General features: G+C 37.7%; 1 protein-coding gene across 2 annotated transcripts; it reads right to left on the reverse strand.

Annotated features, from left to right (window-relative positions):
* Positions 1–68,161: 68,161 nt before the first annotated feature.
* On the reverse strand, positions 68,162–121,477 carry LOC149267530 (O-fucosyltransferase 7-like). Of its 2 annotated transcripts, none has more exons than XM_089433329.1 (12): positions 121,017–121,477; positions 117,718–117,813; positions 117,410–117,509; positions 117,253–117,320; positions 116,738–116,826; positions 116,428–116,608; positions 116,158–116,286; positions 115,940–116,073; positions 115,550–115,763; positions 69,131–69,312; positions 68,925–69,020; positions 68,162–68,803 (listed from the first exon to the last, which is right to left on the reverse strand). In XM_089433329.1, the coding sequence occupies exons 1-12, from the start codon at positions 121,233–121,235 to the stop codon at positions 68,593–68,595; spliced, it is 1,719 nt and encodes a 572-aa protein (XP_089289455.1). In that variant the 5' UTR covers positions 121,236–121,477; the 3' UTR covers positions 68,162–68,592. The 2 variants fall into 2 exon arrangements, with proteins under 2 accessions (XP_089289455.1, XP_089289456.1); XM_089433330.1 differs by having other exon boundaries at positions 117,410–117,473; positions 121,017–121,476.
* Positions 121,478–142,149: the final 20,672 nt, after the last annotated feature.

Here is a 142,149-nt window from a genome sequence, read left to right on the forward strand (position 1 = left end):
GCATATAAGATCGGTTGGCTACATGAAGAGCCGCACCACCGGCCATCCTACCAAAAGTAAACAGAATAGTCCTGAGGGACCTGTCAGTAACATCACGGATGATGATCTTGCCGTCTTTACTCGGCTGGGATCCTTCTCTGCAGTACCGGCGAACATAATCTCTTACCGAGTCACCTCCTCGGGCCGAACCTAATAAAGAGATGGGGGCACCCTGCCTCGACAAACCGGTCAAGAAATAGATGTCTACTACAGTCAAGGGGATAGATTTGCCCCTGATCTGGAAAACCTGGTTGGTAGGATCCCAAGCATCGAGCAAATACTGCAGTAAGTTGATCTGTTGTCTCCTGCTAGAAATGCGGAAAAACTTCAGCAAGCCACAGTTCCGCAATGCGTTTATTGTAACTGGATCATGTAGGGCAAGCATGTCCTCTTCTTCATGCTCATGTTCTCGCCATGTAATGGTCATCTTGCTCCAAAAATCTCTGAAAAACAAACAAGAGAAGAGTTAGATCCTGATTTTGGCAAGAAACAGGCAAAATTTCCATCAAAAATTGTGCACAGAATTCCTTCTCTGCGCCCATCGCACCTGCAGCAGTACTTTGGGTGCGTTGCATGTCAAATGGCCTTCACAATGCCCAACACTCAACGCACCTTTTGATACATAGAGGGTGCGCTGGAGGCAGAACGATTTTTTCAAACCCCAGGGGCTCAGAAAAACTAGGAATCAAGCTCAGAATGCAAAATGGAAACCATGAAATGAAAGAGCTCAGGTTTAGCTCCTACCTAGTCCAGACGGCGCCGAGAATCGTCCACAGAATCTCCCGAAATCAGCTGATGAAAATCAAGAGGGAAAAGCACCTCCAAAGCTCCAACAAACCAAAGTTCAAATGAAATGGTAAAATGAGAGGTAAAAACACTTTTTCATTACTTTTTACGTAGTTCAAAGTAAAATATTAGTTTTCTAACTCATTTTCAAGCATATATTGTTCATTTCTGACTAGTTTGATGAAGCAGTTGAAAGTACAGTACAATCTTTGAAAGAACTAAGCTATGTATGGTAAAATCAAAAAAGGGACCATTCAATCGAGCAGTTTTAGCACATAGTTCAAGCTCGTTAAAAAATAAACATAAGCCATGAGCAAATGTTTCCACCCGCGTTTAAGCTCATTAAAAAATGAACTATTCCCCGGTAAATAACCATCGTGAATGTAGTACTTCAGCCATTAAAGCCTTGGTCGTGTTTGCACCGTCACCTCCACTTTTTCATTGGCCGATCATTCACCTCCATTTGATTGTTTACCCATTTTGAGGAACAGCTGCGAAGAGTGATTTCACTAGCCATCCTTGTGACACTGCCGTGATTGGAAAATTCCAAACCTTACCTGGAATCAGCTGCTACCCGTTTTATCACTCGTTCCTCAAAAGACGAGTCTCCTTTAAGCTCTTTTCAACTGACTTGTAAAATATGAAAAGATTGCCAAGCCATTGGCCTCTCCAGCTCGTTAAAGGGACAGGAAGTGCTATCCCTCCTCTAGATTTTAATCTTTTTGGACCTGAGGGATTATTACACAAAAAGATGGAGCACTTGTTTTATTCGGCTCGTTAAAAGTATCGAAAATTCATCCCTTCTGTATTGTTTTATATTTTTTCGGACTTAAGGGATTAGATGACGAAAAAGGAATTTTGGAGTTTCCTTTACGTTCCTTTTCAGACTCTCTAAAATTGAAAAGGACCGAGTTATCTTTGTCGTTAAACTCGCTAAAAAGATTAATAGCGACAAACTTGTCTATAGACGAGAACGAGTTTCACTATCGCTAGGCTCGTTAAAACATAGCAACGGGTTTGCCCGAAGGGAAAATTATAGAACAAGAATATGTTATCCTCCTCAAGCTTGAAAAAAATAAAGAGGTACTGGTCAGCAATGACTGGGGAAAATTGGGAAGAAAACTCAAAGAAACCTTATTGGTAGCAAGTCGCTCTTGAACATGACACTTCCACTCTGTGTCCGAGTCGGGTTGGGTTGTTTCATTCACCGGTCACATTGCCATGGTCACGCCATACCATCCACATTTGGCATTAATGCTACCAATCCATCACAACAGTGTCGCCAATATGTTCAAGAGAAGTCATCCAGAGAAGTCACCTGTGTCTCACCCACTACCATACATTATACTCCATTCTTTCATGACCGCCACCCTGAACCTTATATCACCAGATCGTTTTCACCTCCATTAAAATCATTTGCTCCATTCCGTGTCATTGATGTGGGATTCATTAAGGCCCTCCTGTGATGGATCACTTCTTGTCGACATCAGCTCATTATCCAAGAAGTTGATCTAGGAACACCCCATTCAGTACTTTGAAGCTTGCATGCCTCAATGGCAAGTTTCTCACTTCCGGCGATAGGTTTACATCAATGGCCTTCGACCGAAAGATTTTGCGTGGTGTTTGACGCCAAGTCCTTTATTCACACCATGTGAATTGTACTGTAGTACCTTGAGGATCATTATCATTATCGGTGATTCCTCTCGCGCTTGCTAATAGTTTACGTCATTGACTGGTAATCAAGCGATGTCTTTCCATGTTCGACTTCGAAACATTTCTCACATGGATCGACTTGTACTTCGAGTGAAGATCGGACGAGATTGAAGACCCCGGATCTAGTTTCATCCATCCGGGCTGCGATATATATTCAGGAAAATAAAGACATTAAATGTACATCATTGCTGCACAGATAATCATCCACTCAAAAGGATGATGGCTCTACCAGAATCATCAGTCTACACTCAGACGATTGTCTGTCCTATGTACATGAAAATGAATTTATAAAGCTGAGCATGGGAATACCCGCCTCAGCTAGATCATGAAAATAGTATGAAGATAATGTATTGTATTGTATCTTATTACAGGTCTCCTCCCAGCATTGAAAGAACTTCGGATCCTCATAATAAAGCATTTCACCCGACACCAAAAGGTTAACGGCCTCATACTTTAGGGGGCAACTGTTATAGACATTTTTGTGCCCTACAACTCCAAGCATGAAATGTCCATAAACCAAGGGCTCCTAAGTCCCTAAAAGTGTTGTTCTAACCCCTAAAGGAACAAGGTCAACAGATTACAGCTTCTCCCAGAAGTTCTCCACCAGAAACTGCTCAGAATAGGTCAAAACAGGATCATTTCAGCTGCTCCACTGGCTAGGTGCGTTGCATTGCACCTAAATACACTGTGAGGGTGCGTTGCATTTCAAAAGTCCCTTCTGTGGGGTGCGATGGGTGAGAAATGACAAATGGCAGTGTCATTCCGCGAGGTGGAGAGACAATGGAAGCTTCCAGAATCTTCTCCTGTGACACTTGCCTCACTGAATTCGACCAAGGATGAGTAAGAGGCCTTCAGTCTCCAAGTGGAAGCAAGAACTGACAAAGAGAAGACATTAATCAAATCACAAGCTGACTCATCCTCCTTACAGATATCTATATATGGATCCCTCATCCCAGAGATCCAGAGGCTGGAATTTCGCATATTGTAAGGAATTGCTGTTGGTTTTTTGAGACAAACATCAGATTGTTGGGTGATCTATGCTTTGTTTGAGGTGAAGAGGGGCTTCTTTGCTGGGAGGTTGATGCTAGGTCAGGAACCACTGGTTGTAACTCCTCCTGGATCTTTTCTTGTTTATCAATAAAAGCTATTTGAGTTTTCCTCCATGCTTTTGTACCATTGATGCTTGTTACATTTGTATGGTTAACTTAAATCTGATCCTAAGTTGTTTATGAATATAGATCTGTGTCTTTGTATAGTTTTCTTCTTCTGTGATCTTACAGGTACTTTGTGAAGCTGGGCAAGTAAGGGAGCAGGTAGCTGGAGACTATCAAAGAAGAGAGGGATTGGATCAAAGGATTAGCGCAAGATACAGGTTGGTTCTTTCTATTCCTCTCTATCTATAGTTCATAAAGGAAATACAAAAGTAGTTTTTCTCTGTTTGTTTCTAAGGCAGCTGTCACACCTTAGTGGGATAGAGTAGTTCTAAATAGACACTTTTCCCTGTAACATTGGCCCAGACTCTGCCTCAATAGACAGCATCGCACAATCTTGAGAGGGAATTCTATGCCTTCCTCTCCAGAAATGTGCATTTCTGCCCAGTAGTTGTTCCCTAGGCTTTCTTTACACAATCTTGAGGGACAGTGACCCTTGGCCAAGAAAATTACGGAATGCAGTCACTGAGCCTGCAGCCATTGCCAGCTAAGATTACACATTGTGTAATTCTAATAGTCAGCAGCCAGATTGGACTGTGCATTGCACAGTTCCAGTAGTCAGTCAGTTTCCTAGTAGCCTAGATTGTGCCTCGTGCAGTCTTGGCAGTTAGTCTCCCGACCTCCTAGCTGAAATTGCGCAATCTTCATGATCAGTCACACAAGTATGTTGCAAGCCAGTCTTCAAGTTCAGTCTGGTGTTCGACTGACAGATTGCTTTCCATGAGTGTTACCATGTCTCCAGGTATTGCAAGTGGTCATCTGCCTCTCAGCAGTGTAGGTACAATGGTTTCCAAGAGGGTAGAGTCGAAGACATCATTCAAAGAACGCTTGGAGATGCAGTCAATCAAATGTCTATGAGCTTACCTACTCATGAAGATATCAAGTTGTTCATAGACAAGAACATCAAGATATCACAGCAAGCAGCATCATGAATAGTAGCTAAAGGCAGTAAACCGAACGCAACGAATACAACGAATGCAGCGAACGTAGCGAATGCAATGAATGCAAGAGGAAGGTTGTTGAAAACACAGAGGCATAAAAAATTTGCAAGATCAAGAAGATCCACTGATAATGAAAGCAACTTGGGAGACTCAGGTTATGAGGTGACGATGTGACATGAATATCATGCGAAGATAGAGAATGGAACAAAGAAGGAGTTGCATGTGTTGAAGAAAAAACTCAAGAAGAACATGAAGTTGCACAGACAAACAAATGAGTTGTAGGAGGAACATGAAAAACAATGGGCGCAACATGCACTCACAGATGAAATTGCGCTTGTACAATTTAAAGATCCATCTCAACAGCTGACACAGAGCATACATGGTGAGCTGTCTTGTTGATCACATGCAAGAGATTCAACAACATGCATGTCATTGTGCGCATGCATGCAATCCAACCCATTCAACACACCCACCAAGGCAAAGACAAGAAGCAAGTCATACTGGAGCTCAACATGTACTTCGGCAAGTTGATGTGATGACCACCGGCACACACTTGAAGATCAACACGGACACTATGCATCAGTGTGTTGTCATTTCAACTATCTTGAAGAAAGCTTGAATAGTATTGTAATGCACCTTGGCTTCTCCACTGCATGGAACTAGTTCATCTCTTTGGAGGAGCAGGAGGATATGGCTGTCATGTTCCACTGTTGGGGCTAGTAGGTTAACATGGATGTATTGTATGATTGGGACTTACACTTCTTTATATAATAATAGCTAACACATTTCCATGCATATGTTGTTATTGTAGTTGGACTGCTCTGGTTTCATAGCAATATATGTTTTTTAACTTACATATTTGTGTATGAACTGCTTTGTATGTGATTATATGAATCTTGTTGCAGATGTGATGTTGGTTTAACGATCACTTTGTATTGTCGACAAATCTGCTTTCCAGCTTGTGATGCATCTTCGCTCGTGTGTTCCCTTCTTAGTTGAGTATTGATACAGGTTGCTAAGGGGCACACTCATCTCACCCCCTATGTGTTATAACCTCTCATTCACCTTCCTTGACTCATTGCAGTGGTCACACCCTTGCTACTAACAGAGTTATCTTACTTGCCTCTGTGCGACATCACAGTCAAGGCATTACCTTACGACCCACTGCTGGGACTCCTACACCAAACGATCTGAGGTCTAATTGGGACTTCTTACCGGGGAGATCCCCTTGACATGTTGGTGGGTCCAGCACCGTCAAAATTTTTGGCACTAGAAGGAGGGCTAGATGACAAGTTGTGTCCTCTCATCTAGTTTTGAACCTTTGCATACCTTTCATGGATTCTTGCACTCTTCTCCCCCCACGGTGTTTTTTGAATCGTGAAGATGTCTCCATCATGGGGGAGTTTTTCGATCTCTTGTCCACTTTCACATATGATGGTGAAGGCGAAGTGGCCTGGCCTGAGTACTTACATGCCTTTCTTTCCATGCTTCATGAGGAAGATGGGTGTTCTGACGAACAGGCCAATTTGCTGCTTGCACACACACTTCGTGAATCTCCACGTAGATGGTTGCTCAACCTATCGGCTAACAATGTGCACTCACTTGAGCACTTTTGTGATCTTATTGAAGACACTTTCTATTATTTTGATCCAAACCATCTTGACCGAAAACTGTTATAGCAACGGAAGGCTCCACATGAATCGGTTATTGATTTTTGGCAACGTTTCCATGACTTGCAATTTCAAGCTTTGAGGAGCCAGATGAAATTTGATGATCTTTGGGACCAGTTTGAGTATTGCCTTAATAAATTTGCCCATCCCAAGAAGAAGCTTGAGATCAAGGCTCGCTCAACATTGTTCATTGATAAATCTGCACAATCTCATGTGGATGCAGCCACTGTCTTGACTGACTGTCTACCTACCCGTCATTCAATAGCTCCACTACTGCCAAGTGATGCTGAGGATCATGCTCACACACCTGTTCATCTTTCACATCTTCCCAACATCACTTCACTTAATTTTCGCGCAGATTTGGTTGTGAGTCCTTCAAGTTCTCATATGCATTCTATTCTATGATCTCCATCTTCGCACTCAGGTGTTCCTCTAGATGATATTGTCTTGTGTTCGTCCATTCTGGAATCTTCACTTGTTTTGAACGAGGAACGACCCATCGACGGAGTTGGTGTTGCACAACCAACATGCACTTTCATTCATGAAGAGTATGAATGGAATCTTGAGCATCAACATTCGGTGAAGGATGACTCCCTTCTGTCTGATCCCCCTCTATTCTTTCCTAATATCTTTGGTGAACCTGCCATCCATGATTTTGCATGTGTGTCTTCATCCATGGATGCACCCATTTTTGATCGCTCACAGGACTCACCGGATGTTGGTCCATCATTCGAAAATAGAGAGGATAAGTAATTCATTGAAAATCCACTTGATATTTCATCTGTCTTTTCCAGAAACACAGAGGATGAGTTTGTTTGGTTTTCATCTACCCCTCTTTTTTATTCATCTAATCATGAGGATGCCAATTAAATCATTGATTTTCTGATCATGGCAGTCGTGATCCATTTACTCCCATATTTGATAACAATCATGAATATATCACGTTTGATCTTTCAAATCCATCGGTTTATGATGATCTACTTGATGATGAAGTTGAAACACCCAAGACTGTCGAGGCACCTCATCTCGAGTTGATGGTTATGTTAGGTCCTCGCTCTCTTGGGGTTAGTCTCACTTCTAATCATGAAACTGTTCAATCACCCAAGGCTCCTCATCACTCATCTGTATGCATTGAAGATCCATCTCACACACAAATCACATCTCCGCCACTCAAACTGCACGATCCCATTGCTCATGCATTGGAGGAATCTTACATTGCAAGCACACATGTACGACACAAGTTATCTTTGTTTCCTTCTTTTACTTGCATGTCTCAGTCAAGAGTGTTCTTATGCTTCAAATTTTCACGTAGTGTCACACAGCACCATGATAAGTCCATAGAATGCTCACCATGCGCGTGCTCTCACTTATGTCCTATGGGCAATGTCAAACACAAAGTGTGGTTGTCTTCATTGTTATATCTTTCTTGCTTGCTGGTTCGCACAACTGGGTCACTCGTGGACCAAGCCTTCACCAACATGGATCTACTAATGCACTGGTGGCCTCATTGGAAATATCACTTCACGTGATCAGACCCATGCAACGTTAGTGTAGGAGTAGGAGTAGTGTTTGCGTTTATTCATTTTGCTTGCATGCTTATTTTCTTATGCACTTTGTTTGCTTGTTTGTCGGCTTGTTTGTTTGCTTACTTTATTTGCTTTCACTTTTCTTCTGCTCTTACTTTGCTTTTTTGTTTGTTAGTTTGCTTGTTTCTTATAGTTCACTTGTTTCATTCGTAGGTTAGTTTTGCATGAAACCATGTACTACTCTTGGAACGAGATGGGGGAAGTACAAGAGGGCTTGTATAGCTATCGCTACTTGGTTATCTATCATCTTGCCTCTGTATGAAGAGATTGTTACTTTTAGACCATGATACATCGAAGGAAAATACATACTATTCGAACTGAACCTTGGTGAAAGAACAACGCTTGCATGCTAACTAGTGTCACCTTCTCTAGTCGGTTGTTTTTCAGTTAACCCTTGTTAGCTCAATCAAGTAGAGTAAGGTGTGGGGGAAAACCTTAATAGGGACGTCAGAGATACAGTAAACTACTTCTCTGTTAGAGCAACCTCTTCTGCTCTCAATAATTTAATATCCCTCTTCTGCCTCTAACATGAATAAGTGCTATTCACAGTTGAAAAAATGAAAAATGAAGAAAATGAAAAATAAAAATAAAAATTCAAAGTGAAAAATGAAAAATGAAAAAGGCAAAAGAAGAGAAAGGCTTCCTACATAGGGAGGTGATGCAAGTAACTCCGCTGGGGTACTGACTAGGCTCGCTGGCAGCGAAGCCATGCTTGTGTTCCTATGTGACTCCACCAGGGTACTGTCCAGGCCTGTTGGCAGTGGAGCAACACCAAAGATGAAACTAAGACTCTAAAGATTGTACTACTTGTGCACCAATATACCCCTCAACCCCAATCGAAACAATTATGTTGCCTTGGCTTGGAATGTGTGTCAATCGACCAAGAGCTTGGCAGATGCTACATCTTACAAGCAAGATAGTATGAAACTAATATGAGATGAGAATTGAACAATACTTCCGAAGGTGTTAGACTTACTTTTCATGACCAAGGTCCATTCAGAGAGCTAGAGTTCTACCAGTGTGTCGCCAAGTGTTGTAGCGTCTACAACCACCCTCCAAAATTTTTCCTTAGCTTTGTTTTAGAGCCTCCCTACCAACTTTTCACAGAAGCTTGTCTTGCTTCATCAAGTTCACAAATTTTAGTGTTTTGCTTGCACAAAGGCAGTCTGTCGATCACAGCTCGATGAATTCCCCTCATAGGTTGATCACCCGGACTTGGTCCAGCTACGGGTTGAGAAGCTCCCCCAAGAAATTGTGTAATTATAGAGGGAAACCAACCTTCCCTCTATAAATTGTGCAATCTAACTGACAGCCTGTTGGGCTCTAGAATTACGCAATTTTTCCAGCCAACACTCCCAACAGAAATTGCGCAAATTTCCCCAACAGGGCTGCTCAGCCTAGAATTTGCACAAATCTGGGCAACAGTCAGCTGTTTTGCCTAGAAATTGTGCAAATCTCCTAGGTAGTCAGCCCAGCTCCCAGCCAGGTCCCATTTATGGCATTTATCTGCCAGTTGGGGGAATTCCTTCACCCACAACCTAGTCCTTCTTATATCGATCTTTTTCCTCACGATAGTTATCATGTTGGTGGTGGTCCTGCACCTAATGCACCCTATGTTTCCATTGGTGTTCCATATCCTGTACTCGCTACATCTCCTTGGGGCCTCCCAACTCAACCGTCAACACCTATTGGGGGCAACCTCTATCCTGGGGATAACCAGTTTACTGGTGTCTTTCCTCAGGTTGGGGGCACGCCTTATGGCCGGTCACTTCATACAACCCCTCCTCCACCTCAATGAAATTAATATCCTTCGCAACCTACATACCCACTTAGAAAACATGATGGGCGAGCCTCTTGGTCCCTCAAGTCATCCTTCTCTTCCATGGTCAGATTCAATTGCGCCTACTCCATTGCCATTTTTGGCTACTCTTGATATCTCATAAGTTTACAAATTGACGAATGACCCCATCAACCACAACTTGGTATGTCCTCTGACCCCACAGAAAATGTATGCCGACATTCTAAAGTTTGAGAAAAAACAAGGAGATGGGCCAGCGGCACACATCACTACATACCACCTTTTGTGTGTTTAAAATTGAATGATTGATGATAGTATTCAACTTAGAATTTTCCTGCGCACCTTTTCTGACAATTCTGCGAAGTGGTACATTGAATTAGGGCGAACCTCTGTTAACAATTTCAACACTCTCGCCATGGAATTATTAAAGCATTTCTAGTTACCAATCCATTATGAAACTAGAATGGAACTTTTGATGACCATGTGCTAGAACACCTCCACCCACATCTTTGATCATATTCATGAATGGAGATGACGGAGAAGGTTAGTAAACGCTACCATTCCAGACTACCTCTTAGCTGATTGGTTATGAAAATCTCTTCTACCTGCCATCGTGAAGGACGTTTCCATGTCCGGAGCTATTACAAAATATTAGGTCATTCGAGGTGCCCAACATCTAGGTCTTATTTATTCACATTTTGTAACACTTTATGGATTAATCCCTAATTCTCTTCAAACTTTGAATACTCCCAAATGAGAAGAAAAATACCAAATGTAAACCTTTCCAAGAAAGCGTAAACAAACTATCTACTAATTCAAAGAACTTGATAAATGTAATGAACAAGAAATCATACTTTGTTTTTGGGTTGTGATGGTGGGGTCCTCTAATCATTCTCCCATGAGGGAGATGAGATAGGGATCATAGTCGTATAATTTTTGATGATTTTTACTCTATTGAAGCATGAATAAAGTCTACTGAACTATAGCATTAATCAACATTCTATGCTAAAAGAAAAACAAATACATGAGAGGGACTTAGGTAGCTAGGATTGGGCCCTAACCCAAGAGCTTCAGCCTCTGAATTAACTCAACGTTGGATCAAAACAAATCTTCTCAATATCATTCCATAAATTTCAAATACATCATCAAAATAACAGGCATAAGTGTTTTAGCTCAATGGCCTCTTATCTACAATAAAACTTTGAATCCTAATGAGTTCCTTAGCATGTTTATTTATACAAAGGGAAGCTACCAACGGACCCCTATAAAATAGGGATATTTGTCTCCCTAACTCAATAATAGGTGGATCTAGATCTTCCTTGACTTTCAATGGCTCAACTGCAAATTAACTCTTCCTGCTTGGCTTCCAATGACATAGAGTTTATGAGAGATAGAGTGGTGATCTTTGATTCATTGGAGAAGTTAAGGAGGTGGAAAACCTCCTAGGATCTCTCTTTCTGTCTACTCTAAGTTCCTGCATTCAAATTACCTCAAAATTGCTCAAATTCCTGCATTCAAATTACCTCAAAATTGCTCAAATTCCTGCATTTAACACACATTAGGCCACATGACATAGCAATGCATCTTTTACTCCTCATACTAAGCATAATATAACAAAATTTGTAGATAAATGTGAGAAAAATATAATTTAGTAAGATGGAGGATGGCATTGTGACCCATATAATATACCTATTTATGAGCCTCATCAGCAGTTGATTTAAAAACTTGATCCAAGAACTATGGGAATCCTATCCCATATACTTTGGGTACCCCATCATCTTCTACTTCACCTCCACCTAACAATTTTCATATCGAAAGGCATGTTGTCAACCCCATGATTCATCCCCCCAAAGGAAAACTTTGTCGTACTACGCACAAACCGTATTCCCACGCTACCCAAAATTATATTATTGTAAAAGATATCATGAAATCGACTTGTGCTATGTATTCCCTCGAAGTATTACAGAGTGGTCATGTGCAACAGAAATTTATGCTTTCGACTATAGGCAAAGTCGACCCTAAATAGTCCAACCTAGTCATTTTCAACATGGATAAAAGTACGCCATTCCTTTCCCACCAACTTTCATTCCAAGTGCAGGTTCATGAAAAAGCAAAATTCGTTCACCACAACACCATTGATGAAGGAGCATCTACCTGTGATCTACTTCATGTTGGCTCGTGTTGGGTTCACCCACTCTTTCCCCACCATTGAATTCCTTGAATTTTATGGCCATAGTTTACCCCTAAAGGATACCTTGCTAGTTATCCCATCACTCTTGGAGGGAAAATTGTTTTTTTTGATATTGAAGTTGTCGATCGCTTGCTTAATTACAATCTTATTTTGGGAAGTAGTTGGACTTACAAAATGTGATCCATTGTCTCGTAGATTTTCCAGCTTTTGTCTTTTCCTCGGCATGGAAAAATTGTGAATTTGGATCAATTATCCTTATGAAACCATGAGTTTCAACCATTACCTGCCAACAATGTTCCTATAGTGGGTGGTTCTCCTTACACCTTTGTCAATAATGGCACAAGCATGTTGAAGAGTTCCTCACTTTTACAGTGCTTCTGTCTTCCCTGTTTTCAACTAAGTGTAGGAGGGTTGTTTTCTGTGATAGCTCTTATGTGGAATTTAATGGGAATAGAGGGTTGGAATCTCTAGTTGATGACAATTATGTGTATTTCTCTACTCTATAGCCATAAAAAATTCTTTTAATTCACAAGATGACAGATATTACTTGTAGAATTCAGGGTTCACCAGCATGCAAATCATGGATAGAAGAATGAGAGGGGCCACTTACTTTTCACCACATAGCCTGGTAAAATGATAATTGGAGACCAAATTGACCCTTGGCAGCGTTCTTTCACCCTTGGAGGATTCTTGTAGCAATTTTTTGGGTTTCCTATAGCTTCCTGTAGTTGCCTCTTGTAGAAATGACAGAGTAGGGTTCAACTCTCCTCGATGGATTCCCAGGCTTGTCCTTAATTTAACTGATTTTGAAATGAGTGAAGATGTGAGAGAATTTGAGCCTTAGTACGTTATATGTTATTTTTGGCTAGGGCTCAGAGCATTGTGATGACTTGGCAGAAGTACGAGTTTTCCTCATTTGGACCATTGTCCCACTTGGAGTAATCATTCTCTCGTCCCTCATAATCAACACTAATGTTATCGTTCACTAATCGAGGGTGGCCAAGTTAACTTGCCACTTCCAACTTAAAAAATACCTTACCTCGACATTCATACATTTTTCATTATTTTATACATAGGGAGGAGCTTATAGGTTACCATACCTATTCCTACCTTGTGTTTGATCGATGGATGCTCGAGTGTTGGACCTTTGTGTTGTTACCCAGGGAGTTGTCTTGATATATTTCCTACTCATGTGTATTTGATTGTTGTTGTTTTTTATGTGCTTAGGTCCTTTGTTGATATCCCAGGTGTTGTTGTTTCTACTGGAAAGTCATGCTTGGAGTGGGCAGGTGCCCCATGAGATGGTATCATCCCCTCAACTTGATGGGAAGAAAAAGAAACTAGGCTTATGGCTTTCTGTAATGGTTGCACAGGTTGCTACAAGAAATCTTGTAGCAACCCTTTTTTTCTCTTCCAAGGTCTTTTAACTTTAGGGGAGTGATGAGAAAGAGTGTATGGGGGCTTGGAGGATGATGATAGGGTACTGATTGAGTAGTGTAGGGTTGTGGAAATGGAGGGAATGTACTCTGTGTTTTTTTTTATTTTTAGGATGAGACAGAGTTTAGGGTTAGTTTTGAAAGATAGTGAATTTTTTGTGAACAGGGGTGTATGAAGGATGGGTTAGTGGTGGATCAAGGTGGGAGGACCTCATTTAACTTTGGATAGGTCATGCATGATGATTTTCTCAATCAGATCCCCTTCCTGTATATTTTTTAGACCTTCCTATAGTGCTGCAAGATCTTCCTGTAGTAGTTACAAAGTTCTTGTAGCAATCCATAGAGGGCTTGAAATTGGGATTGTGAGCCACTATAATGGTGGAGAGTGGTGAGGAAATGGTTTTCATGGGGGTATGGAGTGGATAGATGGATAATTGGATGGAAACTTGAGAATGTTGGCCCTATAGCTTTGAAATTCTCCACTGTCCTCAAAACCTGCAAAATGACAGAAATTATTAACAGACAGGTTGTTGATCCCTGTCATCACATTCTCCTTTGTTTTTTCTTCTTCTTCTTCTTATTTTTCTTTTTCAAGGGGCACACAGGCTTCCTCAGGGGAGTTTTCCAACCTGTATACCTGCCCTAAGTGCCTCAAGGGAGGTTTTCACTCAAGTATATTTTCTTTTTTATTTTTATTTTCTTTTCACTCCTGGGCTGCCTCAAGGAGGTTTTCAACCTAAGAGTTAGCCTCAGATGCCTCATGAAGGTTTTCATCCAGGCATCTTATTATTTTTTCTTTTTCTTTTTTCAATCAAAAATAGTATCTAAGAATGTTGTGACTTGGAATTTATGACACTTCCAATAAAATTCACCTCTATGTTGATTGTGTTAATGAATTCTTCCTTGGATATAGGCTTTTTGTAAACTTTCAATTTGTAACCATTGACAAGCAAGGGGATCCCTTCCTCATCAATGGTCCTGATTAGAACAGCTCCATTGTCATGGAATTTATCTATTAGGTATGGGCCTAACCATCTTGTCATCAACTTTCCTTTGAAGTCCTTGAACCTAGATTCATATGGCAAGGCCCAATCCCCTTCTTGAAAAACTTTGTCCTTGATATTCCTATCATGCTAGACCTTCCTCTTTAATTGGATAAATTTGGTGTGTAGGAGGGCCTGCACTCTAAATTCATCCAAGCCATTTAACTAGAGTATCCTCTCATGCTAAGCCATGGTGACATCTAAATCCAAATGTGCTACCATTCTAAAAGTATTATACTCAAACTCAATAGAGAGCATAGCCTTCTTTCCATGGACCAAATCATAAGGGGTAAAACTAGTATTTGTATTCTAAGTTGTAGTATAGGCCCAAGTCTACGATTGAAAGATAGGTAGTTTGAACAAGATGGTAGTTTCATTACATGTTCAGGGGGAGAAGAATAGTTGAAGTATTACGGATTCAAGAAAGCAAGCGCTGACAAGAAATCTCTATGTGAAAGTGGATCAAGACAATCTATCGATTATCGAGATACCTCAGCAGGATAAAGGAATATGCATATATCAAACCAAGTACATCAAATAAATGCTCAAGAAATTCCATATGGAAGATTGCAAGCCAGTCCTTACCCCCATGATAACAGGTTGCAAGTTAAGCTTAGAAGACTCATCAAAGGATGTGGACCAAAGTTTGTATAGATCCATGCTTGGTAGTGTCAAATGGAAAGAGTCGATAGTGCGGACACAACCAACCTCCCTAGAAGCCTAAGACTTTCTAGTGACAAACAAGACAAATAAGAGCAATCCTTCTCTAAATATGCATTTACCATATAAGAAACCAAGTGTTTAGATCCTACCTGTAGTCCAACGCTGTTGTAGTAGTCCAGCCTCGTCGATCCGGATGAGCTCCTCCTTCTCTTCGAAACCTGCATTCACTAACAATCAAATGATTAAATAGCACCTGAATATCTCATAAAACAAAGCATATTTAACATACAGACCAAGGAGTATATGAAACAACTCATAAATAACAAATTGTTGAGAAGAATGGACTTATTTGTATTAATAGGAAACAAAAGAAACCATTACAACCTGAGCCTTGGTGTTGTGCAAGTTCCTCCCAGGGTCCAGCAAGAGTTTTCCTTTACTTTGATCAGCTCACCCACTTCCAAATGAAACAAGAAAGGATGACAATCTCTCCTCACAAGCTTCTACAAGGAAGTCCTAATCTCAGCAGCATCTACCCTTAGGAATTTTCAACTTTCAACCTCTCCTCCCTCTGGCCCAATGCATGTATTTATAGTGCTGTAGAGGAAGTTAATCAGGTCCACCATCAATGGGATAAGACCCTCTTTGGGTGGGTTAGCTCCCCTCTTGATGGGATAAGTTCCTCTTCCATAGGGATACATGAACCATCTGGAGGCGCTCCATACACGTCAAACAAGCTTCTAGAATGCTCTAGAAATGACCACAAGTAACTTTTTTTGGAGTGAAACTTGCGCTTATTGACCTTTACAGGAGTACGCACCCATTGCTTTACAGACAGAGCGTACAAGTACGCAGGTATTGTGAACTTGGGTTGCGTACACGCAGGTAAGGCTGAGAGAAACTGCGTACCAGAGATAACTTGACTTTAAATGACTTTTCTCTCTTTCTTTGAGTTTGACATGGAAAGCAGAGGCATGAGACTTGCCAAGGAGGATAGTATGACAGGTGATGGAGCCATACAAACTGCAAATAGTCATGGTGACATTTTTTAGTGTAACAGGTAGTCTCCTATATGTGACAGCCTCCTGGCCAGATGTGATGTAGGCAGTTGGACAATTAGCACGATTCCAAGCAGAACCAAAAGTATCTCATATCATTGTCGTCGAAAGAATTCTTCGATATCTTAAGGGCACAGCAGAATACGGTCTCTGGTATCCCAAAGGAAATGATCTGGTCATCCAAACTTATACAGATGAAAAATGGGCAGGAAGTGTTGATGATCGTAAGAGTACCAGTGGAGTAGTGTTCTACCTAGGTGGTTGCCTTGTCTCATGGTTAAGGAAAAATAAGTCTTCAATCTCATTATCCACGGCGGAAGCAGAATACATCACGGCAATAGCTTGTTGTACTCAAGTTCTCTAGATGAAGCTAACCTTGCAAGATCTTCAAGATAATTTTGATGAGCCTATTCCCATCTTCTGCAATAACATGGCCATTAGTATCTCCAAAAATCCTATGATGCATTACAAAACAAAGAACATTCTGATCAAATATCATTTCGTTATAGAGAAGGTTGCTAAAAAGAATATCAAGCTTTAATATGTTGGCACAAAGGAACAAATTGTTGGCATATTTACCAAACCATTACCTCATGAAGCATTTGAGTATCTTCACCAAAATCTTGGGATGATCCCAAGTTCTCATTAGAATCTTTCTTTTATCTAACTAAGTAGAAAGGGGAGTGCAGATGTGTACAAGTCCGCAAGATGACAGTTTGTCAGGGGGAGTTATCCTTTGCCATTAATGAAAAAGGGGGAGAGAATGCAATAGGAAGAGGTTTCATGATCGTAGGGGGAGTACTTGTGTTGCCATCAATGCCAAAGTGGGATTTTTTTTTTCAGTGGTTGTGGCTCATTGATGTCAACCCAAGTAGCACGAAGGGCTACCCTGATATTTCATGGGAATTTTGACTTGACAAATTACTCTATTCTGAGTCAAGGATATTCTAGATGGATTCTAATCATCTAGATTTTTCCGTTGATTTATGGCACACCACATAATTCTTCATGGTTTGAGATATATTCATGTTTGAAGTTAGTAACCCCAGTTAGCGGGCTAAAACCCTATGGGGTTGTGGCATGGCACTTATAATTGGTTGTGGTCATTGAATATTTAATAATAATAATAATTATCCTAAAATCTCTCAAACATTCACTTGTTGAGGACCCTCTCAACTCAAGACATTCATATAAATAGTGACTCTCATATCCTCCTCTAGTAGGGATTTTGTGGCTTCAAACAAGTCATCGTGGAATTTTCTCTATAACGTTTTTTATGCGAAGCTTCAAAAGCTGAACTTAGAAACCATTTGATAATAAATCTTGATGAACATCATGACCAAATTTCAGATTTTGTTTCGCTATATTTTAGGAGATATGATCTGAGGAAGTTAGGATTTTTGCAGGCTCTTGAATTCCATGTCAAACAGGTGACGTTGGAAAAATAGTCATAACTTTCTCTATGAGCATTGGATTCAAATTTCATAAATGGTGATAGAAATAGGACGGACTATAGTTTTTTGGGTATCTGTTTCAAGGCCACAGGTCACAACAGTGAAACGTGGCACTTCGTACAAGTTCCCTCTACTGAACTAGTCTATAATCAAGTCATCGTGGGAGATTGGGCCTAACTCTTTCTTTAACAATATAATATTGATCAAAACTTTGGGGTTGGAAATAGGACTCAGAGGGCTACCACAAGACAAAAAAGACCCTAGAGATCTGAAATTACATCAATACAATAGATTCAATATCGATCCTAGAAGGAAAGAAAAAGCATGCATTCAAGGATCACTACAGTAAGGACCACACTTCAACAGTCAAGGGTAAGTCTCCTACAACAAGGTATGTATTCTTAGTGTTTACATTTGAATTTTGAGTATCATCTATGACATATGTTTTTGCAAGACAACATAAGTATATATAGGGTCTAGGAGCGATGGAGGCGTTTCTGGCATTTAGGGTTTCAGAGAAAGTTTTCTACGCCGTTGCGGCCCCAAAAGGCCTGACTGACCATGGATCGGCTAGTCGCATGGCCGATGGATACCTTGGAATCGGTGTCTCTCTTCGGTCCTGGGCCGGATCTGCTGGGGACAAGTTTTGTTATGTTTCGAATCAGAATAACCTGCAACTGATGTGCCCTCCCTCTTTCAGGATGCAGGAGATTTATCTCAGAGCGGCACTAGGAATCATTTGCTCGGAGCTTTTCACGCCAAAACAACAGATTTTTACCCTGTATTTTAATGATACGCAGTCCTCAGTGAATGCTATACATGGGTATGGCAAATCTGAAAACGATCATGGAGAAAAGAGGCGTCTGGCAGTTCCCATGCCTCTGTTCGAAGCGCTATGGTCTCGATTTGCGGACTTAGGGCGGTTTTTGACTGGAAAAGTCGCAGATCAAGTAGGGGATGGGAGTAAGGAAATGGTCATGCGATGTATGGAGTTTCTCTTGCTCTTTGCAGCGCCGATCGGGGCCCATATTCTCCCGACGATGCGTCTTAACAGAGGGATCAAAGAGCAGATCATGCAAAAAAGCTACAGGCAAAATAGGAGCCCCAATCCGGCAAATAGGAGTATTGAGATTCATCCGTTTTCGGTAGAGCAGATCAGGGCTCCGCATGGTTGGATCGGGATGGATCTACCAGATCCGGACAGAGATAGGCAGAAACAAAATGATATTTCGTCAGATCCAGATTACAAATCCGAAAATCGGGATTTGAGCAAGGCAGATATAGCAGATTTGAAACAAATCTTCATCAGATCTACAGAAGGTAGACACATTTGTGTGCAGATCTGGGAACAGATGAGTATTTGGGAGCTAAAAAAAGAGATACAGGACAGATTGGGAATTCCAGTGGCACTCCAAATCCTAATATTTTCTGGGGTATGCATGCAGGAACAACACACTCTCCAGTATTACAAGGTTGCAAAGGATTCATCAATAATCCTCAACCACCGCTTGCGAGGTGGATCTAAGGGATCTACATCAAAACCTACAGGATCCTACCGCGACGCAGCAAAAGGGAAAGAACCTCAAAAGGGGAAAGAACATTCAGCTGTTAATACACCTCCAGGGCAGTATATCGTGGATGAAGTACCAGAGAGCCCCTCCATTCCGCTGGATATCCCAGAGGTACAGGGCATTTTCTCAGATCTACAAAAAAAAGCAGTTATTTGTAGATTTAACGGCTTCTGGCCTAAAACGGATGCTTTGTACCAATGGATCCACACGGTCTGGACAACAAACTGCCATATCCATCTATGCTCAAAGGGTTTCTTCATAGTAATCTTTCGCGTTGAAGAAGAAAGGGAAAAAACACTCACTGAAGGACCATGGTTCTAGGGCAGTGCGGGATTATTTGTTACCCCTTGGTTCCCGGAGTTTGATCCAAATACCATGGTGGTATCAAGGATGCCGGTATGGGTAAGGTTGCATAACCTTCCGATACATTTTTGGCACTTCAAGACCTTATCAGTTATAGGAAACACCCTTGGGAAAATGTTAAAGATTGATACTGAGAGACATTTAAAAGGAATCTTTACCTTTGCTAGAATATGTGTTGAGGTAGATCTCAGCCAAGGGTTACTGGAAAGCATCATTCTGCATTTCAACAATACTCAGTGGAAACAACCTTTGGACTATGAGAATACAGCTTTCAGATGCAGGGGATGTCAACAAACAGGCCATCTGTTCAATGCATGCAAAAGCCTTAACAAGAGCAAGCCACAACAAAGGAAGCACAAAGGATGGCAGAACATAGATTATGTCATAAAGAAGAGAACCGCGGGAAAGAAAGCTCTCTCAATATCAGAAGAGGAAGAAACAGAAGCAGAGGAGGATGATACCACCATAGAGGAAGTTGAAATAGAGAACCAGAAGGAAAATATAGCAGTCAACAAGGATTCACAGCCACCCTCAAATCAGGCAGAGACCCAGCAAAATCAGGCAGAGATGACAATCGTGGATCAAAGCATGGGAGGCATCAAATGGCAACATCACTCAGACACTTCAGATTCAGATAAAGAAACAGGGCATCTGAATGTAACAACACAGTTAGTCATTGCTTCAGCTGAGGCCACTGTGGGAGAGTGGCGCAAGGTTGAAAAGAAAAAGGGGTGAAAAACCTGAAGCGTGAGTTTTACTCACAGCCGAAAGTCAGGCCTTTTCCCCCTTTTTTTTTTCCTTCTCTTTTCTCTTCTTATCTCTTTGTGCACGTTAGTTTCCTAACGCTACGGGCCATATGGCATCTCTCTGAATGCTCTATTGCATATGCTGGTGTAACTTTTCATTAATTCTTTAATAAAAGGTTACCGTTTTTTCCTTTGGAAAAAAAAGTATATATAGGGTCTCAATTATATCTCTATGTCTCTATATGTCACTGTTAGTTTTGATACCACATTTCGGATGTCCTATTCTTGATACTACACATTTGATGCTACATATTATTGATGCTACACCAAGTCTGCTAAATCTATATGATGTTGTAAGTTCATGTTACTTGTCTTGTCATAGTTGATAGAATGGTCTATGTTGTTGTACTTAGAACTTGTTCCATCACAAGTCTAGGGTTTGTCATCAGTTTTTATTGTATGTATCTTTAGGTTAGTTTTGGATATAGTCTTGCATAGAGTCTAGGCCTATATCAAGAGTGGAAGTATTTGTCTGCTGCTGCAACAACTCAACAACAAAAGTGACAAGCACACTTCAGGTATGCATTGTAATTTTAATTTTTGTTTATTCATTATTATGCACTTACATGTGTTTTGCAGGAAGAGGTAAGTTAATGGGTATTTTGTTTTGTTTTGGGGTTGGTTTCGCCAGGAAAATTTTGCATGTAGGTAGAAGAAGATTCAAGTAAAACATAAAGCAAGAATTCAAGAGTAGAAGTTTCAAATCAAAGGAAGCATTGTAGTGGGACATCCTTTAAGACATGGCAGCCATCCAGATATCGTGAAGTATTGTTAAGGCCAAGAGTCATCATTGTAAAGTTGTAAAAGAGTCATTTATAAAAGAGTCATCATTGTAAAGTTGTAAAAGATTCATTTTTAAAAGATTCATTTGTAAAAGAGTCATCATTGTAAATATTGTATAAGAATCATTTGTGAAAGAGTCATTCTGCCTAGAGTCAAAGAGGCAGTGTTGGGAGGTATAGGAGTCACTGTTGGGATGATTTCATGGTTGGGTTTCAAGTCATAGAGTGATTGGGTATTTGGTCAAGTACACGAAAATCATTATACATCTTATTGTATCGTGGATTGTTGTCCCTGGTTTGGGAATCCACAGTCTTGTCTTATTTCAGTCATTATAGGGTGGCAGGGAGGTGCTAGGTAGGTGTATCAAATTGCCTATAGGTTGGGGCCTATGAACACTTCAGGGTGGTAGGGTGGTGGTAGCACGAGTTGTGGCTCACTAGGGTGTTGGTGCATCTATTCAGTTGGTTACTAAAGAAACCAGGGCGCTAGGGCGTCCTTCAAGTGGGAGTTTGAGAAGAATGTTTTTCTAGAATTCTAGGAAGTTGTTGCTTTCATTTCAGTTGGGAATGAAGATTAAAGAATTTATTAGAAAAAAATTCAGTGGTTTCTAACCCGGAGGGGGTTTTCCACCTAAAATTCTTGTGCCTATTGTGTTACTTTATTTACTATTATTATTTCATAAACTAATAATTGAAGATTAACTAATGCTATGAAAATATTTAAAAGTGCTAATTGCTAAGGAATACTAATTCACTCCCCCTCACAGTATTTCCAACAGGTAGTTGGTTATGTCAGCAAACCATGTAGAGAGAAATGAGATAGAAAATAAGTGCTCTCCTGGAAGCTGATCATGAACCATCTCTTCATCACGTACAGGCAAAGCAATTCTAGACAAAAAATCTGCAACTATATTTTATTTTCCTAGTTTATCAATGATAGTTAAATCAAATGTTGTAATAGAAGCAACCATATAATAATTATAGAATTCACATCAGGTTTTCTCATTAAGTATTTGATATCTGCATGGTCAGTATGCACAAAAGTTTGGTATCTAGTGATGTAGTGTCTGAACATGTTCAAAGAGTGTATAACAGCTAGGAGTTCTTTCTCAATCATAGTGTAATTCAGTTCATCCTTAGAGAGATTTTTTCTCATGAAGTAAATGGAATAAGGAAACTTGTCATCTATCTAGCTTAAATTTTCTCCTACATCTTTTTTGGATACATCAACATGTATGTGGAAAGGAAGAGTCCAATTTGGGCCTCTAAGTATGGGTGCAGTGGTTAATTTTTCTTTCAATATCTCCACAGAGTCATGGACTAGCTCAGCAAATTTTCTCAAAACTTCCCTTTGAAAAGTGGAAAGGGAATTACATAATCCAAAAGGAAGGACCCTATAAGCAAAGGTACCCCAAGGACAAGTGAATTTAACTTTGTCTTGGTCCTCTGGGCTGATCTGGAACTATTTGTAACCACTGAATCCATCCAGGAAAGAGAAGAACATATTCCCTCCAAGAGCATCTAAAACTTGATCAATGGAAGGTAAAGGGAAATGGTCTTTCTTATTGGCTTTGTTTAGCTCTTTATAGTCCACACAGATCCTCCACTTTCCATTCTTATTTGGGACCAAAACTAGAGGGGACACCCACTGACTATCTGAGATGGGGTAGATGAACCATGCCTCCAACAACTTTTGAAACTCTTCATTTACTATGTCTTTGAGGGATGGGTTCATTCTCCTTTGAGTTTGGCGCACATGTTTTCATCCTTCCTTGATGTGGATGTGATGAGAACACATAGAAGGATGCACCCCATTCATTTCTTTATAGCTCCAAGCAAAGGCATCTAAGTGCTCTCTCAGCATTTTTCACAACTTCTCTTCTTAGTTTGTTGAGAGAGAGGGGTTAATATTCAAGGTTTTCGATGGACCAAAATCTATCATTTTGACATGTCCAGGACTTGGTCCCACTAGGCATAACTCAGTCCAAGGATTACCCTCATATTCCTTTACAAACTCATCAAGAGGCATTGTGTTGGGGGACTGGTTCTGGAGGAATTGATCAATGTGGTCATCTTCATCAAGTTTCCCCCCTCCTATAACATCATCTAGGGTATAGATTGCATGGGATGTTGTATGATACCCTTCATATTCCTCCTCCTCTTCCAACCATAGGGGTAAGTCATGCTCAAGGGATGGCTGAGCCAGAGGGTACAATACTTATTGCTTGGACAAATGCCGAATATTAATGGTCATGTTCCCATCTCTGCAACTTATGTAAGCATCAGCAATGGCTAGCCATGGTCTTTCAAGGATGAGAGGATAACCATTGAATTTTATCTTGCGCTGGAGAACTAGGAATTCAGCAGGATACTCCCAGGTGTCAATAGAGACCATTACATCCTCAACAACTCCCTCAGGAGCCACTACGGACCTATCTGTAAGTTGCAGCATTATGGTGGTATTTCTCAAGGATCCTTGGAGGTTTAGCTTGAGCATCAATTTATTCATCACATTGATGGCAGCCCCAAGATCAATCAAGGTGTGATGGAAAATGATTCCATCGATGTGCACATCTACCATAGGACTCCCATGATCTAGATACTTTGGGAAAATCACTCTCCCCAATATTAGATTAGACAATTTACCAATAACATTGATGTTAGGGGTGTCTTTCTTTCTCCTCCCAGGATGTTTGAAGAATTTATATTTTATAAGCTTATTGTATATGGGCACATCCTTTATAGCTTGGAGAAGTGGGATTTTAACACAGGTTTTTAAATTCTCCCAGAAGTTCAATCTCCCTCGGGCTGTGCTGGTTAGGATGGATCAATATTTCAGGAAAAGGAGGTGGGTTTATTTGAGGGATAATCTCTTCCTTTTCCTCTTCAAACTCCTTAGGTGGATATGGAAGTTGGTTACCTGGGAGCACTCTTCTAGACCTGAGGTTTATTTATTGAATTTCCACATCATAGGCAGGGTAAGATGTATCTCCAATATAGACCTGTTGTGCATGCTTGTTGTTCGGGTTTGGATTTGGTTGAGAAGGAACCTAAGGTCGCTTGGGTGGAGCAGGATGAATGAACTTTGGTTGAGATGGAGGTGGAGTTAGTAAAGCAGAAGGTTGGTTGAGTTAAGACCTCCAACCTTATGATTTGTTATTACACTGAGGATGTGTAGAAGCATATGGTTGAAATGTTTGATTGATAGGTTGGGGAGGATACTGAGGTCCATAAGTCCAAGGAGAATGTCTGGTTGATGAGTGGAAGAGTACCAAGGTGGCAGGGGTGTATTCTGGTTGGGATGGTAAAAGGAGTAGGATGCACCTTACATGCACTTTTGGTATGTTCGTGGTCCTTGAGGCCTTCTTTGATTGATGAAACAGAGTTGTTCAACCCCACCTTCCTTCCCTTGGTATACAGCTTTCAATCTAGGCAAAGAAGGACAATTATCTGTGGCATGTTTCTCCTCACAGACTGAGCAGACCTATATAGGATTTAATGGACATTCATTTATGGGGTGCCTTCTAATGCATTTAGGGTAAAATATAGCTAAGGCTCTCTCTGCTTCCTCTTGTCTCCTCTTGATTTGCATGGTGTCCATTTTCAAAGAAAAGGTATGCAGCATCTCGATTTTAAAGTCCTCCAACATGTTTCCAATTTCATTCTTGATGGATATTGTGGAGGAAGAGGAATTGGCCAAAGGTTTACTAGACCTACCCTTCTTCCTAGCATCCCTAGAATGTTTTTTGAATACTACCTTAATGCTTTCATAGGGTAGATGATAAATGTCTCCCCCATATAGCATGTTTAGGGTTTCCAGTATGTCCTCCCCGATTCCTCTAAGAAGGACTAACTTGAGTGATTCAGGATCAAGGGTGCATATGGCCCTCCTATAACTGAGTTGGAATATTTCCTCATAGTCTTCCAAGGATTCATCAGGTCCAAGAGTCATTCTAAATATTTCCTCTTTGGTGTCTTTGGACCTACAATAGTCCCTATACTTGTTGTTAAAGGATTGTTGCATTTGAGCCCAGGTAGTGATGTTATCCCCAGGTAGACCCATGAACCAGCGCAAGGTTGCATCCTTAAGGGTGGATGGGAACAACTTCAACTTATGGTCATCAGTGGTATAATCATAAGTCCTACAGATAACAGAAAACTCAAACAAAAAAGTATCATGGTCCTTGAGGTTAAGCCATGGAAGTGAGGAAGGGCAGAAGGGCTTATATTCTTCATCCTAGCATCTCCATTAGTTTCTTTGATGGGAAAAACATCCTCATATCTATTTTCAGCCGTGGTGTGTGTATGTGGAATGGATTCTTCTTCTTCTTCCCCAATATAAAGATCTTAGGTTGTTCACCTAAGGGATATTTTAACTCCCCTGCATTCAAAGAGGAAAGTTGAAAGTCACCGAACAAGAGTGAAGGTTGACTCTTTGATGGAGTGGGGGTATTTGGAAATAATTTTCCTAAAGGAAAGGAGAACTAACATCTACCTACCGAATCCAAAATAGAAAGGAAAGAAAAATTAACATCTACCTAGACATCTCCCCAGAAAAGGCACCAAAAAGATGGTGAGCCCTGGTATTGCACCACGAGTGCTGCAACTTCTAGAGGCTCTTCAACTTTACTTATCAACTCGGGGATTCATACAAAGTTCAAGGTGGCAATGTTATACACATAGTAGATTCATTCTACTCATTCCACCCTCAACTAGGTCACTTGATCATTATGGTTCTAAAACCATTCCTCTACTGAACTGAAAGGAGAGTAACTACTGAAAGCATAATGTGAAGGCTAGTCCTAGTGCAGAGAAAGTAAATGATTTTCAATTCAAACTTGTAAATGATGTCAACTTTTAAATTCTATGAAAGAACACAAGATGCATGCTAAGTTGTAGAAAGGAAACTACTCTAATTTTCCATCAATCATCTAGCTATCAGGGTTGCTTGAAAATAGAAGACTATCCTACCAATTCATAACTCAATAATCCATGCATTGTTTAACTAATTCACACTTGCAGATTAAGTAAAGTTCTAATTGCCAAATTCGGAATGAAAGAACTAATGTTATTTGATCTTGCAGGAAAGGAAAAGGAATGAAGGGAATGTCCTAGGTGGTACTTCTGGTCATGGAGTCCAAGCTGAGGGGTCAACCTACTCCTAAACTAAGCTATGCTATCATTGCAGGTCAAAACATGGTCAAAAAATGTTGTTATAGGTGTGCTACAGGATTCTTATACTGCTACAAGAAGTCCTGAAATGCTACAGGATGTTGGCTAAGAGGGTTTGGAGGGTAAGAATGATGGTTTGAATTGATGGACAGCTGGATGAAGGTTGTGGGAAATGTAGGGAAGGTGATCAACACCCCTCGCCAAGCCCAGCACTTCAAGAAGTTTAGATTTTGGCTAAGATGGCTACTCACAGTGACCGAAAAATAGATATCAATAACATGGGTTGGAATGCATCAAAATAGGATGGAGAAGTCTTAGATGGATTTGGTGAAAGATTACATTTCCTACATACCCAACATCCCTACAACAACACATGCACTTGTTCCTCTTTTCATTTGCAAAATATTACAAGTAAAGGTGGAAAAGATGAATTGCAAGGATAATTTTAGGGGCGAATGTTCGCCCTTTGGCGAAATTAAGGGGTTTTAAATTTTTAGTGGGCGAATATTTTATATCATAGTACATTTTTACAAATCACCTCAAATAGCCCACCTTATTTTAAGGAAGAGGGTAAAAAAGGTAAATTTAGCCCTTGAAATTAGGACTTACAACCTTCCATTCGCCCATTTTCAAGAATAGGTTTTATTTAAGTGAATCCATTCGCCCATTTTCAAGAACAGGTTTTATTTAAGTGAATCCTATGGGCCAAATACCATATTTATAAAAGAGGTATGGTAAATTAATAAAAATATAAATAAGTGAAAGGTATGGTAAATAAATAAAACATTTTTTATATTTACTCCATAAGTCACCTTATATACATGTAAGGGTGTAATCAAATAAAAATATAAGTAAAGTGGAGGTATGGTAAATAAATAAAACGTTTTTTATATTTACTCCATAAGTCACCTTATATACATGTAAGGGTGTAAACAAACAAAAATATAAGTAAAGTGGAGGTATGGTAAATAAATAAAACGTCTTTTTATACTTACTCAAAAGGTATGGTAAATAAATAAAAATATAAATAAACTAGACGTATCGTAAATAAATAAAACCTCTTTTTATATTTAGTCCATAACCCTCGTTCTATTTATGAAGGCTCAAGAAAGAGGTTTTATTTAAGTGAATCCTATGGGCCAAATACCATATTTGTAAAAGAGGTATGGTAAATTAATAAAAATATAAATAAACGAGAGGTATGGTAAACAAATAAAACATTTTTTTATATTTACTCCATAAGTCACCTTATATTTATGAACAATCAAAAAATGAGGTTTTATTTAAGTGAATCCTATGGGCCAAATACCATATTTGTAAAAGAGGTATGGTAAATTAATAAAAATATAAATAAATGAGAGGTATGGTAAACAAATAAAACATTTTTTTTATATTTACTCCATAAGTCACCTTATATTTACGAACACTCAAAAAATGGGTTATATTTAGGTGAAACCTATGGCCAAAAATACTATGGGACAAATACCATGGACTAGATTGTTATTAATACCATGCAAAAAACCATTATTAACCCTAATATTAGAATTAATAAAAACAAAAATGGCACATGGTATTGACCCATGGTATTCACCTGGAATGTAGCCTATTTAAATGGGGGAATTAAACCAGCATGTAGCCTATGCTAAGATTCACTAGGACTTTACAAAGTTTTATTATTTAGTGAAAGACTCGCCAAGATCTTACAAGATTTTATAATTGAGTAAAATATTCGCCATGCCTGGTGAGAGATTCGCCAAAAAATTATATATACATATTATATTATTGATAAAATCGCCTTCCATTTTTCCTATATACCATGGAGATTCGCCCATTTATTATATTTATAAATTTAGGGGGGTTCTTAAAATTTTCCCTGATGAATTGAATTTGGAAAACTATCTAACTCATGATAAGAAATTTATCTATGTAATGAACTACCTTATAAGCTACAAAAATCACATGAGAAGAAAAATACCAAATGTAAACATTTCCAAGAAATCATAAACAAACTATCTACTAATGCCAAGAACTTGATCTATGCAATGAACAAGAAATCACACTTTGTTTTTGGGTTGTGATGGTGGGGTCCTCTAATCATACTCCCATGAGGGAGATGAGATAGGGATCACATTCACAGACTTTTTGATGATTTTTACTCTACTGAACTGCAGTAACTAATCAACCTTCTAAGCTAAAAGTAGCATATAAAACTCTACTGAACTGCAGCACTAATCAAAATTCTATGCTTAAAGAAATAAAAATGCATGAGAGGGACTTAGGCTGCTAGGGTTTGGCCCTGACCCAAGAGCTTCAGCCCTCTGAATCAATTCAATGCTGGATCAAAACAAATCTTCTCATTATGATTCCAGAAAAGTCAAATACATCATCAAAATAATAGTCATAAGTGCTTCAGCTCAATGGCCTCTTAGCTACAATAAAACTTTGAATCCTAATGAATTCCTTAGCAATTTATTTAGACAGAGGGGAGCTACCAACATCTCCCTAGAAAATAGGGATATTTGTCTCCCTAACTCAAGGATAGGTGGATCTAGATCTTCCTTGACTTGCATTGGCTCAGTTACCAATGAACTTGGCCTGCTTGGTTTCCAATGACACCGAGTTGATGAGAGATAGAGTGGGGATCTTCGACTGATTGGAGGAGTTAAGGAGGTGGAAAACCTCCTAGAATCTCTCTTGTTGTCTACTCCGAGTTCCTACTCTCAAATTAACTCAAAAGTGCTCTGATTCCTGCATTTAACATACATTAGGGGACATGACACAACAAAAAATATTTTACTCCTCACACTAACCATAATATAACAAAATTGTAGATAAATGTGAGAAAAAATAATTTAATAAGCTAGAGGATGCCATTGTGACCAATATAATATACCTATTGATGATCCTCATCAATAGTTGGTTTACAAACTCAAGCCAAGAAATATGGGAATCCTATCTGAGATACTTTGGATACCCCATCATCTTCTACTTCGACTCCACCTAACGATTTGCATATCAAAATGCTTCTTTTTAACCCCATGATTCATCCCCACAAAGGAATACTTCGTTGTACTATGCAAAAAACATATTCCCACGCTATCCAAAATTATAGTATTATAGTATTGTAAAAGTTATTAGTAAAGGTGGACACTTTGAAGAATACTGCAGATGCATTGACAAAATCTGTGAGCTCTGAGAAGTTCTCTTGGTGTAGAGAAACAATGGGCATTGCAGGGCTAGATAAATGACTAAGCTCTCTTGTGGCCCCCTGTGGAAAGAAAACAACAAGTGGTAGAATGTTGGGTTGTGTTATATTCTTTCCACGACTAGCACACGTAGTTAACCTGGGGGTTAGAGAGGCGGCGAAGCCCCCCTTCATTGCACCTATTGCGTAGCAGGGGGGTCACAGGGGGTTTGAGGGGTGCAAGTAACCCCCCTCTATGGGGTCCAGGGTAGCGCCCCAAAAAATTTTGTTTTTAGACCCTATCTTAGGTTGGGCGGACCTACCTATGGTTTTGTGCATGTTTTTCGCACATGATTTTGGACATGATGGTTTTCGTTCCATGGTTTTAGATGCGATGGTTTTTCGGTCCATGGTATTGGATGCTTTGGCATGTATAAATATGTATTGTAACATTGAAAGGAACATAATGAAAAATCAATCTGGTAGTCCCGGTTTTGGGATCCAGGGGAAAATCTTTGTGTATATGTGTTTTATGTGTTATGCTCTTGCATTGTTTATTTTATGTGTTTTTAGAATTTGTATGCAGGTAATTTCTGTACGAGGTTAAAACCTACATTTGGTATCAGAGCAGTTTTTGATTCAAGGGGACGCCTTTGTTGCTGAGGGGTTTCGCTCGGGCCTGTGGTAGACCCTGTTCAATGGGATATCTGCGAGATCGATTCTGGTGGTGAAAGAAGATGGCGAGCAGTGGAAAGATAGAGATCGAGAAATTTAATGGTTAGAGTTTTGAGTTGTGGAAACTCAAGATGGTGGATCTGTTGGTGGATAAAGAACAGTGGATCGTGGTAGATTCGGGTACTAAACCAATGGGAGTGTCCGATGAAGAATGGAAGAAGTTGGATCGAAAGGCAAAGAGCACAATACGATTGTATGTCTCAGATTCAGTATTGTTGAATGTATCAGGGGAAGCTACAGCGAAGGCTCTGTGGGACAAATTATGGACTTTGTACCAATCTAAGTCTCTGGTGAATAAATTGTTCTTGCGGAAAAAGTTGTATAACCTAAGGATGAAAGATGGAGACTCAGTGACAGAGCATCTAAATGCATTTAATATAGTGGTAAGTCAGTTATTATCTGTTGATATTAAAATTTCAAATGAAGATAAGTGCATCAGTTTTTTTTGTTCTCTATCAGATTCGTGGGATAGTTTGGTTATTGCAATAGGTAGCAATACAACTGCCTTGCAGTTTGATGAAATAGTCTCATCCTTGCTAACAAAGGAGATGAGATGGAAAAATATGGAGAGCCAGAATGGTGATGCCTTGTCTGTACGAGGACGGTCCTAGAACAAAAACAAAAATAAGTCATCGAGTGGGAGATCTAAATCTAGAGGGAGATCTAAATCTCCAGGAAAACCTGTAAAGGTGGTGTGCTGGAAATGCGGAATGGAAGGGCACTACAAAAGGGATTGTGAATATAAATCTCTTGATAAAAGAAAGGGATCTGATGATGCTCCTTCTGCAGAGTTGAAAACCACCTCAGATGAAGGTGGGGATGTGTACTTTGCTTCTTCAAGTACACATGTAGATCATGAGGCATGGTTGATTGACTCAGGTGCATCCTTTCACTTCACTCCCCATAGAAAGTGGTTTTGTGAGTATGAGAAATACGATGGTGGTGATGTCTTCTTAGGGGATGATAGGAAGGCTAGAATCATTGGTCGTGGAAAATTAAAGTTGAAGTTGCAAGGTGGAAGGGTTAGAACACTTCCGGGTGTTCTGCATATTCCTACATTGGCCAAAAATTTGATTTCTGTAAGCAAGTTGGATGACGCAGGTGTAAAAACAGTGTTCGATAAGGATACTTGCAAGATGGTTCGGGGGACACTGGTATTGATGCAGGGAGTTTGAATTGGCACTCTGTACAAGCTGCGAGGTAGCACTGTTGTTGATGGGTGAAACAGTTCTGTGGTTCCTGAAAGTGGAGCAGAAAATCTAGTGGTCTCTAGAGAGAAGACCATGTTGTGGCATAAAGGCTTGGACATATTGGAGAGAAGGGCCTTCGAATACTTCATGATAAAGGTATGGTAGAAGATATGAGTAATAACTCTCTGGATTTTGATTTCTGTGAAAACTATGTATATGGGAAGCAGAATCAGGTGAGTTTCCCCTCTGGTGGTAAGAGGGCAAAACAGATATTATAACTTGTGCACAGTGATGTGTTTGGACCTGTGAAGGTTCCGTCACTAGGTAAGTCTGTGTACTATGTATCATTTATATATGACTTCTCAAGGAATACATGGATATATTTCCTTAAGAAGAAATCTGAAGTCTTTGACAGGTTTAAAGAATTTAAGGCTCTAATCGAAAACTAGATAGAGAAGAAGATAAAGGTGTTGAGGACAGATAATGATGGAGAGTTTTGCAGTAAGGAATTTGAAGAATTTTGTAAGAAGTGTGGTATATCATGACAGAAGATTGTTCCATACACACCTGAGAAAAATGGAGTTGCAGAAAGAATGAACAAGACATTGATGGAAAGGGCAAGAAGCATGCTCAGTGGTGTTAGGTTAGGACAAGAATTCTGGGCAAAGGCAGTGGAGATAGCATGTTACCTCGTCAACAGATCACCTTCATCAGCATTGGAGGATAAGACTCCACAAGAGGTATGGACTGGTAAGAAACCCTCTCTTTCACATCTGAGGGTATTTGGATGTGATGCATATTTACATGTTCCAAAGGAGTAACAAACCAAGTTGGATAGTAAATCTGAAAAGTGCATCTTTATTGGGTATAAGGATGGTTTAAAGGGTTATACGCTTTGGAACCCAGTAACAAGGAAGGTTGTGTAAAGCCGAGATGTGGTGTTCAGAGAGGTAAAAGATGTTATTAAACATGAATTCTAACCAAAGGAACCTGAGAAGATGGAGTTTGAGCTTAAGGAGGAAGAATCATACTCTACAACAGAGGAGGAATCAGAAGATGAAAAGTCACAAACTCCGGGTGTGAGAAGATCAGTTCGAGAAAGAAGGAAACCAAAAAGGTATAGTCCATCTGCTTTCTGTTCAAATTTTGCTTTATCTATTACTGATTATGATCCCAGAACTATGAAGGAAGCAGTAGATTTAGAGGAAGGCAAACTCTAGAAAGAGGCCATGGTTGATGAAATGGCATCTTTGCACAAAAAGGAGGCTTGGGATCTGGTGGAGTTGCTGGCTGGAAGGAAACCCATTGGTAGCAAATGGGTGTTCAAGAAGAAGACAAATGCAGAAATAAAGGTGGAGAAATACAAAGCTCGGTTGGTAGAAAAAGGTTATTCCCGGGTGCCGGGAATTGATTTTGGTGATATTTTTTCTCCTATTGCCGAGGTAACTTCTATTATATTACTTTTATTTGTTGCTGCTACTTTTGATTTTGAGGTAGAACAGATGGATGTGAAGACAGCATTTCTTCACGAGGATCTGGAAGAGGAAATCTACATGAAGCAACCTAAAGGCTTTGCGGTGAAGGGTAAGAAAGAACTTGTATGCAAGTTAAAGAAGTCTTTGTATCGGTTAAAACAGTCACCAAGGATGTGGTATCAGAAATTTGATACATTTATACGGGGACTTGGCTTTACCAGAAGCAAAGGAGATCACTGTGTGTATTTTAAATTAATTGTTGACCGCATTATTTATCTGGTCTTGTATGTGGATGATATGTTGTTGGTTGGAAATGACAAAGAAATTATCCGGGATTTGAAGACCCAATTGTCCTCCAAATTCGACATGAAATATTTTGATGCTACAAACTATATTTTGGGCATGGAAATTAAAAGAGATCGGGAAAAGAGGAAGCTCTGGTTAAACCAGAGGAAGTATGCCAAGACAATACTGTAGATGTTTAATGTGCAGGATAGTAAACCGGTGAAGGTTCCTATTCCTATAGGTGTGAAGTTATCTACTGAACAATGTCCCAAGACACAAGAAGAGGAAGGGGACATGTCTCGTGTTCCATATGCAAGTGCAGTCGATAGCCTGATGTATGCAATGGTCTATACTAGACCAGACATTGCACATGTAGTGGGAGTATTGAGTAGGTTTATGTCAAAACCAGGGAAGGAGCACTGGACAGCAGTGAAGCGGGTTTTCAAGTATTTGTGTGGCACTAGTGATTATGGTTCGTGCTACCAAGGAAGACTAGGATTGGATAGAGTGTTGGATATTCGTGGCTTTGTTGATGCAAGCTGGGCTGGAGATCTGGATCAGAGAAGATCTACAAATGGGTATGTGTTTAACCTATTTGGAGGTGTAGTCAGTTGGATGAGTAAGAAACAATCTGTACTATCAACTACAGAGGCATAATATATGACAACCACTCATGCAAGCAAGGAAGTAGTTTGGTTGCATAGATTGTGTTCAAGTATGGGGTTAGTACAGGGAGCTATAAGGATAGACTGTGACAGCCAAAGTGCAATTTTCTTGGCAAAGAACCCTGCATATCATTCAAAGACAAAGCACATTGATGTTCAGTATCACTTTGTGATGGATATGATAGAAGAGAAAAAGGTGTTGCTCGGAAAGGTGGACAATTTGAAGAATGTTGCAGATGCATTGACAAAATCTATGAGCTCTAAGAAGTTCTCTTGGTGTAGAGAAACAATGGGCATTGCAGGGCTGGATAAATGACTAAGCTCTCTTGTGGCCCCTTGTGGAAAGAAAACAACAAGTGGGAGAATGTTGGGTTGTGTTATATTCTTTCCACGACTAGCCTGTGTAGTTAACCAGGGGGTTAGAGGGGGGGTGGAGACCCCCTTCGTTGCGCCTATTGTGTAGTAGGAGGGTCACAAGGGGTTTGAGGGGTGCAGGTAACCCCCCTCTATGGGGTGTTGCCCCGAAAAATTTTGTTTTTGGACCCTATATTAGGTTGGGTGGACCTACCTATGGTTTTGTGCATGTTTTTCGCACATGATATTGGACGCGATGGTTTTTCGGTCCATGGTATTGGATGCTTCAGCATGTATAAATATGTATTGTAACATTGAAAGGAACATAATGAAAAATCAAGCTGGTAGTCCCAATTTTTGGATCCAGGGAAAAATCTTTGTGTATATGTGTTTTATGTGTTATGCTCTTGCATTGTTTATTTTCTGTGTTTTAGAATTTGTATGCATGTAATTTTTGTACAGGGTTAAAACCTACACTAAAGATTTGCATATCAAAAGGCTTCTTTTTAACCCCATGATTCGTCCCCACAAAGGAACACTTTGTCATACTATGCACAAACCGTATTCCCGTGCTACCCAAAGTTATAGTATTGTAAAAGTTACGGTGCAATCGCCTTGTACTATGTATTACCTCGAAGTATTAGAGAGTGGTCACGTGCAACAGAAAGCTATGCTTTTGGCTATAGGTAGAGTCGACCCTAAATATTCCAACCTAGTCATTTTTGACATGGATAAAAGTAAACCACACCTTTCCCACCAACTTGCATCCAAGTGCAGGTTCATGCAAAAGTCAAAGTCGTTCACCACAACACCATTGATGAGGGAGCATGTACCTGTGTGATGGCTACTTCACGTTGGATGGTGTTGGGTTCACCCACTCTTTCCCCGCCATCGAATTCCGTGAAAGAATTTGATGGCCACACTTTTACCCCTAAAGGATACCTTGCTAATTATCCCATCACTCTTAGAGGGAAAGTTATTTTTGTTGATATTTAAGTTATTGATCTTTTACTTAATTACAATCTTCTTTTGGGAAGTAGTTGGACTTACGAAATGTGGGCCATTGTCTCATTGATTTTACAGCTTATGTCTTTTCCTCATCAGGGGAAAATTGTGAATTTAGATCAATTATCCTTCTGCAACCTTGAGTTTCAACCATTACTTGCGAGCAATGTTCCTATAATGGGTGGTTCTCCTGACACCTTTGTCAGTAGGCATGTTGAATGGTTCCTCACTTTTATGGTGCTTCCCTCTTCCGCCACATGAATTTCCTCTACCCATTTCAATGGTCTCTACTATTTTTTATGTCCCTACATATCCTTAGATCCTTGCAATCATTCCACCATTTAATCTTATGGAGAACAAATGCCAATGTCACCTGCAGAGTTAGCTTATCAAGTTATACAATTGGAATCTAAGAATTTGTCTTCCTTGGTTCATTCCAATGGTACCACCTACTCCCCCATCGCAACTCCCTCTATTGATTTCCTTGATACTATATTTCCTTAAGACAAGGCTATCATGGAAATCATGTCTCTGGGGAGCGACCTTGCGACAATTTTCATCATCATGCCTCAGTCTTTGTTTGAAATACTGAACAGAAAGCAAAAGATACATAATAATAATACATAGGCTATGTCCATCAAAATTGTACTTCTTATATTAATTATTTGAAACAGCGTATAATTCCCCAACTTATGAACTTAGTTGTAGGTGTTTGCACACTCAGTTGCAGACTTCAGGTATCCTCTCACTCAGCTGTGGAGCCTTTCCTTCAAGACCCAAACACAGATTACAGAGATATTTTCTTATGCTCGCATCATTACTATATTTTTTCATTACTTTGACTTACATCTTTTCTCCTATATATACTAATTACATCAACAGGTATATCAAAATATCGTGGTCAAAATACCATGGTCCTCCTAAAAAAAATCAACTATTTCCCAAATCTGTTACAAAAAGAAGGGACTCGACCCACCCCAAAGCCCCTAAAACATCATGTGGTACATAGCTCCATGCTACCACAAACTCCGCTCCCTAAAATGCGGAGATTTGACCAAAGCTTGGGCCAAGTTGGGTTGCGCCCAATAGGCCCCCAACACTCACATGTGACTCGTCCCAAGTCACTCAGCCACTTTTCCTCTAACCTTTGATGCGATGTTGTTGTAGGTGATGTTGTACTGTTGTGGTATCCATGTTTCCTTCTTCTCTTCTTTGTGTACTTCTTCCAGTAGTGCCTCTATCACTGGTCCTGCATTCTTCTGCAACACTGCTCCTTCATTTTGTCGAAGCTCCTGGAGCTTCCCATATACTTCCTGTGGTAACTAGAGAGCCTCATCCTACCGTGGTTGAGTTCTCTTTGACAAAATTTTCTCTTCCCTTTTGAGTTCTTCTATCTATTTCTGAAGTGCCTTGGCTTCACTAATTCTGGCGAGCTTCTGGGAGACTGGCAAGGTCTTCACAGTTGCCCGAATATCCTCTAGCTGCTTCTACTTCTACTATATGGTGTCTTCTATCTTTTTTATGTTCGGATCTTCCTACAGTAAAGTCCAAATCTGCACGGTCTTGTCCAATAATTTTCCACATTCTGCCACTGTCTCGGAGACGCCTCTCAGCGGAAATCTTTATGTTAGGTCCCTATACTACCAATGTAACCCCTTATTGTTGTTAGTGCAACCCCCTTATTATATTTTTGTGTCCATGTAGTCCCCATATTGTTATTATTGTGCCCCATAGAAGCCCACTATTGTTATTGTGGTGCCCTTACATTATTATTGTTATGTCAGCTCTGATTACATTATGACCCCTTAGACTCCTATATATAGAAAATAGGTCTTGACATTTGTATCATCCGAGAATTGTTCATTTGTGTAATGTAAAGGAGGTTTCCCCCTCGAAGAGGCTGATTTGTAAGGCGTTGATTTATCTTTTCTATCTTTTTGTGAGCCGGTTTCATAACATTTGGCATGAGAGCTTTGGATTCTAGAGTTTCGCGGCTCCAAACAGGTCATCGTGGCATTTTCACAATAAAAATTTTTCTGTGATGTTTCAGAAGCTAAAATAAAAAACCCATTTGAGCTAAAATCATTCTAAACCTCGTGTCTAAATTTCAGATCTTGTCTCACTATATATTCGGAGATATGATCTGAGGCAATTAGGGTTTTTGCAAGCTCCAAAATTCCATCTCAAACAGGTCACCGTGGCATTTTCCCTATAATTTGTTTTCTATGAATTTTCAGACTTTGAAATCAAAACCCATCTGATCTGAAATAATGGTGAAGCTTAGCCCGAATTTTAGATCTTGTTTCGCTATATTTTCGGAGATACATTCCAAGACATTTAGGGTTTCTGCAGGCTCCCAAATTACATCCCAAACAGGTGACATAGGGAAAACTGTCATAACTTTCTCTCTGAGCATCAGATTAAAATTTTGTAAGAAGCTATAGAAAGAGGACGGACTGTATTTTTCTGTGTATGATTTTCAAGTCAGAAGGTCGAAAAATTAACAGGTGGTAATTCGTACAAGTTCTCTCTACTGAAAAAGTATATAAGCAGGATATCTTGGGAGATTGGGTATAACTCTTTCTTGGAGAATCCAATTTCTATCAGACTAGTGGAATTGGAAAGAGGACACATAGGGCTCCTACATATCGTAATTTCAGACCTTGGAGATCTCAAATTACATATTTACATTCGTTTCAAGATCGAGCTTCTAAAATCAAGAAAACGCGATATGAGGAAGTTTGATGGCAAGGATCTGCTAAATTGGAAACTACAGATGGAACAATATTTTGATCTACATGATGTACAACTATTACAAAAGGTACATATTGCATATTTATATTTAGAATCGAATCAATTTTTATGGTATAAAGGGCTTTGTTCTCGTAAACCACTTTTCACTTGGTCAATTTTCACGGAGGAAATGATAGCACATTATGAGGATACAAAGAGAAACACCTTCTTTATCCAATTGATAAATCTCAAACAAAAGGGTTCAATGGTAGATAACATTGAGGACTTCCAAAAATTGAATATAAGGGTAAATGATATTCCAAAGAATAAAAGGATTGATGTCTTCATAGGGACTTTAAAGGATAACATTCAACATGAGGTTTGTCTTTGGGAACTTGATTCATTGGAGAAGGCATTTAGGTTGGCAAGAAAAATTGAAAGCGGAATTATGCAAACAAGGAATCCTACCACTCAAAACTATAAATATGGAAGTGTTTTTTCTCCTAGCCTTCCACAACCTACAAGGTTTACACCACAACAATTGGAAGAAAAAATAGAAAAACGGCTTTGTTACATTTGTGATAGAAAATACACTAAAGGTCATAAGTGTGTTGAGAAGAAATTATTTTACATAGACTGTGAAGAGGAGGAAGAAAAGGATCAATAAACATCAAAAGAAGAGGATATACACCAGGAACCAACCCCGGAAAAAGAAGAAATGAATCTGATCATATCTTGCAAAGAATTGGCAAGAATTACAACTCCTCAAACTCTCAAGATAGAAGGACATATCAAGAAGAAAATGGTTCAAGAAGTGAAAGATCACATTGAGCATCAAGAAATGAATCCAACCATATATTGTAATGCATTGGTAGGAATTACCACTCCTCAAACTATCAAGATAGAAGGACATATCAAGAAGAAAAAGGTAATAGTGTTGATTGATTCGGGAAGTACCCATACTTTTATTCATTATAAGATAGCGAAGGAATTGAATTGCTTCCTATATCCACTGGCACGAGAGTGTCAAGTGATGGTTGCAAATGGAAGAACCATAAATTTCTTTGGAAAGTGTCATAATATCAAGTTATTCATGGAAGAATATGTTTTGAATAGTCCAATGATTTCCATTCCAATGGGTGGTGTTGATGTTGTACTAGGAGTCCAATGGCTACAATCTTTAGGTATGATAACTTTTAATTTTCAAGAACTCTTCTTGAATTTTTTTGAGAAGGAAAGGAAGTTGAATTAAGGGGTATCACAGGGAAACCGAGAAAGATAATCAGCTCTAACGACATGACAAAGCTTCTAAAGGAAGAATAATGTGGCGTAATTGCACAATTATGTTCTCTAGAAGTTCCCACGTCGAAATCATCTATTTCTCCAGATCTCCAAAAAGTCTTGGACAATCATTCCAAGGTATTTGAGACTCCCAAAGGCCTCCCACCTATTTTTTATCATGATCATGCTAATCATTTTCCAGGAAGTGTTCCTCCAAACATCGGACCTTACAGATATCCCTTTGCACAAAAGAGTGAAATTGAACGTATGGTTAGAGAAATGCTAGAGGCTAGTATAATTCAACCTAGTCAAAGTTCTTTCTTTGCTCCAGTAGTATTGGTTCACAAGAAGGATGGATCATGGCACATGTGTCTGGATTATAGAGAGCTCAACAAGCTCACTATTAAAGATAAATTTCCCATTCCTCTCATTGATGAATTATTGGATGAATTGCATGGATAAATTTACTTCAGCAAGTTGGACCTTCATGTTGGATATCATCAAATCATAATGAAGACTGAAAACATTCTGAAAACAACATTTAGAACTCATGAGGGTCATTATGAATTTTTGGTCATGCCTTTTGGCCTTACCAATGCACCTTCTACATTCCAAGGTTTGATGAATTCCATTTTCAAACCCTTCCTTAGAAAATTTGTGGTAGTAATTTTTTGATGATATACTAATCTACAGCAAGCCTTGGAAGGATCATGTTGATAGAGTTCTCAGACTATTGGACGAGAAACAATTATATGCAAAAACCTCCAAATGTTACTTTGGAGTACAAGAGGTGGAACACTTGGGTCATATTGTATCTCATGAAGGTGTTAAGGTAGACCCTCAACAACAAAAAGTTCTCCAACTCTTAAAGGATAACCTCACTTTGGCACAGAATCGAATGAAATAGCAGGCAGATCAACATCGCAGCGAAAGAAGTTTTGATATAGGCGACTAGGTATTTTTATGAATACAACCATACAAACAAATGTCCCTCAAGCAAGCTAAGAAGGATAATAAATTATCACCAAAGTATTATGGTCCTTACAAGGTGTTGCAAAAGATTGGTACTATGGCATACAAATTGGAGCTTCCTGCATCTTCCTGAGTGCCCCCAGTTTTCCATGTTTCATGCTTAAAGAAGTTTATAGGGGACAAGATCCCAGTTCAAACAATATTGTTGGAACTTTACGAGGAAGGAAAAATAATATTGGAACTTGCAATAGTCATGGAAACAAGAACCCGATGGCTACTAAATCGATCAATTTCAAAGTATCTCATCAAGTGGAAGAACTTACTCGCTAAAGATTCCACATGGGAGGACGAGAAGTTTATACAGAAGCATCCAGAACTACTCAAGCGTTGAGGAAAACACTTTTTGAAGGAAAGGGGCATGTTAGGTCCCTATACTACTAGTGTAACCCCTTATTGTTATTAGTGAAACCCCATTATTATATTGTTGTGCCCATGTAGTCCCCATATTGTTATTAATGTGCCCCATAGAAGCCCACTATTGTTATTTTTGTGCCCTTACATTATTATTTTTATGTCGGCTTTGATTACATTATGACCCCTTAGAATCATATATATAGAAAGGAGGTCTTATCATTTGTATCATCCAAGAATTGTTCATTTGTGTAATGTAAAGGAGGTTGCTCCCTCGAAGAGGCTGATTTCTAAGGCATTGATTTATCTTTTCTATCTTTTTGTGAGTTGGTTTCATAACACTTTAGGTTGATCCCCCTTACTTCACGTACTTCTGGTGGAGTGGATTCTTGCAGCTTCATTTGCAGCTCACTGATCTTTGCTTCATATTCGAACTACACATCTGAAATCTTCTTCTTTGATTCCTTGACTGCAAGGTCGAGCTTCATGATCTTATCTTCTATCGATTCCTCCTCGCAGACATCCATGTATGGAACTTCCTTGCAAGTAGCTTCAACCACTTTTTTCAATATCTACTATTGTAGCTCTGCTTGAGCCTTATCCTTGATGGCATGGTCGAGTTGTTTCTTCAGTGTAGTGTGCTCTTGTTCTACATGAATATTTAATTGTGAGGTGCATTTTTCATGCTCATTTATCTCATTTTTATGCCTTGGTGCAAGTCATGTAATACCGGAATGGGTAGCGCTGCCATGTTCATATTGACATGATCCTAACCTTTTTCTTATTGCTTGACTTCGATGGAATCGAAATGAAGAGCTTCGACAGGTATCTGCATTATCATCATCCCAAATTTCATCTCTATTAGTCTTTGAGGATGGATTCCTTGGCCTATCTACGCTGGTTGTCTAGATGTTTGCGCCAATATTTTCAATTCTTCAATACTCTGCTCAAGACCTATCAGGAGTGCATTGTAGCAATCCTCTATTTTGCTCCATGACTCTGTTGTGACTTCTTGAAATTTCTCCCCAATTTCATCTACGTCCCCATCAGTAAGGACCAGTGGAATTGCGCCCTTGGATTTATCTGCTTTCTGCTTTTTTCTACTCCTCGATGAAGTTCTGCTTGGCATCTTCCTCTTTTCTTTTTCTATCTTTGTATGTTATCTAGTCTACTCTTCGTCATGCTCTTGCTCCTATTCTTCCTCCTATTCATCCTTGTTTTTATCTTTTCCACTTGGTTCCCTATGCTGCGAAGTTTCTTCCTCTTTTTCGCTATCTCCTGCATCTTTATCCATCGTAGTCATCCATTATGAGGCCCATTGTTGTATTAATGTTAGAAGATCATCTTCAGTGACTAAGTATGGTAGAGGATATCATGTCTTCATTGTATCCTTTTTGAGCATGTATGTAGATCCTATGAAAGTTTTCTTTGAACTTCGCAACAGACATATATTGTTGGTACAAGCTTGGTGACAGTCTAGGGTGTTGATTTACCACCATGTGTAAATCCATGTGATACAAGACAAAGAATATTTTGTTCTCCTGTGCTCGCAATGTCTCCTTGGTATACCATAGCGATGCATACCGCATGGCTTCACACATGTCCGCTTCTACCGTAGGAAACTGTGTATCCTCTAGCTCCTTCCATGCCAACAAGGTTGTGATCAAAATCAGTCATGCGTAATGAAAGGTCTTATGTTCCTCCTAAGCTTCCTGGCAATATTCTAGGAATTTTCTACATATATATCTGGCCCAGTTGTACTGGACCCTGTTGTTGCACTGTACAGCTAAGGAAACAATTGTTGTGGGGACTTCATTGCCTCAGTATTTTCACATAATATTCACAACTAAGATATGCGCGGTGAAGCGTACTTCTTGGTCACTGATGGAATTTATGTCGTAGCCTCACGTTTTCTTAACCAAGTCGAACTTGTCCTTCATGCTCTGTGTTATCGCTCTGTCCTGATCCTTACCCACAAACTCTTCGGTAGGGTCCCTTCCTTGGTATGGAAACCTGGTAATCTGCGATATTAGCATCTCGTCAATGGGGATCCTCTTTCCCAACTAGAGGCATCTGTTGTGCACCAACACGAGCAATTTCCTTATGCAGGTTGTGTTAGGTGTAATTTTTTCGAAGTGTGTCACATTTAGCATGTTCAGTAATCTTGATCGCTCCAACCCTTGCGCCCACTGATGTGGTTCCAATCTTGTTACTCCGCTCTCTGGGTAATGGACCTACTTTAGGTACCTGCTTCGTGTGAACTATGGGTATTTGTTACGGTCGTTAAATTCATTATCCTTGAACTTCAACTATGGGATTGTTCTGAGAAATTATCCTTCAAATGGTATTGTCTTTGGTAGTAATGGTGTAAATGTGCCACATTTCGCATCCTTGGAGTCTTTGACTCGTTTGGCATTGGGTTTCCTGAGTGGTAAATATGGTGGCAGCGGGGATAGAATTGTTGTTCTCTCTGTCTCCATGTTCTGTTGTTCTGCTTCTTCTTCGTTTTCTCTTGCAGGTTGGGCTTCTGGCTATAGGTCAATAGGCTTCTTATGCTTCTTATCTTGCTTCTTCTTTGTTCTCTCCTCTAGATTTTGTTTCTTCTTTGGTGATCTTCACTGCGAGAGGGGCGATGCTACGGGTGTACCATATGGTGTTGTAGCTTCCATAATTCCCTCTATACCTCTCTCTTTGAATATGCAGATGGGCTCTTTAGTTTTCATGCAGTAGGGTGACTTCTGCAATTTCTCAATACTGTTAGCCCCCTAATTTGCTCTCTTTTTTCCATTTTCCCCTTCCTAAATCATAACCATTTACCGCTATTTTACCTCTTTTATACACCTTCATCTTGCACCAGTCCAAGCATAGTAACATATTTCATATAAACTTTATTTTTTATACTTTTAATTTAACTTATCATTAATTAATCATTTATTACATGATTTCTTACTTTTAATCACTCTTTGTAACTTATCGATATCTCCAATGTTTATTTGGTAGTTAGAGCACTTACTGTGACTACTGATCCTAGTGCAAGATCGGATCTTGCACCATTGCCAGCACAGCAAATCCTTGCAGCAGATCCAAACCTCCTTAATCACCGCCTCATTTTGAGCAGCTTCAACCACGACAGCAAGATTGATCCAAAGGCAGCTGATATCGAATCGCCTCGTTTTGAGCAGCTTCAACCACGATAGCAAGATCGATCCAAAGGCAGCCGAGATCAAATCTGTGAATGATGAAAGCAAATTGGCTACGGCCAATTTTACTAACTGTTTAATTTTGAAGGCCGAAAAGCTAAACTCTGTGTTTGGTTATGTAATTGGTTGAATGATCTATTTTGGCCTTTGGCCAAAGATCTATATAATGTAAAATGTAAATAGAACTAAGGAGGAAGTTTTTGATAGAACAGAGACACTGCCAGAGAGGCGGTAACAGGGTGCTGTATTTTGTTATCGCCCGAATCTGGGTTGGACGATGTATTAACGTATGTAATTGCCTCAGTGAATTAATAAAAGGGAGCTCCACCTCATGTTTCACAAATTATGTTTCTGTATTTGAGCTGATGAATTGATTAAGGTACTGAGTAGTGTTTTTATTTAAAGGGGAAACGCGCTGGTTGGCTAGGGCCCAGCCAACCTAGCACGTTTACCCCATTTCCCGTTTTCCTGTAATTTGTGTTTACATTGTCAAGTGTGATTTAATTTTAAGCACATGCATTCCTGTCTGAGTGAAAGCAGATCCGTTGTGTGAAGTAGATAAATTCCCTTTCCTGCACTTGATTTCAGATTGGTTTTCCTCCGCCTGGTCCAAGCAGGAGAAATAACCCTGCACCAATGCACGTTGGTGTGATATCTCCTTTTCTGCAATTATGTTTGATTGGTTTTCCCTACCTGGTCCAAGCAGGAGAAATGAACCTACACCAGTGCACATTGGTGTGATGCAGCAAGCCTTCTTAGTCTACTTCCTGCAATCTTCTTTCTTTCATTAAATGCTTATGACAGGATAAATGTATATTGATTGTTTCTTTATTCCTGCACTCTGTCAAGATCAAAAACATTCACTTTTTATGTGTGCAATTTGATTTAACAGTATAATAGCACTTGCAATAATTAAGCACTCATTTTAAGAATTAAATGCTAAGTGCAAGAAGCTCTAATACGATGCAAGAACTAGTTTCTTGCCACGGGATCTGAGTGATTTGAACCTGGAAAAGTTCAAGCCCTTGCAGGAAGTAAAAATCCTTTAGTAAAGACACCATTTATACCTTCTACATAAATCTTTGTTCCTGCACTAGTGCCAGCAGACTGCGATAGTACAGGACAGATTAGTGCAAGAAGGAAATCTCTAAAGGAGCAGGTTTAAGGGCCCATGTGATGAGACTGCTAAGTGTCTCTACCAAAAAAACACACATTCAGTAGTTAAACAATAATTAGCTAGAGTGGCTGCCCTTTATCTTTAATTCCCTCTTGCAAATGCATTCTTCCTTGTTCCAGTCTTCGATTATTTTGATGGTTCAAGTTGCCTTTTTCTCTTTTTAATTTGATTCTACAATATTTCCTTTAAAGAAAGTAGGGATTTATATTAGAAAGATTCATACCATCTCTGGCATTGTATGTGCTTCATCTCTAAGTTTACGGATCCCCCGGGTTAACAAATTAAGTGTTGAGGTGTTTGCTTAAGTGTAATTCTTGCACCCAAAATTTTGGCGCCATTGTCAGGGAGGCGATTTGATTTGGTAAGAATTTTTGAATTATACAATAGAGGTAATTTTTCCTTTATTTTTGCAGTATTGTCTGGAAAATCTTCTTTGAAGGAATTTTACTGGTGTCAATTGATTTGTGCATCATTTTTTATTAGAAGTTGTTTGTTATTTTTCTTTCTTTTTTGAAGTGAATGCCTAGAAAAGGTAAGGGTTCGAAGCCCACTAAGGGTCGAAAGAATTCTGAAAACAATTCTCATATTGGGTCTCCTTATGTGAGCAGGAAGCCCAATCCAATTCAAACCCATCACGCAAGAACAGTCCACCTGGATTCTAGTGACAACAGCTCAGGTGTGGTTCAGCCTGTTGAGAGCGGCTCAAGCAAAAGGGAAACAATGGCGGACCATGAAGATCATGTGGAAGGGACTAGTGAAAACCAGGTAAGTGGAGAACAATCCGCTTTTGCGTTTCCACTTGTGGACCCTGATACTGTGGCGCAAATGAAGAATATTCCACCATCAGCTCTCCCTCATTTCCATGGTAAAGTTCATGAATATCCTGACTCTTTTCTATTCGATTTTGATATTTTGTGCAGAAGTTATGATTATTCAAATGACGCTCAGAAGTTAAGATTATTTCTTGTTACTCTCAAGGACTCAACTCTACGTTGGTTTATGGGGTTAGGAGGAAACACTATAACCTCTTGGGATCAAATGAAGAGAGTGTTTTTGTCTAAATATCAAGAATATTGCAAAACTCGGGACATGCAGGATGAGATTTTTACAATCATACAGGATGATGATGAAACTCTTGAAGATTACCTAGAAAGATTTCTGTATATTTTACAAAGGTCGAAACTTAAGCTTGATCCCAGTACTATTAGAACCTTGTTCTTAAGAGGACTTACTGATAATGCTAGAAATAATTTAAATCTGTTAGGACAAGGTGATATTTCTCAGCAAACTTTTGAACAAATTTGTGAATTATGCAGGAAATTTTCAAGAAATCAGTATAGATCCGGTAGAGGAACTCGAAATAGAAATAGAAAAACTGAATCTATTGATGCTATGATTATTGGACTAGAAAATAAAATGGAAAACATGAAAATTGATATAATGAATACTATTACCAAACAGTTGGACTCTTTAAAATTTCAGCAAAAACTCATGAAGGAACAAGAGTCATTATGTATTTTCTGTCCTAAATGTAGAGACAAGCATCCTCCTAAAGAGTGTCCTCTTAATTTGAAAGAAACTAATAAGTGTGCTATTTGTGCAGAAGACCATGTCACAGAAAAATGTCCCTCTATACCAGGACTTAAAGCTGTATTTATAGGGGGACAGCTTGAAGCTGAATACTTGTATGCTATGGGAGCAAGAAGGAATTGGCCTCAGGTAGGTGCAGGTATGGCTCCTGAATTTTCTCCACACTATTTTGGTTATAATTCACATGCATATTCTTATCCTAACACTAATCAGCAGTGGCAGTATGGGAATCAATATCAGCATGGGATGTAGAATTTTCTCTACAAATCAGCTAGCTCACTGATATCATGTAGAAATTTCACTTGCAGATCAAACTGATATATGCAATGTACTAAAGCATAATACTTGATCTAGTTCTACAAAACATTAAGCGGAAGCATAATCGAACTCATGAGCAACATCAAGCATGAACACATATAACTGATAAGAAGGAATCAATCACACATAACACAGAATATATCACTGGGGAAAGCACCGGCATAAAACCCCAACTCTGTATTATCAATCAAATGGCGATCCTCAACAACATACAAAAAGAATCAGCTCAATAGCTATCTACTCTCTCTGTAATCAGAAGATGAAGATCATAGACTACCTAGGCCTCAATATATAGGCCACAAGTCCTCCAATCTCCTATATTATGTATTTCTCTTAGAAATAGATCCTTCTCCATGCAACGAATACTTACTAGAAATATCCAAGCATCTGATAGTACATTGTCCCTCATCTGATCTCAACTAGGTCTTTGTCTGAACTAACATGCATCAGTTATCCATGAGGGAATGCTCAGTTATCTGAAATAATAGTTGTCACATGCATGCAAGCATTAACAAACTATATTTCATTATTTTAACAACTTGTTAAAATAATCTAACTAGACTTGACTAAGTTAAACTAAGTCAACTGATTCTCTCATTATAGAACTGAACCTTATCTCCTTTAATCAAGGGATAAATTCCTAAATCAAGGGAGAAAATAATTGCATGATCTCACAAAGACTTCAAGTTTAATTTTCCATAATTAATTAACTCATGGAGATTAATTAATTAATATTTTAAACTGCTGTTAAGACCAAATTCGTTTTTACTTCCTATAGTTAGACCAGGGACTGCTAAAAATAGGAAGGGACCCAGAAATGCTATTTTTAGAAGATTCTATTTTTAGCAGTTTCACCTCTCACCCAAGGTGGCCAAAATGCTCATTGGCCAAACTGTTATTTTTAGAAGTGTTATTTTTAGTTCTATTTTTATCACATTCTAAATTTAGCATTTCTTGTTGCGCACTTTTCAACATGGGCAACCTTCTCAACCATGGCAACAAGGTTGGAGAGGGCCAACTCATTCTCCATATTCCTACCAGCCACCCATGTAGTCATATCCATCTACGCATACACCTTATTCAATGCCTCAACTTCCGAGTTAGTCTACTCCACCGTTGCCTTTACCTCCACCTTTTCGACCTCCTCAGTTGCCTGCTCAACCTATGCCCAATCCTAACAATAATAAAGCAGTGCAAATGATCTATGTAACAAACCCACCTTTACCATTCGAGTACCAGTCTATTCCAGTTGGGGTTCATGATATTCAATTAAGATCGGGAAGGACTGTAACATCAGAAAATCAGAAGCAACCTACAGTGATTGTTGAAGAGAAAGGAGAAGAGGAAACTCTTAACCATTCTCCAAAAGTTGTCACTAAGCAGCCCTTACCCTCTGAATCCTTGCCATCTTCTTCCAACCAACCTCCCTTCCTAGAGAGGCTAGTAATGGAAAGAAGTGAGCCTATTTCTGAGACTAGCTTGGCATCAGAGCTTCGGAATCTTTTCATTAAGATACCTTTGCTTCAAGCCATCAAAGAGATCCCCATTTGTACCAATATTATTAAGGAACTTTGTCCCAAGAAACCCGGGAGGAAGAGATTGGAACCCCAAACCATTCAATTTGTTGGTAGGGCAGTAGAGTTGATGACGGGATGTGTGTCTATGGAAAAATATACTGATCCCAGAAACCATGTTGCTCAGTTCATATTGGTAATGTCCTTGTCTCTAATGTTCTTATAGACCTGGGAGCATCCATTAATGTCATGACTAAGCAAACCATGGATCAACTTTGGTTATCTCATCTTCGCCCTACTCCCACTGTGATTGAATTAGCAGATAGATATAAAATCAAGCCAGAAGGAGTATTGGATGATGTGATCATCTCATTAGATTCTTGGGAATATCCTGTTTATTTCATTGTGCTTCAGCCAAAGAACCCAGTAGGAGGACGTCCCTTGACTTTGGGTTGACCATGGCTTGCTATAGTCGATGCATATATTGGATGTCACTCTGGTGGTATGTATATTTCGTATGGAGATTCTAGGAAGAAAGTTACCTTATACCCCCCTGCCAGATCCATTAAGGACCTTCGAGATAACTTATGGTTGGATCAAACCAGTGATGAGGAGACTCTTCCCATTTCCCTTATCCATCATTATACTAGGCCTTCACAAGAAGATGAGATTCAAGATTTCCTGAATAATCTAGACACTATGCCTAATTTTGAGCCATTAAGCTATATTTTCAGCTTAGATTTTCAAGATAATCATGATTCTCATTCTTCTATACCGTTTCATTTGACCACTCCCTTGAGTACTCCTAAGCCTGATACTACTCTAGTTGAGATTAGCCCCTGTAAATCCTTGCATATTAGTTCAGATTTGGACTCATCTTAGCAGGAGCAGCTTGTGAATTTGTTCCAAAACCATCTTAGTGCCTTTGCTTGGGGTTATGAAGATATGAAGGGTATTCCTCCTGAAACTTGTACACATCATATCTATATTCAGGAAGGAACCCGACCTATCTGACAACCCCAAAGGCGAATGAATCCAGCTCTAAGAGATATTGTGAAGGAAGAAGTACAGAAACTCTTGGATGCCAATTTTATCTATCCTATTTCCGATAGTCAGTGGGTCTCTCCATTAGTGCTAGTACCTAAGAAAGATGGAAGATGGTGTATTTGTATTGATTATCGAGAATTAAACAAAGCCACTCTCAAATATTATTTCCCTCTCCCTTTCATTGACCAGGTGCTTGATACCCTTGCAGGAAAGAAATATTTTTCCTTTTTGGATGGCTTTAGTGGCTATAACCAGATACAGATTGCACCCAAAGATCAGGATAAAACTACTTTTACATGTCCATGGGGTACATTTGCTTATAAAGTGCTTCCCTTTGGTTTATGTAATGCCCCGGCTACCTTTCAAAGGGCAGTCCTGGCCATTTTTGCTGATCTAGAATTTGTAGAAATTTATATGGATGACTTTTCTGTGTTTGGTGATTCTTTTCAGGAAGCTCTAAAAAATCTGGAGAAAGTACTTCTTCGTTGTCAGGAAGCCCATCTTGCCTTGAGTGACAAGAAATGTAGATTAATGTGCAAAGCGGGAGTGGTACTTGGCCATTTGATTTATGGTAAAGGTATCCAAGTTGATCCAGCAAAGATTGAAATCATTTTGCATCTTCCTGCACCCAAATCTCAAAGGGAAGTAAGAGGTTTTTTAGGACATGTTGGTTACTATAGAAGATTCATTGAAAAATTTTCTAAGATAGCTGCCCCTCTTTTCCGACTTCTAGCTAAGGATAGTGAATTTTCTTAGACCATAGCTTGCCAACATTGTTTTGAAACATTGAAGGAAAAATTAGTGCATGCACCAATTTTGAGAGGTCCTAATTGTTCCCTGCCTTTTCACATTTCCTTTGATGCTTCAGATTTGGCTATTGGTGCAGCGTTAGGACAAGAGGAAAATAAGCAATCCTATGCTATTTATTATAAGAATTTTTCATCTACTGAATTAAATTATACAGTTACAGAGAAAGAGTTTTTAGCTATAATTTTTGCAATTAATAAGTTCAAGCACTATATTACAAGATATGAAGTATTTGTACATACTGATCATTCCGCGATTAAATATTTGATGAACAAACCATTGACTAGCGGTAGAGTGACTAGGTGGTTACTATTGTTGCAAGAATTTAATATTACTATTGTTGATAGACCAAGAAAATCTAATGTTGTAGCAGATTTTCTTTCTAGATTAGATAATCCTGGTGAAGCAACTCCTGTTAATGATGATTTTCCGGATGAACATCTTTTTGCTATGTCAACAGATTCTCCGTGGTTTGCTGACATTGCTAATTACTTGGTTACTGGGAAAACACCACCCCACTTGTTCGCTCGTGAAAAGCGGAATATTATTCAGAAAAGTGTTGCATACTCTTGGATTCAAGGAGATCTCTTTTACACTGGTCCAGATCTGATTATCCGTAGGTGTGTAAGAGAGGAGGAAGTGTTTGACATATTGAAATCCGCTCATGATGAACCTTGTGGAGGCCACTTCGCTGATAAGCAGACTACATATAAAGTATTGTGTGCTGGTTACTTTTGGTTTAAGGATGTCAAACAGTATGCCAGGCGATGTGATAGTTGTCAACGAATGGGCCAGCCTAATCAAACCAATGAAATGCCTTTATGCCCCCAAGTTATGATCGAGCCGTTTGAAAAATGGGCTATTGATTTTATAGGGCCAATAAATCCAACGTCATTAAGTAAAAAGCATATCTTGGTTTGTTTAGATTTTGTTACAAAATGGGTAGAAGCTAAAGTTGTTTCCTTTGCTACAAAAATAAAAAATAAAAAATAAAATAAAAATAAAAATAAAAAAATAAAATAAAATAATAAAATAATAATAATAAAAAAATAAAAAATAATAATAATAATAATAATAATAATAATAATAATAAATAAATAAATAAAAATAAATAAATAAAATAAAATAAATAAATAAAAAAGTAAAATAAAAATAAAATAAAATAAAATAAATAAATAAAAATTAAAAAAAAAAAAAAAAAAATTAAAAAATAAAATAAAATAAATAAAAAATTAAAATAAAATAAAAATAAAAATAAATAAATAAATAAATAATAAAAATAATAATAAAAAAATAATAATAAAAATAAAAATAAAAATAATAAATAATAAAATAAAAATAAAAATAAAAATAAAATAATAATAATAATAATAAAATAATAAATAATAAATAAAAAATAAAGTAAAAATAAAAATAATAAATAATAAATAATAAATAAAAAATAAAAATAAAAATAAAAAAATTGTTGATTTTCTTTTTACTGAAATCTTTACTAGATTTGGTGTGCCTAGAGAAATTGTTTCTGACAATGGTCCGTAGTTTATTTCTAATCTGGTACAGGGTGTGATGGAGCAATACAAGATCTGGCACAGGAAATCCACGCCGTATCACCCGCAAGCAAATGGCCAGGTGGAATCCACAAACAAAGTGATCGAGTCCATTCTTACAAAGACAGTAAATATGCATCGGAAAGACTGGGCTGAAAGATTACCAGAAGCTTTGTGGGCATACAGAACCACTTGGAGAAATAGCACGGGACATACACCATATGAGCTGGTATATGGCAAACAGGTTCTGTTACCAATTGAATTCCAGATCAAAACTTTCAGAACTGCAATTCAGTTAGGACTAGATCTCTCTGAGGCACAACAACAGTGTCTTCTCCAATTAAATGAGTTAGATGAATTTTGTAGGGATGTTGTTCAGCAGAACATACTAATTCAACAGCAACGCAAAAGGTGGCATGACAAGTCTATTCAGAAAAATCAATTCCAACCAGGTGATTGGGTGCTCCTTTATGATTCTAGATTTAAATTTTTTAAAGGGAAATTCCATACACGTTGGATGGGACCTTATGAAGTGATTCGAGTATTCGAGAATGGAGCAGTAGAAGTTAAAACTATTGATGGACAAAATTCAGTATTCTTGGTAAATGGACACAGATTAAAGAAGTATTTTCAGCCACTTGCCAGGAAAGATTTTACACAGCAAGTCCAACAGCAATTTGGGACAGTAGTGGTGAATGGTAATACCAACCTTTTGAAAACATGAATTCTTCTTCTTCTTAAATATATATATATATATATATATATATATATATATACAAAAAAAAATTAAAAAGTAAAGAAAAAAAAAAACATTTTCCTGTAATTATGAAAATCAGTTCGCTGACATGATTACAGAAGGATCAACCTGAAAACTAGCTTGCTGGCAGGAAGATCAAAAATTTCTAATAAAAAGAAAATGTCGCTTGATCTTTAGATATGCTAGCAACCACCAAGTAAAAGCAGGTTCAGCAAAACCAACCTTTATACAATTGGGGTAATTAGTATGGATATTTGTATTCAAGTAAGGTTTAATTTTCGCTGCAGTTATTTTTTCTTGCACCAATGCAGGCAGACCTTCCAGAAAAATTTTTGCCTTTCTTCATATTCCACTTTCATAATATTCCCTCAGGTTTCTTCTTCAATCCCAGAATGATTAACCTTCCCATATTCTTTTGAATTTACCCTGTCCGTTTCATAAAAACCCCACTTTACCCTTGAATTTTTTCCCTATCCCACTTCTGTTTATCCCCTCTTGTGGTACTATTCTTGGAATCCCTATAACAGAATTCCTTCCCACTCTGAAATTTCGCTTTTCCCACTTCTTTGTTCCCTCACGAAATCATTGCAGGATCTCGCGCACAAAGAGCAAAAGGATATGCTCTGAAGCATCAAGAAAGGGTGAAGCAAATTTCCAGTATAAATTAAGGAAGCCATGTTGGAAGTCTAGCCTATATTTTACTAAAATTCCCTGTTATTTTTTCAGATATTATGCTTGCACTAGCATGTCATCCTATATAATAATGCAAGCAGAATATTACTAGCAGAATAGCATAGTTTAAGCGGTGCAAGCATGCACCCTGTCAGAAACATAGTACAATTTGTTCTTTTCATAGTATATGTCATAGGAAAGTGGTCATCATGAAAGTTTATAAGAAGTCCTTTCACTTAGTCGATGAGTACTTGTGCTATCATATTAACTAGGAGAAAATTATTTAAAGTACAAGGTGTTTTTAAGTTAAGAATCATGATCATTTTGTAATGAATGCTAAGTTCTTTTTTTGAATTATGAAGGAGTGCAGAAGTGTTTAACCATTGCTTGGATATAATTGCCCCTTTCTGCCATAATCCTAGATGTCCTTCACTCGTAATGATTACCTCACCTAGCCGTTAAAACGCCGCCGCAAGTACCAATCTGGCATGATCTCAAAGATGTCGTGCATCCACGGCTATTTCAGTGGAATGAATGGGTGATAAGATGGAAGGGATGGTGGACGGTTGGATCCCTATCTATAAGAACCAATTTTCCCGGTGTTGCATGTAAATTCTTGACTGTTCATAACCGTTAAGCAGCGATGCCACCTGTTCGAAGCGAACCTTCATCTCTCAGTAGGGTAGAACAGACTGTTGAGTATCGCAATAGTCTTGCACTATTGCGAGACTCGAGCTTTCTTCAGTTCTTGCAAAAGTTTGATGGGCACAACATTAAAGAGTTAAAATTAACATCGTTATATTAACATCGTTTACGTAATTTATCTGACACCAAATTATAATACTCTTTTATCTATTTTAAATAAATAATTGATATTATAAAAAATATTTAATATGACTATTTTTATAAAGTTGATATATTTACAATATACAAATTATATTATATATCAATTCAAAATATATAGTCATTTGGATTTTTTTTCAAAGTACATTGAGCCTAGGTCAGGATCAGCCCAAATGTTGGATTTTTATTTTTATTTTTTTTGAACTAGGCTAAGCCTAGGCCAGGGCTAGCCTGAATTTCAAATGGAAGAATGATCGATGCTATCACCAAGATTGTGCAAAGCTTGGTTGAGTTTGGATGCCCCTTGGGATTGTCGGGTCCTTCGTTTTTAAAAGGATAAAGTTGTGAAGGAAATTTTGGATGAAAATGCCGGAAATAGAACATCGAAAAACAAAAATAGTAGTAAGACAGTTCAGAACTCGCGCCATGGAAAATAAGGGAGCGTGCCAAAGAAATAAGAGTCGATTTTGATATATTGATACAATCAAACAAAAAACCAAAATGACGGCCCTAGGTATTGAAAAGCATGGATCAAGCGAGCAAAGTATTGGAGCAAGCGAGCATGGCTATAAGAGAAGACTGAAGGCAGTGAGAAATAAGTTTAGGCAATGCTGCAAAGTTCATATCAAGCCTAAAGAATAGATAGTTTTGAGCGTCCAGAATTGTTTAGCTCTGAGATCTGGATTTGTAATGTTTTGCTTATGTATTTCCTGTAGATTTTGATATTGTGCGCAAGTCTGTGACTGCCACAAGTTGTAATGTTGTTGTATGTAATGAAATTGTTCTCTCCTGATGATTAATATAAGGAAGATGGGAATTTTGGCATTTAACTTTGTAATTTATGGGCCCCCTTTAAAAAAAATTGCTTATGTTGAATTTCCTATTGAATGTATAATGTGAATGGTTAAGAATGAATGTTGTGGTAGTTGCGCAAGTCACATAATAGGCAGATTCAAATCCCCTTTTATTGGAAAGCATATGGTTTGTGGAGTGTTCTCCTTCCTTAAGGAGTGATTGTATGGTGTTACCCTGCCTTAAGGGTTTTGATTAATAAAGAGAAGCATTTCTGTATTCAGATCTTGTTATGAGAACACTTCACAAGCCATATGTTTGCCATACAATAATCCTTGACACCTCCCAATGAGGAGTCCCTAGCCTCTATATAGGCTTCATACATACAATACTCTGGGTCATTACCATGGGTCTCTCAATACCATGTATCTAATACAATGGTCTTATCACATTATTCCTAACTACTAGTGGTGCCTTACATGATGCGGGTTAACCACTTTATTAATTAACTATAGCCCATCACATTATTACCTTATTCCCTTGGGTACCTCCCTTTGTACCCCATACCACATAATATCCCCCTAGGCCTAACATATACTACACTAGGCCTAGCCTAAGTCAAGGCATCCCTCTATTAGATGGAAGAACAAACTACCTACTAGTGGAATGCTATCACTAGAATTGTGTGAAGCTCAATAAACCTTGGATGCCCCTTGGGATAGTTTAATTCCCCTAAAAGTGACTTCCATCTTCAACCCCTTCTATGAAGTTTGAACCTAAGACCTTATGAACACTAAACCTCACTCAAATCAATTAATATATATATATATATATATATATTCTCAATCCATCAACTATATACATATTTATTATTTCCTAATAAAATATATAAAAATTAAATATAATAAAATACTTAATATTCATATAAACCTTCTATTATATAGACAAACTTTTTAAATAATTATATATATAGTTACACTAAAAATCAACCATGTACACGGATATTATTTTTTTTTTGGTGATAACGTACGTGAGAGTTAAGAGTACTGGACTACTTAAAATCTTACATTAGAACAATCTAATGGCAATTTTACTAAAATTTTAGATTGAGTTTTTAACAGAATGAAATAAAAAATGATTAATAGTATTGTATATTTTAAAACATATTTCAAGTGATTTCATTTTTAATGATGTTTTATATTTGAATAGAAGTGGTTTTGTTTTTTATAATATTTTAGGTTTAAATCAATGAGTGTGTATATTTTGTAATATAGTTTTTTTAATTTTAATTTAATTGTTAATAGTTATTAGGTAAATATTAGGAATTTAATTTTTATGGAATATTTAAAAATATTTTTAATAATATATATAAATTAAAAGTTGAAATTTGTCTTTAAATTAGATATGTTTTTAATTAAATTGATTAATTAGAAAAAAAAATGTTATATGAACAAGTTTTATATGAAATAAGTCATTTTTTGAATATTTTTGGGCATGTGGTATTGATAAGCCATATTATTGATCCATGATATTAGAACAAAACCTATTTACAGATTGAGAATCTCCATTATAAAATGGAAAAAAATATTCATGGTTAAATGTCTATATGTTTAAATTATATATTATTATTTTTAATTATTAATAATAATAATTTAAAATAAAGTTTTAATTTAGTTATTTTTTATGATTTTTTTTTTAATTTTAACAATTGAGATGTATCATTTAGCAAGTGTTGTGATGTTTTTTATGGATTAATGCTTATGGGAATTTATCACTCATTTAATTTATATCATCGCGCTAGTTTAAAATAATTGAAATAATCCCTAGAGACCATAGTTGATAGATTTGATTCTAATCATTGCATGTCTACAAGTTTCCTTTGCCAATGATTTTACATGGGATATCTCCCACATATAAACCTTTATTAGCAATTCCATTATTTGAAGTCCATATAAAAAAACTATCATCCATTAGAATACATGGGTATCTAGCCATTGTATCTACTAGTTATCTAAGAAACCTTTTCTCATACATGGTTCAACAACATATTTTTATACTTGTACATTCAACTCCTCCTATATCATCAACATTCATAAACCTAGGTTTTTTTGGCTTACCTATAACCATATTCTGGTTTTTCCTGGATTATCCATAATCATACAAACATTAGGTAGTTTCAGCTTACCACAAACATACATTACATCAAGTGATTTTGAATGAACACAAATTGTCCTCTCTCACAAGAAGTGATTATTGAGCATTGCTTCCTCTTATTGAGCACTGTTGTCTCTTCAAAGGGGGTACACTTGCCTTATTAGACTTACGTCACATTACTTAAGTATATTCAATTTAAATTTCCATTCGAACTAATCGTCTCCACATACAAACATTTCTTTTCCTCATCAAATAAACTAGGGACCATTAAACTATTTAGCAATGTTATTATTCATGGATTCACCACATTTGCATCTCAATTATAAACACACAATATTATGATTTACCTTGCTTAACGTTCACCATTTCTATGTCATTATTTTGTTGTTGCATCATTCTTTGTTTGTCATCATCTTCATTTGACATCCCGCACCATCTTCTTTTAGCATCTTGCTTGCACTTTTCTCATCTTCTTTTGGCATCTTACTTGCACTTTTCTCTTCTTTTTTTGTCATGGAGTTTGCTTCTTTGTCGTTCTTCATTCATGGAGTCTTCTTCTTTTTCTTCTCTCTTCATCTTCATCTTGCCTTATCGATCATAATTCTTCTCTAAATTTTCCATTGTACCTACATAATTTGTTTCTTGTAAGAAGGGTGTCTCCATCCAACAAGACATATGCAATCTTCTTCATATATTTATATGCTTACCAAATATGTTTCTTGTTGGAGTTGATCAAGACCCAACAAGACACTTGTGACATTAGATTGGAAAACTTAATTGATGCAAAAATGTCATGATTTGACATGGCTTAAACTTGAATTCGATTGACTTGATTAAACTCATTACATAGGTAGGATCTTTAACTCACACTTGGGCTTAACTAAATAAACTTCTAGCCATTGAATCCCCTTGGCTTTTGATTTACACTTGGGTGTCAGATACCACCGAACGTTCTCTTCATAATATGTGTACCATGCAAATATTTGTAATGTTAGAATGGCCAGTTCCAATATAGACTCAAACTTATAACACTTTCAATAACAACAACATTTGATTGACTTGTTTTTTACTCTTTTGTATTGTTGACTTATCTTGGCTTCAAACAAGATTGTAGACTTGACTCTAATTTACACTCTCAAATTCAACTTTGTACATCAATAATCCAACTTGAATTCATCTCTATTTTACTCCAAAATGAGACAGACTTTGACATTTACATAACTCCCTATATGTATTCATTAACATTAATGTATGGCTTTCAATCTTCAATTTGAAGAACACCTTTACATACATATGGCATAATGCAAACATAAGATACATGCCCCTTTTTTTTTCAGAGTTCTAGCTTCCAATTCATTGTTATCCTTATCCTCGTGATTATGACACTTCTTTGACTTCATCTCGATCGAATTCTTATTCTAGGATTGTTTCTTTCATGTTGATTAAGTCTAGTTGCCTTTCTTTTCACCATTCAAAAAATTTCTTTCTCCTCATTTTTTCAGTCTTTGCTCCATTGAATAGGCACATATCAGCAAGCATTTTGAAAACACCATATCTCAGCTTAAAAGGAAATACAATCTAAGATCAACACGTCCACAAACAAATTTTGTTTGTGGAAGCTCATTTTTCATTTCTTTTTTTTTAGTAAGAAAAAAATGTTGGTTTTATTGAAGAGTGTAAACCAATACATCAAGTCCATATGGAAACTACATCAAATTCTACATATATGTGAACAACCCATATAGAAAATGCAACCATGTACATAATAGCATATCAATTGTAGTGTGGGCCTAATAAGTGCCCATGCCCCCATATTGCTCCATGTATAAGCTCAAAAACAACCAAGATAAAAAAAACCAAAAACTGAGTAAAATCTTCCATCATATGTCCATATACAGATAAGGTAGGATCATATTCAAAAATAGTGAAACAGTGGGAAATGTGATACTACTGAGAATTTAAAACATAATAGCATTGGATAATACCAACATAAAACCGTTGTCATGGGAATGGAAAATATCTACCATCCATGGAGCATCCATCCACCTCCAGAGTGATATGTAATCCATCATTGGAAGTCAAAAGTCCCATCTTAGACATGGCATCAGCAATAGTGTTGTGCTCCATGTGTATGTGCTGAAAGGTGACCCCTGGAAGAGTGTCATGGAGATGAATGATGCTCCAGAGCCAGGCCTATGGGTGTGGGTGGGATATTTTGGAGATTCCCAACACATGATTGATGATGGCCTGGGAGTCTCCATAGATGCTTAAATTTTGTATATCCAAAAAACAAGCAAACCACATTAATCCCCAAAGTGAAATTGCCTCATCCTTCATGTTAGTTCCTCTGCCCCCACCCCAATGGATCTGATATTGCACAAGACAACCGATGGCATAATGTCACATGATCAAGGACCGCTAATCTGATTCACCCAGACTAGATCTTACCCTAATCCAAAGCTTTCCTGAATTTCACAACAATCTCTTCTTTCGACGACATTGGAAAAAGCAAATGAACTTGGATTACCCAGGCACCTGCACGAACTACATAGGGCATAGTTTCACACTCTTCCATGAAGGTCTCCACACTCTCCTCCACGCGCAGCTTTCTCTCCACAAGGATATATGCACAAGGATAGCAGTATATATGGAGAGGCAACTTGCTCTCCACAAGAATATACGCACATGGATAGCAATATAAATGCACTAGGATATACACACAACAACCAGTGTAGCTCTCAACCTCAGTGCAAATTCTTCCCAAAGCAAACTCACTCCAAAAAATATCTAAGCACACAAATAGAAATAAAACACATTTTCTCACAAGAGCATCTGCCACAACCAATGGCTCTAATACCAGTTATTGGCTATAATAACCAATCATGAAACAAGGGACAAAGAATTATTGAAGGAATAAACCAAGGGAAAATTATATTATAAAACCGTTCACTTATGTTTTTATTGTACAAATGGTCACTATATATAAATGAGACCATTTCCTCGACTTCCTCCACATTATTTCTTTGAATCTCTCCATAAATCTCTTAAGCAGTATTCATCTCTAACATCACTACAATCTTCATCTTAATCTCTCAATCTTACTTAAACTTATATGGTTGGTCTACTTCATTACATTTTCATTTCATAATTTAGACATTAATTATACTTGTTATTTATTCATTAGCTAACAAGAAATCTCTAGTTAATTCCATTTAACAGGGATAGGTTCTATGGGTTGACAAAAAATTGTGGGTGGTATGAACGCATGATAAAGGGTACAAATTGAGAGTCTCCGGAAGAGAAGCAACAAGCATGATAAAGATCTTGGTTATATCAACACACTTGAAGGTATGTGGAAGTGAGATTGTGTATACAGGTATTCTCTAATGTAGTGCTACTCGACAGGGTACCAATAAGGGTTACAAGGGTTTCCAACAATGTGATTCATCTTCTATTTTTTTGTTTATTCTTTCCCTACCATAATTTTACACATTGAACAGTTGGAACATGTCTCACTATAAATTTTCATAACAAAAAAAAAGAGTTAGCCTAAGAAAAAACTATTAAAAATCACTAAAGCAACATGCATGAGGTAGATTTTAAGGTCAAAAATGTAAAATGATCTTGACTTCCATTATATTTCTCAAAATAGCAATTATGACCCAAATTATAAAATTTCAAACCTTCTTTGGATCTAATAACACTACTTTGACCAAAATCTATGCTCTTTATTAAAGAAATCCAATATCCAAAATTTGTAGCAGCCACTCAAAAAAATTCTAAAAAGTTGTTGATTTTAAATCCTAGATAGCTTCAATTATGAGTGTATGACTTATTTATTTTTTTGAAATTTGGATTTTTCCATAAGAATTCAATTCTTATGGTTTTAGAATCAACCTAAATATTGCCATCCTCTATTTTCTGATTAAAAAAAAATCTCCAATTTGTTCATAAAAATTTTCCCACTACAAGTCTAAAATAGATATATGATATGTAGTGTAATTCACATAAAATATGGTGCAAAATTCAAGAAAACGACAAAAAAAACAAAAAAAACCTAGGAAATATCTCTTTGATAATAAACCACCTCAGAGCTATCTTAACTTCAGATCTACCAAATGTCGAGAGGGATCAAATCCCGTTTTCACTCTAAAATAGGTTTGCACTTCAAGAGATTTGTTCCCTTTCAACACTTGGTAGATCCAGGATTAAAATGGATCGAGGTTGGTAGAATATATATATATATATATATATATATATATATATATAGATATTTCTTCTTACATAACAATACCATTCACAGAACCAAGGGTTGTCAAAACTTGGAGCCCAAAAACCACTAACGGTAAATTGACTATTTTTATCTCAAATTTATTTTAATTATTATTTTTATTTTATTTTATTCTTTTAATTTAATTTCTATGTAATTTGAAGACAAGATATTACAATATCTCATCCATATTCAACTTGCACACACCTCTCGACACAAAAATAAAGTACTATGTTCAATTTGTCTCTTTGAAAGGGTAACCTCTAAGTGTGATGCTCTAAAAACAATAACAATCAATGAAAAACATTACAATCATATATTATATATATGGCTATCCATCGAGAATCTACTTATAAGACCTCTTATAATGTGAGTTGACCAATTAATTTGGGTCTTATCAATAAAAAGGACATTTTTGCAATGAATAATTGACTACTTAATAGGTTTTATTCAAGAAACATGGCCTCACACATTGATAAAGTATGTAATGAGGCCAAAGTAAGACCCTAACAAAATCTTTCATTTTCTTCTATTATACACCCTTGATTACCCAACCCAAGGTATCATAAAAATCCTAGGCTTCCAAAAAGGAGCTGAGGTTCTCTCCCTTCAAAATACTTGGGAGTTTAACATCTCCTAGGAAAGCCTTCTATCTATGCTAGAGAAAAAATTCAACTCTTTTACCTTCAAAGCCATCAACCTCCTAGACAAATTATCCCTACATTTATTTTGCAATCTATCCCATTATATATGTTTTCATTGTTTGCAATGTGAACCAAGATCCTCAAAGCCATAAAGAGCCTTCAAAGATCTTTCTACGTGGAGCATAGTATTCAAAACTGGCTAGGTCGAACCAGTAACTTGTCAAATCCACTAGTTCATCAGCGTTCGTGACCAAATTGGCCAATAAACGTGCTTCGTCCCCTTGTAGGCTTACAGTTTGCATCAAACCGGTCATAAACCGGCCAATAAACTTGGTTCATCTCCTTGTAGGCCTATGGTTTAATGCAAACTGGTCATAAACCAGTGGGTTTATGACGGAACTAGCCAGTTTTTCTATAAATTGGTTGGTTCCGTCATAAACCGTTCATTTCATTACATGCAGTGGTTTTGGACATGCATGAGTGGTTTTGTTTGGTCATAGTACAGGTTTCCAAGTAACTTGATTTGCCAAGTTGGTCATGGAAAAAATATGAAATGTTGAATATCAAAGCATTTATTTTTTATGTACTACATGCGGTCAAGTACTGTATGTTCAAAAGTTGCACGGGCAGCAATCTTACAGGTGCCATTGAGTTCAATTTCATTGTGCAACTTGTGGCTTCTTTCCATGGAAATGATCAAGTATGGTAGCACGCAGTATTATTGTAGTTTGTGTTACGGTTGTCAATAGCATGGACATAAAAGTGAAAAAGCCCCTCTACGTGTCGTATTATCCTACTTTGGAAAATTAATCCTAACTCCTATTTTTTTTTTCAAATAAAGATAATGGTAGTAATTATTTTGTAAATTAATTTTGTTCATTCTTTAATTATTACATTGCATACTCCACATACCAAGTTTGGCAAGACGACCAAACAAGTTTATATGCTTGATGGTAGCAAGTTATTATTTAGTACATTTTAATATAGAGAACAAAATAGATAGTTGTGATCCAACATTCCAAAAAGATGAATTTCTAGGTAGGATTGATGTAATCTTGAGATTTAGCTTGATTGAGGATTTTTATTACAACATTGGAAAGCTAGTGAATGGGTTTGTTACTTTTATGGTCATTAGTTTGGAATTAATATAATTGTGTAAAAAAAAACTACTACCAACTAAGAGATCCCTTGTGCCAGGATTCCTTTTGTTATGGGAGCTCCTCTGTGCCAGGATTCCTTTTGTTATGCCAGCTCCCCAGGAATGTTGAACTAGAAAATAAAACATTGTGTTACATATAGCTTTTTTTTCCAAGAAAAAAAATTGATTACTTGGATGTGGAGATACGAGAGGTTGATGCTCTCTCAACCAAAAGTGTGCACACTATACATATTAAGTGCAAATATGTTGTGAATAGTGAAAATGCATCAAAGATGGGTAGTCATAATTATGTTGTAAAAAAACTTTTAGTCTTTTTCATTTTTTCCCTTTTAGTGTTTATTTTTCAGTGTGTCTATTTGTATAGACATTCAAACAACAAAACATACATTTGAAATTATAAATTTGATGGGGTTATAAATTTATGTTAGAAAGTCATGATTAGATTATAATCATAAAGTTCTAATATGGTGGTCTTGAATAGGGTCTTAATAAGAAGTCATGATTAATTTAAAGTTCATTCCTAATATGGAAGTCATGAATAGGATCTCAAGGAGGAGTCATGATTAATTTAGAGTTCATGCATTTGTCTCCAACTAATGTGTATGTACATTCCTTTGAGTATTGAGTCTTTCCTTTTTCAATTTCTATTATCATCACAATTTAGAGCAACATTACTAGCATTGTCCTTCCAGAGGAGCATTATGATATCAAACATGTGTACAAAAAGTTATAACAAAAGCACATGAACCAGAAATTATTAGTTGTATGGGGTGATCATAGAGTTACTTAGTGTCGTTTTGATATATTCACTTTTACATGGTATATAGATGAGCAAACTTTTCATATTTAGTCTTTATCAATTTGGAATCATGTTTTTAAATCTTAAAAATAGTTTTTTTTCACTTAAAATTATTATTTCATGTCTTTTTTTAAAGACTAGTTCATCAAAATCTGACAAGTCTGGTTTTCCCAGTGCCAATTTAAACATTGGTTTCATAGGTGGACCAATCCAGTCACTGGTTCCGATTTTGAATACTATGATGTGGGGGCCCTCAAGAGGGGAAAAAAATGAACTATTGTTGCCTAGGATAAACTCTTACCTACCAAAAGAGAATGGTGGCCTCTGAGTGAGAGACCTTCGGATCATCAAGAAGATTTTCACAAACAAAATATAGTGGAGATGGCTAAACATCTTTAAAATGTGCAAGATATGTTGAAGATCAAGATTTCATATGAATGGAGCAGCAGAACACTAATTCATTGATATGGAATAACACTTGGAAGAGAAAAGCTCTAATACAAATTCACTATTTCATGGAAAGAAAATAGAGGAATTCCACCATTTTTTGGGATGATTGTTTATAGCAAAAAGTATAATTAAATAGGCAAGCAATCTTTATTGAAAGCTACAAACCACTTCCACTCCCAAAACAAGTATCATGTCAATTAGCATTGAGAGAAGAGACTAGGCATAACCCATAATGGATGGATAACCTGGAAATCAAGAAAAAGCTTGCCTCCACTGTTTCACAAGAGGGTATAGACCTCTTAGAAGAATCTGAGTTAACGAGAATCAAGACTCTTTGTTAGGTCAAAACCTATTACAGGAGTGTATAATTTGGAGGTAGGGCACAAATCACTTGAAAGAGAAAATATCTCATAGACAGTCTAGACCTTCAAGACATGGCCAAAAGTCCTAAAGTTCATCTGGTTACTGGGCAAAAAGAAAGTTTACTTGGGATAAGCTTGAAAGGAAAGATTCAAAGGACCATTGATCCAGGGGGGATATTGGTGGCCACCCGCCTATTCCACCTAGACCCCTAATCAATTTTATCAGTTTCTTTGATTATAGCAACATTTAATATTTTTAGCAGTGTTTCGAGTCCTAAACTTTTGGAGTTGGTTTGACCCCCTAAACGGCGTTTTCTTTTAGGTTTGTCGTAAGCCCATAGTCGTAGGCCCATGTTACCGCAAATCTTGTGGTACTCAGAGAGTTCTTTCTAACAAGATATCGTACACGCCAAACATAAATCATATGGCCAAGTTACGATCCCAAGAAGTTAGCTATCCAACTAACCACAACAAAGCCCACAAACTCTTGGTGTTCCATCTCCTAATATTAGGTTTTGGTTGTTAAAAATTCCATTTTGATATTCAATAATAAAAAGGCCCTTAACCCTCATTGAAACACAGTTTAGAAGCATGTAGCTGCCACATCTCTTCTCAAAGATGAGCTACCATCACCCGAGCTAGTTTATTTCCATTTTGTATGTAAGCATATTTCAATACTATGATTTTAATGAAATGAAGTTTTATTTCTGCTGCATCTCTATGTTTATGTTTATGTTAGTATTTTGTTGCATTCTTGCATAAATCTGGATCAACCATCCATCTACTTCGTGTGCAATTAAGATACCATGTCAATGGAGCATGTATTTAACCAATGCACACAAGCAAAAAAAACGTGTGATCGTGGTCCTACTACCTTCAGGGACAGAGGGGAAAGAATGGCATACAAGAAACCATAGAAAGTAGCAAACCATCACTTTTGAAAACTATATCTTAAAACCCAATTTGATAGTATCTTTTGGGATATCTTCTAGGGGGTATTTGGAAAAAATGTAACCTACATGTATTTTCAAAACCAAGAAAAGGGGAGTAAAGATATTGTGGATAAAAATTTCTCAAAAAACTATTCATTTTTCTTCGTTCTAAGAGGTAACAAAGAACTATTTATCTTTAAGGCAGTGACCCTACAAAAAATTGGAAGAAGGCACGTCCTCTGCACCTCAAGTGAAAGCCCCAAGAGGGGTGGCCTCTCCCACCCTTAGACTTTCTAAAAGCCAAATTTAATGGTACCTCAAAAAGCAATCCAAAACCATCAAAATTAAGACTTTCTAAAATTCAAATTTAATGGTACCTCAAAAAGCAATCCAAAACCATCAAAATTAAGGACTCCTCCATTGATACCCTTAAGGTGCCTCTAGGGTTCCTACCGATAGAAATCATTAATGCAACCACCCAGACTTTCTAAAAAAAACGTGGGATCGTGGTCCTACTACCTTCAGGGACAGAAGGGAAAGAATGGCATACAAGAAACCATAGAAAGTAGCAAACCATCACTTTTGAAAACTACATCTTAAAACCCAATTTGATAGTGTATTTTAGGATATCTTCTAGGGGGGATTTGGAAAAAATGTAACCTACGTGTATTTTCAAAACCAAGAAAAGGGGAGTAAAGATATTGTGGATAAAAATTTCTCAAAAAACTATTCATTTTTCTTCGTTGTAAGAGGGAACAAAGAACTATTTATCTTTAAGGCAGTGACCCTACAAAAAATTGGAAGAAGGCACGTCCTCTGCACCTCAAGTGAAAGCCCCAAGAGGGGTGGCCTCTCCCACCCTTAGACTTTCTAAAAGCCAAATTTAATGGTACCTCAAAAAGCAATCCAAAACCATCAAAATTAAGACTTCCTAAAATTCAAATTTAATGGTACCTCAAAAAGCAATCCAAAACCATCAAAATTAAGGACTCCTCCATTGATACCCTTAAGGTGCCTCTAGGGTTCCTACCAATAGAAATCATTAATGCAACCACCCAGACTTTCTAAAAGTCAAATTTAATGGTACCTCAAAAAGCAATCCAAAACCATTAAAATTAAGGACTCCTCCATTGATACCCTTAGGGTGCCTCTAGGGTTCCGAGAGAGCAATCATTAATGCAAGAGAGCAGCTATAAAAGATGACTTCCTCATTGCATCAATTCATGTGTGACAAGTTGAATCAATCATATTGGTAAATGCACTCAAACAAATGTTGAATGGCACCCTGGTGAACAAACACACAACTAGAGTCTCAAGCCTGGAAGGAATAGCTACAAGCATCACAAAGCAAATTGTCTGATGGAGAAACTAGCAAGTGAGAGAATGTTGCTAGCCAGACAGGAGTTGGATGTAAGTTAATATAACATGGAAGCAACCACCTAAAGGATGATCGACTCTGCATCCACAGATCAAATATGGAAACCTCAGACCTGTACGTTCAAGGAATAATTGGCAATGATAACCTCCCAGCCACCATTCAAGCAGAATTCATGATGCAGGGGTGCAGAATGCGAGGTGAAAGCGGAAGTGGAGGAAGTGAGTGGAGGGATGAAGAGCAGGAAACCGGAGTGCCGAATGCAAAATAGGTGAAAAATGCAGAGGAAAGGAAGTGGTACAAGACCCTCTGCATTTCACATAGAACTTTCCGGAATGCAGGTTGTAAAGCGTAACAATGCGGAAAGGTGGGGTAAATGCAGGTAACATGAGATCATTGTTATATCCAGAACCTATAGATTAAATAGCTTACTGCAATTATGAACAAATCTGCTAGTAGTGAAGGTCAACATAGGCAAAATCATCATAGATACCCTGCTGAATTTAACCCAGAAAGAAAAAAATACACCATGATAAAGGTTATTTGAAATATGAACACGCAATAACCATAATATAAACACGATTTATACAAGTAAACTTTACAAATAAATAAATAAGAACCCATAGAATGGTTATAATCACTTTTTGCTTCAATATTGTTGTATATCTGATAACAGTCATGTTAGAAAGCACATTGGGTTACATACACTAAATCTATACCAATGAATTTACTAAGAATGGCATACACCAATGGGTAAACATATCATAAAGATATCATTTGAATTCCCCTCCAAAGAAAAATAATAACAATAAACTTAACAGAAATGCAATACACCCACATCAACAGTAAAAGTGCAACTATGGAATATTGCTAATGGAATAGGAATAGAATATATTATAATAAAACATATTATCATATTCCACTAACAATATAATTATTTTAGTTTTTTTAATACCAATTTGTTTGCATAAGCCACAATTGTTTAACGGCTCAGTTAATTATTTTTGACAAGGTGAAATTTATTAATGCAGTACCTGTTTTATGCTAACAAAAATAGGCTAAACATCTTACGACTGGCCACACTTTTAGTGTGACACCGTTTCTGTGCCCAATATGTACGAAATCACGCTTTACATTTGCAACTGATATCAGCGTTCCATTGTTTCTGTACCCGATATGTAAGAAACCATGTTTAACCTCTCCTTTATTCGGTATTAACAATAGAACTATAACTCTTAAAATAGATATACAAGAGTTGGGCAGAAAAGCCTCGTACTGTACACAAAAAAAGGCCACATAATTCCACCCTGTTCACTTGATTTGTTCATCCGGCTAACCAGGCGTAACATAAATCACTCGATCCCATTCTTAATGATTAATTTATTTGCACCGAAGAAATATAACATAATTATACACTTTTCTTCCAACATCTTCCTTTTTGCAAAAGGATGTGGATGACAGGAAAAATTAATAAATAAAATAATAGAATTTACAAGACTTCCCCAGTGGGCATGGGCCTGCCCCCTTAAGGCAGGACAATGGCAGAATTGAGGAATCTCTTCTCAAATTTTCTGCGTCTTGAAACTCCAGTTGAATTTAAATAAGTTTCATTAGATGCTTTTTTCCATATTTCGATCAAGCAGTATTTGAGCAGTAGTTGTATTCAAGCCTGTAGATCGATGCTCCACAGGATTGTAAGAAGATTCATTCTGACACAGACAATCTGGCAAAGGGTTTGTATAGAATGCCTCTTCCGTACGGAACCTCTCCCTTCCTCTTGTTCCAGAAATAGGGCCTTTTCGTTTTCTAGGTGCCCCTTGTCTGTCAATTATCAATGAAAATGTACTAAGTATTTTTTGCCTCCTCCCTGTAATGATTTATAAAAAGAGGCTGCTATTTTACCATCAAAGCAGAATAAAGGCAATAGGTTGGATCCACTTACCGTTTCTTGTGGATTTCAGTAATAATTGCAGAAAGACGCTTGCTGTCTCTGAGTTGTCCACGGTCTATCTTGTTGAACAGTGAGACAAGAGCTTTCCTAACAAATAAAATTAAAGATGGATAAGGGCACTTGTTAACAGATATGAACTGCTCAACCATCCAATACACAAGTTTTAAACTCTCCCTTATAAAGTTTCCAAGATTCACCTGTCAGGAATAATTGTTTTGCTATGCCCCAGATAACGACGGTGACCTTCGACAGCTCGTGCCATGTTGCCAGAGTATGAAGGAACAAATACATTACTCTCTACTGAGACAATATAATCTAAAGCAGCCATTTGGGTTGCATGCGACATGAAAGGAGTCAGCTCTGCAGGAGCTAATTTTTCCTGTGAAAAAAACAAGATATAGCACACAAATATCATTATATTCCACATAGCTCCATTTCCAATGCTGGGATCATCAAAATACTAGCCAATAAATAATCGATACGCTTTGAGAAGAAGAAATCTCGAGAATAGGCACAGTTGGACAATTATTTGCATTGAACAAAAAATATGTTTAACAACTAACGGCTTGCAAACGCTACAAAACACACCCGGAATATCCTATCCCCCTTAACATTCCACTCCAAAAAAACAAGATGGAAAAAATAAAAACACGACTCCTCCATTTTTGCTACTCATTTCACAGATCACATGTAATCTGAACACCAACTGTGCAAAATTTACAAACTAAGAACTGTACCGAGTATTTCAGTGAAGAGCACAACTAGCAGTATTTATCATATAATATTAAGCTGCTGGTTTTCATTCCACTTCTCAAACATAGATCGGAGCACTGACAAGGAAATACTGCACTGAGGTACAGTGAGGTTTGCAATTCCCAACCCCACAAGGCATATTTGTGCATCAGGTATAGGCTATTTGCAAACAATCCAAAAAAGTAAGTTCTCAATGCTCATAGGAGTACCAGAGTGAAACCAAAACTGTAGTCACCTAGACGAAAAGATCTAAAAATGGTGAACGTGTAATGGAAGTTATCAGCATGCTGAAAGGAACAGCCAATGTCGTATGTGGGCCACAGATCTTCAGTGGGTCACAATAGCAATCTCTAGGTTTCAGACAATGGTGGCATCCCAACAAAAGGAATCACATCTGACTGTGGTGGTCGGGGTAACTATGCAACATAGTGATCTGTTTAAAATCTGTGAAAGATTTGAAGCTTTGAACTAATACAAGTTTCAAAAGCAATAGCTGTGAGTATTAGCTTTAAAAGTTCAGATTAAATGCTACACACATTAATTTGGGCACATTACCATGAAGTTGAAGTTTACGCATTGCAAATTGGGGCACATTTAGCTTACTTCACAACGGATATAATAAAACCAGTATTGTATCAGGTTGGGTCAATTAGTTCAAAATTTGGAAAATCACCATGGGAAGTAAGGATTGGGGCTGCTTTGACACGATAAAATTGGTTCAATAGGTATCAGCAGCCCTACTCAATGCAAATGCTCATTATGCACTCTCAAACAAGTAAGACGGATCATATTAACACTGCATACCTGTATTCCTTCATTTTGTATGAGGATTGTACAGGTGCTTTCAACACATGACTCAAAGATTTGCAAGGTGGCATGGTGGTTCTAACCTACCAACGGTTTGAATTTTGGTTGATGTTGCTTCTATTAGATGTTGTCTTGGTAGAAGAGATTAATTTTCTCCTCGATTTGATGGTCATGGCTTGGTTCTCTCTTAATGGACAGTGGGACACCTATGTTTTGGTTGATGATTATGAGATTATATTTGATGCTATTATTTTACTACATGATGGTCACCCTTCGCACAGTAGATGTACCTCAGAATTATTTATCAGTGGTTATTTTGCACGTCTCAGGTCGTTTGGACTCATGGATGGCTGGATTGGGGGAAAAATCCCTAGGAGCTTAGTCGAATAGCTACTGGATGAGTTTGCAGGATGAACTCAACTTCTTGTGAGGTAATCTTTAAGATCTTTATTACTACTTCTCTTCTTGTTAAAGTATTATCTTGACATATGTATATGGAGTGACAATTTGATAGGCTCTCATCTTCCATTATGCAATCTTTGAATGTTGTTCATGGATGCATTATTCTCAGTACTTGATTAAATGCACATATATTTCATTTTGCAAGATCATAATGTTCCCAAGTGTTGGGCATTATTTGCTCTACTAATGTTTTAGCTATATTTCGGAGTGACAATTTGATAGGCTCTCATCTTCCATTATGCTATCTTTGAATGTTTTGAATGTTGTTCGTGGATGCATTTTTCTCAGTACTTGATTAAATGCACATATATTTCATTTTGCAAGATCATAATGTTCCCCAAGCGTTGGGCAGTATTTGCTCTACTAATGTTTTTAGCTATATTTCCGCAATTTGGGAAAACAAGAAAAGAGTTAATGTTGATTGAGTGTTTCAAACTTTCAGCCTTATCATTTTTTTTTCTTCATTAGAATTCACTCCCATTTGACCTTGATTTGACTCCATTTCCCAATGGAAAGACATTAATCTCTGGTCCTTCCAACCACTTTATCTGTTCAACCCATAAAAAAATATTTTGCTAGAATTTTTCTCTTCACTTCACCTTGGACCTTATTGCACAAGTTCTAGTAATCCTATTGTAAGGAAGCCCCCTTTGTGCCAAAGAAGAGCTCGCTTAAAGTGCAGAATAGGATTGGTGAGATGACAGTGGACCCCTCTTAGTTACACCAAAGTCTTGCTTCAGCCTTAGGACTTTATTTCAAAAAGTGACGGTTTCTATGATAAAAAAATTGTGTTGTTGCTAAGGATAAAATCCACTTCCCCAAGACATTTGTAGATCAACTACATTCTTTGATGAGGGTATCTATTTGAAAATCATATTCTCATCTTGCCAAAACTCCACTGAAAAGAAGTCCTTGTTCTTTGCAAATTTTTGAAGATCTTATGCTTGTAATAAGAAGCAAACAACATTGTGAAGGCATTGAAGATTCACCTTGGACACTCCACATGCTTGGTATGAGATATTATTTTGTATTTTCAGATTTATATCAAGTTGTATATGCAAATGAAAATTTATGGCACCATGGTAATTTCATGAATTTGATCATCCTATTTACCAAAATGTACCCACATGTTTATTCTCCAAAATGGTTGAAGCATCTTCCAAAGTTTGATGGGGATGCTCCTTTTGCAACTCAACAAATCACATCATTCATGAAATTTGTTTCAAAGCTCAACATAACAGATGAAGATGTCTTGACTCTTGACAGGACTATTTGTGTAATCAATCCAAAGACTTGGATCAAGTATTGTTGTAGGCCAAGGACACAGATTTGATCCAAGTCTTCCTCAAATGTTAGGATCCTTGCTATGAAGAAGAGAAGTATTAAGAGATTCTTGAAGACTTTGGGGCAGCCTTACATGAAAATGAAGAAGCACCTCATCATCCTATGCAGGATCAAGCACATGAAAAATATATGGATGAACATTCTCGTGTTTCCATGGTAGAACAAGAGCCATATCTTAATTACAATGAAGATCAAATGTGTGAATAAAATTTTGACGAATCATTTGAAGATAAAGCACTCTCAAGGTGTCTATTGAAGACAAAGACCAAGAGCATTGCGAAGAAAGCAATCAAGTCTAAATGCCATCAATTCATGAAGACAAGGGTTTGGTAAGCCATGATCCTCCACAAATTTCTTAACTTAACAATGCATTGGAGATAGATATGTTTGACAATGAAGCCTTAAAGAATGAAGATGTTCAGATTTATATATTTCTTCATATATTGAAGAAAAGGGCAGCCAAAGGGATGAAGATACAGATGTTAATTTTCATATTGGTAATCAGAGTTTGGGTATTGATTTTTGGGAGCTTCGTGGAAACCTCATTTATGACAATGATTTGGATGAATCTAGTAAATAAATTCCAGAATTTTTGCCTTTGGAGCAGAGCTTCATGGAAACCTCATTTACGGCATTGATTTGGATGAATCTAGTATAGATATTGCAGAATTTTTTCCTTTGTAGCAGAGCTTCATGGAAACCTCATTTATGCACTGACTTGGATGAATCTAGTAAAGAAATTGCAGAACTTCTGCCTTTGGAGCAGCCATCTATAGTTCGTGAATTTTCAGAAAATTACAATATTAATTTTCAGCGATGTCCTCTTATGAATAATTCAAAAAACTTCCAGACTAGAGAGGATACCATTGATCATGAAAACGCAGAAATTTATTTGGGTAATTTACAGCTATGATGATGCAGGATGACGGTGTTTTGCTCCATTTTATGGGGCATGTGTATGACAATCACTATTTAGAAATTTTCCAACCACATTGTCTGATACACAGGTTAGAATTTTTGCAGTCAAGAGGATGTGATTTCAGTGGTGAAAATGTACAAATTTCTAGCCATCATCCCCTCTAAATTTTGTAAAATGTGTATGAAAAGTCAGCATTAGAGGACCCCTTTTATGGCTGTAAATCGCAGGTGTTTGAAGATTTTCATAGCAGAAATTTCCAGCCACCTCTCTTCATTTTTTCCTCAATATGTCATTAAAAATCCAGCTGAGAAATTTTATGGCTGTAAATCGCAGATGTTTGAAGATTTTCATAGCAGAAATTTCCAGCCACCTCTCTTCATTTTTTCCTCAATATGTCATTAAAAATCCAGCTGAGAAATATGTTTTTGTTGTTGAAATATGTGTGTAAAAGAATTTCAATTTATGGCTTATTGTAAAAGTTTCCTAAATTTGGGGCAAAATATTTTCTTAAAATCTGAACTTTCATATCATATCTCACCTTCCTATTTGTTGGAAGGCATCAAAGATGTATTTTGCAGATTACTTGTGAAGTCTGTTGTCACCTAAGATGTGCACCTAAATTAGCGTGGGAAGAGTCCTCAATCCCACCAGGTGTGGCCTTATAAGCGAAATGTTCTGAGAAGGGGCTGTCACCTATTCCAAACTCTCTCCGTTTTAGCTCTCTCCTCACTACACTAAATGGGATAGTCCCTAAAAGAAAGATATCTAAAGGAAAATTCGTTAATGATAACAAGACCTAGGAGATAATAGGCAAGGCAATCACCATTCAATATAGCTTGAATTTAGAGATTAATTAACAACTATGAATGTTTTTGAGAATGTAAACATTGACTTAGTAGAATTTGCAGGATAAAAACACTTCAGGAGAACGGAGGGAAGGATACAAATAATCGTAGGAGCTAGGGTTTAGAGCTTCTGAACCACTGTCACAAACTCTGGCAGAGGGCAGAGCCCTGTTAGTAGAGCTCTGTAGGCGCAGGCAGGCCTTGGCCCAACAAATGAGGAGAGCGGGGTCCAATGGGGCCCCATCATACAAGCAAGCAACGATGGCTAAAGGAAAGGCCCCACTGGAAGGGGTGCAGATATCAGGATCTGAGAATTCAGGGAAGGATGGGCTAAGCAAGAAGGGAAAAATTGGTGGGCAAACCATGGAAACCCAAAACCAAAAACGAACTGATGAAATCAGGATTTCAGAAGGAAGAGACAAAGAGAACCCCAATCCTGCGTTGGTTCAACAAGAAGTAGGAGGAAGAAATAAAAAATCTGTGGACACAGAAGCTCCGCCCCAGTACGAAACTACGAAACAGATCAGGAAGGATAGGCCGCAAGAACCAGAAAACAGGAGGTCCCGGGCCACTGCAAGCCCAAAACTATGGAAAGCCTGCAAGTGATTATTACCAACCCTGAGATGCAAGTGATTTACAGAGACCATATGTCATTACATGCGGTGATCTGTAAGTTCATGGGCTTCTGGCCTACAGAAAGAGCCCTCTGCTTGTGGATCAAACAACAGTGGAAGCCAAAAGGGGATGTCAGGCTACACCTGGGAGCCAAAGGTTTCTTTACTGTAGTCTTCGTGAACCTGGACGACAGGGATCGAATCTTCGATGGAGGACCATACTTTTATGCCTCAGCAGGCCTATATATGAGACCATGGAAACCCAACTTTGCTCCAGAACGGGAGACTTTCAAGCATGTACTTGTTTGGATTCGCCTATTTTCCCTCCCCATTGATTACTGGAGACCTGCAGCGCTGGAGCAAATAGGCAACAAGCTGGGAACCTTCATCAAAGCCTCGGAGGCAACCCTGCAAAAAAGGTACACTTCTTGTGCAAGAATTTGTGTTGAGATGGATGTCTCAGGTGCCCTTCATGAAGGTCTTTGGTTAGAATTCAGAGATAAATTTTTCTTTCAAGCCATCGATTATGAACAAATCCCATTTCGGTGCCGGAAATGCCACGAACATGGACACTTGTTTAGGGAATGCCCAATGAACAAGCCTATCAAGAAATCCAAAGAAAACTCAGGCAAGTTTCAGGAAGGTTTCACCCGTCCCATGTGTAGGCATAGAGCCAATAGGAAATATCAACCCAAAACTAGCACCTCCATCAAAAGCACAGTCAATGCCTTTGAAGTTCTTGGATCCAACTCGGAGGCAGCTGAAGCCCCCCAGGCAACAAACCTATCGCAGGATATCAAGGATGATCCAGCACAGAAAACCCTAGATCCCAATCCAAATCCGACAAGCGACACCCTACTATTTCAGGCACCCACAGAAGAATTAGAGGAAGATGCGGAAATGATAGTCAGTGAAACAGGGACAGAGGATATGGATCTAAGTGACATTCTAGAAAGAGAAGGCATGGACCTCCTAACCATGGTAGAGCAATGGAAGAAAAAAGGAATGGAACATATCCCAGAGGAGGAAGTAGACAGAGTGAACTCTCTATTCATAGCAAGGCAAGATGTAGAGTTGAACATGCAGAAAAGAGGTTGTCGCACAACTAAGGGTCTGGAAGTTAAAACCCTAGGATTGCATCAAAATAATATCAATCCTAAACATAGGAAAAAGAGAGGTCGACGCACGAACAATAAGGCACTTCAAGAGCTAGTTCAGATGCTCCTAAACTCAGGTAAGATGAAAGCCATTAAGGCTTTCACGCTTCTCTCTTAACCAAACTCTGTTAATTATGAAGATACTTTCTTGGAATGCTAGAGGGCTGAATAGCCAAAGGAAACAAAGACTTCTAAGAAAGAAAGTCACAAATGAAAAGCCTGACATGATTTTTTTGCAAGAAACTAAATGCTCTAGCCAGAAAATGAAAGGGATAAGCAGAAATTTGGGCAAAAGAATGGAATACATAGATGTGGAAGGGAATGGAATGGAGGGAGGCCTGGTGACTCTCTGGAATCCTCACACCCTCCATCTCATCACTGCAAAGGCCTCTAGATCGTTCATTTCCCTGGAAATGCAAATCATAGGGGATTCCGACACCTACTTGTGCACTATAATATTTATAGTCACCAGAGACTAGAGGACAAACTGGTGATGCTAGACCGACTCTCCAAAATGCAGCACAGATACCCCATAGCTAAAGCGATCTATGGAGGAGATTTTAACATGATAACCTCGCTAACAGAAAAGAAAGGAGGGGTAAGAATGCTAAATCGAGATGCAAAGGCATTCAACAGCTTCATCAGAACAGCAAATCTTGTGGATATCTTCCCCAAAAACGGTTTATACACCTGGAATAACAAAAGAGGAGGAGACAAGCAGATTGCCTCCAGACTTGACCACTTTCTTATAACATAAGCCATCCTCTTGGAAGGGGTAAAAGTAGAATCGAACATTATACCTTGTGGAGGCTCTAATCATTGGCCCATCACCATGGACACAGCCATCCTCGACACCCTGAACAACAGACCCTTCAGATTTGAGAAATTCTGGTTAAGTCATCCGGAATTCAAATCTAAAATTAAACACTGGTGGCACGAGACGCTGGATACCAGAAGCACCAAAATGTACCGGTTCCAAGCAAAACTAAAGCACCTCAAAGCTCAGCTAAGATCCTGGAACCAAGAGGTCTTTGGTGACATCTTCAAAGACAAGCAGGCCCTGGAGGAACAGTTGGCTCAAATCCACACAAACTGGCTCCAAGGGGACATTACCCAGGAGGCCATTCACACAGAGCAAACACTCATGCAGAAGTGGAATGATAGATGCCAGTAGGAAGAGATTCTCTGGAGACAAAAATCTCGCATACAATGGCTCAAAGAAGGGGAAAAAATACCAAGTTCTTCCATCGCTCGGCTATAGATTACAGGTGCGCCAACAAAATCACCCGACTGAAGGATGAACAAGGCACTCCCCTCCAAACTCATCAGGAAATCTCCTCCCTCCTCACTGATCACTTCAGCCAGATAGCAACGAAACTAGATACCAACAGGGAAGAAGCTATAAGGGAGGTCATGACCTCCATTCCGAGGTTAATAACCGAAGATCAAAATAAATCTTTAGACTGCCCTGTAACCATGGAGGAGGTGGAAGAAGCAGTGAAAGAAATGCCCAATGGAAAGGCACCAGGGCCGGATGGTTTTACCATTGATTTTTACAAAGCTTGTTGGGATATTGTGAGTGTGGAAGTGTGGGAGGTGGTGGAAGATTCCCGGAAATCTTCTTCCATACTCAAATCCCTCAATTCTACCTTCATAGCCCTTATTCCCAAAGAGGAGGCAGCAAGTACCCCTTCAAAGTTTTGACCAATCGCTTTGTGCAACGTTCTCTATAAGATTATCTCCAAAGTAATGGCCAATAGACTGAAGCCAATTCTTCCTTGGATAATCTCAGAGGAGCAATCTGGCTATGTGGAGGGAAGACAAATCATGGACAATGTCCTGCTAGCTCAGGAAATGGTTCACACTCTTCAATCCCGGAAAAAAGCAGGTATGATCATACAGCTGGACCTCTCAAAAGCCTATGATAAAGTCAGTTGGAGGTATCTGGAAGCCTTCAGATTTGCTCAACGCTGGATCAACTAGATTCTAGCCCTAATCAAATCCCCAAGATTTTCTATCCTAGTCAATGGAGCTCCCACCTTCCCCTTTGCTCCCTCCAGAGGCATTCGTCAAGGGGATCCCATTTCCCCTTTCCTTTTTGTCATCTTAATGGAAGGCCTGAGTCGCATCATCAAAAGAGCGAAGGAGGAGAACATAATAGAAGGCCTCCAACCCGAGCCATCTTGCCCAGCCACTACTCACCAACAGTTTGTGGATGATACCATGCTCCATGGATCCCCCCAATCGGAGCCATCTTGCCCAGCCACTACTCACCAACAGTTTGTGGACAATACCATGCTCCATGGATCCCCAATGATTCAGAAAGCTCAAGAAACAAAACCATTCTCAATCTCTTCAGTAAAGCTACAGGTATGGACCTTAATCTGGACAAATCCTCCATTTTCTTTTTCAATACTCACTTAGCGATCCAGAAAAATCTCACCACCATCCTCGGATTCAAAAGGCAAAACCTACCTTCTAAGTATCTAGGAATCCCTCTAACCGATAAACCTTGGCAAAAGATCCACTGGGAGAAACTGCTTTCTAACCTTGAAAATCGAAGCAAACACTGGACTAATAGAGTCCTTAACTTCGCTGGCCGGCTTGTCCTAACTAAAGTTGTCCTACAAGCCATCCCTCAGTATATGCTCTCCATTCTTCTGGCCCCCAAAGGAGTTCTCCAGAAGATCAGAAACATTCAAAGAACCTTCCTATGGTCGGGAAATTCTAATAAACAGAAATGGACCCTAGTAGCTTGGGAGAAACTCTGTAAACCCAGGATCCTGGGTGGTTTGGGACTTCTAGACCCAGACACTGTTAACAGAGCCTATGGCGCCAAACTCTAGTGGAGGTGGGTTAAAGAACCACAGACACCCTGGGCCAGGCTGTGGAAAGCCAAGTATGCTGAAAACTGGAGCCCTCAGGATCTAATTCGATTGACCAACCCTCCAGCAGGCTCCCCCATTTGGAACCTAGCTAAGGCTAATCGAAACATTATACAGCAACACTACTTCTGGGAAATACGTAATGGCACCACAGCTCTCTTTTGGGAGGATGCTTGGCAGCAACTTCCCAAGCTTGAAAGTCCTAACTATCTGCCCCTACAGCAAAGGTACCAGGAACAAGGAAAATTCACGGTGAACCAGTACTGGAAAGACAATAATGCGGACCAGCATTGGAGACATTGGGACTCAAACAACACCTCACAGGAAGATGGAATGGATAACCTTCTCTTATCCTTGCATTCTTGTCTGGATAAAAGGAAAATCTGTTACTCTCAGGATGAAGATCAACTGAGATGGGGCAAACTTGAGGGGGGTACCTTCACCCTGAAGGAAGCCAGACTTTATTTAGAAGACAGGAATTAGGAAAGGAAAGTGAATTGGCACAACAATGTATGGGACACAACCATCTGGCCGAAGATAAAAACCTTCTTATGGCTCTTAATGCATTGTAAGATCCTAACTTGGGAGAACCAGAACAAAAAAGGATTCAAAGGTCCATCCCAATGTCCCCTTTGTGAGAGAGAAGAGGAAACGATGAATCATCTCCTCAACAACTGTGAATGGACCAATAAACTCTGGATTTGGATGGAGGAAATCTTTAAACAAACAGACAGAATCAGAGAATCTATACAGGATAGCATAGCAAATTGGAGAACCAATTATTCCAGTTGTGACACAGTAAACATCCTATGGAAGCTAAGCCCTGGTTTCATAGTCTGGTCTACTTGGAAAGAAAGAAACAGAAGAATTTTTCAAAAATTCTCCAGACCGCTAGAAACCATTAAAACGAATATCATGCAAAACATGCGTGAAACAACCCTCACCAGGTGTAAAGTTGAATAGGAGATCGGGTCATCAACAAATGATAGGCAAATTCTGCAGTTTTTTGGGATAATAACTGCTACTGATCCCATCTCTCTGGTGCAAAGACATCTTCCCCTTTCTTCTCAAATATCCTAGCAACCTCCTCAACCGAGATTTCACAAGTTAAATTTTGATGGTGCCTCTCAGGGCAACCCTAGACTTGCAGGCCTAGGAGGTGTAATTCGCAACAGGCGAAATTCTTCACATCTTCAGTCAATCTATGGGGGAAGCCACCAACAATGAGGCCGAATTCACGACATTAGAGCAAGGATTACAAATCCTAATTCGTTTGGGGAAAGGGGCTACAGTGGTGGAAGGAGATTCGCTCCTAGCTATCAATGCAGCGAGAAAATTACAAACTGGTACACGGCCTGAAAAGGTTACGAAGCACTGGAGACTAGCTAAAGTAACAGAGCTCATAGCCAAACATCTTTCAGTTCTCGATGGGGTGGTTCTGCAGGCCGTCAGGCGAAATGCAAATGCTATGGCGGATTGCCTTGCAAACCACGGGGTCGACCCTCGAAATGATAACTTGGACACCTGTTGGCAGGACGTCGCGTGTGAGGATCTTCGGGACAGATGTTTACAACTCTCCAGACAAGACCTTATTGGCATGACTAGAGAGCTGAACGGCATCCATGGGACCGCTCATCAATAATTCATGAAGCCAACCATAATTGACCACTCCCGAATTCATAATGCCCTGAAATGGCACCGCGAATGGAAGTCCTATGGTTCATATCGGGAGGGGGGGAAGATCCATCACAAGGATGTAGGTCAGATCACACATCACGTATCAGAGGACACGTGGTCTAGTTTCAATAGTAATAAGTGTGGTAATACAATTATAATCGACTGTGATCATGAAAAAGGCAGTGAGTAACCGGATGATGATTATAACTGTCAGGAATAAGGAGGCTTTGCTTGGGGTCAAGGACCCTCACATTGCACCTTCAATTATAAATACACAAACCTCTGGAATTATTTTTACCTACCCTAGATATCTCTTAGAGCTAAGCCTTGTGCGCACAGTGTGGTATATAGGAACCTGTTTATCAATAGCCGGCACCTGCAATAGCATTATGGCGAACAGAGTCAATCACAGTGCTAGAGCAACCACGGAGTTGAAAATAGCCCGGGAGATCTATGAGGCCTATGTCTCCAAAAAGGGCAAACAGCATATTGAAGAACTTCAAGTAAAGGTGAACGAAGCCCAAGAAGGGTTGGACATCAATACTATCGGTGAGGAGATTGATTGGCTCTCGGACCCGGGTACTCCTGCCACCAGGGCCACTCAATTCCTAAGAACTCAGAGTGAGGCCTGGCGAATGAAAACCATGCTCGCCAAAGCACTGAGCATGCAAGGAGCAGCCCTGAAAGATGCCTACCAAGCAAACTCTCTAGCCTCAGCCAAAAATTCTGCGAGGCTAGACAAGCTGGAAATCAACATGAAGGCCCTCACGGCGGAACTAAGAATGTTGTCTCAGAGCCTGGGAGCGTTCATTCGGCTCCTCAAGCTCTCTATCTGCCAGGGGATTAATGTAGCTATTGACATCCCGGAGGACGATTTCAAAACTACCACCGTCAAACGCCACAAGTCCCGAAATGCTCCCAAGGAAGGTGAGGAAGCTGGTCCAAGTGCTGCTGCTCCTCATGACTATGCAGAAATCGACCAGTGAGTACCAAGGAGGCGGTTATCTACAATGGGCTACAGTCTACCCTCTGTTGTTTAGTTTTCTTTCTAGTGTCTGTTGATCGTTTAATGAGACGGGCCATTTAGAAGACCCTATGTCAGTTTTGACTCTAGTTTTGTCTGGCAGCCCTGTGAGGTTGGCCATTATTTGTGTCGATCTTTGTTTGATCAAGGTTCTGTTCAGGCAAGCCTCGTGCTCCTTGAAGCCTTGTAGGTAGTTTTGTTCTGTCTGGCCTGCTTTTCTCTACTCTTTCTGGAAATGGCAGACCCATTTTGTAACTCTATGTAATTTTGTGATCTAATATATATCAACTGATTTACACAAAAAAGAGAATGTAAACATCAATAAAATAGATTCAATGAAATCAACAAGATATCCTGCAAGATAAGTATGAGAGACCAATGCCTTTAGAGATTACTTGCAAGAAACAATATGCTCAATAAGAAATAATGATAGTTGCAATTGAAAAATGATCTTTAAAGTTACAAGAATAGCAATGTTGCAAGACAAGCATTAGTGATCTAAAACCACAATTGATTATAACAATTTAGAGATATGAGCAACAAGATTTTAAAATAAAACTCGCAAGAGAAGAAAGCTTGTATGTAAAGCAAGATGCTCCAATATGATACAATCATCAAAATGTTAGTTTTTGTAGCATCAGATGTGTTCCAGCCATGAAATTTGGTGGAGAGTCCAGAATACAAGAGATCTCCAAAACCCAGAAATCGTTTCTGGAAATTCCGCCTAGAAATGACTTAATTAGATTATTAACCAGTTTTTAAATATTTCCTAGGCCTCAACTTAGGGAATATGGTTAATTAATCAATATTAATTAAGTCAAGGCGTGAATCATCTAGAAACTCACATAAATCGACTCCAAGATGATCCTAGCCATCAATTATGTTTTAATCTTGGTCGTTGGTACTCCAACAGGGGATTATACAAGGAGGTCAATGTGGTGATGGATAATACACTTGAGAGGTTCGATTTCATGAGCAGATCGATTTCCTGAGTAGCAGCAGTCAGTTGCCGAAGAGAGAGCCTGAGATCGAAGCAGTGAGAGAAGGGCAGAGACAGTGAAGCCAGAGGAAGATTTCCAAATTCGATGAATGCATTTGCAGAGAAGCAGAAGAGCCATAGAGAGGCTGACGTTGGGGCAGCGCAATAGCCTCTAGAGGCAGTTTCAATTCTACAGGGGAAAGACGAGTTTCAGTGCTAGAAGCTGGACAAAGGTTCCGAAGGCTAGGGGAGACATTTTCCGAGATGACTTGACGAGAGGTTGATTCAGATTGAGTGCATAAGGGACTACGCTAGGGTGACATAGTAGCTGCGCAGAGGCAGTTTGGATGGCTCGCTTAGAATTGTGATCAAAGCCCGAATTTGCCTGTGGGGTGAGGAAATTTTCTCACTAGATTTTTGCCAATAATATCCCTGCAGGATTGCCAGTATTCGACATTCAGATTGTACTCAGATTATTTCACTACTACTTAATGATAAAAACCCTCAGCTGCAGCACTAGTTTTCCCAAGTCGGGTTTTTCCGAGAATTTTTGTCCAAAAACAATTGTGTTTGAGCGTATTTCTTCCAGCATTTATTCTTCCGCAGTGTTATTTGTGTAGATTACAGTGTGATTTATTCAGTATTTGGTGTATGATGTTGTAGCACACAGTAAATAAATTGTTAAATTAAATTAACAATTAGGAGAATAATTTCTAGTTGCTGCAATAGGATTCTAGTTTTGGAATTTTCACATGGTATCAGAGTGCAGTTGATCAACCGGAAAGCTCAGATACGAAGAGAGAAGGAATTTCACTGCTCATTGTCGGCAACAGGCCGAAATTCCCAAGGGCATCATAGTCATTCTACCAAGAGGCCGACTTGAGGAGGTTCAAATTTTCTGAGTGGGGCAAAAAATTCAATCCCACCAAATCGAGTGATTCCAGAGGCAGAGGGAACAGCACATATTTTTTGTTGAGCAGATCTCTAGCTGGACGCAGTGGTTTTTGTAGCAGTTTGCTAGACCAGATCCAGCGTCAGGTGGAAGGAAGAAGAGCACACACACAGGGAAAAATTTCCTCAGGAAACTTCTAGTCTCGAGTTCTTTTTTTTCTCCTTGCAGATCAACAGTCGTTGTGAGCAGATCTTCTTACTCCAAAAGGGAGTGTGAATAGTAGAGTAGCAGCTAAGCAAACGGAAAGAGGAGATTTTCAACACTTTGTTGAGATGGCCATTGCTGGGCTTCGTGATCAGGATAGGTTGGATGGGGCTTCCAACTATGTCATCTGAACGGCAAGGATGTCCTTTCTTCTAAATGAGTTTGGCCTGAAAACATATATTGATGCACGTGCAAAACGTTTGTTCCTAGATGGTGTCCGGGATCATATTGTTTCACACATCACTGGAAAAGATACAGTCAAAGCGATGTCGGGATGCTCTCTCTACATTGTACCAGGGTACTTCCGACCAGCAGAAAATGTATTTAAAGGAGAAGTTGATGTGTATAAGGATGCAGAAGGGGGAAGGCATAAACCCCCTCCTCACCAAGATTTAGGAGATCTTGGACCAGCTTGTAGCTGTTGGGGCAGCACCTCAACCCACGGAGCTAGTGTGATTGGCACTCAACAGTGTCTCAAAGGAGTGGTAGGTATTCGTCCAAAGTATCTTGGGCAAAGACATCTTGCCAAGGTGGGATAGGATGTAGGCCGATTTGTAGCAGGAGTTGAGACGAGCTCTATTGAAGAGCTCCATGAATCGCAGCAACAGCGGATCGAAGCAGGTAAAGGAGGACAATGTGGCCCTTGCATCAAAGGGTCCCAATCAAGGACAAGGGGAGCAGAGAAAGAAGAAGGATTTGTTGAAGGTCAAGTGCTTCAAATGTGGTGAGCTCGGTTACTACAGTACCCAATGTCCTCTCAAGCAGAAGAACAAGGAGGAGAAGCAAGACAAGCAAGCAGCTTCAACAGAGATCAACAGACTTTCCTCCAGGCTGGAAGAAGACTTCACCGTTTTTGCTGATATACCTCAAGGAGTGAGGTGGGGTGACTTGGTGTTGTAGCCCCAGAGTGCTACAGATGGGCAAGATCTTTGAGGATTCCACCTCATGGATCAATACCTTGCTACGAGGGCCCTCAACATTCAATAGCAAGATGGATTAGTGACAGTTGATGCAGTCAAATGCCAAAGTGACAGTTGATGCAGTCAGATTCCAAAGTGACAGTTGCAGAGACTAGTAGCAGTCAGATTTTGGGGAGCATAGTGCAGAGTTGGCAGCAATGTATTTGGCACAGTGCAAAGTCAGCGGCAGCGCAGATTCTTCAGTGACAGTGCAAATACTAGCAACAACCAAAGACTTGAATGCCAAATGCATTATACTGATCATAGTTGATTCAGTATTTTGGATGATTTTCAATTGCAGCAGCAACAGATGAGAGGGAGTTGCAGTGCAGATGCAGTGTCGCAGTTCAGCAGGGTCATCAGCAACACAGAGGCAACGCATATCAGAGTTGCGCAGTGGTTGGTGGGCAATATGGCCAAACATCAGCAGCGTGACAGGAGATGATGCAAAAACAGGGGGTGCAGTGGCACTATAACAAATTCCTCGCTAAGAGGGAGGGTTAGTTTTTGTAGGCATCGGATGTGTTCTACACACAATTTGGTGGAGAGGCTAGAATACAGGAGATCTCCAAAACCCAAAAATCGTTTCTAAAAATTCTGCTTAGAAATGACTTAATTAAATTATTAACCAGTATTTAATCGTTTCTAGAAATTCTGCCTAGAAATGACTTAATTAAATTATTAACCAGTTTTTAAATATTTCCCAAGTCTAAATTTAGGGAATATGATTAATTAATCAGTATTAATTAAGTCAAGGCGTGAATCATCTAGAAACTCACACAGATCGACTCCAAGATGATCCTAGCCATCGTTTATGTTTTAATCTTGGTCGTTAGTGCTCCAACATAGGATTATAAGAGGAGGTCGATGTGGTTATGGAGAATACACTTGAGAGGTTCGATTTCATTAGCAGATCAATTTCCTGAGTAGCAGCAATGAATTGCCGGAGAGAGAGCCTGTGATCAAACCAGTGAGAGAGGGACAGAGACAGTGAAGCCGAAGGATGAGTTCCAAATCCAGTGAGTGCATTTGCAGAGAGGCAGAAGAGCCACGGAGAGGCTAACGTTGGGGCTGCACAGTAGCCTCTAGAGGCAGTTTCAATTCTACAGGGGAAAGACGAGTTTCAGTGTCAAAACCTGGACAGAGATTTCGTAGACCAGGAGAGACATTTTCCCAGACAACAACAGACTAGACGCCTTGAGGAGAGGCTGATTCAGGCTGAGTGCAAAAGACACTGCGCTAGGGTGACATAGTAGCTGCACAGAGGAAGTTTGGACAGCTCACTTGGTGTTGTGGTCAAAGCCCAAGTTTGCCTGTGGCGTGAGGAAATTTCCTCACTAGATTTTTGCCTGTATTTTCTCTGCAGGATTGCCAGTGTTCGGAATCCACATTGTACTCAAATTATTTCACTACTACTTAATAATAAAAACCCTCCGTTGTTGCACCGATTTTCTCAAGTTGGGTTTTTCCGGGACTTTTGTCCAAAAACACTCTTAGAGAAAAGAGAGGGCTTAGATCTTAGAGGAGGGATTACAAGAAATGGAGCTTCAGTGAGCATATCCCTTTCCACAAAGTGCTAAAAAATTTATCAAAATTATTTACAAAAAAATTTATGACGAACTTACAAGGAAATTCCTCCAAGAAAAACTCTCTAATCCTCCAAAAAAAATCGCTTTCTCTTCCAAAAATAATTTCGCTTGAACTGCTAGATGCCCAAGAAGAAGGAATTTTGCACAAGAAGCAAGGAGAAGCAAGGAGAACCTCTCCTTTGCTTGCGTTTTAGAGAGACAGGCCTCAAAAATGAAGACGACCTCTAGAAAAAATCGATCTTGCTTCAAAAAGAAGACAAACTCCAAAAAATTTTGATCTTGAATTTTCCCAAAGGCTTAGATGATGGATCTATTCAAAAATCAAACTTGAAATAGCCTTGAAACCCTAGCCGTATAGGATCTGCGCAAGAGAGAGGAAAGGGTTTGATCAACGGACAAGTGCTAGCTTCAAAAATTAATTGTCTCTTTGATCCTCAAGCTTACACTTGGATCCTTCAAATTTGCAAGAAAATAGAGAAAAAATCCAAGATATATATAAGATAAATATATGTACAGAATGGATTAGAAATATATACAAAAATTTACATATCTACTAACCCAAAGAGTGTGAGGACACCTCTACTCTTGGGTAGTAAAATATAAGTTCTAAAATAGCTAGATATGGCAAATAAGGTGCATAAATAGATAGATCTGAAAAATAAATGATTAGATTTGCAAGCTACAGCAACGAAACTCCCTTTAAAGTTATCTTATGATAAGCCTAAGATAGATCTAAGTGGATTCTTCCACTTCTATGCCTTGAGAGTTGGTTGGTTCAACTGAAAACTTCCCTAAACGCCCAAGATCTGATTCAGAAAATAAAATCTCTACACACTTTCGAAAGATATTGTTATATCCAAAAGGGATTAGATAGCAAAATGAAAAAGAAGACTAGGAGTCCAACCGAAAACCCACTAGCACTTCTAGATTTAGAGTGTTTCTCTAATCCAAATATTAATGCAAGATACATGTACATCAATATATCCAAATCATGGCAAATGGAAATAAAAATTTAATTAACACTAGTAGAGCATTGAGAACAAATAAATTAGAAAAATATTACCATAGATGTAGAAGAATAATACCACAAAGCAATAACCCCAAAGATTTTTGTTTTATTAGCTCAAAAAAAAAATCAATACAAAGCAGAGCTTAGATAGCCAAGAGCTCGATTACAACTGATGTTAAGGTGTTACAATGAGGAGCTTAGAGCTCTATTTATAGAAAAAATATGAGAGGAGATCCCCCTCCAAGTGAAAACGACTAGATCCAAGGGCCAACAGCTAGATCTCACCCAAAAAAAAAAAATCAAACCCTTGATGCGCCAATCCAGATCTCATGAGCTTCATTCGGTAACTTGGGCTAGTTGTTGGGCGGGGGGGTCGCAGCACCTAGAATTAGGGGATGAATTCATCGCATTGAGAGGTGACAACCCACATGTACATGTTATGGAGTCAATCCCAAGCCCACATTCTCCATAAGGGGTTTGTCACTAATTAAGTTCCAATCCCGGGATATTTTAACAAACACCTTGAGGTAGCAATGGAGGCACATGAGGGGTAGTAGGGAGTAAACTTATGACACCAAGATGTCTTGACCCACATGTACATATTATAGACACTACCACCCCACATTCTTCTTAATGGGCATACCATTTACTAAGTTCCATTCCTACAAGCCTTTACCCTCACACCTTGACATAGCCATAAGGGCAAAAGTAAGCGTGGGATAAACTTACGGCATCAAGAGGTCATGGATATCATTGACTAAGTTCCAACCCCACGGGCCTTTACCCTAACACCTTGAGGTGGCCATGAGGGCAACTAAAGGTGAGGGGTAAATGTATGGCATCAAGAAGCCATGACACCCCAATACATATTACAAACTCAAGCCCACTCCTAGGTTCTCCTTCAAGTTTGCCAAACTGTTGTTAAGTGGGTTGTGGTCAAGTAGTTAAAGCAAAGCATTTTTAATGCTTAAAGCCAAAGTAACAACTATTGAAAGATTTGTTATCATATATATACAAACAACAAAGTCATATTACGTACCAAATGGAAGTCTTGATAACCTTCACAACACATGAAAGAAACATATCTCAGCGGACAAGACCAAGTACAAGCACTAGGAAAATTTGGTGGAATAAATAGCCCTCAATTATGGCATCTCAATTGAAGATAAGCTCACCTTTTCACAAAGGGCCATTTACAAAGTTAAAGAAAAAAGTGAGTCAACTACTAGAAATGAACAATAAGAACTACTATTAGTGAGTAGGTTATTATATCCTTTTTTTCTTTTATGCCTTTTCCTTAAGAAGATGTTTGTCCCATTTATCCTTAGTCAAGTTGTCCTCTAATATTTTGAAAATGCATTTTGCTATCTATACATTCGAATTGTTTTCCTCTATAAGACGTCATAAAAAAATATGAACGTCTAATTTCAGAACTTTCAACCTTTATAGCTGTCATGTTATATTTTAGCATCACTACAATACCATTGCCAATGTATACTCGCCATCCCTTTCCAAATGTAAGGGAGATATTTGTTGGTCATGTTATATGATATATCTCCAAAGTAACTTGGGAAACTAGGAACTAGTTGGCAATGAAACTACCATGGGCAGTTTGTTGAGAAGTGTAGCAAGAAAGGCTCAATTTGACTTAGCCTTGGTCAAATTGAAAAAATTTGAAATTTCCACATCAGCAAACAACTTGGAGGCTAACTACCAAAAACTAGTTTCTCAGGCTAACTTGAGAAACTAGGAACTAGTTGGCAATGAAACTACCATGAGCAGTTTGTTGAGAAGTGTAGCAAGAAAGGCTCAATTTGACTTAAGCCTTGGTCAAATTGAGAAAATTTGAAATTTCCACATCAATAGACAACTTGGAGGCAGTTAACTTAGGTAACATGGCTCTCGTCACTCAGTTAGCTCAGTAAATTCGAGTTAGTGGGCTTGTAGTTCAATGTACATGTGTTGATTGCTAAAATATAGAAATCCAGTTCAGTTATTTCCAGTTGTACTCAATTAAACTAGTTCTAATAGTTAATAGAACTAGTTGGAGGTCAGTTATGCAGTGGGACAACAGTCTAACTCGATGACCATCAAGTTAACTAGTCAATCAACCAAAAATAGCTCATGCATGCAAGGAATTTCAATTACTCAATTGTGGTGGAGATTCCAAGGCAATGTAACATCAATTGTAAACTAGTCTTGAGTGTACAGGTGTTGCATGCAATCAATGATCAATCCTTGGGAATTATGCAATCATTTTTGGATGAAATTCCTAAAGAATAGGGACTAATTTCCTTAGGATTTGCAAAAGGAAATAGGAGCTCAAGTGGGGGCAAAAATTGACTAAGTTTGGGTCAGAGCTTCTCATTGAGCAGAGAGAATAGTTATTCTTTTGCAGGTTGAGCTCAGAGTTGGAGCTAGCAATTGTAATAAATTCTCTATTCATTTGATTAATGCAAGAAAGCTTAAGGGGTTTTTACCAATTGGTTTCCCCTAGATACATTTGTGTACTTGTGTATGTGATTGATGCATGTTTGTGAATGTTGTTCTAAATTGTGAATTAATTTCCGCAGAGCAGTAGAGTAGAATTGTGTTTCATGATTTAGAATAAATTTCTTGAGCAGTTGCAATTCTATCACCAAATTTCTACATGGCATCAGAGCAGGATTCACATGGAAACAAGATTTTGAAGTTGTTCCTTAGGAGATTCGAATTTGCAGCTTCAATGTAGCAGGATTTCCTCAGAGTTGGGAAAATGGGCTTTAATGCACTGAGATTAGAGTATGCCGCCTTGGAAGGCATCTTGAATTTCAATGCTTGGAAGAATCGCATGGAGGCAGTGCTTGATGACAATGGATTGTTGGATTATGTTGAGACAAATTCCAAAACCAAGATCAGTTGATGCCCAGAACCTAGCCTAATGTAAGAAAGATGTAGCCAAGGTGAGGAGAATAATCCTGGAGGGAGTGAGAGACCACAATGTCTCAAATCTCCATGGCAAAGAGACACCATTTGCTATGTGGAAGGCACTGACTGAGCTATTCGAAAATAGCAGTGACCATATAAAATTGGCCCCGAAAGACAAACTTTGAAACATTAAGATGCAGAGGAATGATATTATTCTGCAGCATCTCTCTAGATTTACACAAGTTCAGGACGACCTTGGAGGGGTTGGTGTGAATGTTGCAGAAGATGACCTGGTGAGCCTAGCTCTTCTAGGCCTTCCAAAATCCTAGCATAACTATCAGGTCTCAATGAGGGAGAGGGAGAAATTACCGAATTGGGAACGCTTATGGTCTGATTTGGTACAAGAAGAAATCAGGCAAGATATCAAAGATGGAGTTTCATCCAAGAGAGAGGATGAATAAAATTTTGCATTGGTTAGGAAGGGAAAGAAGGGCAAAGGGTAGAAATCTCAAACCAAATCAGATTCCAGCAAAGGGGGCAAGAAGAAAGACTTGTCCAAAATAAAATGCTTTAATTGTCATGAATTCAAGCACTATGCTACAAAGTGTCCACACAAAAAGTCTAGCAAGAAGAACTCAGGAGGAGCAGCGAGTGAAGGATTAGCTTCACAGTTCAAGTTAGACTTCACATTGATCGCATGCATGGCCAGCACTGTGATGGGAAGTGTGTGGTACTTGGACTCAAGTGCCTCGTTCCACATGACAGGGTGTAGAGAGTTTTTCAGTGACCTGGAGGAGAAAGATCTCCAAATGCATATTGAACTTGGGGATGACGAAAGGTACAGTGCTACTGGGATTGGTATAGTAACCTTTAAGAGGGAGTCAAGATCCCCTCTTCGCCTCAAAGATGTCATGTTTGTACCAGGCCTGAAGAAGAACCTCATCTCTGTAGCAGTTTTGGAAGACTGTGGCTATGATGTAATCTTCAGTAAAGGGAAAGCCTTTCTGAGACACAGCCACTGGACAAGTGAAGCAGATCAGGGTTTGTGTGAAGAAATTGTACAAACTTGATGTGGAAGATTGCGCTGCATTAAGCAGTAAGGCAGAGAAAGTGCAGAGTCAAGATGTTGGTGAACTCTGGCACAGAAGACTTGGTCATTTACACCATGGCGCCCTTAAAATTATGCAGCAAATAACCATTGGCCTCCCTAAAGGATCACTTGAGCAGCAGGATGTCTGCAAGGTTTGTACCTTGGGGAAGTATGTAAAATCCACATTCTCGAGACAGCAAAGTAAATGCAATATTATAGAGAGTCCACTTTGATGTTTGTGGACACTTCTCGACAGCGTCCACTATCAGTCATAAATACTATGTTATTTTTATTGATGATCTCTCAAAAAAGTGTTTGATCTTCTTCATCAGGAATAAGGATGAGACATTCTCAAAATTTGTAGAATTCAAGGCACTAGTTGAGAAAAAGACCGGCAAGAAAGTGACGACTCTCAGGAGCGACAATGGAGGTGAGTATGTTTCAAATGACTTCAAGGACTTTTGTGCCAAAGAAGGAATTCGAAGAGAATTGACAGCTCCCCACAACCCACAGCAAAATAGGGTAGCTGAGAGAAAGAACCGATGCATTGTGGGAGTTGCGAGAGCTATGCTACATGACCAAAGCCTGCCACTGCATTTGTGGGCAAACGCATGTAACACAATAGTGTACTTGCAAAACCGGAGTCCTCATTGGATTCTTCGTATGATTACACTGAAGGAGGCCTTCTCAGGGAGAAAATTGAATGTGTCTCACTTTAAGATTATTGGAGCCTCTATTTACTGCCATGTCTCCAAAGATTCGAGGAAGAAACTTAAGCCGACAGCAAAGTTGGGAGGTTTTGTGGGTTACACCAAAACTCCACACAATTATCGGGTTACTTACCTTTCCTTAGAATGACGGTTACAATTGTGCGAAGGAAATTAAAGTTTGATGAGGAGAAAGCAATGAGATGCTCTCTTTAGAGGGAGCTTCAAAACCCACCAAAAGAGGAGCTTTTAGCTCCAAAGGAGAAGCCTCAGGAAGTTGTGGTGTAGCCACCAATGGAGGAGCAAAGAGGAGGCAGAGTAGAGACATCCACTCAAGCAGAACCATCCAGAGAAGGTAGAAAAAGGACGGGGAAGCTAAAAGACTAGTTTAAGATGTGAGGGAGAATGTGGGAGCTCATTCAAATTTGCGCAAGCAAAGGAGTTCACCTGAGAGGTACACTGGCTACATGGCTCTGATGACTGAGGTTATAGAGACTAAGTCATCCTCTTTTGAGGAAGCAGTTAAGCAACCAGATTGGGTTGATGCAATGGTGGAAGAATATGAATCCATCGTGAAGAACACTATTTGGGACGTGGTCCCAAGACTGACAAATTAATCAATTATGAGTTGAAGATGGATCTTCAAAGTTAAGCATGCAGCAGACAGAAGCATAGAGAAGTATAAGGCCAAATTTGTGTCCAAAGGATTCTCTCTAGTTGAGGGAATTGATTATGAGGAAACGTTTTCTCCCGTAGCAATGTATTCATCCCTTATAAAAATTCTTGCACTGGTTGTGCAGATGGGGTGGGAGATCCACCAATTAGATGTAAAAACAATATTTCTTAATTGTGTTATTGAGGAGGAAGTGTACATAGAGCAACTAGAAGGTTTTGAAAGATTTGATCGAGAGCCTCATTTGTGCAGACTCAGGCAAGCATTGTACGGTCTCAAACATGCACCCCAAGTTTGGTACACTCAGATTGATAGTTATCTCACTGGATTGAGCTTCACCAAAAGTGAACCAAATGCAAACCTATATCATATTTTGGTAGAAGGTAAATTGCTTATCATATTTTTATATGTTGATGATTTAATATTGACAGGTGATGAGCAGTTGATCAGCTCTTGCAAGGAGGACCTTGCAAGGGAATTTGAGATGAAATACATAGGTCTCATTCACTACTTCGTTGGGCTAGAAATATGGCAAGGTGATGGGGAATTGTTTGTCTCAAGGCAAGTATGCCACCGAGATACTGCATAGGTTTCGAATGGAGAGTTGTAAGCCCATGGAGACACCTCTAGCGACCAACTGGAGCAGTGTAGCACGACTCTTATAAGACCCGCAAGTTTTGACGCATTTTATAGCGAGAAGAGTCACTCGCATAGAACCCGCAGTTTCTACTTATACCTACCAAAACCCGCATAAAACTTGGCTCCCGCATTCAACCTGTGAAGACCCTCATAGGACCCGCATAAGACCCTCAAAATTCGATTTTTATTTTATTTTTCTTTTTTGTGCTTAAAATTTACCATATTTTTAAGTTTTTTTTTGTATTTTGCCAAGTCTTATTCAAGTCTTATATGGGTCATTCCTGAGCCTTACAATGGTTGCCGAGTCAATAGCCAGATGAGTCTTATACAAGTACGAGTCGTGCAACAGTGCACTAGAGGAAGGAGAATGCCACTTCAGGTGAAGAGGTTGATGCTACAATTTACCAGCGGCTAGTGGGTTCACTGATGTATCTTGTGAGCACACAACCAAATATGTGCTATGCAGTCAATCAACTGAGCCAAGTTATGGTTTAGCCAACCAAATTGTATTGGAAGGTAGCAAAGCATGTTTTATGGCACCTCAAAGGAACTACCCAGTATGGATTATGGTATAGACAGATAGAGGGAGTGAAGTTGTGTGGCTTCACAAATGCAAATTGGGCAAGGAGTCCATCTAACCGAAAGCGTACATCAAGTGGAATTTTCAGTGTTGAGTCCGCAACAATTTCCTAGTACAGCAGGAAGCTGAAGTTTGTGGTGCTCAACTCAGCATAAGCTAAGTACATGGTTGCAAGTCAAGCTACGTGTGAGGCGATCTAAATGAGAAAGATACTTGTGGGACTATTTGGTCAGGAGATGGATCCAACTGTGACCTATTGTGATAATCAGAGTTGCATTAAGCTCTCTAAGTATATGGTATTTCACAATCGATTGAAGCATATAGATATCTGGTATCATCATTTACGGGACTGTGTGTAGAGGAGAATAATGTTGCTACAATACATTCTGTCAAAGCAACAAGATGCTGACATCTTGACAAAGGGAAGTTATGAATTCCACAGGTGCAAGATAGGGGTGGTTTTAAATCCCTTTCTTGCTAAGAGGGAGTGTTGAGAAGTGTAGCAAGAAAGGATGAATTTGACTTAGCCTTGGTCAAATTGAGAAAATTTGAAATTTCCACATCAACAGGCAACTTGGAGACAGTTAACTAGCGTGACATGGCTCTTGTCACTTAGTTAGCTCAGTAAATTCGAGTTAGTGGGCTTGGAGTTCAGTTTGCATGTGTTGATTGCTAATTTATAGCAATCCAGTTCAGTTATTTCTAGTTGTACTCAGTTAAACTAGTTCTAACAATTAATAGAACTAGTTGGAGGTCAGTTGTGCAGTGGGACAACAATCTAACTCAGAGATCATCTAGTTAACTGATCAATCAACCAAAAATAGCTCATGCATGCAAGGAATTCAAATTGCTCAGCTATGGTGGAGATTCCAAGGCAGTGTAACATCAATTGTAGACTAGTCTTGAGTGTACAGGTGTTGCATGCAATCAATGATCAATCCTTGGGAATTGTGCAATCATTTTTGGAAAAAAATCCTAAAGAATAGGGGCTAATTTACTCGGCATTTGCGCAAGGAAATAGGAGCTCAAGTGGGAGCAAAAATTGACTAAGTTTGGGTCAAAGCTTCTCATTGAGCAAAGAGAATAGTTATTCTTTTGCAGGTTGAGCTCAGAGTTGGAGCTAGTGATTGTAATAGACCCTCTATTCATATGATTAATGCAAATAGGCTTAAGAGGTTTTTACCAATTGGTTTCCCCTAGATACATCTGTGTACTTGTGTATATGATTGATGCATGTTTACGAATGTTGTTTTAAATTGTGAATTAATTTCCAGAGAGCAGTAGAGTAGAATTGTGCCTCTTGATTTTGATTAAATTTCTTGAGCAGTTGCAATTCTATCACCAAATTTCTACACAGTTTTCCATGCTTCTACATTTATTAATAGACACTCTCATCATGAGTTAGATTAAACTGCATACACAAGTTGCCTTCAAAACAATTCAACAAGTTGTTGCTTTTGAACTTTGTTGTCGCTCAAATTATACAGGCACAGTGCAAGAACGACTCAGGTCAAGGGTTGTCACTCTGATCCCCGGCCTCTCTGTTCTAGTTGTCTCCCAACAGCAAGCTATGGGGAGTAGTCCTTGTGAAGGATAGAAATGCATTGGCAACCAACAAGTCCGAGAGACACAATTGAATGGCCTAGCCACTTGGTTGATTTAGCAAGACTTACAGACTAAGTTGCACGAAACGGGGAAGCGAAACGAAACGCGACCTCCCCGAATTTTGGAAACGGGGAAACGCGAATATATATAATAATATATATATATATATATATATATATATTAAAAACATTTAAAAATTATTAATATATATATGTGCAAGACTGCAATCATAAAGCATTAATGATACATTTACTTAAACATTTTAACATTAAGATTAAATTTACATCACAATGATCACATTTACTCATGAGTCATCACATAATGAAAATAAAAATATAGGAACTGGAAAATCCAAAATCAGCCTTTATTTATATTAGTATATGAGGCTGCAAGTACAATAAAGACTATAAGGCTGCAAGAACTATAGAGACAAGTCACAAAAGACTAATCCTCATCATAACAATCCTCATCAAAAATAGAAGCAGCAGAATGCTCAACAGTGGATGGTGGTGCTGAAGAAGATGATGCACCAATCTCCAAGAGAAACTCCTTGCTGAATAGTGTGATGAGAGAATGAGAGGCACTGCTCATTTATAACTTTAGAAATGGTTTCTAGAAGTGATTAGAAACCCTAAAATAAATTAAAAACTAATTAGGAAAAAAAAAAATTAAAAACAAGTATTTTTTTGTGGGAAACGGGGCCCGTACGGCGTGGAAACGAGTTTCCGTCCGTACGGGCGCGTTTCCATTTCGGGAAACGCGCCCGTACGGACGGAAACTCGTTTCCACGCCGTACGGTACGGGGAAACTCGTTTCCGTTTCGTTTCCGTACGAAAACGGACCCCTGCCCAGCGTTTCCTGCAACTTAGCTTACAGATTAGATTAGATTTAGGTGTGAAGCCAATGCCTTATGGAGTCAATTTCTTGCTTTCCATCGATTAAAGGCCAAGTAACCGATGAACAACCACTGTTTGAATGCTTTACTATCCTATATGTTATGCAAATCCTAAGACCTAGGTGTGATGCAAGAATCTTGGTTATTTTTAATTATATGCCTATTCTAGGTGTATCCTTCCTCTTAACTGTTTTGGAGCTAGTTTCTAGAGTAGGTTGTGAGAAAGAGGCCAAGGGGAAGCAAGCAAAGGCTTGATTAACGACACCTTCCCTCGGGTACTAACCACCCAGTGCCTCCAACACTGTAGAGACTGTGGCTCTGACAACTGCAAGGTCACTGTGTTAACCAATAAAGAGGTGTTAGGCTCCTCAAGCTAGATGAAAAGGTTGTCTTATTCTCTATCAACCAAGCTTATGCTTGGAGGTAAGTTATTAGATGCAAGACCAGTCCTAGAATGAGATGCAAGGAATATGAGTGCTTCTTGAGTTAAGATTGTTTAATGTTCTTTAAGTACTTAGTATTGATTATCTTATAACAAGATTACTTATCAATGAATCGAGAGACAATCAAAAAACAAGACAGAGTGCTCAACGATACAAGTGCCAACAAGAGACAAGATACAATTGATCAATAACCACAAGAGATATCAACTTAATTCATGAACCATCAATTAGTACAATAAGAACAATTAACCAATGATTCTCAATACAAGATGTCAATGCTTAAGATTTATGCGATTATAAACCTTCAAAACACATCAATATTGCTTAATGCCAATTATGAAAACAAAAAATTACCCAAGAGAATAAATCTTTTCATACAATGGCATTTAACCAAGATAGAAAAATCCAATGAGCACTTAGGTTATTTCACTTAGGCAACCAAGATGATGCCAATGTGCTTTAGAGAGTGGGCTTATTAGATGTAAACTTATGGCTTCGTAGATCATGAACTCACAAGAAAACACAATGTTAGATTCCAATTATCAATACTAGCAACCTTCTTATAAAATCATGAAAGCAAGTAATCAATTATTATCAATAGAGTGTGAGCAAGGAAGTCTCTTATGTTACTTATGTTCTGATGTTTACCAAATAAGCAATGAGTAACTTTATGGCAACAAAGAGGTAGGCCACTTTAGATGTCAAATGCAAGATGCATATGCTTGCCAAACGTGAGAAATAGAAACCCAACTTTGCCAACATAAGATTTTAAACACATGAGCCTCTTATGATGCAATTATCACAATTATATCAGACTTAATATGCAAATATGATAGCCACCAAAACAATTAGATCTATGCCAAATGATCAATGCCCAATTTGCTTAAGTGACTTATCAATGTATTAGATATTTCACCAATCAATTTTATGTTAATTTAATGTGGATTTTGTCACTGTTATGAAGATATTAGAATGTTGTAGCAACACAGTGAGATAAGAAGGGTTAGAAGATCAAACCCTTAGGCCCTAGGCCTTGAAGCTCATTTACGCACTCGCCCACAATTTCTCCAAGGTCTAGACCACTTGCAACTATGAAAATTCTACTCCAAATCTCTACAAAACACACCAATAGTCAGCCCAGAAATCAAGTGATGACCGACAGAGGTAAAGACGGCAAATAGGGAAGGAGAAAGGCTACGGGAAGGGTTGTTAGGCCTACTGTGGCTCAAGGAATAGAGCCAAAGAGGCTCACGACAAGCTCTGAAAGGGTTGTCGCTTGTCTAATGGAGGGGCTAAGAGGCCCTATAAGGCTGCATCCTAGGGCTACAGAGACCTTAGAGGCCTGCCGAAGGGAGGAAAACCCCACAAAGGGTTGTTGTGAAGGAGGAGGGAGGCCCTTTAGGCCTGTCGCAAACCCTAAGAAGGTTGTGGCTTAGGGAGAAGAGGCAGTCGAGAGGAGAGGGTTAGAGAACGAGTTAAGAGGGTCGAAATGGCTGAGTGGAGGCAGGGAAGGGAGGTCGAGAGGCCTAGGGGGCTACGACTATACCTAATAGGCCTAGAATGACCCATGGCAGGCCCTTAAAAGGTTGTCGTCCAGCGGAGAAGGGAGTCTAAGGCCATTATGCCTCACGGCAGGGGTAAAACAAGGGAGTCGTGGCCCTTAAGAGTTGCGGCTAGGCTAACCAAGGGGACGGCTAGGCTAAGAGGAGGACTCCGAGCTTGGAGGCCCCAAAAATATTATGAAACCCTCGCCAAAAAATTGAATTTGCTTCAAATTTTCAATATTTGCCCAAAATTCATCGATGTTGGTCCTGCAAAAATTCTAGAGACTAGATCCTACCCTCAAGGGCCTAGATCTAGCTCTAACCCAGCAAATTTTCTTGAATCTCACCTACACAAATAAAATTACAAGTACCCAAAACCCCAATATATAAAAAAAAATCAAAACCCCAAAAATTTAAAAAATTATATACAAAAATTTTAAAAATTATATACAAAAATTAAAAAATTAATTTACAAAATATACAAATATATAGTGCTAGAAAGATTTTGAGAGATAAAAATTTTTATAGATATTGACAATGGCTTGATGTATTTCGAAAGATAGATATTGACCATAGCCTTAGCGAAGTAAGAAAATCATATAAAATATCCAAGGTCCAAACAAGGTCCACAATGTGTGAACTTGGAGCTCAAAGGCCGAAGAACTTGCAAACTCTGTATATTTCGTAAGAAAAATCGTTAGATCATATAATGAATCGGATCACCTAAGATAAGCCCAAAACTTACCAATAGAATGTTCCTATCATACAATTCATATAATATTGAAGCACAATATAGGAAAGCACATACCACAGATCAATGAGACAAAGACACCATGAATTGTACCCCAAAGTCTTTTATTATGAAATTCAAACGTTCTCAACAGAACAATGGCTTCACACCAACGTTTAAAAAATTACATCTGACCAAAGATGAAGAATAGAAGCAAAATGTCTTCTATTTATAGAGATATCCCTCCAAGTAGAAAATAACGGTTAGTTGGCTTGATCTCCGTCAAAATGATCTCGACCGTCAATAAATCTTTGATCATCTTTTAATCTCTGTTGTCGAAAATATTTATTTTTGAGGGATTTTCGAATTTCTCATTAAAACCATTTTTTATTAATTCAAAAATAATTATTTTGGATTAATTTCCCCAAAATTTTGACATTGACTTAACCACCAAGGTCCAAGGGCTTAATTTTTCTTTAAAAATTCATTTTTGCCTTGGTGGGGGACCTCCAAAATTTGACTTCTTCATGACCCATGAATATTTTTGGTCATTTTCGACTTGGAGAAATTAATTTCTCTAATTTTATTTTTTCAACTCTAAATTAATTAATTTTCTGGCTTGGGATTTATTTTTTATTTTGCCAAAAAAACTAATTAATTGACACTTGAGGAGATTAATTATTCTGGATTTTAAGCCCTCTATGGTTTATTACTTTTGACTTTGTTACCGGAGAATCCACAGTAAGAACCATTTTCTGTCAACGTTTCAAATCCCAATCGGGATCCATCATCAGGACAACTTGAATTCTTGATAGAAGAAGAGCTTAATGGAGAGATTAAGTAGTAATGAGGAGGGTAAATTAAGATGAATGTCGGCTCTCTTTTTGAATAGAAATTATTTTGATTGATAATAGAAGAGAGTAATTGAGAGGAATGTCAGCTCTTTCTTTTTTGAATAATAATTTTGATTAATTAATGATGAGCTAATTAATTGCTATAAATTATTACTATGATGATCATTATCATAATTAAAATTAATATTAATTTTTAATTAATTAATTATAATTTTTAATATTTGGTTACTTTTAATTTTAATATTAATTTTTAATTTTTATTAATTAATTTTAATATTTTAATTTAATATAAGAAAAATTGTTAATATTATTATTACTAATATAATAATTAATAATAATAATTAGCATTAATAATATTAATATTGATCATAATTAATATTAATAATACAATCCTAGTATACTGAATTAATATTTAACAATTATTAATATTTTTTTATTTAATCCTAGTATATTTTTTTTTTAAATATAATATGTGTTAGTACAATTTTTATATGTTTGCTATAAAATAGAATTATTATTAGTATATTTTGGTATAATTTGGTATTTTTATGAATAGTATTATTAGGAATTATTAGTGTAATGTATTAATATTAAAATTATTCAAGATTGTTTAGTTCTACCACATTCTCATATCACTAAGGTAACAATCTAGCAAACAAGGCCACCATTAGAAGGCGATAAATTGGGCCTAAAAAGAGGGGAGGATTTTGACTAGTATGGTTGCAGCAATTTTCTAAAACGATATACCCATTCTTTTTAATTTAGAATTAAACAAGGGAAAAAAGGACAACTCGAAAAATACTCGGGAAAGAAACCTGGCATAAAATTTGACAAATAATCCAAATTACCATGGTGCGGATCCAGATACAGATCCACTAGGTTTTAAAAAACCAAGATCCAAATACGGGAGGAAACAACAAGTACAAATAAATATAACTATATTTTTATAATTTTTAGAACTTAAAAATATGTATGAATATCTATATCTATATAATATTTGCAATACATATATTTTATAATAATAAAAATTATGTATATCAAAATTTATATTCATTATGAAATTGTTGAAGCAATCTGGACCCTTCATCCCAACAAGGCTCTTGGTCCAGATGGGTTCCCTATTAGCTTTTATAGGGATTACTGGGAGTTGATAAAGAAAGACCTCATAAAATACATCAAGTGGATTCAAAAAAAAGGTAAAATAGGTGGATACACAAATGCTACCCATTTGGCCCTTATCCCGAAGGAGAATCGGCCATCCAATTTTTCTCGCTTCAGGCCCATATCCTTATGCAACTCATCATATAAAATCTTCTCTAAAATCATAGCCTCTCGGCTTAAACCTCTTCTACCGATGCTGATCTCAGATAACCAAGGAGGCTTTATAGCAAACAGACAAATTTCAGATTCCATTCTTTTAGTTCAAGAGGCCATACATTCAAGTCATGTAAGGAATGAGAAAGGCTTCATCCTAAAACTAGACCTAGCCAATGCCTTTGACAGGGTAAGGCATTCTTTTTTATTTGCAGTACTCCAAAGGATGGGTTTCTCTTCTCTCTTTATTAATGTCATCAGATGCTGTATCTCTGGGCCTTGGATCGCCCCCCTCATTAACGGAAGACCAGGTCCTTCCTTCCAATCCTCAAGAGGATTAAGGCAAGGTTGCCCCTTATCCCCTTATCTTTTCATCCTTATGGCAGAATCATTTAGCAGTGCTCTTGATCAAAAGAGGCAGTCAGGCCTCATTACGGGCATCAAGTTTGAAAATGGCATCAAAAATATAAATCATTCTCAATTTGCAGATGATACCCTATTGCTAGGGGGGGCGACCACCATCATTGCAAGAAGATTTAAGTCTCTGCTTGACAAGTTCATGAGATACTCAGGAGGTAAAATAAATTATCTTAAGAGCTGCATTTATGGTTGGAATGTCTCGGCCCAAATGATACATAATATTGCTAACACTTTTGGTGTCCCCTGTAAGTTAGATTGGGACAGCTTCAGCTATTTGGGAATGCCGGTAACCATAGGGAAAGCAAATACTGGAGTCTGGGATTTAACACTAGATAAAATGAAAAGGAAACTTCAGAGATGGGGAACTCAGTGGCTCAATCCAGCTGGGCGACAGGTTCTCCTAAAATCTGGGCTCTCTTCCCTCCCCTTATACCAGTTCTCTCTTGCCCATGCTCCAGCATTCTCAGAGTCTTTCTCTGGCAAGGAGGCAAGAGTGAAAAGAAAAAGTTCAACTTAGTAAATTGGAAACAGGTTACTCAAAGTCCTGAGAATGGAGGTCTGGGCATCAGGTCCCCATCTCTTATGAATTTAGCATTCGGTGGGAAGCTGATCTGGAGACTTATGGACAATCAACCAGCGTGGTGGAAAAATGTCCTAGAATCAAAATATCTCAGCCAGCCAAGATCGCAAATCCTCAATGCTGAAATCCCTAACAGGCACTATACACAGATATGGAAATTCTGCAAAAAAGCCATAGTCTTCATGGCGCAAAATGTCTCTAAAGTGCCAAAAGGAGGTGAAACGGTGAACATAGGTTCGGACAAAATTATGGGGAATCCTCCCATAAACAACCTCCCAGATATCGATCCCATTCTTCGTTATCTTCACAGCAAAGGCATAACCAATCTGAGTCAAATCTCCCAATGGAATGTTTCAACTAAAGCCTGGGTTCAGTGGGAATTCCCACCCATACCCCATCATCTCAAAGACAGTTTTGGCTCTCTCTGTAGCAGCTTACACAGTATAGCTCCCACCATCAAAGGCGCAAAGGATGAGTTTCGCTGGGACCCTTCAGGAACAAACTACTCCATCAAAGCAGGTTACAGCTATCTGAGCAGCAAGGAATTCCCCACCGCAGTCTGGGCTCAGAGGAAGATTCTAAAAAGAACTGAATCAATTCCAAAGGTCAAATTCTTTATGTGGACTCTTCTCCATGGGAAAACCTTAACTGCTGAGAACCTCAAGAAGAGAGGTATTTTCGGTCCCTCCAGGTGTCCCAACTGTCAATCGGCGGAGGAATCCCTACAGCATTTGTTTATATCCTGCCCCTTCGCTGCCTACTGCTGGAACAATATCGCTCCTACCGCCCCCTCCATCTGGAAACCACAACACTCTATTGTCGACATCTTAAACATTTGGAGAAGAAGCTATCCCTGGCACATAGCGCCCCAAAATCCAGCAAGAAGAGTGTGGAACGCCATCCCGTTCGCTCTCCTGTGGCGCATCTGGATCGCCCGGAACAACTTGATCTTCCGCGATAAAGCCACCACAACTAGACACGTAATTCTTAAAGCCACCAGTCTAGCAATGGAAACAATCGCTGTCAAGCTAACTCAGAGAATCGACCCCAACAGTTTATGGACAGAGGAGAGGAACTTTATTTCGAATTTGATAGACAGGTCCAGCATCATACCAGCAACAAAGATGCGTAAACTCATTGGCAAATCTGACAATCTAGAATGGAAAATCCGCCTTACAAAAGATGAGTTCAGTAAATGGCTTCTTTCAAAGAATGCACACTCTTTATTTTTTGACGGAGCTTCCAAATCTAATCCGGGAGTCGCAGGTGCAGGGGGCATCATTATGGATCCTTCAGGAGTAATAGTGTCCTCTTTTGAATGGGGTCTGGGAAGATTGAGTAACAATCGAGCTGAAGCTCTGGGACTGTTTCAAGGCCTCTTGCAGCTTCAGAACCAAGGGATCACTAAAGCCCTTGTCTTTGGCGACTCGGCTATAATAGTCAGCCTAATGAACAGCAACAGACAAGCATCCAATCTCTTCCTCCATCAAATCATAAGCCGCTGTAAAAATATGCTGTCTCAGAATTTAAAGTGCCAATTTTTTCATGTCCTTCGATCCAGCAACCAGGAAGCGGACAAAAGAGCTAGCCATGCCTGTTCACGGGAAAAAGGAAGCCTCTTATGCAATCAAGCGAGCCTGAACCAATTCATCCCTTGATCCACATGACAGCGCCAAATTCCAAGGAGTTTTCTATCCATATGACTGTGATTCTAATGTTAAGGAGCTTGATCAAACCTCCTTCTTGCAGCAATTCCTATCTAAATGTACTTTCAGCAGAACTTGTGATTCTTACAACCAACCAGAGACCTCAGCGGACTGATTAATCAGATCTATCATAATTGTCTAAATGTACAGCAAAACCAGTCTTCTATTGTCCCAATTTATAAGAATTTATACTTGCTCTAGGACCTTACAAGCAAGCAGTAAAGGTATTCATGTGTACTGCCACAATGAAATCCAGAACCAAGTTACTTCTGTAACTCTATCTATTGTAAAATCGGAGCTTAGACTCCTCCATCTTTTTTGAATATAACAAGCATCCGATTTTGTAAAAAAAAAAAAAATTATATTCATTATATATATATAAAATTATATTCATTATATATATATATATATATATATATATATATATATGTTAACATATATATATATATATAAGAGTTAACATTAATATATAAATATAATGTAAATTATATTTATCTCACGATTTAGTTAACTAGTTAAGTTAAAATTTAATAAGAAATTCAAAAATAATAAAAGTGAGAAAACTGATTTTTAAATTTCGTAACAGATCATCTTTATGAGCATCCAAAAATAAACCTAAGGACATGTTAAAGTGAACAAGAAAATGTGGAGGTCTATACATACTTCAAATTCCAAACAGGATAACACATCAAGAGAAGCAAGATACATTCCCTACAGTCCACTACAAGGGAGACGTGTAATGTCCATGCCTAACACTGACATGACAAATGACATAAATTGGCCAAATATAGAATTTAAAAACAAACAAACAAAAAAACTTAAAATAGTATTGCGGTATATATGAGAAGGGTAAAACTCTGTAATATAAAAAGAGAAAATTTCAGAAAGAAAATACCAATTTTCTATATATATATATATGCACACACAGATCAAATCTCATCGAGTCCTTTAGGGTTACCACCTGCCTCTGTTACCAGCAGTCAATCCGCCTTCCCTCTCGAAATTCCGAGAAAAGGACAAAGTTCCACAAGGGCTAGCACCGCCATTCTTTGCTTAAATGTGTGAAAATGAGGTGAGAATATTTCTGCAGAAAAGAACGTATGCACAAACAAAAACTTAGATCCATCTTAACTTTGCATCTTTTAAGTATTGAAATTTCTTTTCGATCCCTCTTGTTGACCACTACGTGTCAACGACCCATAGCAGTAGACCCCCTTTTTTTGCAAAGGGATAGCCTAATCGATGTGTTTGTCTCGTTCAGCTATCATCATCATCCTGATTTCGAAAATGTTATAATGTAAACCCATTCTATATGTATATGATGTAAATAATTTCAGCAGATCCGTGTCATATATGTAACAACCTAGATAAAACCTACTTTTCTAGTGACGATCTACATTCTGGGAGGTTTTTTGTCTCACCTATCCATTCTCGAATGGTCGGTAGAGTTTTCCTTCAGTATTACCCTAAAGCTGGAATAGATTTTGTCGCTACGATCTTAGGCGAGTCCTAGTGTTCTAGATCAAGTCTATGTAAAAGTGATTTGGGAATAATCCTAACTATTCGGTTAGATTATTTTATTACAAATTGTTTGGTCTGCTGGGTTATATTTGTGTCGCAAAAATGAGTGGTTCATGAGGCTCTATTACAAATTAGTTTTCCCCCCTATAATGTAAAAATATGAAAATCATGATGTAAAGTGTCTTGAAGGTTGGAAAAATAATTTATTCCCTCATAGGTTAATTAATTAAATTTTCTGGCCAAATATTGATTAAAATCCTTAGCCAGAAATTTAATTAATTCTAGGTCTTATGTAAATTTAAATTCTCCAAAGGCAAAATTCGTCTGTCCTAAAAAATTAAATTTTAAAACATCTCGGGACTAGGGTAAATTAATTATTATGCTAAATTTAAAACCTTTGATCCCTAGGGATTAAGTCAAAGTCAATTTTTTGGGGAAATTAACTCAAAAATTCTATTTTTGAGTTAATTAAAATGCATTTAATTAAAAATTTCGAATTTCCCCAAATATTTAAATATTCTGATGGATGAGATTAAAAGAAATTTTAATCTTCATCAACGATCGAGATTGCTTTGACGAGGATCAATCGAACTAGCCGTTTGGGGATTCATCTTTAAATAGAAAGTCATTTATCAGTTGATCTATCCAATCTGTGAGTCGTGTGCTAAGCAATAAGCTCGTGTAATTTTTTTTTAGATAATAAAAAAAGACTTTGGGGTTAATTTCTATTGGTGTTACTCTTCATGGGATTACTGTAAGATGTTTTATTTTCATGCATAAATTTTCTAAGCCATTGATGACAGCTTCTGAAGAGTGATTTGAGTACAGGTATCTTGCTTAATCGCTAGGGTTTAAATAATTATTTAGATTTTGAACGTAATAGCAAGCATCTCTATTTGTCTTAATTTTATTATTATTTTCTCGCTTTATTTTGATGGTTGGATTGTGTTTTGCAGGGAAATCTTGATTTTTTTAGATCCTCGGGCATTAGGGGAAGTTTTCAATTGGACTAGCCAACTCCCGATCTGTGTTTTCTGAAGTGCCTAGCTAAATTAGTTCCGGTCTTATCATAAGATTTTATTGGTGATATACGAAGGATTTTGAGTTAAACACCTACTTTAAAATTTAAAAAATTTAACCTATTTGTGTGGAAATTTGATAGCTCTCATTGTTGAGAGCCTTAGATTATCAGATTTGGGAGCGGAGTTGAACTCATACTCCTCAGATCTGATAGATCTACCGTTCTTGTGCATAGATCTGTAATTCTTTTTTTGGTTTTCTGACTTGAGTTTCTGGGGTTTTATTTATTTTTGTATATCTGGTTTCTGGGTGTTTTTGTTTTCAGGTACAAGTTGTAAATATGAAAGAGAAATTTAATTTGAAGTCAAATCTAGACCCTGGAGGTTAAGATTTGGCCTCAAAATCATTTTGCAAGGATACTATGTCCAAAGGTTGTGAATTTCTTAAATCTGGAAATTTTCATGAGAAATTTGAAGCAAAAGGATTTAACGTTTTAATCAGAATTTCTGGAAATGTCTTATGGGGTTTTTTAGCTACCATTTATCTGAGTTTTTAGATCGGTTGGCGGGGTTTTCGTTTCGCTGCAAAAAAATCGAAATTTTTTTAAGAAAAAACCCCTTCTTCTTTTTTTCCCTCTACATCTACCTGCCATTCCCTCGAAATTTCTCCTTCTCTACTGCGATTTCTCTTCCTGCGGCCCTCCATTCTTCTACAAACCAATGTTGTAGTAATCGTTATCAGGATAATATCGATGAGGGAAAAAATCAGAAGAAATATCATAAAAACGGGAAAATTTGTAAAAGACAAAAATATTCATTTTTTTTCAATTTTTTTAATATCTAAAGCATCTACAACATAAAATAAATACATTGACACATAAATATGATAAAAGAACTAATATATAAGATGTGTAATATCATTTCCAGTGCTACATCACACATAACAGTGAATCATGTCCTGCATACTCAGTGCTGACTCCTGAGTCCCAACTCAGCCTCAAAATATCAACAAAAAATATAATAATGTATCTCATATCATGAGTCATTATGTCATATACAATGAAATGAACCAAAATAACTAATGTCGTTGATTTCCTCTGCCCCTCTTGCAAGAAAATGTAATAGCTTTCCCTCTAGATGTAGATGTCGGTGGAGTTGGCAGCGGACTCTGTTGTGCTCTAGAAGCTAAAGAACTAGGAGCTACAAGAGGTAGACCACATCCTCTACTGGTGACAGGGGTAGCCTGTCTAGGTTGTGTCACCTGCTCCTCCTGTTGCTCCTCCTCATCAAAAAATCGGCAATTTTTTTAATCAAGATTTTTTCCCAAAAAATCACGATTATTTCAAGTTTTCGCAATTTTTTGTGAGAAAGAACAAACAAACCAAAAAAACCGTAAAAATCAGGCAATAATATCGCCAAACTCAAAAAATCGCAATTTTTCGATATTATCACGATTTTCGGAACACTGCTACAAACCCTCGCTCTCTCTGACAGCCTCCCTTATCCCTCTCGATCTTCTCTATTTCCCTATCCGTCTTCCTTTTCCCTACTAAACCCTGGCTGTTTTTTTCTTTTCTTCCCAGTCCTTCCTTTGCTCACTGCCCGCAACTCTTCATCCTTGCATCCATGCTGCTTGTCGTTCTTCCTTCCCGTTCCCATACATTCCTACAGATTTTGTCGCTCCTCCTGCCGCCGTCGAGTTTGCTACTGCTACATTTCCCTTACCTGCATCACTTGTCTCTATCTGCGGCTCTCCACCTTCGACCCTCATCTCTCCCAGCGCCCTCATCATTGCTGCTCCATTCCTTACCCACAGCTATTCCAGTGTTGTCCTCGACCATCAAGCTTTCATCCTCGCTCTCCTCCGCAGTTTCCTCCTCCATCCCACAACTCTTCCCCGTCGAACTCTTTCCATGCGCCGCCTCTCTCTCGACCTGCACAACACTCAACAAAACATTTCGATTTCCCCTTTTACCCTTTTTTTGTATTTCGTTTTAGGGTTAGGTTTTGACATCATTTCTATTTCTTCTTTTTGTTTCTAGCCTTTAATTTCTGACTTTCTATTTTTATTTTGTTTTATATAAATTTAAAAAAAAAAACACTCAAAATTTAAATTTTGGACTTTGATTCTTTTAAATTTCAAATTTCATTTCATTAATTTTATTTTTATTTTTTTCTTTTGTTTTGATTTTCATGATATTTTGCTTTTTGTTTAAAAATAAAAACTAAAAAATACAAAAAAAAAAAAAAAAATTGTGACTTTGAAATTTCGAATAAATTAAATCATAAGAGGACCTACTCTTTTGCATTTAAAAAAATAAATTTTTATGTGGCCTATGGTCCATTAAAAAAATTTTAGTTTATTAAGGTCGTTTGATTTTTATCTTTGGTCACATGAAAAAATTTAATTTCTTCATTTTACCACATTAAATTAATTGACTAAGGAATAATTAAATTGTTAATCTAAAGTTCCTTGGTGTCCTTTCGTGACAATGATTTCTCTATTGTCAAGTGCGATTAATGTTTTAAAATTCATTAACTGTTGGAGAAAGATAAATTCTTCTAAGATTTGGGATTTAATTGCTAGAAGCTCTGGGCGTTGACATTTAATTATTCATGATCGTCGTTTTGCTACATTTATAAATTTGCTCTGGATAACTTGTTTTTATTTAGTCTATGGTTAATTCAACATAAAGGCACTGGTCTATAATCAATCTTATCTTGTGGTTGTGTCTTATTTTAATCTATCCATCTCAATTGACCAAGACTTGTTCTAAATTCATCAAGTTGTTCATCCTTAAAATCTCCTAGACCCTGTGTTCCACAGGCCCCCCTTGACTTGTCTAGGAGAGAGTCTAAAAGGAGCAAGGATTAGAGTGACAGCCCTTACTCTGAGCATTGTCATGGTGCCTAGACACTTTGTGTGACAACACCTCTCAATACTTGATCTAGAGTTAAAATGGATATACATGATTATTAATCAAATTTTGAATTTATGTGGCCCTTTTTAATTTCATCTATCAAACTCGAGATGTCTTGACAAACTAACCAAGCACTAGAGGTTGACAAATATTGACAGTGTTTTTTGTTCCCAGTTAACTCATTTCATTTTTATCCAAGCTAAGTACAGTCATCGGGTAATTGAAAGACTCGGCAAGTCTTTTTCTATGGTAGGCGCACGAGCAAGGAACAAACCATTCTTTGCATATGCACAAACACCCTATTTGATTTCATCTATCTGTAAGGATTAGAGTGACAGCCCTTACTCTGAGCATTGTCACAGTGCCTAGACACTTTGTGCGACAACACCTCTCAATACTTGATCTAGAGTTAAAATGGATCTACATGATTATTAATCAAATTTTGATTTAATGTGGCCCTTTTCAATTTCATCTATCAAATTTAACATGTCTTGACAAACTAGCCAAGCACTAGAGGTCGACAAACACTGATAGTGGTTTTTGTTCCCAGTTAACTCGTTTCATTTTTATCCAAGCTAAGCACAGTCATCAAGTAATTGAAAGACTCGGCAAGTCTTCTTCTATGGTACGCGCACGACTCGTTTCGTTTTTATCCAAGCTAAGTACAATCATCGGGTAATTGAAAGACTCGGCAAGTCTTTTTCTATGGTAGGCGCACGAGCAAGGAACAAACCATTCTTTGCATATGCACAAACACCCTATTTGATTTCATCTATCTGTAAGGATTAGAGTGACAGCCCTTACTCTGAGCGTTGTCACAGTGCCTAGACACTTTGTGCGACAACACCTCTCAATACTTGATCTAGAGTTAAAATGGATCTACATGATTATTAATCAAATTTTGATTTAATGTGGCCCTTTTCAATTTCATCTATCAAATTTAACATGTCTTGACAAACTAGCCAAGCACTAGAGGTCGACAAACACTGATAGTGGTTTTTGTTCCCAGTTAACTCGTTTCATTTTTATCCAAGCTAAGCACAGTCATCAGGTAATTGCATAGTTTTAAAAACCGCTCAGAAAAATCGGTAACCGGTCAAACCGGCCGGTTAGCTAGCTGGCCGGTCCGAACCGACCTAAAAACCCGGTCAGACCCTTCATTTGCCCGATTTTGTCCTAAACCGGCCGGTTTTAGGCACAACCACCATAAAGTTAAAAAAACATGTTTTTGACTGTGTTTGAGGGGTTTTGGGGGGGGGGGACTAAGGGTGTTTCAATGACAATGATTGGTGTCCTTTCGTGACAATGATTTCTCTATTGTCAAGTGCGATTAATGTTTTAAAATTCATTAACTGTTGGAGAAAGATAAATTCTTCTAAGATTTGGGATTTAATTGCTAGAAGCTCTGGGCGTTGACATTTAATTATTCATGATCGTCGTTTTGCTACATTTATAAATTTGCTCTGGATAACTTGTTTTTATTTAGTCTATGGTTAATTCAACATAAAGGCACTGGTCTATAATCAATCTTATCTTGTGGTTGTGTCTTATTTTAATCTATCCATCTCAATTGACCAAGACTTGTTCTAAATTCATCAAGTTGTTCATCCTTAAAATCTCCTAGACCCTGTGTTCCACATGCCCCCCTTGGCTTGTCTAGGAGAGAGTCTAAAAGGAGCGAGTAAGGATTAGAGTGACAGCCCTTACTCTGAGCATTGTCTTGGTGCCTAGACACTTTGTGTGACAACACCTCTCAATACTTGATCTAGAGTTAAAATGGATATACATGATTATTAATCAAATTTTGATTTTATGTGGCCCTTTTTAATTTCATCTATCAAACTCGAGATGTCTTGACAAACTAACCAAGCACTAGAGGTTGACAAATATTGACAGTGTTTTTTGTTCCTAGTTAACTCGTTTCGTTTTTATCCAAGCTAAGTACAGTCATCGGGTAATTGAAAGACTCGGCAAGTCTTTTTCTATGGTAGGCGCACGAGCAAGGAACAAACCATTCTTTGCATATGCACAAACACCCTATTTGATTTCATCTATCTGTAAGGATTAGAGTGACAGCCCTTACTCTGAGCATTGTCACAGTGCCTAGACACTTTGTGCGACAACACCTCTCAATACTTGATCTAGAGTTAAAATGGATCTACATGATTATTAATCAAATTTTGATTTAATGTGGCCCTTTTCAATTTCATCTATCAAATTTAACATGTCTTGACAAACTAGCCAAGCACTAGAGGTCGACAAACACTGATAGTGGTTTTTGTTCCCAGTTAACTCGTTTCATTTTTATCCAAGCTAAGCACAGTCATCAAGTAATTGAAAGACTCGGCAAGTCTTCTTCTATGGTACGCGCACGACTCGTTTCGTTTTTATCCAAGCTAAGTACAATCATCGGGTAATTGAAAGACTCGGCAAGTCTTTTTCTATGGTAGGCGCACGAGCAAGGAACAAACCATTCTTTGCATATGCACAAACACCCTATTTGATTTCATCTATCTGTAAGGATTAGAGTGACAGCCCTTACTCTGAGCGTTGTCACAGTGCCTAGACACTTTGTGCGACAACACCTCTCAATACTTGATCTAGAGTTAAAATGGATCTACATGATTATTAATCAAATTTTGATTTAATGTGGCCCTTTTCAATTTCATCTATCAAATTTAACATGTCTTGACAAACTAGCCAAGCACTAGAGGTCGACAAACACTGATAGTGGTTTTTGTTCCCAGTTAACTCGTTTCATTTTTATCCAAGCTAAGCACAGTCATCAGGTAATTGCATAGTTTTAAAAAACCGCTCAGAAAAATCGGTAACCGGTCAAACCGGCCGGTTAGCTAGCTGGCCGGTCCGAACCGACCTAAAAACCCGGTCAGACCCTTCATTTGCCCGATTTTGTCCTAAACCGGCCGGTTTTAGGCACAACCACCATAAAGTTAAAAAAACATGTTTTTGACTGTGTTTGAGGGGTTTTGGGGGGGGGGGGACTAAGGGTGTTTCAACCAACGTTGCAGGAAGCGCCCCACCCCCCCCCCTCCCCCGGATCCTAGGCCGGAATCGCGCCCCGTACGGAAGCGTTCCGGAAGCGCCCCAGGAAGCGCGATTCCAAAAACTCTGAAGCGCGATTCGCATTTTTTAAAGCGCTTCCTGGATTTTAGGAAGCGTGGGCCCCGAAGCGCCACGCTTCAACGTCAATCAACGACCGAGACTGTCGATCGAATTACCTGTGCCGTAGAAACACAAAAAAAAAAACCGTCGACGGCACCGTGTGTGAATGCAATACAAAAATTCCGTCAGCTAACGTAACGATGAATATGATCATCAAATGATAGGGGAAGTCAATCAATTTCCGTTACGGCGCCAGTAATACAAACGGGAACGACATTATGATTGTCCGACGACAGTGGACGGCCGACGGTCAAGAGAATTCTGGGAGGGGGGCGTCAAAACAGCGAGGGCTCTCGAAGGCGTGGGGACAGCAGGGCCGGAAAAGCTCGAAATCCCGCGAACAAACTCCCTGAATTCTACGGTATACAGATACTGAAGTGGAGTTGATTGTGATAAGAGACGGCCACGTAGAGTTCACAATTGACGCGTGCAACAGTTGGCTTGCTACCGACTATGGTGGGGTGGGAGAGCACGCGGAAGAGGAGGGAAGGAGGGAGGGGATCCGGTCCACTTCACGGGCTCCCCCACCCACCTCATCACGAGTCCCCTCATTCACAATTCTAGACTCAGCCTACACATAGCTCACTCACGCCAGCGATTCGCCCTTTTTCCCATATGCATTTGCTTTGATTTAATCTCCATTAAATTTCATTAGCTTGGTTTTTGTTTTTTTAATTAATTAATTTCATGTCAGTTTACATTGAATTTAGGTTAAGTCGTGGTTATCAATAACAAAAACATTTAAACATTTTTGAAATTTTTGATATTAGAATTTTGTGGTAAACTAGAATTTTGTTATTTATATTGATTTTTATTGATTTTTTGAAATTGATTTATAAAAATTTGATGTATGTTTGTAATAGCTAGAATATAGATGATTGTTGTACATACTAGTAACTACAATGGAATCATGGATGCCATATCTATCTTGATTTATGCAAAAATATGCATGTTTTCATGTCTTCTACAATTAATTTGGTATTTGGGATGTTTGTTTTGAGTATAAATGCAAAAAAATATAAAAATATATATATATATAGCAGACGCTTCCGCGGACGCTTCGCTTCCTAGATTTTTGGAAAATGACGCTTCCGCGCTCCCGCTTCCGCGCTTCCGCTTCGCTCCCGCTTCATGCAACATTGGTTTCAACCCTAACAATGTTGGCAATTAATGGTAATGTTAAATTCTTAAAGTAAAAGTGACATTTCCTTTAATTTTCATTTTCATCCTTTTACTTAAATTTTTAACATTACCATGAAATGACTCAGGATGTTTGAGAGTGGTTTCGACCTCATTGGATTTCATATGGAGAAACTAGAATTTTAGATTTCACTCAAAATTCAGCAGACTTAATGGTTTTCAGGATTTCATGGTTTGGGGGTAAACAATAAATGCAATTAGAGCTCCAAATGATAAGAAAAACTCCTGATCTAGATCCCATTGTGTTGGACGATATTGATCCAACATCAGAATGGTTGGAGGAGACTGAAGAACCTGTGTTTGAGGCTGATTTTGATATCGACATGGCTTTGGCGGGGGATGAAGCAGATTATGTGGTGGCATCAGAACTAGGATCAATAGCGGCATCAAGGAAAGGCAAGGAACCAATGGAAGGCACTAGTCATGCAGGTCGACAAACTCGTGCTTCCATTAGGTCCACTTCTATTGTCATTGGTGGCATTGATACTGAGGTTGCAGATCAGGCTGAGGCATCCTCAGACTCTGAACCAGATGATGTCTATGTAGCTCCTGATGATGATCTTGTGTCTACTACTAGTAGTGGTAATGAACTTGATGATTGATCATGTGTATACTGTAGACTTGTAGTAGGCCAATGGCCTCATAGCTTGCAGCAATGTTTTTGGACTTTATAGGCCATTTAGAGCCTCATTTGTTATGTATTTTGCTATTTTGTTGATGATATGTATTGCACTCGGTGCCATTTTGATGTATTCACCTTTACATGGTATATAAATGAGCAAACTTTGCATATTTTGTCTCTATTGGCTTGGAATCATGGTTTTACATCTTAAAAATAGTTTTGTTTCATTAAAAATTAATTATTTAATATATTTTTTTAAAACCGGTTCGTTTAGACCAAACCAGTGCCGGTTAGACCGGTTCCGGTCGGTAAACCGGTTCATTAGGTGGACCGGTCCGGTCACCGGTTCCGGTTTTAAAAACATTGGGTAATTGAAAGACTCGGCAAGTCTTCTTCTATGGTACGCGCACGAGCAAGGAACAAACCATTCTTTGCATATGCACAAACACCATGTTTGATTTCATCTATCAAACTCAACAAGTCTTGACAAACTAACCAAGCACTGGAGATTGACCAACATTGACAGCATTTTTTGTTCCCGACTAAACTCGTTTCATTTTTATCCAAGACAAGTTACAGGTACTTAAAAAGACTTAGCAAGTCTTTTTCTATGGTAGGCATGCAAGCAAGGAACAAACCATTCTTGCATATGCACAACCACCCCTATACATACACATTAAATAGTATATTTTCCATGCATCAGAACTCTTGTAGGCAATTAATTTCAAATTTCTTTATGCACCCTCATGATGTCACCCACAACCCATCTCGAGTAGAGATAGATATTAGAAAGAGTACAAGAAGCATTAACTATAAGAAACTTAAAGGGCCAGTTAGTAACTGATTACAAAGGACCATGCAAAACTGGGAGACTATAGCAAAATATCACAAGAATAAGAACTGTAGCTGAAAATTGGTATTATTATTATAATGACTGGCCCTTGTTAGATAAAGGATCATGACAAAGCATGCTTGGGTTCACAAAAACAGAGAGGACAACATGTTACAATAGCCAAACCTGTCCACTACTTGCCATCTTCATGTGTTACGCAGTAGTTAGTGTAACAGACGGCCACGTAAAATGCAAAGGGTTATCCAGTAATCTAAATTCTTCTTTGTCATAATGTTTTTAAAGAAATAGACAGAATTCAGAACAATGATAGACTATCATGCTTCAGAAATCAAATGTGTGAGACATTTATTCATTTTTTTGTCCAGAAATTTTCAGTGCCTTCATTAGAAACATAACAAACACAATGAAAAGCAACCAAGACATTTGTCTACCTTTCTTATCAATGTTGGAAACCGGGATGCAAGCTCAGCCATTCTATGATCACCACCATATATCTCTCCAGCAGCAATATAGATTGGGGTGTTTGGTGGATAACCAAGAGCCTCAAGGAAAATGCCAACCTCTTTTGGAGTAAGCGGACATAGTCCCTTAGCCCTCTGTTCTGTGGAATTTATCTCCTTGACCTTCCAGTATGGTGTGCTCTCTCTAGAATAAATCCAAGTTTTATATGATTATAAAACTCCATCTACTAAAAACATCTCACTAGCTTCAACTACAAACAATTGCCTTGCCTCCATTAACAACAAAAGGCTGTAAACAAAACCAATATAATCACTGATTAGCTAGACTCTAGAGGAAAGAGAAAAATAAATAAAAAATACCTTATGGCCGTTAGTTCATCAGCTTCAGCAGCTGTTAAGCCATAGGTACATCCACTGAAAGCCAGCATGTCTTTCTCATAGCGTAAATGCAAGGCTATGTATGGGCCATATGATCTCATCCTCTCAACTAATAACTGCAGGTTATATTGACATTCAATTACTGCTAAAGAAAAACTTAAATTGTAGAAAATGCAAACATGTGAAAAGATTTAGTTTACTTTTCCCATTGCTTCAATATGTGGGGCAAAACGCAAAGCATCATAGTGCACTCGGCAACGCAACTTCTGGATATCTGGGGGTAAGTTATTATTTGCAAGGCGAGAATCTGATTTGGCAGCTCGAATCACCTGCAAAACCAAGCATTTTTGTGTATTAATTAAATAGGAAGACACAGAAATCAATCATAAAACAGAGATCTAAATAAACATGCTGAATAGAAACTCCACATGAACCATCAATTTTCCACAGTCAATAAGGGCAGAACTGACATTATATTCCTGCCATAGAGGAGCTATCTCCTCCTGATAGTATTCCACGCCAGACCAACTTCGGAAATGCTTTACTGCTTTGGTGAAAGATGAGAACTCCTTTGGAAGTTTCTTTACAATTCTGACGTCATTTGCCAAAGCATTTATAAAATGCTCCTCATCAAAAACATCAGAAAAATTGCTGCAACATTTGAATTTTCCACCATTGCAAATAGTGAGACCAAAATGAATTTGCGGAGGCACAACAGAGAGTTGCCTTTCACCACATTATATCAAAAGCTTTTACACAAATAAAAAATGGTATCCTCACCTTGAGTCCTGCCAGAATGATCCTTTGTCCAGCTCTGGAATTACTAATGTAGCATTGATAATGCGGGCCACTGCGACCATGTCACAGATCTGCAAATTCAAGACAACCAATGACCACTGCCATCTTGTAAATGCATATAAAAGATTTTATTCATGAAATATTTTGAGTCTTATTGGACAAAGAGCATCTGAAAATAAACATGAATAACAGGATTGGATATTCAATTGAAAATGCAAAATGAGAATCAGAAGATAAGCATTATAACAAGATTGAAACTTGTACAAGCAAGTCATTCACATGAAAATGTAAACTCTTTCCCATCCATTCATACCAATCATTTAAAACTTAAAAGTGATAAACTTGCAGTAATCCTTTCAGAAAGATCATATGCTTCTCCCTAGTTTATTGAAAATAGCAAAAGGGGAGACCTGTATTGCTAGAGTGTATGAACAATAAGCGCAACTTTGTCTCTCTATCATTACAGGGGATAACAGATTTCAAATGCATGCACTTACACCAGCTCGCATTTGATTCAGCCCGCCATTTGTGTACACCAGTAAGTAGCCTCGAGACTCTCCAGGAGCTGTAAGTAAAGAATATTCAGATACAAATAAATATTATATCATTATACATTGTGCAATCCAAGAAGCATCTTTGATTGATGAAACCCACCTTCATATGACTCACTAGGCTTCACACATGGTTTAAAACCTCGGCTTGGTGCAGGCTTCCATAACTTTCCATAACCCGGCCATTCACCCACACCATCCAACTGTCAAGTCTAGGGGAGTGAAAACATGAAAAGATGAACAACTTTGAGGCACTATCCATGAATATTCATTTGACCTGGCAATGGACGAATAGGTGGCCACAAACATGTATTCCAATAAACTTGAAAGTGACCATTTGTTAATAGCACAACTTGAACATTCATAATATCATGACATCCAAATAAATCAGGCTAAAGTAGAATGAAGCACCTTTTGAGAATTTTGCGCCAATCTAGATAAATGTGGAGTGGTCGATTCCCTTGTCCAACTTAATTTGCTACTGCTCTGCACACCAAATTCACCTTGCTGCAAAATGAAGCTAAAATGGATGTCAGTGATATAGTTTTTGCAATCAAGATCAAGATAGATCACAAAAATCTGGGTTTCAACTTTCTACAATGGAAATGGCAATGAAATTACCCATATTGTTTACAATTGCAGAAAACATCACAAGTCATGACTGACTAGACTGATGAAATATAAGAACAGAAATGTCATTGGAGACATCTCCATGACAACAGAGGTTTGTACTCGATAAAATTTCTAGTTAGTTAGTACCAAGTATCTAAGATTGGATACGAGCTGGAATTTCTAACTGAGCTGTCCAAGTAAGTTGGCCAGACCTCAAAGGAAAGGGAAAAGAAGATGGCATTGGAAGTATGGAAAAGGGGCAATGGCCCCATTCAAGTAGATAAATGGACGCATATCAGCTAGGTGGACCAATTTTGATATGGCATGCTCCAGTGGGGGGAATATAGCATATACTATGTACCAGGAGGAACATAGTAGGCAAATTTTGCAGATCAATGTATGTGGAGCTAGTCATGAAGCAGACTGTCTATTATTCTATCCTCCAGGATATGTAGACTTTGCTTTTGGAGCACAAAACAATGGAAGGACAGTCAATATTGAGGATTTTTAAGACAGAGGTTGACAAACATCCCCATAGAAAACTGGATTCTGGACTGTCCTGGAGAAATTGAAAAGCTTCAAAGGAAACTACAATATTACAAAGTAAACAGCCTATGTTATTCTATCCTGAGATCAGATATAAGCCAGGTGAACCTTGTAGACAGAAACAGACAAGGCTGAAGTATCATCTTTGAATCAGCAGAGGCCAACAATCTGCCGTCCTATTTTGTACAGTATTCTTTTTATTAACAAACAAAAAAAGGTGTGAACGGATAATTGTACGTTTTTATTATGTATACTGATCTTTAGACTAAAAGCATCAGTTGGCATGTATTCCATACGAAATATCCAAAAACCAGATCTAATTGTCATCCCATTTTGTACGATGTGTTTCTGTTATTAATATAAACACCCTCTTCTAATTACAGGAAAAAGGTGTCAACAACTAAAGTTAAATTTTTACTATGTATAATGATCTTATAATAATACCATCACTTGGCAGAGTCTAGATCATCTAAAACCTGGGCCTACAGGAAAAAGGTGTCAACAACTAAAGTTAAATTTTTACTATGTATAATGATCTTATAATAATACCATCACTTGGCAGAGTCTAGATCATCTAAAACCTGGGCCTAGTATGCTACTCAAGGTTGCAACCCTTAGGTAGCAAGTGCCATTATGTATAATGGCACTTTTTTACTTTTTTCATTATGTATAATGATCTTATAATTTGACACGTAACCATCCATACTTAATACTAACAGATCAAAATCCAAATCGAATAGGAGATTGGCAAGTACCATCCCATTTGTACAATCGTTTGGTTTTATTATAGAATAACTTCTTTAAATTACCAGAAAAACGAAGTGTACCACTAGTTTTACTCTTACTTTTTGATAATGATCTTGTAGCACAAACATCACTACGAGGGTATTCATACTTCATAGAACAAGCCAAAAACCAGATCCAATTGGAACTTGGCGAGTGCCATCCAATTTTGAACAGTATTTTGTGCTTTTTTAATATAGATGTCCTCTTTTAATTAAAAGAAAAACAAGGTCTAGAGTCTGGACTCTGAACAACTAATTTTGATTGTTTATTGAATGCAATGATCTTATAGTAAAAACATCACTTGGTATATCCATCTAAACCTGGGTCTGATATGCACCTAGAAGTGGATCTATCTAAACCTGGGTCCGAGATGCACTTAGAAGTTGAGAAACTAGTGTTGCATATCTCGACTTCAAAAATTTGATAGCCGTTTGTGTGAACTCGAGATATGCATCCTTGATCTTTGCAACCTCGACTTGTATATCAGGCCTAATTTATAAAGCTGGACCTGTGCTAGTGCCCAATTCAATTGAATACACACAATGCACCGTTACGTACACACTCACAGGTAGGCATACACACACAATTCAATTCACTACAGACAATGCAGCGTTATGTACACACTCACAGGTAGGCATATAGGCATACACACACAGTTGATGGATCAACCCCAAACCTGGGCTGTAGAAGGCACCTCACAACAAAGTTTGTGTTGAAAATAGGTTATAAAGCACAAACCTAAGCCACGTCGGAAAAACTCTGATAAAAGAGGATCCAACCTGACAGCAATGAAGGACGCCCTTTAAAACAAAATCCAAAGTAAAAAAATGACTTTCAAAATGTTAGCCACCTGAATTTTAACAGAAATGAAGCCAAGAATGGCTACATCTTGGACTTCTTGCATCAATTGCAAGACATCCGAAGCTTGCCAGGTCTCCCATATATGCATGGACACCCTAAGCTTGCCAGGTCTCCCATATGCATGGACACCCTAAGCTTGCCAGGTCTCCTATATGCATGTATATTTGAAGTTTGCCAGGATTCCTATATCCACAGGCTGTCGAAGTTGGCCCCCCCAACTAACACTAAGATCGGTATAACATGGACCTTACCTTACCCTTGCCGTACCAACGAAGGCAAGGATTTGAACCTGTGTCATCTTTATGACAAGTGCAGATGGACTACCTCCAAAGTTCTTGATAGTCATTAAACAATTTCAATTACCACTTCGCCGTAACAGCACTGCAGATAAAATCCCCACGAAGAGGGTAGAAATCACCTTCGCCGAGAGACTGGCACTAAAACGCCTCTGGGACGCAACAGCTAAAATACAAAACCCTTGGGTGTTTGAAAGAAAACCTCAAAAACTTCATCCGCGCAGTAAAAGCCCTCAGTTACCACATCTCCCAAAAAAATTAGAAATAGTAACAAGCGTGGGCAACGTGTACACATGTAGGAACCAAGGATTAGCGAGGAAAAATTCTAAAATGCTGTTTTAGCAATTTCTAGCTGGCACAAGAAATCACAATTCTCGGCATTGATATATTGACAGATCCACCGTCTAAGACGACTGAAAATAACTAGAGTTCACCTGAAATGTAAAAGATTAAAGGTAATATAACTCAAGAAACCGGCAGACGACTGCAATCTTCGCAAGATTTCTGACAACATGAACAGTGACTGAGTACAGAATTTGGAAACCCTGAAATCACGGACCAGCGGACTCCCTGGGAATCGAACCGAGACCTCTGGAAATGAGAGCGTACCTTTGTCTGCAACTTGGAGAGCTCCGAGAAAGAAGGACGAGAGCGGAAAACGGAATGCAGAGCCGGGAAGAGTTGAGTGGAGAGCAAGGCGGCCAGAGTGACCGTGAGGAAGCCGCTAATCCAAATTAAACGCACCAACATCTTGCCGACTCCGGTTCGAAACTTGTGGGTGCGACGGTACTGCGCTGTGACTGCTGCTCGCTGCATATCCGAGCCCATCAGCCAAATTCCTCTGCACAAACGTTGAAGAATGCAAAGCGCACCAACAGATTTGAATATATAGTGAAGAAAGAGGCTTTGAGGAGGAATCTGAATCAGCCTCTGGCGCGGTCTGTCTGTGGCCTTGACTCCATAAATCGACTGTCCTAATAATCTTCTTAACTAACTATTCAAACTGTCCTGAATGATTTTAACACACTGGCCCCTGCTCGTTGCTTGCCACGTTTGCTGCCGGGATAGGGTGCGAGGGAACAACAGTGACACGTCATCGAGTCGTAGTACCAGGGCAAACAATGTAGTATATCAGTGCCAGTTTTACCGCAACGAGCGACTCCACTTTGGTTCTCAGCGAATTTGATCTGCAGGACTCCTCGAAGCAACATTGTTTTAGTGGAGGGCCCCACTGAACCAAAAAATCTCGAGGACTCTTTTTTAATAGAAATTACAATTTTATGTATTAAATTAAACGGGATGGGGATGTATTTGGTTTTTTGAAGTTTCACAATAAACGCTTTTTGTTTTTGGATAAACCCCTCGCAAATAGATTATTCAGATTGTTTTTCACCTGGTTGATGTATTCAGCTTTTCTCTTGTGAACTCTCACAATAAACGCTTTTTTTTCTAGACAAACCCCTAGCTAAATAGATTATCCCAAGAACTTCTAGACAAACCCCTCGCTAAATAGATTATCCCAAGAACCTCTGGACAAACCCCTCGCTAAATAGATTATCCTAAGAACTAGCTGCCATAATAGAATACCTGCTTAATTTTCCCACTTATCTTTAAAACCATGACAATTTAAAATAAAAAATTTAGTTTTTAATTTTTTATCCTAAAATCAAATTTGAATTATATGGAAATTTTAATAGTGGTTTAAGATATTATATTATAATAATTAATCTCAAAAGATCATTTCTTATGTTTTATGAAGTTTAAGTTTTTAAGGTTATGTTTGATTATTTGAAAAATAGTAAATATGTATTTATTTATTTTTAAATGTTGTGGTTTTATTTATTACTGAAAAATATTTCTAAGATCTCAATTTTTGACATCAAGTTCTCTAGGTTGTTGATGCAGTTTAGGAATAGATGTATTTTCACTCATGTTTCAACAACTTTCTCATTATGATATGTAACGATGAGCTTAAATGTTATAATAATTATGGATTTTTTTTGTAGTTTTCTTATCAAAACTACTTTTCAACATTTTGAATTTAAAAACATAATGAATTTGGTCAAAATTATGACCAATACATTTGACCTTTATAGTGTTAGGACTAATAAAATAACATGTTGGAATGAACAAATTTGTAAAATAAAAGAGATTGAGATGAGTATCATCTCCTTTTAATGATCCTCCCCTCTTTCAAAAAAAATGATGTAATTAACTTCATAATTTAATTACTCTTCACAACCTCTATACTTAACAAACCCACTATTTTGGTACTTTCATTATGTTTACATAAAAATGACATTTTAAAAAATATTTATTACAATTTTATGTATTTGTATAATAAATTTTTATTTCTATGAAAAAATGTTATATTTGATATTTTAAAATCTAAAATCAAAATGTAAAGCATATTGTCTTTATGACTCTTTTTAATTAGAGAGGCTTCATACTCTACTAACTTTAGTACAATAGACCTTATTAATTTTAGGGGATGGTAAACATCATGGTCATTTTATTTGTCTCATCTTTTTAAAAGTATATAAATATAATATTATCTAGCTTCATAACTTAATTGCTATTCACAACCTTCATACTTAGCAAAACCATGATCTTGGTACTTTCATTTTTATCATGATGATTTAACATAAAAATAACATTTTAAAAATATTTAGTATAATTTTATATATGTATAATAAATCTTTATTTCCATGAAATAATTTTTCTTTGAGATTTCAAAATCTAAAATCAAAATATAAATTTCATTATCTTTACAATTGTTTCTGAACCGGAAAACTCCATAAAGCTCCATAGTCTACAAACTTTAGTCTGATGGACCTTATTGGTTCTAAAGGATAGTAAACGGCGTGGTCATTACATTAATACATCCAAAAAAAACTAACATATCACAAAGAAAAAATAACTTAATAATGCATAATTCAATTTAATTATTAAAAAAATCAAAGTTGAATAACTTCAAATTTAAGATCGATCTTCATTTTTGGTTATCTTTGTTGAATTTATTTACATAGAATAAATTTGAAAACCAAGAGAGATGGAACAAGTTAATAAGTGGTCAGACTTAATTTGTTTTAGATTGAAAATTTTCCCCAAATCTAGTAGGAATTTGTCAAAAGTTTTAGTTATATCTAATTGATAGGAACATTGACCATAGAACTTTATGCATTTTAAGAAGACATAGACCATCGAATTTTTTTATTAAATGAATAAATCATAATGGAACTTTGCCTTGTTAGAAAAAATGAACTCACCAAGAAGGTTGAGCTTGTCCACTTATTAACTCATCCCAATGAAGAATTTGTTTTTATTTTAAAAACTCAAACATTGTATGTAATAAATGATGATATATTCAAGTTAACTTATTGTCACAATTTAGCCCCAAAGGATGACTCAATCAATTGGACCATCCACTTGATGCATATTGTTGACCAGGAGGCCATAGGTCACACAATTAAATCCAATCAAATCTCTCAAGGTTACTAGTTATCAATGTTGTTGGTAATGAGGTCATCCTCCATATATATATGTAAGTGAAGATGAGGGATCATGTAAAGTTTCACTTGTGAAAAAAGACTTATTGTCACATTATACTGCAAACATATTAAGAAGGGAATTATGCCACTAGAGTTGTCTCCAAAAATAAAAAATATTAAAGTTGTGGATAAACTTTTTGCTTTTTAAATTAGTGGTTGTTATTTCATTTATTTATTGATTAAAAAAATTTCTTTATGCATTTATCAATATATACATAAATGTAAACATGGTCCTGCAGTATGACTTAAAGTGTTTATGAGTGTGAAAGAGCTTGTCTTCTTTGGACACAATGAAACATGTTAACATCTCAAGACCCAAATGCATTTGACAAGAGCAAAAATCATACCCCCTTATGAACCAACATGTCATTTCAAGTAGTATGGTCTTCCTTCAATAATAGTGATGAATCAGCCACCATTCACAAATAATGGTCAATGATAGTTGTCCCACTACTGATTAACAACTAAGTTATGATAACTTTTCCCACTATTAAAAGAAACAAAATATAGACACAAACATGGTAACAAAATACAAACACAAGAGTCTCATTTTAAAGTCAATGTAACCTTACATATCTTCATAACATTAACTTATAAAAAATTTGAAAAGCTTCTTCCTATGGTGGAGGCATGGCTATGGTAGGCCGAGGGTTCAGCAATCCAACAGGTGCCCAGGATTGTTCCTTCTCACCCTCCTTGAGTTGGTGGGCTAACAGATTTTAAAGAGCCCATAGCGTGTGCCTGCCATGTCTGGTTTCTTTTTCTTCTAGTTGAAGAACCTTGTGAGAGATATGAGGTGGGATGACATTTTCAAACAGTGACAATTCCACATTGGCGTCGATGGTGGTTGGGAGTAAAACCTCTTCCCCTACTGCGGTTGGCTCGACACCTTATACCCATCTCACGACTCATGGCAAAGTAGCAGGATGCATGGGATGGTGAGTATGGTTCAGAGGAGACAAAGGATGCTAAAATGAGGTTGGTGAGCTAGATGGACCAAGCTCTAAGCAGAACAACAAGAGGGAGGTGGCGCATAGTTTCCATGGAGCGGAGAAATAAACACTAGGAGGAGGCAGGTAAAACATTAATCCGAGTGTGTGAGAGTAGGCCTCGAGGAGCAGAGTTGGTGAATTTATGATTCATGGTAGCCAAGTGTAGTACGAGCGAAGCGATAAATGCCAAGTGGAGGGTGTCGTTGTTCCTCAATGGAGTGTGTGGCGTGAGTTGAGCTAGCACCTGGATCTGGGGGCTTCTTCCTAAATTGTTATCATAAAAACAATATCTTAAAATAAAGTGAATATTTTTTTTTACTAATTTGTCAAGGCATTGTCTACCGAGGCCACAATTTCACCCATATGACAAATTTCCAGTTGGAATCCGGAGATTTTTAAAAAAAAATCCAATTGTTGCAATGTTCAAATCATTTTTTTGATGGCAGAAATGGATTCAACACCATCAAGAACCCTTGGGGCACCCAAAATCCTGAAGCTTGACAACTCTAACTTGGATTTTCAAAAAATTCTACCGAAATTTCTATTGTTTTATGGGTGGAATTGTAGCCTGTCTAGACTGTGTGATTTGTTAAGAGTTAAATTCTAACAAGCCAAAATTAATCTTCAAATGGACAATCATCATCATAGCCATTGTCATTGTCATTGTCATAATTGTCCGATTTAACATGGAAAAGATTATTGTAATTATTTATCACATAAAAAAAACTCTCACATATATATAGAAAGTTCTACTTCTCATTTATGAAAGAAGGTCTTACATGGACAATCATCATCCTTGTCATCTTTCTCATTGTCATTGTCATGAGTGTGGTTGTTATTAAAGTCACTTTAACATGGAAGAGATTCTTGTGACCATTTATAATAATATAAAGAAACCTTGTTCATATATAAAGTTTTGCTTTTCCTTTATGATGATGATGTTTACTGTTATTTAAAATTAATATTGTTTATTAAATGGATAAAAAAATTATTAATTATAATTGTATATAGAAATAATAAAGATTCTTTCAAAAAATAAAATTATGAATAAAATAAAGTTATGTTTTCTATTATTTAGAAAAATATAAATTTCAATATATTATAAATAAAAAATGGTAAGAACTCATTTATTTCAAAATATTTTTAAATATCAATTTTCTTATAAAAATTATAACTCATAATTATAATTATAATTATAACTCATAATTATAATTATAATTATAATTATTTTATTATTTTCAAATATAATAATAATAAACTAATTTTATAGCTATAGTTCAACGAGACACTAAATTGATATATAAATCTCTTAGTTTATAAAATATAAAATAAGAAATTCATTTCTCAAACGATTTGACTACTAAAATCTATAAAAGAATACATACTTTACCTCCTCTAAACATATAATCTTTTAAAACCAAAAATATACTCTTAACTATTAAACCTATTCAAAAAATAATTTCATTTATTCATATTAACATATAAATATAACATTACCATTAATAATATTAATTTATAAATAATACTTATTATAAATTTTCAATTATCCTATTAAACTTTTGATTAAACCTACTCAAAAAATAATTTCATTTATTCATATTAATATATAAATATAACATTATCATTAATAATATTAATTTTATAAATAATTATTATTATAAATTTTCAATTATCCTATTAAACTTTTTTTCCAATGTTAGGACTAAACCTAAAGTTTGATTCTCGTGACATCGTTTAAAGGATGATTCTCTTGTTAAATATGATCATCTAAATTAACATGAAAGGTTTGAATATTGGAAAAGTGAAATTATAATATTTTATATAAAATTTAAAATTTTTTAAAATAATTTTTTTCTATTTTTTTTTATTTTATTCTATTAATTATTTATTGGAGGGATTTCAATATTTATTTTAATTTTGGATCTATATATAAAAAAAATTAGAATAAGAAGAGATTTGATCTTTCTCTGTACTAAGTAGATACGAAATTAAAATATATATAGTCTAGTCTTTTCCTTTTAAAAAATCTTTCTCCATCTAAATAAACCATATTCCATATAAATATTTTAAATCAATACTTTTTTAATATATAATTACTTTTATTTTTATTACATTTATTTACATAATATAACAAAACAAAATAAAACAAGATATTATATTGTACATACTCAATTGAATGACACCTCTAAAAACAAGAGAAGAGCGAGATGGTGAGTGCTAGGGTTTTCTCCCACAGAGTTTTGTTTGCCGCCGCAGTCGTCCCTAAGCCTGCTACAGGGGTCGATGGCGATCCATGGCTTGGGGTCACGGAGAACGTTTCTCTTTACGGTGTTGAAAAGGTTTTCTTAGTGCAATCGTCTACAGAGCAATGGCTCCTCTCTTGCAGCCAAACGCTCGAGTTCAGGGTTTTCGCCAATGGGGCTCTGATCTTAAAATCCGATCAGATCCACGCAATTGGTTCTTCTTCCTATATTCTGAACCAATTTCCAGATGAAGCTGCCGAGGTTATTGACCTGTGTGACCGCGTTTTACTGTCAGGATTCCAACTAGATCACGCGGCGAGGACATTAACGGAAGACCATCGCCTCGTGTGTTTATACGAGGAGGTTTTAGGGTTGCAGAGAATCGAGGCGCCCAACTGCGAATTTGAGCCATGCAGCCATCATGCCACAACGCGTATAGAGGACAGGCCGCGCCATATCCAGAACGCACAGAGCAATGGCGAGGGGGGAAGAAAAAAAGAAATTGGGGATGGATCTACAGGTTTTCACACCGGTTTGGTCGTTGCAATCAATGAAGGGGGTCTGCATGGCGCAGATCCGCTTCCTCTCTCAATGCATAGGCCCAAACATTGCAGATCCAGCCTGGATCTACCTGATCTAGCCAACATTCGAGAACAGCCAGATCCCAGGCAGCAAATCGGTGGCAACAAGAATAGATCGAGCAGAGTTTTTGCAGATCTAGACATGCACAAGGAAAAACGACCCAATACGAGGCCAGATCTGGAAGATTGTTTACCACCAGAGCAGGTAACAACAACTCGTTTTCAGATTTTTATTAAATCCCCTGAGGGGAAAACACGTTTAGTGTGGGTTCATGCAGGAAGCACCATTTTGCAGCTGAAACAGCAAATATGGGCAATAACGGGATACCCAGTTCAGATCCAACATTTGGTCAGTGGTAGGTGGTCCCTCCAAGATAGTAGAACGTTGGGAAGCTATGAGATTAGTCCAGGAACAATCATTGCTTTAAACCTTAGGCTGAGAGGAGGGGCTCTACCTTAGGGACAGTCAAGCTCCTCAGGGGGAGACAAGGGGAAAAAGACAGCACCTCAACATCAACCCAAGGGAGGTTCCTCCTACAAAAACATTTTACAGGGCAACAGAGACTCAGGGTTCTCTCCAGATCAAGGCGGAAATACACCTAGGCCATACATAGTAGATCAGCTAGGGCAAACCCCAGTCCTTAACTTTGATTCTACAGGGTTGGATGATTTTGTTAAGTCCTATGAAACGCAGGCCCTAATATGTCGTTTTAATAGTTTTTGGCCAAAACCAATGGATCTATTCCACTGGATCTTCACCACTTGGACCATGGAATGTGATATACATCTATGCTCCAAGGGGTTTTTAATAGTAAGATTTGCATCCAAGGAAGTCAGAGATACAATCATCAGTACTGGGCCTTGGTTTTGGGGAACACCGGGGCTGTTTTTGACCCCATGGTTTCCAAATTTCGATCCAAACAAAATGACTCTATCCAAAGTGTCAGTCTGGGTCCGCCTATACAACCTTCCCCTTCACTTTTGGAGTGAACGAGTACTGGAAGGCATTGGGAACAGCATAGAGAAATATATCAAAACAGATCTGGAAAGGATTGATGAAAGGGTCTACACTTTCGCACGCATTTGTGTGGAAGCAGATCTAGGTAAAGGGCTACCGGACAATATAAAGCTAATCTACAAACAACAAAATTGGTTGCAAGCACTAGACTATGAAAACATAGCTTTCAGATGTAGGGTCTGTAGGCAGACAGGACACTTGTAAAGCACATGTCCAGAAGCCAAGAAAGTAAACAGTAAAAAGAAGCTGAAAGGGAAACAGAGGAAAGGATGGCAATTTCCCCCCCCAGACTCAGAGGACGAAGAATCAGAAGCAGAGGAGGAAGAGACCCCCGCAGAGAATGCCGAGGTTTCTCAAGAAATGGAGACTCAGAAGGGAACCACATCAGACAACAAGGCTGCACAGTTTCACTCAAATCAGGCAGAGAAGGCAAGTGAGGATTTGAATATGGGAGGGATCAAAAGGCATCACCACTCAGACACTTCAGACTCAGACAAGGAAACAACATCACAGAAAGCAGAAACACAGATAGTCCTATCTTCGATCGAGCCCACTCAAGGAGAGTGGCGCAAGGTCGAAAAGAAAAAGGGGAGAAAAACTTGAAGGGTGAGTCCTTTACTCACTACCGGATCTCCAGTTTTTCTGTCCCTTTCTCCCTTCTTCTCTCTTTCTCTTTTTCTTCTTCTAATGCAAGTTAGTTTTTGTAACGTTGCATGGGGTGCGAAAGCACTTGAGCCCAATGGGCATCTTACGGAAATGCTTCAATGCATCTGCTAGTTTAACTTTTCATTTTTTAAATAAAAAATTACCGATTTTTTCCTTGGAAAAAAACACCTCTAAAAACAAATAATAAATTTTCAAAACTAATTATATTAATTTTTAATAATTTTTAATAAAAAATAAAATTTAATAATATTTTTTATTAATTAATTAACAATTTACAATTTTTTTAAATCTGAAATAGTAGAAGAAAGTCTTTCGGATTAATCACATTGTTAGGATTTTGGTCGACATTTTGAACCAACTAATATGATTTCTAAAATAATTTTATAAAATTATAAATTACACACATCAATTACTTTCCCACCTAAAATTACAAAAAAAATTATGAAAAAAATGTTTAATACTTCACTCACATAATAAACCTCTATGTGGTAGAACATAATACACCTCAACTTAACCTAAGTTGGGATTTTTTTTAAATAAATTTTATTTTTAAATAACATATCAAATTTATAATAAATTATTATAACATAAATATATTATAATGATGTGAATTATCGTTTATTTAATTTGAAAATTTGAATATGTAAAATAATGTTTCATGTTGTAATATTGTCCCCACATCGTTTAGAATTACTGTTCGAAAAGGCAAAATTCACATCAACCTTTAATAGAATAAACATTTCCTAATGTCTTAGTGTTCAGTGTTTTTTAATCTTTATTTTATAAAAAATATATTTATTAAAACAAAATAATTTGAAAAATATTTAAAATAATATTAATTTTAATTTTAAATTAAGGAAACTTTACATAAAGTCAATCATCTATTTTTTTATTTATTTTTTTCTCATTCCAGAGACCATTTTTTCTCTATCATCCTATGTCTAGATTAATTATCATTATTCAATGTTAACTATTATTTATCTTTGGAATTAGCCTACAATATAAATATAAAGATAAAGAGTTTTAGATTATATATATATATAAATAAAGTGTTTTAGATTACCTTTTATAAAGATTTCAAAAAGTTTGTATTAGTATAAAGTTTTAAAAAAAATATCTTCATTTATATATATATACTATTTTGTTCTTTTTTAGTTTACTTAAATTATTAGTGTTTTAATGTTTACTTTTTCGATATATACATTAAAACACTAATAATTTAAGTCAACTAAAAATAAGGAACAAAATAGTATATATATATATGGAGTCTCTGCAGCATAGATACATCTCTGCGGCCTCGATGGTCTCTACGGCTCTGCGAGATTAGGGTCCATGGTTTTGAATCTAGGGTTCCAATTTTGGCTCTATAGTTTCGACTCCAGGTTTTCAATTCAGGGTTTCAATTTCGAATCAAGGGTTTCAATTTCCGCCCAAGTTTTCAATTTCGATTCCAGGGTTTTAATTCCGACCTTGGTTTTGAATTTCGACTCCAGGGTTTCAATTTCGCTCTAGGGTTTTTGCTCTTGTAAAATTATCTTTTTTTGTCTAGAAAATTGCAATGGCCATTGTTTTCAAGAATATTGAAATAGTCGATGTGCTCCAGGTTTTCAATTCACAATCTCAATTTCAGCTCTACAGTTTCAATTTCGGCCCAGGTCTCTGCAGCATAGATACATCTTTGCGGCCTCGGGGGTCTCCGCAGCTTTGCGAGATCAGGGTCTCTTTGAAACATATAAATCTTTGTGGCCTCGGTGAACTCTGTGACATACAATGGATATACCTCATTCAACCTCCTCCGCTACAATAATATTGAAGCCAAATACATCTCTTTAATTTGCCTCTGCAATTTTGCAGGTCTCTGCGGCATAGATACATCTCTGCGACCTTGGGGGTCTCTGCAGCTTTGTGAGATCAAGGTCTCTACAAAATACATACATCTTCGCGACCTCGGTGAACTCTGCAACATATAATTGATCTACCTCATTTAACATCCTCCGGTACAATAATATTGAAGCCAAATACATCTCTTCAATCTGCCTTTGCGGTTCTGCAGGTCTCTGTGGCATAGATACATCTCTTCGGCCTCGGTGGTCTCTACGGCTCTACGAGATCAAGGCCTTTGCGAAATATATAAATCTTTGCCAAATACATCTCTGCGATTTTTCCAAATACTTTTCCAATCTTCGCGGTCTCAACCATTCATCTTTCTGGATCCAATCCGGTCTACAGGCGCGATCGTCCGGGGCACATGCGTCTGCAGTCCAGTTTGCTGATATCAGGTGCACACATTCCTTATCTTTTTCTAATACATATCTGCTCATATATTTTCAAGTATGAATAATTCACCACAACTACCAAAGATTACCAAAGGGAGACCTAGCACAGCTACTCTACAGAGCCTTTATGAGTATATAGAGTCTTTAGAGAAACGTAGAGAAGAAAGAGAAGTCAAGCTACAAACAAAGTTAGAAGCCATGTTGGAAAATAAATTCACATCTCTTGAAGACAAGATCCAAAAACAAATAGAAAATAAAATAGAACTATTGGAGAATAAAATGGAGGCAATGGAGACTAGGTTTCAGGTTATAGAAAAACAAAACCAAGCTACGAACCAAACATCCCAACAAGGAGATGATGATACTTTAGAGAATCTTAAAATGAAGGACATGATTAAAGAACTAGAAGAAAAAGTTAATAGCCGCCTCACCCTAAATAGTGTGGCAGATAAATTAGATATCAAATCAATTAAAGATGAAATGAAAAAATTGATAGCATTAGACCATGAGTGTAACAAAAGAGCCTTGAACCTTATAATCTTTGGTTTGAAAGAGGAGGTAGACGAAGATACTTTAGCCATAGCCCAGACAGAATTACATAATAGATTGCAAATTGAAACAATGTGTCTCATAGAAGCAACAAGGTTGGGGAAATTAATTGAGAATAAAGGAAGGCTGATTCGAATAAAGGTGAGCTCTACTGACCATAAATATGACATACTTAGTACAACCTCAAGTCTAAAAGGAACAGGAATATTTATAAATGAAGATCTTATTCCAGAAGATCAAGCATAATTAAGAAAGGAGGTTCAAAAGGTGAAAGAAGCTAGGAAGGAAGGAAAATGGGCAATAATCAGAAATTGAAAAGCCGTTATTCGAGATAGAAACCAAAAAGATAATAATAAATAGCAATTCAACATGCTTCGGATTCTTTCTTGGAATTGTCAGGACTTTCCATGGAACAAAGGCCCCAAGCTAAGTTGTATCTCGAATGATGTTGATATTATATTGCTTGTTGAAACTTGGGAGCACGAAGAATCTAAGGTCCCTCACATAAATGGCTTTGCACTATGGTCTACCTAGAACAAGCGATCCTCTCGTAGAGGCATTGGCGGTATAGCTTGTTACATTAAGAAGAACATCTCCCCCCATGCTAGGATTTATAAAAACAACCCTCACAACCAATATAGTTGTAGAGAGATTACTAACATTAATGATAAAAAGACCTACATAGCAATCTGTTATTTCCCCCCATCAATCCTAACTTCTATAAGAAAAAGAATCTAGATAAAAATAGTCCTTACAATGGTTTAGAGAATGATATTTCTAGCATAAGGAATGAAGGTAATATCCTTTTAATGGGTGACTTTAATGCTCAAACTTCAAGCAACCAAGTTATTCTTCTAAGCAATCATTACAGCCCTAATCCTCTTTTGTTAGACGAAGACCTTAGTCTGGCTAGCCGGTACAAAAGGAGCTCTGAAGACCTCGGGGAGAATTTGTTTAGGTTGGAGCTAGTCAATCTTTGTAGTGCTCAGGATCTCATAATTTGCAACGGTCTAAAGAAGTGGCCCAATTCTAGCTAGGTGACCTACATCCATGGGCTTGGTAGCAGCGTGGTAGACTATGTTATTTCGGATCTCCCTTTATACAACGAAATAACAAATTTTGACATCTTAAACGACCACGAGCCTTACTCTAATCATAGGCCTTTACTTGTAACTCTCAAATTTTTCATGCATAGAGATCCCATAGAAGATAATCCTTATAGCCAAAAGAACTTAATCTTTGATATAAATAAAAATGATCTCTTTCTAAATTAATTAAAAACTAATTTGCTTCCTTTATCTAGTATATACAACATAGAAGACCTCTATCATAATTTTACTACAACCCTCTCATATTCTATTAACAAGTTCTCAATTTAAGTTTCAAGTAATAAAAGAAATAGCAAAACCAACCCACGGTATGACAAAGATTGTAAAACTGCAAAGAGAGCAATTAAAGAAGCTGTTGATGAATCTCTTAAAATTAGCAAGATAAAAATATACAAAGCCCTAACTAAAAGGGAAAAAAGGCAGTATATTCGTAAAAGGAAAGAGAATATCTTACACCTCTCTAAGGTAGCTCCTAAGAAATTCTGGAGGTAGATTCTAACTAGGAAAACTAAAGATAATAATAAAATTGTTTTACACGACTAGAATTCCTATCTTAAAAAGCTTTATGAATCTCTAAATGTCATGGATAACTTTGAAACCCTGCTCACAACGAAATAATTTTTCTCATTAGAAGACATTGATTTTGGGGTTAAACACCTGGCAAATGGGAAAGCTAAGGACATTGAAGGTTACCAGGCGGAAATCTTAAAAATTGGAGGTCCTGTCCTCATCCCCCACATCCACAAGCTTTTCAATCAAGCGGTCAAGCAAGGGTTCCCTAAACCATGGACTCAGAGCCTCATTATCCCTATTTTTAAAAGTGGGGATACAAATAACCCCTCTAACTATCGAACAATTATGATCAACCCTCTCTTAGCCAAGTTATATGGTATTATTTTGGAAAAGAAGTTGAGCATATGGCTTGAAAGTGAAGGTAAGTGAGCTAAAGGCCAAGCAGGTTTTAGAAGGCAACACTCAACAACGGACCACCTCGTTACGCTTAGGATCATTGTGGAGGAATTCTGTAGTGATAAATCCAATCTCTTTTGTTGCTTTGTGGACTTTAGAAAGGCTTTCGATATGGTTCCTACAAACAACCTATGGAATAGATTAGAAGAGCTAAAGGTTCCTTTCGAGTTGAGAGCTGCCGCTATAAGGTTATATGATAATGTAATTGCCAAGTTAAAGAGAAATGAGGGGTGGTTGAAAGATATTAAGTGTAATATCAGAGTTAAACAAGGTTGCCCCCTCTCCCCTACCCTATTTTGCATTTACATTGACAAGCTAGAAGGTTGTTTAGAGGAAGAAGGTTGTGCTGGCACGATCTTAGCTGGGATAGTCATCATCCTTCTTCTTTATGCCAACGATATTGTTCTTCTCGCAAAGTGCCCATCTGATCTTGATAAGCAACTTATACTTCTTAAGGAATTCTACTCTACCATGGGTATGATTGTTAACACTGACAAAACAAAAGTTATGATTATCAAATCCAAGAAGGACACTTACGCTAATTTTATGTATGACAATGGTAACTTGGAGGAAGTGTCTTCTTACAAGTACCTAGGAATTAATATTCATTACAAGCTCAGCTGGAACTATGCATTGAGAGAAGGATTAATGGGGGGTGGAAAGCTTATTTTGGTCTTGAAAATAATTGTAAAATGACAAACCTTGTAATGTGGGATAGAAATAAGTTCCTCTTTGAAACTTTAGTCACTCCTATTATCTTATATGGATGTGAGGTTTGGGGTTACAACATCTCTAGAGAATCCTTGAGAAAGATTGAGCAAATCCAGAAGTGTTTTATAATGTACAACCTCAAAATCAAAAGTAATACACCCTATCCTATTCTTCTTATAGAAGTGGGTCTTTCCCCAATTGAGAGCCTAGCTATGACTAGGCTTTTGTTGTACGAGCACAAACTCAATAGCATAGGAGACCATAGACTTCCTAAGCTAGCTTAAAATTCCAGCCAAAACCACCTAAGGCTCAAACAAGGTTGGTATAAAGGCACCAGGGCCTAGTTAAACAATTGGGAGATCGACGAGAATGTTGCATTGCAAAACATTAATAACATTAAAAATATTGTTACTTCTAAGTTCAAAGAAAAAATGTGGCGTGAGAAAGATTTAGCAGCTAAAAGAAAATTAAGATATTATAAGGAGGTCATCAACCCCACCCTAGAAGATAAAAATGATCTCTCTGTTTTAACTAGCTCAAAGAAGAAAATTAATATAGCCAAGATTAGAACAAACTCTCATGAGCCCCATAGTGGAACAGGTTGTTGGGAAGTTCCTAAAACACCATGGATGGAAAAGATCTGCCATCTCTTTGAGAATATGAAGATCGAGGATGAAAATCACTTCCTCTTAGAGTGCCCCGCGTACAACCACATTAGATCTAAGTTTCATAATCTTTGTTGCAACACTGACCTTCCTAGCCTTTTACGATGTCAAAATTATAGTGAGCTCGGGAGGCTTCTCTCCAAGCTTTTTTAGCATAGGAATAAAATCTTAAATCAAACTAAATAATAATTCATTTCTTTAGGTCCGATAGACCAAAGTTTGGTCTCAGTGGACGTTAACCAGCGTCATCATCGTCATCATCATCATTACTTTTTGTAATAATTATTATAAATTATAATATTATTATTCTTAAACTAGTCATTATAAGAATATTATTTGATCTTAATAATCATTATTAAATTCTTATTTTTCATAAACTAGTCTTTCTCTCTCTCTCTCTCTCTATATATATATGTATATATATAAAATTCACCCTCCCTTTTGATTGCTTTTGTTAGGATATTCCGACACATAGGAAATAGTTAAGTACAACTTGGTCTAGTGTAGAGTTAGGTATAGAGTTAGGTAAAGTGTGTTTCTTTACTATGTACATTTTATAACTTACAATCCAACGGTCACGATATGTAGTGATCCGACGGTTCATTCCCTCATCGGTATTAACGACACTTGATCCGTGGCTTAACACCCGATTGGTCCATGATTTCTATTTAAAGAGCATGGAGGGTCATTTGTAGGTTAACCGTGCATGAGAGAAGCTTATGTAAATTTTCATTCTTTTATTAATAAATTGCCTGAAGTGGCCGCGTTGGCTCAGGCCGTGGACTGTTTTCCTCTTTGGGGATTTTAACCACGTCAAAGTACTGGTGTATTGATCTGTGATCTGTTTGTGAGCGGTGTCCTTTGGTGTTCTGTCTGAGGAACTTACCCTGTAAATTCCTACAGCTTTGTTTTAATTTTAGTCTCCTTTAATTATTATTTTTGTTATAGGATCTTGACTCATTAGTACAGACTCCTATATATATATATATATATATATATATATATATTCACTTTGATTGTTTGTTTCTTATTAATGTTTAAGTTTTTCGATCTTTCTTAATTAATATTATAATTTTGTTTTATTTTTATTTATTTTTTTATCTTAATTATTATTATAAATTATAATAGTATTATTCATAAACTAGTCGTTATAAGAATATTATTTTATCTTAATAGCCATTATTCATAAACTAGTCTTTATATGATATTGTGGTCTCTACATCGCCCTCTATTTAATCATGTGCCATGATCTGCATTTTCATCTGGTCCTGATGATGAACCACGCTAGCTGGTTTGAAAAGCGTCAGCAAAATTTTCTCCTATGTGATTTCTACCAAAAAGACTATTCTTAATGTAATATGGATCACAGAAGCCTCGATTCAGAAATATCAATATTGTTTTATATAACATTAAAATTAAAACAAAACATTTAATTACTAATTAAAGACATGTTTGTCACTAACATTAGTAAGATGTGATTCCTGATTCTCTAAGTATATGTATTCATTGATTTGATAGTGTTTCCTCTTCTTTAGAATCACTAAAGATAAACTTCACTAACATTCTAAAGTTGAAGTGGTATGTTAGGAAATCTTATTGAAATTACAAACCATATTTATTTAATATTGTAAATTCAACTTCCAATCATAAATTTTCCCTTTTTGTTGCATAAGGGTGTCAATGATCATTGCATTTTGTGTCATGTGTTACTGCTCATTTTCATGGACCTTTTTTATTATCAAGAATTTCAGCGTTGTATTACTATTAATGAAGTCCTCATGCATGTGCAAAACTCTATGCATTTCCTAGATTTTCGTGTAATCCATGTCCTGAATCTCCCACGGTTGTCCAAACAGAGAATGCACATCAACCACCCAAAGGGACAAACCCAAAAGGATAAATTATACATTTCTTGTAAGGATACAAAACAAACACCCAATCGGTCAAATTGCCAACCAAGAAAGAGAATACGTAACAAAAACCCAAAAGGTTGAATTGTCAACTCAAGAAAGAGAATTCACAAACAAAAGAAAACAGAACTCACACAAGAAAGAGACATACTCAAAGTAGTTTCTAATTGCCAGTTCAAACACCCTCTAGTGGAATCATTCAAAGTCCATATTTTATAATTCAAAGCACCCCCCCTACAAAAATATAACCAAAAGAAACAAGACAGGGAACCTAAACCTATGTTGTGTGGTATATATGTTAGATTAATGAACTAACATTTAATTGTCAATTTGGGAGTTCGTGAACTTGAAGGCGTAACACTAGAAATGCCAGAGAGCACCTAGCGACCTATAAATCAAATTCCTAATTTGCCTAGAAATCATTCACACCTTGAGTTCCCGCACTTAATCAATCTCTACTCTAATCCTGCACTCAAAAAATTCATTACAAATGAAACCCTAATTATTGCAAATTCACCAACATTGAAAGCGAACCCTAATTGAAGAGAAAACCCGAATTATTAGCAATTAAAAAAAGTAAACCCTAACTGGTGTCGATCAGCAAACAAACCCTAACTATTGATCAATCTGGAAACTTGAGTATTGCTAAATTGACAAATTGTAGAGGCTGAAAATCCATAAATTCTCTTATAGAACTTCAACCAAGTCTGCACTATCTTCTATTAAAACTATCTATGTGTGAAATTAAAGAAATGTAAGGGAAATTTGCTAACAAAACACTGTGTGCATAAATGAAATGACTTTCTCTGGTCTAATATTCTCCCAAGCAAGCTTAATCAATAATGTTAGGTCACGAGAAAAACCAAAGGGATTGTGATGTAACTTTAAAGCAAGAATTGCTTCTTTATTTATAGCTACCTGGAAAATCTATAAAACTTAATAGTCAAATATTTTCATAAAATAATTTTTCAATACATATAAATGAAATGACTTTCTCTGATCTAATATTCTCCCAAGTAAGCTCAATCAATAATGTTAGGTCATGAGAGAGACCAAAGAGATTGTGATGTAACTTTAAAGCAAGAATGGTTTCTTTATTTATAGCTACCTGGAAAATCTATAAAACTTAATAGTCAAATATTTTCATAAAATAAATTTTTCAATACATATAAATGTCATTATTAAAGATCTCGAATGATTTTCAATACATATAAATTATGTTTTTAGTACGCATAAACCAATGAATCGAGAAACAATGCCACATGTTCCAGAATACGTTCAACTCATTACAAATTGTTCAAAAACAAATAGAGCTAGCATGACAAAAGGACTCTAGTCTTCAATAAATCGGTTGCATGTGTATGCAAATTTGACAATGAACTTCGCACCTTTCTAAGCAAATGTACCTACCATCTAAAAATGGGTTACCACTACTCGTAAACAGAAGTCATAACTAGGAGATATTTGTAATAGTTTGGAAAAACGTACATATGTATGGATCATTAATCACACTCTTTAACTCAAATCTCTGTGTAACTTAACACATACCAACATCACATGCATTGAAAAGCCATCGTTGTGAAACCTCAGAGCTTGTGATTAAAATATGTCTATGTGTTCTATTTCAGTGCACGGGCATAAAAGACTCAAGGAACAATGTTGACATAGTTAGCAATTACATTTTAATGTAGCCATTCATTCCATATTTTAGCATGTTTGTCTAAGTTCTCTGCAAATTCTCTTCTAGTATAATCTTTGTGCAATCTAGGAAGAATACTTATATTGACTCTGGTTCATAATGAATCATTTATGCTTTACCCATCAATAAAACATTCCATATATAGATCTGAGATTAAAACCCCACAAAATGTATTCACATAATAAAGTATTGATTCTCTGAATCATCACAATGCAGACAAGGAATCTAGTTGTAGCTTATGGATAGTGTTCATATCACAATATTATGCCATATTACCAGATTCATTAAAAAAAAAGCACAATATAAAAGACCAAGACAGAGAACTAAAATGCTAAATCCTTATTTATGTGAACACACAATAAATTTCCAGGTTTGGAAGGAAGATCACAAATTGGCACACCCGATTTTCAAACAATGCTAACAAATCTAAAGCCTATGATACCAAATGATCACAAAGGAGAGCAATGAGTTGGGTTGGAGGCCCTTCTAACCAGCTCGTGGCTCCTATTAAAACTAAATTACAAAGAAAATAAAGCACTCAAATAATGGAATGCAAAACCTTGCATAAAATTTGATCGTAATCTCGTCTTTACATCACACAAGGAGAGATCTGAATCCAACAATCTATAGGGAGCGATCCTCAGGTCGAATACATTAGCGTAACTTTACATTGGAACTATTTCCCCCACTTCGAGCCATAGCTTGATTTTCTACATGATGTACAATACATGGATGGATTTATCAGGCCAATTTTTGTTACAAACAAACAATCAAATTAAATCCATTCGTTTGCCATGAATAGATGTAGTAAATTCACTATTCTAAACAACAGAAGTTGGATCTGATAGTATCTTGATGAGCCCCATAAATGGGTAATTATATGGGATCATTTTACCTCCTAACATAGTCAAATCAACCATTCTCTTAGCTTATTGTATGTTTTTTTGATTATATTTATGCTTATGGAGTGAGTTGAGTTAGTTATGATGCCATGTTGTCTAATATGTGTTTAATGTAGCTTATTATTGAATTTTGAAGACAAAGTCAAAGATTCAATGGACAAATGGCAGCAATAACTCGAAGTGGACAAAGGAGGGAATCCCCCTCATTTATTACTCCCCACTTCAAATTCCCCTTCATTCAGCTCGGAGTACAAACAACCAAATCAATGCACTAGGAGGCAACCGAGCAAGTGGAGGATAACTGATGATTATCTCGAGTTTTGGAAGCCAAGCCTCCTTGATTTTAAGGAAGCTGTCGGTAGCTTCAATTGTATAAGTAGAGAGGCTTAGGGCCTCACTAGGGTCGGATTTTTGTTGGATTTTTGCTATAGTTTTGCTTATGTAAACTCTGCTAAACTTCGAGCTTAGTTTTGTGACAGTTTCATGTAATCTTGTTATTGTTTTGAGAATAAAGATGGAATACTTTTTGAGCTAGCACTGAGTTACCTCAGAGGGCTGAAGCTCTTGGGTTAGGGCCCAATCCAAGCAGCCAAGCTCCTCTTTATTTGTATTTATATGCTTTGTTTCAGTTTGTAGATTAGTTGTTGTTTGATGTATCTCTTTCATGGTTAAGAATAGGTTGCTTTTGATGATTTAGGAGTTTTCTTCCATTTGTGCTTTCTATAGCAGGTTAAGCAATGATAAAAAGAAGATTCAAAAAGCTAGAAACAGTGCCTTGGCCTCTCTTCCTCCATTTGGGACCATGAATTGAGGCAAAGACAATCTTGCTGCCCAAAAAACACAAATTTTCCTCATTCATAGGACTTCTAGTGTTTGCAGTTTGTTGAAGGTTAATGCTTTGCTTTAGATCTTTTCCACCAGGCTCACTTCTTTATTTGCAATAAGTCTTCTTTCATACTTTCTTTCTTGTAGCATTTCTCAGCATTTGATTTCATAGATCATATTTTAGACTAGCTTGATGCAAAATTTTGTTTTTCTAGATGCACTCGTTTCATTGCTTGTTTGATCTTATCGGTTGACTGTCAGTTCTTTTGTAGTAGATCTCTTATAACAACAGGACAACCTGTCAGCCATCACATCCTCTCTCTGATCCATGCCTTACAGGTCGCCCAAAGCTCACCTCAAATCTGCCTTAGTTTTCTGCATTTTTCCACATAACTTCTTCCTCCGTCCTTGAGCAAACCCAATCATCTTTTTCTCTCCTGGTGATTCTTGATAGACCCTAGGCACCTTAACACCTCATTCCAACCTTCATCCACCTTTTCCACCCACTCTCATACCCTCAAAACCATGAAAACTGCTCTCGGCCTCCTCCTGTAGACCTCTTGTAGACCTCCTATAGATCCCCTGTGTCCTCTTGTAGATTTTCTTGTAGGCTTTCTTTTGAAGGCCGAGTGTGGGAAAAGCCTCCAAAGGCCACCTAAGACCTCCTAGGACCCATCCACACCATCCTACAACCTCTCATGACCCAAAGTCACCCTTCAACCCCACTTATTCACTTCCACCTTCACACACAATAAAATACACGCATGTAAGTTCACATAAAAATACATAGAAGTCCAAAAAGATGTTTTTTTTTCATTTACTTCCAGAAATAGCTTGTGTAGATGTTGTTTACTTCCTTGAGTAGGTAATGGCATTCATTTCATGGTTTTCATAGTGCTTTCTGCAAAAGTAGGATTAGTTGGTTAATTAGGGTTTATTAGGTTTGCTTTGCATTTCAGTCTTTCTCCTTTCTGCAATTAGAGTAGCCTCTATAGAGTAATCTCCTCTTTCATCACATATAGAGCTTCTTCTGGAATCCATAGAAGTTGGATTGAGCTCCTAATGATCTTGCGTCG

Source organism: Pinus tabuliformis, chromosome 6 (assembly GCF_031772625.1).
Source record: "Pinus tabuliformis cultivar Carrire ecotype Pingquan chromosome 6, CPIR1, whole genome shotgun sequence".
In the NCBI taxonomy this organism is placed as follows: Eukaryota; Viridiplantae; Streptophyta; class Pinopsida; order Pinales; family Pinaceae; genus Pinus; species Pinus tabuliformis.

Excerpts from the sequence above, each read along its gene's own strand:
- LOC149267530 (XM_089433329.1), bottom strand. The coding sequence starts at position 121,235 with ATGGGCTCGGATATGCAGCGAGCAGCAGTCACAGCGCAGTACCGTCGC. Across the intron at positions 116,609-116,737 it reads TCATTCTGGCAGGACTCAAG|CAATTTTTCTGATGTTTTTG; the intron begins GTGAGGATACCA and ends CAAATGTTGCAG. Across the intron at positions 69,021-69,130 it reads AAAACAATTATTCCTGACAG|GAAAGCTCTTGTCTCACTGT; the intron begins GTGAATCTTGGA and ends TTTATTTGTTAG.